General features: G+C 45.6%; 3 protein-coding genes and 1 long non-coding RNA gene across 15 annotated transcripts; 1 reads left to right on the top strand and 3 right to left on the bottom strand.

Moving 5' to 3' along the window:
• The first annotated feature begins 27,674 nt into the window (after window positions 1-27,674).
• On the top strand, window positions 27,675-61,412 carry TCF7 (transcription factor 7). 7 transcript variants are annotated; one of them, XM_036425380.2, is made up of 12 exons: window positions 27,675-28,104; window positions 28,286-28,352; window positions 28,881-29,005; window positions 51,249-51,360; window positions 52,137-52,224; window positions 53,608-53,700; window positions 54,781-54,900; window positions 55,401-55,563; window positions 55,652-55,759; window positions 56,264-56,312; window positions 57,422-57,494; window positions 58,736-58,869. In XM_036425380.2, exons 1-12 carry the CDS (start codon window positions 27,856-27,858, stop codon window positions 58,737-58,739), a joined length of 1,251 nt encoding a protein of 416 aa, XP_036281273.1. In that variant the 5' UTR covers window positions 27,675-27,855; the 3' UTR covers window positions 58,740-58,869. The 7 variants fall into 7 exon arrangements, with proteins under 7 accessions (XP_036281273.1, XP_036281268.1, XP_036281274.1 ...); XM_036425375.2 differs by having other exon boundaries at window positions 27,676-28,104; window positions 58,759-61,412; XM_036425381.2 differs by lacking the exon at window positions 57,422-57,494 and having other exon boundaries at window positions 27,676-28,104; window positions 58,736-58,894.
• A 6,898-nt stretch (window positions 61,413-68,310) lies between these two features.
• SKP1 (S-phase kinase associated protein 1) lies at window positions 68,311-102,427 on the bottom strand. 6 transcript variants are annotated; one of them, XM_045576574.1, is made up of 9 exons: window positions 102,416-102,427; window positions 98,298-98,302; window positions 92,928-92,932; window positions 90,403-90,410; window positions 80,536-80,632; window positions 76,848-76,921; window positions 71,792-71,935; window positions 70,270-70,410; window positions 68,311-69,189 (listed from the first exon to the last, which is right to left on the bottom strand). In XM_045576574.1, the coding sequence occupies exons 5-9, from the start codon at window positions 80,630-80,632 to the stop codon at window positions 69,154-69,156; spliced, it is 492 nt and encodes a 163-aa protein (XP_045432530.1). In that variant the 5' UTR covers window positions 90,403-90,410; window positions 92,928-92,932; window positions 98,298-98,302; window positions 102,416-102,427; the 3' UTR covers window positions 68,311-69,153. The 6 variants fall into 6 exon arrangements, with proteins under 6 accessions (XP_045432530.1, XP_045432528.1, XP_036281283.1 ...); XM_045576572.1 differs by lacking the exons at window positions 90,403-90,410; window positions 92,928-92,932; window positions 98,298-98,302; window positions 102,416-102,427 and adding an exon at window positions 84,114-84,238; XM_036425390.2 differs by lacking the exons at window positions 90,403-90,410; window positions 92,928-92,932; window positions 98,298-98,302; window positions 102,416-102,427 and adding an exon at window positions 84,017-84,155.
• Window positions 75,444-76,841, bottom strand: LOC118711898. Its single transcript, XR_004985861.1, has 2 exons — window positions 76,699-76,841; window positions 75,444-75,708 (listed from the first exon to the last, which is right to left on the bottom strand). It is a non-coding gene; the product is annotated as an uncharacterized LOC118711898 (long non-coding RNA).
• On the bottom strand, window positions 100,691-122,870 carry PPP2CA (protein phosphatase 2 catalytic subunit alpha). Its single transcript, XM_036425388.2, has 7 exons — window positions 122,516-122,870; window positions 107,880-108,089; window positions 105,253-105,426; window positions 104,660-104,749; window positions 103,808-103,969; window positions 101,923-102,041; window positions 100,691-101,440 (listed from the first exon to the last, which is right to left on the bottom strand). The coding sequence occupies exons 1-7, from the start codon at window positions 122,615-122,617 to the stop codon at window positions 101,368-101,370; spliced, it is 930 nt and encodes a 309-aa protein (XP_036281281.1). The 5' UTR covers window positions 122,618-122,870; the 3' UTR covers window positions 100,691-101,367.
• Between the last annotated feature and the right edge of the window lie 20,332 nt (window positions 122,871-143,202).

Below are 143,202 nucleotides of genomic sequence, written 5' to 3'. Positions count from 1 at the left end.
CAGTCCCCGTGCCCATTCGCCCCTGACAGCCAGACTATTCCCAGGTCCTTGGAGGCGGGGATTGTCCCCTTTTGTCCTGCTTGGGGTCAGGCCAGTGCAAGATGGCACAGTGCTGGGGACTCACTCAAGACCGGAAATGCAGGCCTGCCCTGCACTAACTCCTTGGGAGACCCGGGTGGGGTCCTGGACCTGTCCCAGCCCCAGGCCCCTGTCTGTCATGGGACCTCCTGTTGGAATAAAATCTGCACGCCATTTACAGAGGTGAAATACCAGACACCGGGCTAATGCCTTATCTCATTGAAGCCTCAGAAGAATATTCCTGGGTCACAAACAAGGAAACCATCCTATTCTAAAATGTGCAGAGTTTTCAACTTTATTGAGGAATAATTGAAATATACTAAACTACCCAGTATTTAAAGGGTACACGTAATAAGTGTGACATGCAATCATTGCCACAAGGACTCCTATCACCCCCAAAGTTTCCTCATGCCTCTTTGTAACCCATTCCCCTCCCCTCCCATCACAGGCCCAGGCAACCTGCTTACGGTCTGTAGACATTCCTTTATATTTCATAGAGTTTTATAGAAATCAAACCATACAATATGTCCTCTCTTTTGTGGAGATTTTCTCTCCCAACATCATGGTTGTGGAGATTCATCCATGTTGTTGCAAACAGCAATAGTTCATTCCTTTGACCTGCTCAGCACTGTTCCACTGTATGGAATACAATGTGGTACAATTTGTTTATCCATGCACTTGTTGGTAGACATTTGCGTTGCTTCCTGTTTTGGCCTATTACAAAAGAAGTTGCTATAAACGTGTGTGCCTATGTTTTCATTTCTCTCGAGTAAAAGTCAAGGAGTCGAATGTCTGGGTCATATCATAGATATTTGTTTAACTTTTTAAGACACTACCAAGTGATTACTGTCCTATCAGCAGCTCAGGCACTTCCCATCCTTGTTAACACCAGGTGTGGTCAGTTTTTTACTTAGCGGTTCCGATGGATAAGGTGGTGGTATCTCACTGTGGTTTTCATTTGTATTTCCCTGATGACTGCTAATGTTGAGCATCTTTTCACGTGTTTATCAGCCATTTGTGTGTTATTTTGTGTGAAATGTCTATGCAAATCTTAACACCTGTGAACTGGAGATAAGTGGCTTAGTATAGATTAACTGGCAGGGGGTGTTTTTCTTTCTGAATGGAACCTTACAAGGGATGGAGTCTTAGATTCTCAAAATACATAAAGTCACTTGCCCCTGGGTCACGCAATGGATGGGGGACATAGTGTCCAACCCTGACCCTGAGCTTTTATTTATTTGTTTTTATTTTTATTTATTGATTTGAGAGAGAGAGGTAAAGAGAGAGATATCAATTTGCATTTTCACTTATTTACCCATTCACTGATTGCTCCTTGTATGTGCCCTGCAGCCTTGATGTATTGGGTCAATGCTCTAATCAACTGAGCTACTTGGCCAGGGCTCTGACCCTGCGCTTTTATATAGTATGTGAGCCTACATGCCAGAGGACGGAGAAGTCTGTGTCAGGGTGAGAAACAGACTGGGCCGTCCCACAGCACTGCTGCGCTCCCAGTGCCAGAGAGCCCGGAACGGCCAGGAGCTGGCCTTGGCCCCGCAGGTGCCTTCCCTCGCTGAGCCCTCCTCTGGCGAGGGCTTACCGAGACCAACTACGTGCCAGGCAGGTGTGTGGAGTGGAGGGTGCCAAACAGGACACACCCTCTGTCTGCAGGACTCGGTGCCCCGAGAGGGAGACGAGAGAGCCCCAAAGAACACACTCCTGAGGCTGGGGGTGCTCAGGAGAGGAAGGGGGCGGCCCCAAGGGCTTTGTGAAGGGGACAGAGGAATCAGTGTCGGGTGGTGCCTAAGGTCTGGGCTTTTTAGTCAGGTGGTTCAAATCCCGGCTCCAGCCCTGACCAGCTGTGTTCTCAGGCACATGGCTTAATCTTCGTGGCCTCAGTTTTCCCCTCTGCACACTCGGGGATAAATGATGTTGCAGAGGGGATTGCTATTCCCATCTTACAGATGAGGAAACAAAGAGGGTTAAGTACAATGTGTGGCCTTAGCCGGTTTGGCTTAGTGGATAGAGCATCAGCCTGAAGACTAAAGAGTCCCAGGTTCAATTCTGGTCAAGGGCACATGCCCGGGTTGCAGGCTGGACTCCCAGTAGAGGGAGTGCAGGAGGCAGCCGATTAGTGATTCTCTCTCATCATTGATGTTTCTCTCTCTCCTTTCTCTCTCTCCCTTCCTCTCTGAAATCAATAAAACTATTTTTTAATTTAAAATAAATAAATACAATGTATGCAGAGCACTTGGTTCACGGAGGGATATAAGGAGATCCCAGGAGGGGAACTATATGATCCAAGGTCTGGGGTGTGGGCCCACAGGAAAGGGCTGATGGGAAGTTATTCCCTGCCATCTCCTCAGAAAGCCAGTCTCCTGGAATGCTGCCAGGAGTCCCCTGTGGGTCCCAGTGCCTGACAATGGGAGATGCACATGGTAAGGAGGCCCAGAGGAGCAGGCACGCCAAACCCAATCCTGGAGCTTTGGCCGGCATCTCAGTCCCCTCCAGGGTGGCACAGTAGGGGGCCCTGGGCCAAAGGGGCTGCCTATAAGAAATCCCACAGGTCTGCTCAGGTCCTGGCCAGCACCAGATTACTAAGGTTTCTACGGCTGGCATGTCATCCTTTTGTACCTCGATTTCTCCATCTCTCAAATGGGATATGAAAACATGACATGCCTGCCTGCCCACCCCACAGAGCTGTGGCCAAGATCAAATAACTTGCTGAAAGGTATGTGAAAGTACTTTGAAACCTATACAATGTTATGTTTATGCAAATCCAGGGTAATTCATAGAATCACAAGACCATGGACTGTCACGTGTGGCAGGGATCCAAAAGAGCTTTTATATGATGCCTGAATTTTCCCGATGAAGAAACTGAGGCCCGGAGAGGTAGAGTAACTTCCTGAAAGTCACACAGCTGCTAAGCCAGGGATCCCCTGGGGGGTCCTAGGGCCTGGCCATTGGAAAGGAGCCCCAGAGGACCAGACACTCCAAACTCAGGCCTCAGTTCTTCTGATCCAGGTCAGCTCCAATGTGTCTGCCCCACAGACTGGGACCTCAGGGGTCCCAGAGCACAGCCAAATCTAAACACGAAGTCAACAGCCAGCATGCTGTCTGCTGAGAGACTTGGGAAGCCACCAGTTTTGGTCCAACACTTAAAAGTCTTTGCAAACGCCTGGTCTCTGCAGACTCCGGTATGGGACCGCCACTGAAAACCCCTCCCTTGGCCTCGGGATATTGTCTGCTGTTGCTGCTGTAGTCACTCTTCCGTTATCCAAAAAGTGGGCATTGTTCACGCCTGGGGTTGGTGCTGGCCGCCACATTGACACCAACCGTCTCCATCGCATAGGAGGTGAGAGAATGTGCTGTGGCAAGGCAGCCAATGCTTATCCATGGGAGGGTCTGTTCCTGTTGTGATGTAATGGCTCTGGGTGTGGGCAGCTCTTGGTAGGTTCTAGACACGGATGAGCCAAAGGGACAGCTTCGCCTCGACCACAGGAGACACGGCGGCGATGGCTGCAGAGCCAGCATCCCCCGGTCTCTCTCTGGCCACTGGACACCGGCCTCACAGAGTCTCTCCTCTTTTGTGCTGTTTTTTTTTTTTTTCTTTTCTTGCAATTTTGTTTTTATTTGGATATAGGAGATGGTCAGGAAGTGTCATTCCATCCGGCCACTGTCCATTCTAACTCCCAGAGTCTTTGCAGTTCAAGAAGACGGACGGGCATGAATGCAGACAGACTCTCAGCAACTCTTGCCTCTGGGGAAAACGGCTCTTTCTAGGACGCTGCCCCCATGTTCCCCTCGCACAAAATCCCCTTCTGTATGTGCCCAGCTCTCTTTCCTTTCCTCTTCTATGCAAAACCCGTAACACAGGCAGCAGAGAGGATTTCACAGACTCAGCACATCCCTGCCCAGCTTCTCATAAGCTCGGGCGCCTGATTTTCCCTTGCGATGCGCATCCGAATGGTGGGCACGAGGTACAGTGAGTGGTTTTGAAGGCAGTTCCTTATCGCGGGGCGTTATCTGCGCCATCAAAGTACACTTTGAGAAAAAAAGCAGTTTCAACATTACCCTTGAAGGTTTGACTGTTAAAAGTAAGAGCCCAAGAGCCGGGACAAAGCGACCACAGCCTTTATCGCACATTTCTGAGGGCGGCGTGCGGTGGGAATACTACATATTTGGGGCTTGCTGCTGAGAATGCCTCCCTGGCCTTTGAACAGAAAACAAACCCTGCTATGGAAATTGCCGGTAATTGTCTTTACCTACAGTTTCAGAGGGCGCGCACCGGGCCTTGTGGTTGCGGGCGCCGTTTCATGCTGGGGTTCGCGTCCCCGGCCCTGCCTGGCACAGAGAACGGAACAGATCAGCGCCTCAGATCTGTGCGCACCTGTGGTCGCTGCCGGGAGCAAGGCGGATTGCCCCGAGATAAGGCGGCAGTGGAAAGTTTCTCACCTGAAAGGAGCCGGGAGGCCTGGGCAGCGCATCTGCCCCCAGAACCGGGGAGAGAGGAGGAAGCCGGCCCCTCCCCCCAGGAACCGCCCACCCCCACGCCGCGCTGTCTCCCACGGTTTCTTCAACACCGGCCTGGAGGGATTCCTTCTGCCCATTGAAGGGCGATGCCCGCCTTCAGCAGTCGATAGTCTCATTGAAGAAATGAGAAGAGCAAACAGGACTTTGAAGATCAGAGATTTTCCTTTTTTCTCTTTCTTGGTTTACTTGTTTTGTTTTGCTTTTTTCAAAGAAAATCCTCACGTTCTAAAGATAGGCCTTTCGGCCCTGGTCGGTGTGGCTCAGTGGATGGAGCGCAGGCCTGGGACTGAGGGTCTCAGGTGTGATTCCGGTCAAGCACGCATGCCTGGGTTGCAAGCCCAATCCTCAGAGGGGGGCGTGCAGGAGGCCAAAGGTCAATGATGCTCTCGCCTCATTGATGTTTCTCTCTCTCCCTTTCCCTTTCTCTCTGAAATCAATAAAAATATATTGTTTAAAAATAAATAAGTAAAGACAGGCTCTTCTTTCTCAGGAAAGGTGCTCCAGGGCACCCCTCGGAGGGAGCTGGCATTGTCAGGGCAGGTCTCCTGCCCGAGGCCCCCGGGGCCATCCACTGAGGTCCCTCAGCCCACTCACTCAGCCTGTGGGCAGTCCTGCAGGAACCTCAGAGAGTAAGTCCAGGCAGCTCTGGCCTTCCGGCCTGGGGAGGGACTGTGCGGAATCTCTGAGCCAGGGAACGTGTCCAGGGGGCCCAGGGCTGGGCTCAGCCACTGAGAAGGGGACCCACAGCCTCCTGAGCTTCCGGGCTCTCTGAGGGTCAGAAGCCCCCAAGCTTGTGATTCCACCAGCAACAAGGGAGGCCTGGGAGAGCCAGGCTGGGTGGACACTGGGAAGGGCTGACAGGGCACGAGGGAGGAGAAGGAGGGAGCCTGCCAGGGACCTGTGAGCAGCAGTGAGCTGGAGAGAAGATGGAAACTGAGGAAGCAGTGAGTGCCACACTCAGTCTTTCAATATCCCTCTGGTTTTGCTTCCTGAGCCTTTTTTATGGCGAGAAATAATACGTTCAAAAAAGTACCTGACATGTACAGCCTGTGAATGATTAGGGTGAACGCAGCTGGCTCTAGGATCAAGAACTAGGACACGACTTGCCCCCTAAAAACACCAACACCCCCCGAATCCCCTCCTCCCTTCTCACTAGCGGTTACCACCCGGCCAACTTGTAGGGCGATGACTTCCAACTTCAGCCTTATCCCTTAGGCTCACCTCCCTAACCCCACAGCATCGTGTCTGCCTAGTTTTGAACCTGACATGAATGGAGTCAAGCAGACGTAGTCTTTCAGCTCCTCTGCTCCACACGGGGTGCTCAGCTCTGGTTCACGCACCCTCACTGCAGCCTGCCTCCCTGCTTACGTCCATGTCCTGCCTCTGGGTCTGCAGGCACCAGTGTCTGGGGGTGACCAGAGTCCTCGATCCCTGAACCAGCCCGGGGCCCCCAGCCTCCCAGGCCGTGCTCAGACTTGTTTCCAGATGGCGCTGCTCTGTGGGGACGGCAGAGACAAAGGGCAGTGCGCTCCCCGCTGCCTCCGCAGAGCTCCGCGGGGGGCTCAGCGGAGGCTGGGAGGCTCACCCAGCCTCCGCACAGACGCCTGGCGAGGGCAGTGATCCGTGGCTGCCCTGCCATCTCCGAAAACCAGCCGGGCACTGGAAACAAACAATAAGCCCAGGCACATCCCAAAATGAGAAGCAGGTGGCTTCCTGGGACCAGATTTCCTAACATCCCGCCCTCTTGATTTACCCCTTCTCCAATGTGGTTCCCATTTGAAGGAGCTGGAGCCTTTGGAGCCTATAACCCATATGAAAAATGATATAAATTATAGCTCACCATCATAGCCTGGCTGGTTGACATCTTGGCATAAACATGAAGGAAGGGCCACCCTGATTATAAGGTAGAGGCACTGGGGAGAGGTGGGGAGGGCTGGGCAACCCCCCAACATGCCTCTCCCCACCCCCGTCTGGGTACCGGGAGCCGCAGTTCACCCTCCCAGACACCTTGGACAACGATGGTCCATGGACCAGAGCGAGGAGACGCCAAAGCGCTGGGAGCAGAGGCGGGTCACCTCCTGTCTCCGCCGCTCCCACCGCTGCCTCCTGTCTCCCACCATTCCCCGGGGCAGGCCAGCTGGTGCCCACGTCCTGCGCTGCTGGGCATCCTCTCACCTGCCCACCCTTTCCAGACCCCAGCAGCTCTTCTAGCTCCCCAGGGGCTATTTCCGGGCCACTGGCTCAGAGACCTGCTGGTGTCCTGCCCCCAAACTCCTGGCATCCCTCCTCCTCCTCCTCACCACACCAATTAGCCCTGATTGCAGAATGCATGCATTGTTCTCTGAGGGCTTCATGTGTGCAAGTCCCAAATGCCCACACGGAGAACGGGGAGGGGGCGGGGTGGAGACTGGCCAGGCCTCTGTGCCTCGCTGGCCTCAGTGTCCCGTCTCTGAAAGAAGGAGATGGAGGCCAGGCAGCTCCCCTCTCCCCCCGCCCTCCAACCCACCCCCACCTTCTACTTGGCCCTGAAGCGATGGCCTGAGGACTCTTGTCGCTGGGGAAAGAGAAGTGACCGTGGACTCTCCTCCCACCCTCAGCTTCCTCCCTGGGCCCTCACTGCCCAGAAACCCACTCCCACGGCTCCTCCGAGGGAGGTCGCAGCCTCCACCCCAGCCCCCTCCCTGCCACTGAGAGGCAAGCATTGGGGCAAACATCCTAAACCACCGAGTGCTTCTAAAAATACGGTGTTTTTGTCAGAGAGCAACCTTCCACTTCCTCCACACTTTGATCTCCACGCAGCCCACGGAGAAGACACACTGACAACAACAGTTGAAAGCCTTCATCTTCCTTTGGGGGCTACCTCTCAGGGGTTTTGGATCCCAGCTGTGGGGTGGTACCCCGCAGTCCTTCTGAGCATGCTCAGATCCGTGACACGACTGCCCCGGGGGTGGGGGGTCTGTGGCGGGGAGGAAAGACCAGGACAGAGGTGCTGCCAGGGCACAAAGTGGCCCCCAAACCCTCTGCGGGTTTCAGGCCCCTCACTGTCCCGATCTGGAGAGAAATTAAGGCTCCAGGCGGGGCGGGACAGATGAGGGAGTGCTCAGGGACAGGAATGGGCTGGGAAGGGAGAATCGAGAGGCCAAGGCCAGCGCGGTGCTCACTCGGAGCAGGCGCTCAGTCAATACCTGTGAGGGTTCAATGAGTGTTCCGACTGTGCGCTGGGCCCTGGCGTGCGGGCGGGTGGAGTCGGAGTAGTAAGGGACCTCCTGGCAAAGAAACAACACGGACAAAGGCTCAGCCGCGTGCTGAACGAGGAACGCACAAGTTCACACCATATTTGGCAGAAACAGGCTATGGAAACTCTCCCGCCAGCTCTGCAGGCACACGAGCTGCTGCCACGCTGCCGGAAGCACAAGTCCGGGCAGCGAGAACCGGACGGCGATTACATGATCATCCCTGAGCACCCCTGTGTGCCGGGCACATCCCAAGCTCTGGACACTCAGGTCCTCGCGCAGTGGCCGCCGAGATCTGCATTTATTGTTCCTTCAGGAAAACAGCCTGGGAGAGGGCACGTCCTGTAGCCCCAGGTCGGTGACGGAGCTGGATTTGAACCCGGGAAGCCCAGTTCCTCATCTGTCTGATGCCTGCTGCATTCAGAGTTCAGGCTGATTCTCTACTTGTCGAGCAAGACCCTGGCCTTCCTGCTTGGTCAGGTGCCCAGAGAGTAACCTTAGTGCCCACTTCCTCAAGCCAAGCATGCTGTTACCTCATTTCGTCCCCAGCTATCTTCGAACCAACTGCCGGTGTGAGTTACCAAAACCAGGTGAGGAAGCCAAGGCCCAGGGCAGCGAACTCACAGAGTGTGTGGCAGAGTGGGGACTGGAACTCAGACCCATCTGACCCCGAATCCTATGCCCGAACTTCCTCAGCAGCCTCTCTGGGCTCACCCCCTGCCTGGGAATTCCAGACTATGAGTAAGTCAAACATGTCTGAAAAAATCAAAATCACTATAATTTCCCAAAGACTTTAATAGAGGCAGGTCTTCAAAACAAAACAAAAAATCTATCAGCAAAACTGCCAAAGGCCTCCCTCTGAGTCACTGTCTTGGGCTCTCTGTTGGGAGGAGGGGGCTGTGTGTGAGAGGCTCCGGGCCTGGGACCAGGCTCAGAAGACTGAGGTCGGATCCTGTCTTCCCCACCACGTGCTGTGCAATCCGGGGAAACACCGTGACCGTTCTGGGTCTGCTTCCTCAGCCAGAAGATGTGCGGTTTCTCTAGGTGAACTCCAACACGGACTTTAGACTCTCCCACTCAGGACAGGTCCTCCCACTGACCCCCCACTAGTCCCACCGGCAGGGCTGGAGGTGCTGTCCTGTAACACGGATACACAGTTCAGTCAATTCACTACATGGGTTAAGGTCATCACAGATCTCCATTCAAGACTATTCTCTTGGTCGCAGCCCTTGCTTCTTCTTGGGGACCATTCCTGCTGGAATTTCTGCAACTGGAGGTTCACAGCTTTGACCAGGGGTTGCCAAACACACCTGCAGCACAGGCCTCTTTGAGCAAATGCACAGTCATCTTTTCAGGGGATAAAGGTGGTTTATGATTCCTGACCCTGAGTCATACATCTACTAGCCATCTGCCAGCTTCGGGAATGGCCGCTGCCCGGGCCCTTGGCAAGCCTGAATGGACCTGTGAGTCTTTGGGGGACAGGTGCACCTCACCTGATAGAGCTGGATGTGGTCCTGAAAAGTTAGATGTAAATGAAACCCATTTCCAACACCTGAGGGTACTGGTAGGCAAACTCATTTTCCACAATGAATATGCATTATGTTTTAACCCAGTGGTTCTCAACTGGGGATAATTCTGTCCCCAAGACGGCATTCAGCAACATCTGGAGACACTGTTGGTGTCAGGACAGTGGGGGAGGGGTGCATGCACCGCTGACATTGAGTGGGTAGAGGTCAGTGATGCTGCTGAGCATTCTGCAATGTGCAGAACCGTCTTCGTAGCAAAGAATTACCTAGCTGGAAATGCCAACGGTGCCAAGCTTGGGAAGCCCTGAGAACAACATCAGAACTTATTCCAATGGAGAAACAGGGCCGGGAGGCCTGTGCCACTGCAAGCAGCATTAGCCTGTCCCTCCCCAGTGACAACCCCTCTCACCCACCTCACCATGTGTGGGTAGACATGTTATCAGCTCAGCAGCAGGCACACTGAGGCCTGGAAGCTGTGAGTTTCTGGGACTCTGCCCATAGCAGGCTCACGGCCCCAGCACACATCCCACCAGCACGTCCGATCTACCTCTTCCAAAGCACATCCCCGTCTAACCAAACGACAACACCCATGAGTGCTGTCAGGTTCAAGATTCACATCACTGCAATCAGGGAGACCTCCAAGTTATCAAACATCCTGTTCCCAACATGCTGACAGTGGCATCCTGTTTTCTTTTGGAAGGACATACAGGTTGGATTGATTATCCTCCGAACTGAGTTTCAAAATTAATTCACAATAAGAGAAAAAGTCCATGCTAAATAATCTAATTATATGTTTAGGGCTCAGAATGAAAAACATTCAAGAACACAAAAGGCCCAACCAAGCTCATTAGCTCCGTTTCGCCTCTAAAGTATCTCTATGGCAACTCACTGAGGTCCAGGGGGGGAAGCTTTCAAAACCAGATCATCAAAAACTTCACCCAGAATAGCCACAACACAAAACTCTTTTAAATAAACCTTCAGACGAGGAAACGGTGAACCTGTGTTCCCAGTCACTGCTGGGCTCAGGCACAGGGAAGCCACCTCTTTCTGGAAGCCCGGGCCCTAGGTCATTCCATTGGTTGCAGGCAGCTTGATCCTGCTGCTGTCCACACCCACATCTATGGTGGAGGGGCTGCTGGCCATTGGGCCTCAGGGAGCGCCTTTAGGGGCTGCGAGTTGGGGATGGACAGGAGCAGAAGTCAGTGCTGGTGCCGTGGGAGGTCACTGTCTCACTTGCCTGGCACCTGTGGGTCCATTTCCTGGGGGCTTTCCCGTTGGGACCCTCACAAGACAGGCCTTGCAAACACGAGGACTTCTTTCTCTTGGACCAATCATCTGCCAGCCTCTGACACGGCTGCCCTCTCACCCTCCCACCCCCCAGGCCTGGACAGGTGGCGGTGCCCCGTGTATCCTGCCCACAAGCCCCGTCTTCCTCCGGGAAGACCCTTGGCCCCAGGCTCCGAGGCTTCCTACATGGCTTGTCCTGCTTTCCCCTGACCTCCTCCTAGGCCTCCTGACACAGAGCAGATGAACCAGGGAACATAAAAGGTTGATACACGCGCACGGGGAAGTCACACAGGCATGGAAATTCTAAATATAGTGAGGCATCACTGGGCATCGGCGTCATTTTATACAAAAGAGAAAAGAAGGGAAGGGGATCTGAGCTCTTACAAGTAGAAATGGGCCATTGCCGGCCGCTGAGAGAGTGGCAAACAAATTCCTACTGGGCAGCTCAGCGACAAGGGGACTCCGCTGACAGGCCCCTGCCTGGGGCCTTCTGTCTAATGTCGGGTGAAAATGCTTAAGGTGATCATACCAAGCACTGCTCCTGAAGCAGGGCTCTTTACCTGAGTCTTTAAAGAAGAAAAAGGGCTGCCGAAACTGGTTTGGCTCAGTGGATAGAGCATCGGCCTGCGGACTGAAAGGTCCCAGGTTTGATTCCGGTCAAGAGCAGGTACCTTTGTTGCAGGCACATCCCCAGGAGGCAGCTGATCAATGGTTCTCTCTCATCGATGTTTCCAACTCTCTATCCCTCTCTCTTCTTTTTGTAAAAATAAAATTTAAAAAATCAATAATATATATTTTTTTAAAGAAGAAAAGGGGGCTTTAATGGATTTCTACTAATAAATAATCTGCATGCCTGCGGAGGGTACATTCTGGGGATCCTTGTTCTTAACAGCCCCACCCAGGGGTCAAACTCTGCTGCAGGGATGAAACAGCCTGGGGAAGAGAGGGAGGGAGGGAGCAGGGGGGAGTAGACAGGCAGGCGGGAAAGACAGAACCGGTTGAAAGCTGTTATGCTTCAGGTGAGCCCAGACTCTCAGAGCGAGGGCTCCTCAGGGGAGTGTACCCGGCCAGTGGACGAAGCAGCTTCTGGCTGGGCCTGGCCTGGGACAGTCTCACCCGCTTTCCAGTCACCACAGAATTGCCCCTCGAGGGGCCCAGCCCTTTAGCTTCTCAGAAGTTAAATGCTCCCGCTTCTCAGGGAGAAGGTGAGAAGGTGGGGCCCCTGGGGCCCCTCTCATCCCCTTTCTTGGCTCATCTTCTCATCTGAACGGCCTGGCACAGCCTGGCATCCTGTCTGCGGAGTCTCTCGGGGCTCTGCCAGGTGTGACACAGCCCCCACACTGCCTCCACAGCGTCAGCCATTCCCAATCACCTTCCTGGTCTCACCGGGACCCGTGGTCTGGGCCCAGGGTGGAGACCGAGCTGGAAGGGAGATGCTCACGGTTCCCAGGCTTTGCTGGTGCCTGGCCCCTCGGCTCACCCCAGGCCCCTCCCGCAGGCCGTGTGCTCAGCACCGTACAGAGGCCACAAGTGGGGAGAACAGAAGTAGCTGAAGGCTTTTTAATGGTTAATTTATTTTTAAAATATATTTTTATTGATTTCAGAGAGGAAGGAAGAGGGAGAGAGAGATAGAAACATCTATGATGAGAGAGAATCATGGATTGGCTGCTTCCTGCAAGTCCCCCACTGGGGATTGAGTCCACAACCCGGGCATGTGCCCTTGACCGGAATCAAACCTGGGACCTTTCAGTTCTCAGGCCGACGCTCTATCCACGGAGCCAAACCGGCCAGGGCTTTATTGCTTAATTTAGACTTTTCACCCCACCCGCCTGTGAAGGGTTTGGAGGCCCCTCTGGAGTAGAGGACTACATGTCCCGGACACAGACCCTACAGTGGCCCAGCAGGTTTCCAGGGCGAGGAGAGACCCGACCTGCCTGGGGCCAGGGCTCTCCCAGGGGGCGAGCAGGTTGAGCATTTTCTGGAAGGCACAGAGTCAAGGCCCCTCGAAGCTTACCCATCTGCTGGGCTCTGAGGGCACCCCCTTATTTGCATACTGTTTGCATTCTATTTGGTAATGATGCAAAGGATGGAAAATCACCCTCAACCCCGGGCCCCAAACTACAGTCCCCAGCGCCCTGCTCGCCTCGCTGCAGCACCCCTCGCAGAGGGAGGCCTGCCCGTGGTCTGGGACTCCTGCCTCGAAATGGCAGCTGCCGTGGAGGTGGCAGCAGCGGGAACAGGCCCCACAAAACAAGAGACTTTCACATGTGACTCACACACCGAGGGCCGGAGCGAAAGTACAGTGTGAAAGCCAGAGCCGGCTGCGTCTTCTCTGGGGAACCCCCTCCAGCTCCCGCTCCACCTCACCTCTACAAGTCCTGGCACGGCCCAGCTCTCTGGAACCCGCCAAGAAGGGGCCACGCTCCCCGCAATGGCGGGCAGGGGCCATGCCACCCAGGCTGGGTGCCTTGACGCTGTCTCCCAGGGTCCTAGGCCTGGAAAAGTCTGTCTGTGCAGAGAAACAGGCAGAAGAGGATTCATCTCCGGGGAAGCCCTGCTGGGACCTCTGAGCTGTGGCTGCCTTCCAGGCCCCAGGTCTGCTTCACGCTCATCTTTTCCCTGCTTGACTCCCTCCTTCCGGGCCATTCTGTGAGCCATTGCATGTCCTTTCCATGCACTCTTACTCTGCCCAAGACCACCAAAGCTGGTTTCTGTTGCTTGCAAGCCATAATTCCAACTGGCACATCCCTGGGGTGTCAGGACGGCCCAAAACCCTTAGCCCAGTGGTCAGCAAACGCATGTCAACAGAGCCAAGTATCAACAGTATAACGATGGAAATTTCTTTGGAGAGCCAAATGATTTAAACTTAAACTTCTTCTAACGCCACTTCTTCAAAATAGACTCGCCCAGGCAGTGATATTTTGTGGAAGAGCCACACACACAGGGCCAAAGAGCCGCATGTGGCTCCCGAGCCGCAGTTTGCCAACCACGGCCTTAGCAGAGCCACATTCAGCTCCAGGCACGCTCAGGGTTCTCTGCCACCCCCAAGGGAGCAGCCTGGCTCCAGACCCCGCTCCTGTTGGCGAGCAGAGGCCCGACCTTGGGGAGACGCATCCTTCCTCTGAGCCCCCATTTCCTCACCTGTGAGATGAAGCTGTTCACTGAGAAACACAGAATTGTGGGAAAGATGAAATGAGATAAAGGAGAGCTGACAGGGGACTCTGCAGACCTTAATTGTTCTGTTTCTTTGCAATTATGCCAACTTTCTATGAATTGTTCTGATTACTTTATTTTACTATTATTCTAATAGTTATTGTTAGGAGCAAGAATAGCATGGTACAGTCATACATTAGTAAAGCAGTCATTACTATTGCCCTCTTTACAGAGAGGGAAACCAAGGCCCAGAGAGAGTGACTTAGAAGGTGAGCTCGCAGCTCAGACACCCTGGGTTCAATGCCACCCCCAGCCCTCACGAGCAGTGTGACCTTGGGCCAAGTCACACGACCTCTCAGAGGTTTTGCTTCCCCATCTGTGAAATGGAGGCAATTAGGGCAGCTGCCTCACAAACTGGGTGTTAGGTAACACCAAGGAATTGTTAGCCACTCTTTTTGGATACCATGCTGGCTTTGCAATTATGTAAGAAAACGTCTGTATTTTTAGAAATACATACAAAAGCATGCAAAGGTGAAATGACATGATGTCTGGGATTCTCTTTAAAATATTTAACTGAAAATAAAATGTTAATTGAAAAATAAAAAGAGAGAGAGAGGAGGGAGGAACAAATAAAACAATCATGACAAAATCCTGATTACTGTAAAATTGGGAGAATGACATAGATGTGGGCTCATGATACTATTCTCTCTACCTTTGTTTGAGATCCTCCATTAATTTTTCCCCAAAAATCTCCATCTCAGCTCTGCCCTCAGTCAGCATGAGCCAGCACCCTCGCTGGCATTATTGTGTTTGAGCTGGATAAATCCTCCCGGCTGAGCACCTGTGCCAGGTCAGAGCCTGGATTCCTGACCCCAAGTCACTGTCAGGGACACCTTGCCCTGCCCCTCACTGTGGGCCTCACCAGCTGGACGTCACAGCTCCCTCACCGACACTGAAGGCTCAGACATGAAGCTTAGGAATCCCCGGAGACTGCCAGGCTCTCAAGAAGCCTGTTAGCCCCATTAAGGTCCCTGTGAGTGGCTCTGTTCTAAAAGACCTCTTCTGAGTTTCAGTTGCACACACACACCTGTCCACCAGGCCTGCTTCCGAGCCCAGGTGAGAACCCTCTCACAGCTTCCTGGCGACTGATGGAGAGTAATTCTGCCCGTGACGGTCAGTGCCACCATCTAGAATGCAATGTAGCTATTATAGGGCAGATAGGGACCCAGTGCCTAAGCATCACTCGCCTCCCATCCCTGCAATTCAGATAGAGCCTTTTCCAGAGCCAGCCACAAGGGGGTGCTCTCCCTCTGAACCAGATCCTCCCCAGGACTGAGTCAAAGGAGGCTTTGCAAGGAGCCACCCTGGTCACCCTGGGCCAGGACAGTGAGTGAGTGAACTGCTTGTAATGTAACAATCTCCCAAGCCCCACCCAGCCCCCCAAAGTTTTTATTTCCACCTGCATTTTAAAAATAGCCAAAACCGGTTTGGCTCAGTGGTAGAGCGTCGGTCTGCGGACTGAAAGGTCCCAGGTTCGATTCTGGTCAAGGGCATGTACCTTGGTTGGGGGCACATTCCCAGTAGGGGGTGTGCAAGAGGCAGCTGGTCGATGTTTCTCTCTCATCGACGTTTCTATCTCTCTATATCTCTCCCTTCCTCTCTGTGAAAAATCAATAAAATATATTAAAATAAATAAATAAAATAAAAATAACATGGAATAGTTAAAAAATTATTATAAAAGCAACTTAATACACTAGATGGGTGCTTTGGAATTTTATCTGTTTTGCTTTGCTGCATGCTTCAAGATTTCCTGAGCTTAGGGCAGATGGTTTTTAAATCCTTTGGGACATAGACTAATGGAAGGAGCTCAAATAGCCTCTGAGACCCAGGCAGGTTCCTGCCTCTCTGGGCCTCAGTTTCCCCTGTCTGCATGTTTGGGGTCCTGGCCATCTCCTGACTGAGTCTGAGCTCTAGCAGTCAGGCTTTCTGGGGCTCGGCAGGGAAGGTGGGGCAGGGACCACCCCACCACTCTCCACAGGACCCACACCACCCTGGCTCCCATCTCACTTACCCTCAGGAGCAACCCTGGCCTCTCCTCCAGGGACTCTTCCCAGCTACGCTGGTCCTCACTCCTCGCCTCTGACAAGGAGAAAACTCTAAGGTGTCCTAAGTCAAATTACGCAGGCCAGACGGTGCAGGAGAGACAAGGGGTTACCTCGTTGACAGAACCAACAAAACACTGTCCTCCTGCGCGTGTGTGGAACTCTGAATTAACTTCCAGGAGACTATTCCAGGATTACCTGAGAAGAGCCAGGCAGCCCTCACCCCGGGCCACCGCATCCCACATACGCGTGAGCTTTCAGGATTGTTGCCCACCACCAATCCTAAAAAGCAAACGCTCCTTCCATAGGGACAATTGTTAAACAGAAAAACACTAACTCCAGGCTGCCAATCTTCTTTAAAGGAAAGGGTTTGTTAAGCATGACTATCAAAAAAGAAAGGAAAAAAGGCCAGTCCTGGGGCATGCAGTCTAACCCCCCAGCAGCATGACCAGGTAGGAAAGTAACATGTCCGTCACCCTGAAGTTTTGCAAGCATGTTTATTCATCAGGAAGGGGGAGAAAGATGTAAGCCATTCTACACGGATTTGCATCAGCTGTAAAAACAAGGGGCTGGGGAAGGCGAATTGGGACCGAGGCTAGTCTTGGAGCAGAGTCCACCAGGAGGAGGCATCGGCCCCTGAGGATGAGCTATGGGCAGCAGATCGGGAAGTTCATGTGCAAATAAGGAGCAGAGGATCCTGGGGTTCAAAGGCGCCCTGCTGGTCTCTCTTTTGGATAATCTTGGAAATAGCCCCCTGGAAGTTAATCCTAAACTCCAACAGATACACAGGAATGCGAGCAGTCTTTAGCCAGAGCGGGTCCACAGCGATGAACAGGCTAGCTTTCCTCTTTCTCTCACTAACTGGCCGCTGTAATTTTAGTTTACAACACCTTGGAGTTTTTTTTGTGTGCGAAAACTTACATCTTTCTTCCCCCTACTTGGTGTACAAAGGAGCCTGTCAGCACCATGTTGTCTTTTCCATCTGCTGGCGATTTAGACCTGGTCCTTTTTCCTGCTACCAATGTGATTCAATACATCTTTTTTTTTTTTTTGAGAGAGAGAGAGAGAGAGAGAGAGAGAGAGAGAGAGCGAGCGCGAATAGAGAGGAAGGGAGAGAGGGGGAGAGAGAGGGGAAAGAAGAGAGGGAAAGAGAGAAGAAGGGAGAGAGAGGGACAGGGAGAGGGACAGGGAGAGGGAGAGGGACAGGGACAGGGAGAGGGAGAGGGAGAGGGAGAGGGAGAGGGAGAGGGAGAGACATCGATGTGAGAAACAATCAGTTGACACCCAGATGCACGCACCCAGACCCAGGATTGAATCTGCACCCTGGGCATGTGCCCAGACCCGGAATCGAACCTGTCACCTCTTGGTGTACAGGATGATGCTCCAACCAGCCAAGCCACACCAGCCAAGGTAAACGCTTTCTTTTAAAAAGACTTTCAACCATGAACGTTGATTTTTTTTGTTGAGCACCAGCCTCTGAGGGCCTGGCTCTTGTCCATACAGGGTAATCCTCTAACTTCCCCCAACGCTCACTCCGCCTCTGGGGCTGTGACACCAGCCGAGAAGGAGACAAGCCCAGCCCTCCCTGCTTGAGCATCCAGCTCAGCTCCCGACCAGCCTGAGAACGGGCACCCGGGCACCTGCGGGACTTTCTGTGGGCGCAGAGAAAAGGCCATGACAGCATTTCCCACGCCGGGGAGCAGCCGGGCTGTGGGTCCGTCTCATGTGCGAGTCCCAGCAACGAAAGGGGATTTAAGTGCTTTCCCCCTGCAGATCAGAATCTCATCCTGAGAGCTCAGCCCCACAAACACCAGTAGTTCAGGTCCCAGCCGGGTCCCACGCCTACTGTTCTGTACGGGGAGGAGCTGGGCCTTCGTTCCCTCCCAACCTGAGGTCCGGGGCTGGGCTGGGCTGGAGACAGAGCATCTCTCTGGCTCCCAGGCAGAGGCAGGAATTCGAGTTAACCTGTAAGGTCCAGTGGTTCTCAGCTCTGCAGACCTGCCCTCCCAGAAACCAGCCCAGCACGGTCCCCACAGTCAAGATGGAAGGACGGCCTCCGCTCAGCCAGCGGCTGGGAATCCATTACTAGGAGCCCGTCCTTGTGGCCCCGCCTGTGGCAACCGAAGAACACTCTTTCTCCCCCCCCCCCCCCCCCCCAACCAGAGGGGCTGTGAACTTCAGAAAGAAAGGTTTTGGCCACAGACCTACTCCCACAATGAATCATGAGGAGCAGAGACCCCTGCCCCCCACCTTGCCATTCTCTGCCATGTTTCCCAGGCTCCCCCTTAGAAAAGCTGCCTTCAGAGGTAGGCCCGCCTGGGGGTCCCTCAGCCTTCTGGGGGAAAGGGGCAAGGAGATGAGGGATGTAGGGCAAGTTGGTTTTAACCCCGCCCCAATCCATCTCCTGCTTTAGCATCTTCCAAAACCTGGGCTGAGAGGAGAGAAGAGAGAGGAGGGGAGTTCTAAAATGATTCAAACAAAAAGCAAAGCTTGACCAGAAAGGGAAGCCCTTAAAATGTAAGTATTAATAGAGCCATGAGCAAAAGTAAAAACAGCAGAGCTGGCGAGGAAAACCGCAGTCCTCAGCAGCAGCCCCCGTGACCCAGAGCTGCAGAGGAGCACTTTCTCCCCCGCAGCCGGCAGGCTGCCCCACAGACCCCGACAGCAGAGCTGGGGACGCGAGGAGGAGCACCCCAACAGGACAGGGGGTGCTGTGGTCAGGAGCCAGGGTGCTGTTCCCCCCAGTGAGGCAGAGCTCCAGGCCCCATCTGGGACAGTGACTTGAACCCCTGGCAGAGAGCTCCTGAGGGCATGGGCCTCTCTCTCCGGGCTCCCAAGAGGTTAGGGGGAACTAGCTTCTTAAATCAGTGACCCTCAGCATCCCAGACCCCTCTCCCCCATCAGAGGCCCTGGAGGGTGAGGCTCTGTCCCCCTGATGGCCAAGAGCACTGCCTCGCCTGACCATTTCTTTTTCTTTCTTTCTTTTTTTTTTTTTTTAATACATTTTATTGGTTTTTGCAGAGAGGAAGGGAGAGGGATAGAAAGTTAGAAACATCGATGAGAGAGAAACATCGATCAGCTCCCTCCTGCACACTCCTTACTGGGGATGTGCCTTCAACCAAGGTACATGCCCTTGACCTGGGACCCTTCAATCCATAGGCCAATGCTCTATCCACTGAGCCAAACCAGTTAGGGCTCCCCTGACCATTTCTGAGGAGCACTTCTGTGCAGAAGGAGGCCGGGGAGGAGGCCTACACCAGCTCAGGATTCCTCCCGTCCCCTCACTGTCCTCACAGAAGGAAGGGGGAGACATCCCCACAGCCAGCAGAGCTAGAGTTAACTTAGAGCCCTGAGACCAGGGTTTGAGCTATGTGACCTTGGGCAAGTCACTTCCTCTCTCTCTGAGCCACAGTTTCCTCCTCTGTGAGATGGGGTTAAAAGACCAGCCTCTCGGGGTTGTTGGGAGGATCCGATGAGATGCCCGATGGGAAGGAGTTCTGTAAACAGTCAAGTGCAGTGTAAGTGTCTGGAGACATTCTTGAGCCCAACACGTAGTTATTAAACATCCGCTGTCTGCCAGGCTCTGCGTGGTCCAGGGGACACCGCCATGAGCAGGACAGAGGGCTCCGGACGGGGCAGAGGAGGAAATGGGAGAGAGGAGGACACCCTAAGCCCTCAGCGCCCAGAGAGCCTCTGCCGGGAACCCAGCTCCCGTCCCTTGTCCCTGTCAGGAGTGGTCAGCTCGCTCGGCAGTGTCGCCGCCAAGGCAAACACAGCCTGCCCAGAACTCTGGCTGCGCCCAGGACCCCAGGATGGAGATTACTCAACTGAAGGAGGCAGGACTGTAATCGGAGTTACCCAGCAACATTTCCACAAATTAGTCAGAGGAGAGGGGATTCCAGCCTGAGTAGTGGGGGTGGGGAGGGAGGAGGGCTCCTCTGACGCCCTCCTGCCTGCTGATCCTCGGTGGCCCCGCTCCGGTGGGCACTGGGCCTCTCTGGAGCTGCTGCAAACTCCTGGGGCCGTTGAGAGAATGGCTGAGAGAGGGCCCAGGTCAGGAGACAGACCATCCTGAGTTCAAACCTTAGCTCTGCCTCTCACCGGCTGTGTGACCTTCTCAGAGTCATTTCCCTAACGACAGTATTTTCAATCTCATTGGGCTTTTGCGGAGACTAATCAAGGCGACTGATGTAAAGCCCCTTGCATAATACCAGGCAAGGCGCAGAGGAGGCGCTCAATTAATTTTTGGCCACAAACTGGTCCAAGTACAATATTTTACAAACGCGAACTCAATCCTTAGGAGAGCCCAGCGAGATAGCTGTCACTCCCTCTTACAGAGAAAGCTGAAGCACAGAGAGGGCGGCTTATCCAACGTCACAGAGCTACCCAGGGGCAGAGCCAAAATAGAAACCAGGAAGAAGCGCCTGCTTCTTCCCATCTCTCTCCTTCCAGCCTCCGGTTCTAGGAGTTGAAACAAGTGAGGGGAGACTGATTCAAGAACAAGCCTCCTGTCAAAACCGGTTTGGCTCAGTGGATAGAACATCGGTCTGTGGACTGAAAGGTCCCAGGTTCGATTCCGGTCAAGGGCATGTACATTGATTGCGGGCCCATCCCCGGTAGGGGTGTGTGCAGGAGGCAGCTGGTCGATGTTTCTCTCTCATAGATGTTTCTGGCTCTCTATCCTTCTCCCTTCATCTCTGTAAAAAATCAGTAAAATATATTTTTTTAAAAAGAAAGAAAGAAAGAACAATCCCCCTCCTCCTGCCAATCTCTGGCCTCCCCAACTCCAGCAGGCCTGAGGTGCCTGAGCACAGAATGGCTCCACGCTGCTAGCCTTTGCACTAAGCTCCTTCCCCAAAAGGCAACGCTGCTGTTATTAATGCCCCTGAAATCAGCCTCTGACAGCGAACCTCCCCTCGAGCCCCCAGTTCCAATTAGGAGCCAGAGATGCCCGAGCCTCTACCCGCACACTCACCTCAGAGCCTGTCGTTGCTCAGACACCTGCAGCGGCTTGCGTGGGTCGAGTGAGGGGCAGAGCCGAGCAGGAAGTACAAGGGACTGCCCTCGGCCTCGGAGAAGCCTTGAGGGTAGAAACCCCCCCCCGAGTGGCTTCCCTCCCTTGGGAGCCCCCAGCCTCTGCTCTCACATGTCTGTCTAGTGACAGAGACCTCATCGCCTCGCGGCCTGGGCAGGCCACGGTTGGCCAGCCTGGGCTGGTAGACGTGCTTCCTCAAGCCAAGATGAAATCTCTCCATGTAATTTCCTCTTATTAGTCCTGTCTCTGCCCCCAGGCCCCACAGGCCAGCCGGCTCCCTCCGGCTGGTAGGCATCTGGAGATGGCCATCTCTTGGCAGGAGTTTCCACTTGGGCTGAATGCTTGGTGGCCTCAGCCTGGTCTCAGAGGGCAGGGTTCCTGGTGCCTTCCCCACCCAGGTCCTGACTCTCCATCCCAAGACTAGCAGGACTAAAGGAGTGTTAGGGATAGCCTCTGCCAGCCACTTCTAAGGGCCTGGTCCCAAGCACAGCCTTGCTGGCTGAGAACAATAATAATTGACACTGGTCACCGCTTAGCAGAAGCCTACTCTGCACTAGACACCATGCTAAGCATTTACCAGCAGGAACTCATCTCATCTTCCCAGCTCTCTTTTTATTTTTATTTATTATTTTTTTTTTAAAGAGGAAGGGAGAGGGATAGAGAGCTAGAAACATCGACCAGCTGCCTCCTGCACACCCCTTACCAGGGATGTGTCCGCAACCAATGTACATGCCCTTGACCAGAAGAGAACCTGGAACCCTTCAGTTTGCAGGCCAACGCTCTATCCACTGAGCCAAACAGGTTTTGGCTTCCCGGCTCTTTGAGACAAGTATTACTTTTGCCCTCACACAGCTGATAAGGAATCGAAGGTCCCAAGAGGGAGGGGACTCACCCAAGGCCCCACCCCAATAAGTAAGAAGAGGAGGCCTAGTTCACGTACTGGCTGTGAGTTTCAAGCCCAGCCCTTGACCACCAGATGACAACAATAGCAGTAGAAAGACAGGAGGCTTACTCACAGGAAACACAGACCAAAGGGCTCACCAAGTTGAGTGGCTCCTATTCTAAAGGCAATGAGAGTCTGGAAGGAAGAGAGACTCCGTGGACCTGAGCAGGTGGAAAGGCTTCCCGGGTGAGGGAGAGACCAGAGGTGAGCTGGACAAAACAAGGAGTCTTGGACTCTGCACAAGTCCCAGCTAACAGACCAGTGGGAAAACCCCTGCCCCCTGGAAGTTAAGGAACTGAGTTGGGTTGGGCCCTTACATAAGAGCTCCATCTCATGGGTAACAGGCATTTATTTAAATTTGTTGTTGTTTTTAATATGTTTTTCATTGATTTTAGAGAGAGAGGAAGGGAGAAGGAAAGAGAAACATCAGTGAGAAACATTAATCAGCTGCCTCCTGCATGCCCCCTACCAGGAATCAAGCCCAAAACCTGGGCATGTGCCCTGATCGGGAATTGAACTGGAAACTTCCTGGTGCATGGGAGGACCCTCAACCAACCCAGCTACACCAGCCAGGCCAGCAGACATTTATTAAGCACCACTGTATGATTGGTTCATGCTAGCACTCAGCAAGGGCACAGATAAACTTCCCATCATCCCAAGAAGCTGAGAATCCAGCAGGGCAGGAGCGAAGCCTTATTAGAGCTGTGATGACCAGTTTGGGAAGCAACTACCGTATTTTCGGGCGTATAAGACGACCTTTGAAACAAAAAAAAAGTCAACCGAAAATCAGGGGCAAAAGACCAAAATTGCACAAAAATTACCTGCAGATCTTGACGGCAAAGTAAGTATTTTTTTTGAAGTGGGGGGTAGTCTTATACAGCGAATATAGGCCTAAACCTATGTTTTAACTGTAAAATTAGGGGGTCGTCTTATACGCCGGAAAATACGGGTATTGCTAATTTTCTCCATATCAGGGACACAAGTTGGAATATTTGGGGGTGGGGATAAGGAGTGTTTCTCCTTGCCTCTTGAAACCAGGGACATTAACATTCCTCAAAGACATTCAGAAGAGCCATGTTCTTTGGAAAAGCATATATAGGAAAATAGTTCTATGGTCAAATAAGTTTGGGAGACACTTGGCTGAAGGAGGCTAGACAAGATTTCTCTGGGGTAGGACTTCCCAGCGTCTTTAATGACCGTAGGTATGCATTGGGGCTGACGGGAACCACAGGACCTGGCACAGGTCCTCTTGGGAACCAGAACACAGGCCTCCCATTACCAAGCTCTTGGGAGACCAGTGTGCCTGGTGGCGCAGTGCTTATCATGTGCCAGCCACTCCTGGCTTGCCTTCGTTCTAATACCTTGGTGCCTTTGACTCCAGGAAACCCTGGGCTATTTCCTTCTCCTGGTCAGTCAGTACTAGCCCCAGTCATTGGGCACAGTGGCTGGCACCGTGGGAAGTTAGCCCATGGGAAATTGTCATAACGAGCCCTCTGAAGCTGTGGGCAGCTCTCTCTGCATTCTCACTACCACCACCCTCAAACCAATTTGGCCACATGTCCTTGGGGTTTCATCAGGAATAGCTCACATCTAGTTTAATTATTAAATTTTATTTTAAGAGCAATTCCTGGCCATTGTACAATTGGGGGTGGAGAGGTGGAAGGGGAGAAACCTCACTGAAGATTACAAGGAGAGATGACTCCAGACTGTTTTCGCCTCATTCTAGGGCAGCTGCCTGGTCCCTGACCCAGAGCTGTGCATCATAGCCATGGTGTGTCTTTGCCATTTTCAGGCCAAAACCACTCACATGCGCGCGCGCACGCACACACACACACACACACACACACACACGTGCACAAACACGCAGTGAAACTACACAGAGTCTCCAGGGAGCACACTGTTCTTCTAGTAACAAACCACAGTCTGCCTCTAGGACGTGTGACCAGGCTCTGCTCCGAGAGAAGGCTCCGCAGGAGGGGAAGTGTTCCTGCCCAAGCCAGCAGCCCAGCCTCCAGGCAGCGTTTGGCAAGCCCCAACAGGATGCCAGGCTGGCTGGTGGGCAGGGCAAGACGCCACTCTGAACCTCTCCCCATTGTAATTTACCAAATCTATCTGGGGCTCCTCTGAGCCATTATTTTCTGGAAACTCCACCTTTCAAGGGTCTCCCTGTTAGCAGAGGTCAGAGTTCATGTGGGCCTTTCATGTTAAAGGAACTTGAAAGGAAAGGAAATGTGTATTTTCAGCCTTAGCTGTGATTAAGTGGGCTCAGGCCATGAGAACGCTCAGATGACTTACATGACGTTACACGAAGAGCCAATTAGCCTAACAACTTCCGAAAAATTTCTAGCTCAAGAGCACCCGTTTATTAGAGCGCTTGGAATGTGCCAGGCTTTGTGCTAAGTTCTTTCTTAGGACATATGATTCATCTCAGCCTCGCTCCCACAGTGCGAGGCACGTTCAGGTGTCATACCCCATTTTGCCCACAAAAAAGGGGAGGCTCAGAGAGGGTCGGGGATTTGCCTGGGGTCCGTGCCCCCACCCCCCACCCCCGCTAGTACATGGTAGGGCAGGGGTGAAATCTCAGGTCTGCCTAAATCCAGCACCAGAGCTCTCTTGCTCTAACCCTCAATCCTTGAGATCGCTTCGTCCTGCACCCAACATCTGAGGATAGCACATGCCCATGGGTTTATTTGCAAGAAGATGAAGCCTTGTTAAATTGCCGGCTCTGAGCTGGGCTTCATAAGTCCAGAAGGATCTGTGCCCCCCTGCAGAGTGCCTGGTCACACCCAGGGGGCAGCCACAGCGGATCTCACTCTCCTGCTCATGGGAGAACCCCAGGGCCCATCGCTATGGAATCTGAGTCCCTGTCCAGAGCAGGCAGTCTACATGGGCCCAGGCGTGAGCTGGTGCTGATGGAGGCTGCTCAGACTCTAGGAGACGCTCTGGATCCTCTTACCTCGCAAACAGTGGAGCCCCCTGCACAGACGGGCCACAGAGATTCCCCAGTCCTCCGGGCGGCCCCTCCAGGCGGCATGAGTCAGCCAGAAAGTAGGAACTCGATCTGCGGCAGCTCACTGACATTTGTCTGCGAAGACCACAGAGCAGAAAAGGACTCCGAGGAATGGTAAAGGTCATAACGGAACACGCGTGAGGGTATAAAGGGGTGTGGGCACAGGAGGTAGACAGCCTGGGTTTGGAATTCTGATAACCTCACTTCCACGCTGTGAGACCTCGGGTGACTTATTCAGCCTCTCTGGGCTTTAGTTTCCTTGTTCATAAATGAGAACGACAGTCCCTATATCATAGGATTGGTATGAGGATTAAGTGAGATCATGTGTGTGAAGCTCCTGACAGGAAGCCTGGTGCACGGCAATCACTCCGTGCGATGAAGTCACCGTGTGGATGACGACAGGATCAGTGCTAACCAGACCAAGAAGGGCTGACACGGGGCCTGCACTTGCCTTTTGGGGACAAGCCTGAGCTCCTTTCCCTCTCTCTCTCCAGGCCCAGATGAAATCTTTCTACTCCAGGAAGCCAACCTGACCACTCTCGCCCCACTGATCTCACCACATTTGAGCTCCTTCTACTCAAGGTTCATACAGACTAATACAGTGACGACGAACTTGGCTCTAATAATTTCTCAGCTGCTAGGCTGCTAAGGTGGTCTCCGGAGCCCCTCCCCTGTCCACAGCCTGAGTTTAGGGCTAGGTCTTCAGGCCTTCAGGCTGATTTCGGTGTGGATGTGGATATCTGAAGTCAGCCTGTCTCTTCCTCCTTACCCTCCTCACACCTATTTCCCTCTCACCTGCCTGCTCCCTGTTCCAACCGGCAGGGCAAGAGGTTGGAGCCATGACTCCACAGGGCAATGGCTCCCAGACTTGGGGATTTCAGAGTCCTACAAAATGCCCAAAGAAATTTGGGGGTGGGAGCGTGAACAGAGAGTTGCCAAGTTTTTCTTTGGCCAAATAAGAACATTAAAAAAAAAAAAAAATCAGTTCTCACCATCATTTCAGTAAAGAAAGGCTGTTTTCACACCAATAAAACGAAGTTCATAATCTCTGATTAAAGGCTAATATTTTAAGCTGAAAAAGTTTAGCCCTCTTGCGAAAAACAAACTCACTCACTGCCACCTGACTTCTCCCCTTTCTCTAAGGCCTGGAGAAAACGTGAGCCTGTGTCTTCATGAACCTGGGAACTCTGTCCTGGAAGAGGCTCCTGCTAGGCTGGGCTCACCTGAAAGGGCAGGAAGACCCTCAAAGCCTTTGGGTTGGGCAGGTCCTGTTCCCACTGGGCTAGAACAGGGGAGGCTCGTCCCAAAGCCAGGCCTTACATCTTCAAGGGTTGAGGTGGGGGAGGCCACGCATGGGCCCCTCCTCCTGAACTCTCCCCCTGAGCCTGGGCCAAGGCTGGCTGGAGCCCCTCCCCCTCCCCTAGAGGGGATGAGGTGAGACTGAGCGGCAACTCACACCAGAAAAGCTGACTGGGCTGGGGGGGGGGGGGCGGGACACTCAATGGGCAGGGTCTTCCACTCCCTTCCAAGGCCACACTGAGCACTAGTGCCCACCCCCACCCCCTCCCTCCTCCGGAAGGGAGGAGAGGAGGGCCCTCCAGCCCAGAGTGGAGGGGCCGCGGCGCCCCGCTGGGCGGGCGCAGATAGGATCTGCACGCGGGGAAGGACGGCCTCGCCTCTTTGATCCGCAGCCAGCCAGGCTGAGCCCGGACCCCGAGGGGCGGCGCGGCTCTCTTCCGGCCCGACTTTGCACCGCAGCCAGGGGTCCTGGGAGGCCCTGAGCCGGAGGAGCGTCCAAGGCACCCTCCTCCCTCTCCAAATGCCCTCTCCCAGTTGTTCTTGGGAGAGGTGGGACCGTCTACCCTGACTCCAGCACAGAAACCTGCTGGTGGCTGCGGTTCACTGCGCCGCGGCTCACAGGGGCCCAGACCCGGGGGCTGAGCCGAGGCCAGCGGGCTGTGGAGGCCCGGGTGGACTTGCAGAGGCGATGCAGCCGGCGCGCCTTCCCGCGCTCCTCCGGGCGGATCGACCCGACCGCTTGGGCCGTGCGAGGCCCCGTGTGCGCCGGGCTCGGGGTCAGCAGGCTCAGCGGGAGCGAGACTTCTTCCCGCGCTGAGTTGCCTGGCAGCCCCCGACCGCTGGTTCAGGGCCTGGGACTGGGCTGGGACAGCCGGGGAGGGAGAGGGTGTGGCTGGAGGATCCCCATGGAGGCGGGGGGAGCGGGGGTCCTTCCTCCTAGTCCCGCTGCTGTGTTCGTGCCTCGGGGCCGCCACTTGGCCGAGAGGCCCTCACAGACGTGACGTAGGAGCCCCACATGTACCAGGCACTCAGTGAACGTGTGAAGGGCGCGTGCTGTGTTCGCGCCGTGCGGGGACGGCCTCATGGGCTCAGGTTTGGAAAGTGGGCTTTGAGGAGGCCGGTTCCGGCCGGTGCGGGTGGGAGCACAGCCTGGGAGCAGCCCCAAGCTCCGGGACGTGCCCGAACCCAAGCCCAGGACGCCCTGGGCTCCGGACACAGACGCAGTGCACACTTTGGCTCCGGCTTTAAAGCCCCCGCAGTTTTCCAGGGTGTCAGGCGCCTCGCTCAGGTTACCCCGGGGGAGCGAGCCCTTTAAGAATATACCCCTGGGCGCGTCCCGGCCTCTCCCGGGAGAGAAGGGGCGGGGCCGGGCAGCTTGGTCACGCCCACCTCCGGGCCCCGCCCCCGGCGCCCCGCCCCGCCCCCCGCACTCCGCCGGCGGCGCCTTTGATGTTCCGACCCGCCAGCTCCCGAAGCGGCTGAGCCGGGCGCCCGCGCCCAGTGCCCCGCGCCCCGCGCCCCCAGCCCGTCCCGGCCGAGTCCGCCCGCGCGCCTCGCGCCGCGCTCCTGGCTCGTAGGTCCGGACTTCGGGCTCGCCGCTCCCCGGCCGGCTTCGCGCCCCGCACCTCGGCGCCCCGCGCCCCGCGGGCGGAGCGCACCATGCCGCAGCTGGACTCCGGCGGGGGCGGCGCGGGCGGCGGCGACGACCTCGGCGCGCCCGACGAGCTGCTGGCCTTCCAAGACGAGGGCGAGGAGCAGGACAAGAGCCGCGACAGCGCCGCGGGCCCCGAGCGCGACCTGGCCGAGCTCAAGTCGTCGCTGGTCAATGAGTCTGAGGGCGCGGCGGGCGGCGCGGGGGTCCCGGGGGCCGGCGCCGGGGCCCGCGGCGAGGCCGAGGTCGGGGCCGAGGTGAGCGCCGGCCCCCGTCCCGCTCCTCCCCGCGCGCGGCCGCGGCCGGACTCGGGCTCTAGCGGACCCGCCCCTCCCTTCCGCGGCCCAGGGGGTCCCCATCCCTCAGAGCCCCTCTAGCCCGGCCCGGAGTCCCCAGCGTTTCCCGCGCCCCTCACGGCCTCTCTGGATTTCCCCGCAGGCTCTCGGGCGGGAACACACTTCGCAGAGACTTTTCCCCGACAAACTTCCAGAATCTCTGGAGGACGGTGAGTTTCTGCACGACCCGGCTGCCCTCCCCGCTCCCCCCGCCAAGGCCCAGGCCTCCGGGGGAGGGAGGGAGGGAGAGAACCGAGGGGGCGCCGTCCCCTCTCCTCTCCTCCCCCTCCCCAACTGCGGCTCCAGGAGGCGGTAAAACCGAGGGGGTGGGGAGAGTGGGGGGCGGGTTTCCCGGGCGCCTCCGGGCTCGAGTCACTTCCGGTGCCCTGACCTTTATATGAGTAAACAGACCCCCTTCATCTCCGCCTCCCCTGCTGCCCAGGTGACTGCCTAAGCCCCTGTCCTGCGGAGCAAGCGCTGGCCAAGGGTCCTTGGCCGCCTGGGGGCGCGGGGGTCCCGTGGGGGCCGCCTAGGGAAGGCCTGGACCTAAGAAACTTGGCAAAGGGCACCTCCATCCCTTTTCTTCTCACGAACTTGAAAGGGACCCCTTGGCCATTCTTATTTTGCTCTCCAGAGCAGCCAGCCTTCAGCCCTAGCTGCCCGGGCTGGCGTGGCTGACCCAGCTGTGGTTTTTCCAGGCCTGAAGGCCCCGGAGTGCGCCAGCAGCATGTACAAAGACACCGTCTACTCCGCCTTCAATCTGCTCATGCACTACCCGCCCCCCTCGGGAGCGGGGCAGCACCCCCAGCCGCAGCCCCCACTGGTAAGTGGCCCCACCCCAGCCGGGTGCCTGCGACCTCCTGGACCAGGTATGTGAGGCCCGGGCAAGAGGTGACTTTCACTTACAACAAAGTAGATACAGGAGGATTCTGTTCTGGTCTCTCTTCCCATTCGTGCCCAGAAAGATGGGAGTCAGAGGAGAACTTTGCTGAAGGAAGGAGGGATGGCCTTGGGGATGCCACTTCCCGCTGGCTGTTGACTTTTGTCTTTCCAGCTTGCTCACGAGCAGGTGTGTAGGCCTTATCCCGGTGCTTGGTGATGCTGGGGTGTAATCTTCTCATAGTCAATTTGAGCTGAGACCCATCCCCCTGACTCCTGAGGGTGGTGTGCATAGTGTGGTCTGAGCTGTGAGCTTTGTAGTTAGTCACCCCCCACCCCCACCCCCCCGGAAAGCCCGAAGCCTTGGTGCTGGGAGGAACTGGCAGGAAAGCTGGTGGGCTTCAGATTTCCCGGTTGTGGATCGCGACTTGCTCTGCCCTTACTGGCATGAGTGCACCTTGCAACAGAACGGGCCTAAACACCGTGTGCGGAAAGTGAAGCTGGCTTGGTCTCAAATGCACCACGAGAGGGTTGTTGAGGTGTTTCAAATCTGTAATGTTGGTAAAGGGCCTGTTTGATGAATTTGTAAATTAAGTGTGTTTACATACCCAGTGGTTTGAAAAGAGTTCATGATCATTACGAACCATGCTTTTCTGACCATTGGAGCAGATGATCTCAAGTGTGAAGAGCCTGTTCTGAGTGCTTTGGAGCAGTTAAGCTGCACTTAAAAAAAAAAATTCAGATTAGTGTTTCAGATTGTCCTCAGGTAGCCGAAGTTGGGGTGAGGTTAGAGCTCCTAGAGTACGTGAAAGGTTTGGGGGACTGTCTTTGGCGGATGTTGGGTGCACAGTGTAGGTGGGTCCCCTGATGGGGTCGCCCAGAGGGAGGAGGGTGACTGCCTGGCTTGCTGATCCGGAGATGAGGGTTTCGTGCTGAAGGCAGTGGGAGGTGAGACTGAGGCTTCCCTCCAGAAACCCAGGATGGAAAACCTTGTAGACAGCCGACTCAGGAAGTGAGTTCCTTGCCCTTTGAACCCCTGTTTTCTCATCTATAGAAGGAACAAGTTGGATGAGTGTTCTTTTTCTGCTCAGGGGTGGCTCTAGCTAGATGTTTGCTTCCTTTCAAGTCTAGCGGGGACGGGTGCTGACCACTGACCTTGCCACCTGATGCAGCAGCTCTCCTGAGAGACCTCTACCCCACAGGAGCAGATGCTTAACAAAGATGCTTTTGGGGTCCCTTAGAAGGAGCAAGCCCTTCGATTTGGGGCCAAGTTGACATAACCCACCGCTGCCATACCCCTGGCAGGTGAGTTGCTTGCTTGTACGGTCAGGGGGCTGGAGTCGCTGTGATAACCGCGACTAGACAAAAAGCCTGGGCCCGAGAACAAGCCCAGCAGGGCAGGCTGCCCTCCTGCTTCTTGTGATCCCACATGGTGCAAGGAAAAGCAGTGTTTCTGAGTTCCTTTCATGGCCTGGGCAAGTGCCGGGAGGGTGCCCAGAGCGGGAGGGCCTCGTTCTCTGCAGGGGTGTGACGATGAGGCCATTTGGTGTCCTCTAGTTCACATTGGTCAAAAAGTAGGTGGACCCACAACCAACGCCAGCCTAAGGATGGGGGCGGGGTACACCACCACTCTCCTGGCCTGGATTTTTTTTTTTCAAGTTGGGATCCTTCTCAAGATACAGCAGATGTATTTATGTCATACCCTCTCCCATAAGGGCAGCCCCCCTGGTTCTCCTCCCCACTCAGCTGCTGCCTCCCTGCTGCCTAGTTTCTGGGAACACAGGAGGAGGACAGGCTCTGGCACTGACTCTCAGTGCCCTGGTGCCAGCTGCTTCAGGGGGTGTGGGCAAGGATAGAGGCGAGGGCCTAAGTAGGGGTGGCACTGTGTAAGGAAGATGTATGTGAATGTAGTGGAGCCTCTTTTAAGTGTCAGCCCACAGACTGAAGGGTCCTGGGTTCGATTCCAGTCAATAGCACTCCCTTGAAGGGCACATGAGGGAGGCAACCGATAGTTGTGTCTCTTACATCGATGTTTGTCTCTCCCATTCCCTTCCACTCTCTGAAAACTTGATAGTTACAAGCAAATAGCAAGTAAGAGTATTTATAAGCAAATTGCATTACTCAGAAGAATTGTACGGACATTTAAAATATGGTTTTGCTTTTTAAAAAGCAAAATTAATTGACCCTATGTTTTGGGAGCATGTTTATCATGTGACTCAAGGTTCATGTCTAGAATCAGAAAAATATTCTCTTCAAGTGGGTCAGGAGCCCCTTGCAGGGCCCTGAGGAAGAGCTGGTGCTTTCCTGAGCCCATCTTCACAGCGCAGATGACAGGCTGCCCAGCCCCAGCCCAGGGGCTTGAGAACGAGGCTCCCGGCCCTCTCTGAGAGCGTGCAAGTGGTCAGCCGTTGTGCTGAGGAGCTCAAGACCAATCCCTTGACTTCTGAGACCCATGCCAGGGACCTTCTCTGCCCATGTCTAGATGGAATGTCCATGTGGCTACCACGTTGGGTACCTCAAAACAGGCAGACCGGAGCCTAGCCTGGAGAGACGGGCCAAGTAACCACCTCACGCTTAATTGCCACAGGGCAGAGGGAGATCGCCCCCCAAAACAAAGTTAGTTTCTCTTGGGTACGTGGGGTCTTGTAGACTCTGTTTGGGTAAGCGGAATTAGGTCAGAGTTTATTTCATGGCTGATGTTTGTCAGGCATCGAATGCGGGTTTGCACAGTTACTGGCCTAGAGCAGTAGCCACTCCTTACTTTGGTTTTATTTCCTCTGCTCCGAGACCTGGGGATGGGGGTGGAGGCCACTGAGTGGGTCCTGGGCCAGAGTTTGAGGGGCTTCTGGGATGAGTAAGGCATCATTCCTGAGGGAAACACAGGCTTTTGAATGTACAGGACTTGTGGTCTGGTACAAATCCTCATCTCAAAAGAAATACGAAGCCACATTGCTCTGTGACCCCTTCCATGGGCTCCACTGAGGACCAGTGGCCTGGAAGGCTGATGAGCCTTTTGCTATTTTTTTTAAATATATATATATTTTATTGATTTTTTACAGAGAGGAAGGGAGAGGGATAGAGACCCAGAAACATCGATGAGAGAGAAACATTGACCAGCTGCCTCCTGGACACCCCTACTGGGATGAGCCCGCAACCAATGTACATGCTCCTGACAGGAATCAAACCTGGGACCCCTCAGTCTGCAGACCGACACTCTATCCACTGAGCCAAACCGGTTTTGGCAGCCTTTTACTATTTAGATGAACTGTCCAGCATGGGCAAATCCATAGGGACAGACAGTAAGTTAGTAGTTGTCAGGGCCTTGGAGAAGAGGGTTGAGGATGGACTCTAATCGAATTTCTTTTTGGGGTGATGAGTATGTTCTGGAGTTAGATAGTGGACACAGTTGTACCACCATATGAATATACTAAAAGCCACTGAATTGTACACTTTTTAATGGTGAATATTATGGTACATGAATTACATCTCAGTACAGGGGGAAAACATACACCTGAGGTTCTTGGCTCTCAGAGGGACTCGGGACTGTTCCCTCTGTCTGAGCACTGTATCCTTCCTGGTACCGGGAGTGCCTCAAGCCAGGGGGTCAGGCATCAGCTTCTAGGTGGAGGAGCCCAGCGAGGCAGTGGACTCATGCTGGGGCTCCTGGCCAGGTGGCTCACATTCCCTGACTCCAAGGTCTGAGGTCCAGGTGGGGCTGTGCAGACAAGTCCCTAGGGAGCAGGAGGTGAGGGTGTGAGCAAGACGAGCATAGGAAGGAAGTGCTGCTGACACATGACCAGCCTATCCAGGGGAGCTCTGCAGAGATGCACCCACTCAGCCCTCCACACCCTACAGAGAGAGCAGCAGGGCCTTGTTGGGGAGGGTTACTGATGGTCGATCACCAGTTCTGGTTGGAGTGAAGCCTGTTAGAAGGGAGGCTGGCACTAGGCTGGGCACCTAGATGGGCCAGAACCAGCCTCCGCCTCTGGGAGCGCCTGGCTGAGGGGAGAAGACTCCCTTCTGGCTGGACAGTGCTGTCACAAAAGACCCAGCTGGGAGTGTCCTGGGCAGAGCTAGCGCAGGAGGAGGGTCTGCTAAGCAAATTCCTAAGGCATGCTTGTCCGACAGGTGAAGACAGAGACCTGGCAGGCACCTGGGATCCCCTCCAGATATCCCTGATTTCCCACTTCTCCACTTCAGTCACCACCCCCCAAGCCCAAGCATCTCCAACCCTCACCCAGATGGCAGTAGTAGCCCCCTCCAGGTTCCCTCTGCACCTACTACCCCCTACCCTCACTGCCACTCCAGGCTCCACATAGCAGCCAAAGGAGTCATTTAAAAACATAAATCAGCCCTAGCCGGTTTGCCTTAGTGGATAGAGTGTCTTCGGCCTGCGGACCAAAGGATTCTGGGTTTGATCCAGTCAAGGGCACATGCTCGGGTTGCGGGCTTGATCCCCAGTAGGGGATATGGAGGAGGCAGCCAATTCATGATTCTCATCATTGATGTTTCTATCTCTCTGTCCCTCTCTGAAATCAATAAAAGTCTATTTAAAAACCAACAACATAAATCAGATCCCATCTCCCACCTGATTAAACCCTGCAGTGGCTTCCCATTGCTTCTGGAATAAAGTCCAAACCTCTCACCACATCCTGAGTGCCTGGGTGGCCAGCACCTGACCACCCCCCTCATCAGCACCGTACTCTTCTCTCCCTAAATAGCAGCCAAGTCAGTGTCATGATAAGTTTTAGAACCAATGAGAATCTTTTTCGCCTCAGGACCTTTGCACTTGTCCCCTCAGTTCGGAATTCTTTTGCAGCTCTTAACATAGCTACAACCTTTTCATTCCTCATTCATGGCTTAATTCAAAGGTCACCACCTCAGAGAGACCTCCTTTGGTACCCTCTGTCATGGCTGCCTACCCTCACAGCCTCTCTGGCCAAAGTTGGCCCTGCTTTATATGTACTTGCCATGCTTGGACCAAAGATAGGTCATCCATCAAAAGTATCTCAGCCTGCTCTGGCCAGGTGGCTAATTGGATGGAGCATCATCCCATACACTAAAAGGCTGGGTGTTCTATTCACAGTTAGGGCACATACCTGAGTTGCAGGTTCGATCCCTGTAGGAGTGCATATAATAGATGTTTCAATCTTTTCCTCTCACATCCATGTTTCTACTCTCCTCCCCTTCTCTTTAAAACCAATAAACATGTCCTCAGGTGAGGATAATAGAAAAAGGCGGGGGGAAGTATCTCAGCCTTAGTGTTCTCATCTGCACAATGGGAGTGGTAAGCCCTCCTCCCGACATTGGAGTGAGGTCAGAAGGCAGAAGTGCCAAGGAGGTGCCCAGGAAAGTGCTGGTGTGGCCTGGGCTTGTGACAGTGGGGGCAGGGGCATGAATGATGCTCTCTCCCTTGCTGCCCTGGCTCCTCTGGGGCTGGTGGGCTCATGTGGACTGCCATCTAGAGGGCTATATCTCCACTTTGGGCCATAGAGGCCAGGGGATCTGAACTCTGGGGCCAGCCCTAGGGTGCGGACACGGGTGCACAGGACCCCTCCTCACTGCTCTACCTCACCCAGGGTTCTTGGGAGGGGAAGTGCTATTCCTGGGCCAGAACAGGAGCCACTCAGCTTATTCTGAGAATCCTCTCCCACCCCAAGTACTTATCTGAAAGAGTCCCCTTTCCTCAGCTATACAGAACCCCTTTACACAGTATGATAGGGGCTTAAGCTATTTTGTAAGAAAAAAAGGGAAGAGACCCACGTAGTCATTAGTCTCTGAACCATCCCGAGACCTTTTCTCACAGTCACCCCTGCATGCAGCCTTTGTGCCTTACCGCGATGCTTTCTTTGGTGTGGGGGTGCATGTGTGCAGGCCCCCTGACAGTACCATGTTCAGCATCTTCACTTGTTTATCTCGAATGTTGACTCTTGTGGCCTCCAGTTTGCTCGCAGGTTGGGAAATGTTGTTTTGTAGAAATCACTCCTTAGTGGCTATTTTGTTTATTTTCCTGGAGTACAGTATCCAAGGAGAATTAGGGGACCAAGAGGAAGAATCTGGCATTTGCTTCCCTGTAGCCCCAGTTTACTTTGGGGTCCTTGCAGGGCCTGAACGTACATGGCTAATGCGGACTTTTCTCTCTCATCATTCATTTAATAGATGTGTCTTGTGCATTGGGACTTAGAAGTTATTTTGACTTGCATTCTTTCATGACTTGGAAGGCCATGTGGTGTTGCTGTGGTATTTGGGAAATCTGTAGCACCGCCTCAGCTGCTCCCACAATCGGACTTTGCTTTCAAGGGTTCTCCCTTGATGCCTCTCAGGACCAGGAAGGACCATCCTGCAGACCCTGCCCCACCCTGTTCCCAGGGACAGCAGTTCTAGGGCTGCCCTCTAGAACTGGCTAACAGAGAGCCCTGGGTTGGTTGCCAGGACCCAGGTATTCTTCCTGCATCCTTACCACAGTTTCACTAAATCAGTTTCCACAGCCAGCAAATAGGGACATTCGTACCAGCTCTGTCCACCTCCCCAGGTGCCCAGAGGCTCAGATGTGAGTGGGTCTGAAGGGAGGTCCTGGTAGAAGCTGCCAGCAGACCATGCCTCCTGGGCCTCCTGAGACTCCCATGCTCTGTCCCTGCGGGAAAGGAGATTTAGTTGAGCTGTGAGAATGGGCTCCAGGGGCACTGGCCTCAAGTCATTTAACTGCTGACTTCTGGCAGGATCAGGATGGACACAGAGCCACATGGTGAGATAGGGGGCCTTCTTAGGCAGCTGCGGTCCTGAAGACTTACAGTCACACTCCCTCATACCTTGTGACTGGCTGCTTCCTGCCACTGTGTACAAACAAGACTCTGTTGGAGGAAACAGGTGTTTTATCAGGTCACAGGGCCTCCCTCCCCCAACGGTAAAGTGTCCAGATCCTCGGGTAACAACCCTTCTTCTGCAGGTGGGAACAGTAAGATCAGGTCAGGGAAGGCTCCTTAGGAGAGTGGAAGGGAAGGCATTGATTCTGGAAGACCCACCCTCAAATATATCTGCCACTTCTTGGCTGAGTGGCCTTGGGTAAGTTACTTAACCCCTCTGGATCTTAGGTTCCTCATCTAAAATTGAGGATAATGTGAGTTCCTACCTCCATGGGTTTCTGTGGAATGGATTGCGATAGTGTATGTTAGATCCCTAGCACATAGTAGATGCTTCATGAGTGGAAGCCACTGTGGGAGGGATTGTTAATACTGTGATAATGACCCTTGTGTAGGACACTGAGCACCCCTGAAGCTGAGACTGGGCTGGAGTCGTGATGCTCTCCCTCAGCTCAGCAGCCAGCTCGCCTGGGGCAGTGCAAAGAGGACAGCTGTTCTGGCCCTTGAGCCCTCAGCTGGATCTAGATTCCTGGGCCGAGACCCCTATGGCAGTTACTGAACCACCTGCTCCTACCCCACCCCCACCCCTGCTTGTATACTTGGCCTTGTCTCAACACTGAGAGGACAGCTGCCTCTGCCCTCCCAGAGCTCGGTCCTGGCAAGGCCAAGAGACTCTCCTGTGCGCTCACAGTCAGCTTTGAGGTTCTGCCTGAGTTGGTAAAGGGCACCGAGGAGGGAGAGAGGCCAGTGGGGGCAGCCCAGGAGGCCAGGAACCTGCATAGTTGAGAAAGAGAGAACACTCAAGGTTTGGGGACACAGCTTGTGCATAGGTGTGAGAGAGAAATTTGTATTTTCTTGACCAAAGCCCAGGTCTGTGGAGGCCATGAGAAGAGAAACAGGGCTGATACTGATGGCCCAGCATGTGACCTTGATGCCCAGGCAGTGCTGGTTCCAGAGCCTGGGAGTGTCTGGTGGGCACATGTGGCAGCACAAAGGTCAGGATGTTGGTAGGTGCAGGGTAATTGAGATGCGAGCAGGGCCTGGGGAGGGGTGGGCTTTGGGGAGGCCCAAGAGTGCTGGCACATGCAAGGCAAGAGTACCTCAGAAGTGGAAGTTTCCATTTTAGTGTTATTGTGTTTGACTCTCAGTCTCTCCAAGGTCATGAGTTGAGGGTTTTGGCCCCCTGTTTACTAAAGGGAACTGAACCTCAGAGGTTAGGTCCCACCCATCAGTGATTCAGCCAGGGTGTGGAGAGCACCTCTCGGCAGCATTGTCTCTAGCAGGACTCGGAGGTTCCAGGAGTCTGAGAAGGGGACTCTCTGAGAACCAGGACATTTGTTAGCTTCTTCCTTCAGGCAGTTTGCTGCCTCAGCTCACAGACCTATGATGCTTGGGGTTTGGGCATGGGTGCCACCTCCCGTCCTAAAAGGTGTAGTCCATGTCATCCTTCACATGCATGAAGTCTCTGAGCTGCAGCGGGGTGGGTTTGTCATGGTCAGAGGACATGGCCCCTTCTTGGCTCAGTCCCCTGATGGGTGAAGAGACTGTCCCTTACTGGGTAGGGACCCTGGCGTGGGGTGGAGCTGAGATGCACGTTGAGTCTGGTCCTCTGGGGAGGCTGCCTGTGTAGCCTGTCCCACCCATTGAGACTGCCTGCCTGGGCTGTGTCAGTAGACAGGGCCTAATGCCCAGAGGGAGACTGGGGATACAGAGCCTTCACACTGTGGCGGACTTCTACAGCTAGCGCTCCCCAAAGGTCAGAGGAAGGGGATGTTCTGCCAAATAAGTTTCCCCCTGCCCCTTTACCCCTCCCATTAAAACAACCAACTTTCTCCCTCCAAGGACAGGAGAGCTGTCTGGGCCCCACTATCTGCTTCCAAATGATGGGTATACAACTGTGGCTGTAGGCATGGGTGGGCAAGCTGTGGCCCCAGGGAACAGTGGGCTGGCCCCTCCTAGAAAGCCCCATTTACCCATGAGGCCAGGGGGCTGTGATGAGTAAGGAAGCCAGAGGACCAGAGCAGCTCCTCTCATGGCTACATGAGCTCAGGCAAATGTGTTAACCTCTCAAGGTCTCAGTTTCTTCTTCTAAAATGGGGGAAGGGGATCCCTGGCCCTGGCTGATTTCTGAGCTTCGGATAAGTATTGGCTGGAGAGGCCTGCTGGATGAGTGGGCTATTGTAAGGATTGATCCAGGGCCAGCCTCCCCATCAGACAAGAAGGGATTGTGGGGAGGGAGATACAGGTGATGAGAGCCCAGGCTTCGGGTATTCTGACTAACTCTGACCTGGCTCTGGTGGCAGCAGGCCCAGCCTCCCAGTCTGCTGGGCCGCCATCTGAAACGCATTACCGATGCTTTGTAAACTCTACATCATTCGGCCACATGAAAGCCTGGAATCTAAAAATAGGCACTCCCACAAGACGCCCCGCATTGGTGAGGCTCAGCTGACCTCTGCACGAACACCCACCACCGGGCCACCTCCCTTGCCAGGGAGCCCCAAGTGACAGGACCACACCCACCCACCCTCCCTGCCTGGGCAGCCACTGCCTGGGGCCACTTTATCTGGGCGCAGATCTCATCCAGCTGGTCAAAGCTTCAAGCCCCAAGGCCTCACCCAGGGCAGTGTGTCTGAAAGAGCCAAGGAGGAAGCGGTTGGGAGTGTGCTGGTGGCCCTAAGACCCCTTCCTCAGTGCTGTACATGCTTGGAGTGTCCATGGGAAAGTTAATGGTGAAGCCATTGGAACCATCTTACAGATGAGAACACAGGTCCTGTGGAGGGAGAACACAGAAGGGGGGACTTGGCCACTGTCAGACGGTGGACAGGAGGGCCGCTGGCTGCTGTGCTGGTGTGAGAAGGGCGGGGGCCTGCCCCGGGTCCCGTGGCTGCCGCGGAGAGCCTGCTGCAGCAGAAACGAGAGCGGCCGTGGTTCACCAGGCTGCTGGGCTTGACTCTTTGCCCCGCTTTCTGTGGGTTCCCTTTCCCTATAGTCTCCATGACCAACTGCAAACCACTCTTTTCCCTAAAAATAAACATGCTTATGGGATTGGGGGAAGCTTTGTAACTATCAAAGGAAATAATAGGGTGTTTAAGAAAATTACATTGCGTTTTAAATAACCAGCATGAAAGTCATTAAGTTTGAAGTTTCATTCAAATCATATGGCTGTGTGGCTGGCCCTGTGGCCAGGCAGGCAGAGGGTGGGTGGGCCCGGGCCCTCAGAGATGCTGAGAGGCAGCCTATGGAGAGTTTTGCAGCAGCAGCAGCAGCAGCAGTGAGGTCTCCGATGGGATAAGCTAGCTGAGGGTCCAGGCCACTGCTTGTGTGCCAGGCTGTGGCCACCACCCTAGAGCTTGCTGGCTGGCTTTGAATCAGGGTGCAGCCCAGGAACCACCCAGCTGTGGTGGGCAACCCCATGGGTGGGGCTGGGGGGTGACCGCAATACACAGGGTGTGGGAACAGATGAAGCTGGGATTGCTTAGGCTACAGGGATTGATGTCAATGACGAGCTGGGGGTTCAGGGAAGATGGTTTGAATTAGCCTTTGGAAAGGCTAGAGGAGATCTACCGGGCCTGGGCCACATCTGTCCTCTTCGCTGATGCAATCTCAGTGCCTTGCATAGTAGGTGTTTGCAAACAGTTGTTGAAAGAATAATAATAGCAATAATGCCAGGTTTGTACCAGGGGTTTTAATTCCAATATCAAGATCCTTGCAAGAAGCCAAGAAAGCAGATACTATTATTGCTCTCATTTTGCAGATAGGGAAACTGAGCTCAGAGTGGTTACGATCATGCAAGTACCTGGCAGATCAGGACTTGGACTCAGGTCTGTTTTATCTCAAAGCCCATGGTCCTTGCTGCCCTGCCCCTATGCTATTGAATGTGTGGAGATGGGGCATTGCAGGCCAAGAAGCTGAGTGTTTTCTTTACTCTTTTGGGTTCATGTGTTGGATCCAGCTGGATTCCTCTGGCCCCAAGGAAAGATTGGTTTTCATTGCCCCGCTGCATGTGACCTCACAGCTGTGGGCTTGGGTCAGGGCTGGACCCTTAACTCCTCAGATGCCTGGCAAGGTCAGGGCTCCCAGGGGCAAAGAGGTTGTATTTCTTGGTTAGAGGCAGGAGCACCGGGCTTCCAAAATAAATGCTACCTGGAAAAGGGTTTATAAATGACATTTAAAATTGAATCAGGTTTGATGCATGACATAGGCTCAGAGCTCATTGCTGGGCTTCTCTGGGCCCAGGCGCCGTCCTCTGTGTGGTCTAGAGCTAGGCTGGAGGGTTTCCTAGACCCTGAGTCACTGAGAATGGCTGGACTGAGGAAGTTGAGGGCATCCTTGAATGTGCCCCCCAGCGTCAGTGGGAAAGCTTTTGTGAACCAGAGCCAACTGCCAGCCCTGAACCAAGGGCATTTTGAGAGCAGTTTTTTCTATTGCTACCATCCTCTGCTTCCCGCCCCCGATTTTAGTCACTGAAAGCCAGTCAGGAGCTCAGCAGTCGGAGCTGATAGCAATCAGGCAATAATCCAAAGGAAATAGAAGGCCAGCAGCCCCAGCCTGGCACAAAGGCTGGCTTTCCTGAAAAGCCTTGGTCCAGGGACCTGCTTGCGTTTGTCATTATTAACTCCCTTAATCCTGACATCAATCCAGTGAGGTATAGCGATGGCACAGTTGGGGACCTGAGGCAGGGAGAGACTTGCACCTTGTAAATGCTGAAAGAGGGATTTAAACCCAGGCATCTACTTGTTTTTACTGCCCTTAACTGCCATGCTTCCTTGCTTCTTAGACAATTTATCTCTCCACTCAGTTTTTTAAAAATTAGTTTATAGTTACAGCTGGGTCTCCTTGGCACCACCCGTTCCATCCCTCCCAACACAACACCCCCAGCAATTTGGCATTTCACCCTCTCCCCTGTATTTTATACTGTTACACTCAGGTGTGTATCTGTAAGAGCTGCTTGGTGTGGTTTGGGAACCCCTAACTCAACCACAGGAGGCCCTGTGGCAGTTGGCAGCTCTGCCCTCCTCTCCCATTCACACTGGGCAGGAGGGGTTTGGGTGGCAGCACTGGGGCCTGAAGCCTCCAGCAGCTTCTTTCCTTTCCTTGCTTGCATTCCCTTCCGCTGAGTCCAGGCAGAGCCTCAAGGTCCTTAACCGGTAATAGTTAGGCCTGAGTGAGCTTCCTGCCTATGGCCCAAGGCAGAACTGTCCTGGGACTAGTACAGGCCAGGCAGCTCAGACACCCTTGCTCCTCAGAAGCTGGCTGGAATGAATCTGGCTAGGGATACAGTGCCAAGGCTGGAGATGAGATCTCCAAGTCTGTCCCTTCCACTTTCGAGCCATTGCTGACCATCAGCCTCCGAGTTTCTGGGCCTGGCTAAGGCTCTCCTGGCTCTCACTCCTAGGCAGCACACTTACTCTTCTAGATAAGCCCTATGGAGACACACTCCAGTGGCTCTTTGACCCCTCCTGGCATGTGGAGGAGGAGAGCAACAGCCAGACCCTGAGGGAGGATAACCTCTCGTTTTTCCTTTAGTCCTTTATAATAGAACCAAAATCATTCAAGGACAGGGTCATAGCACCCTTCACAAAAGGCTAGGTGGAGGTCAGAGCCAAGCTGCCAGTTAGTTTGTTCCAAGAAAGGTTCTTGACAAGGAGTTGCTGGCAGAATTGGTGGTCCCAGCTCCCCAGTGGGCTGGAGACCCAGTGTGGGGGGGGGAGGAATTTGGGAACCACGGGCTCCTTGGTCTCCATGTTGGCACACTACCAGCTAATCTGTGAGGCCGGGTGGTAAAGAACTTTGGCCAGGAACCACAAAAGGCTGAATTCAAATCCAGATCTATCACTACTTGCTGAGAGACTTCAGCAAATTGTCGAACCTCTATGGGTTTCCCTTTCCCCGCCTGCAAAATCTGCACAGTCACCAAGTGGTTGGGAAGACTGGTGGGACTCTGGCGGGGAACAGAACTCTGCAAGGTGCTAACTAGGCACACAGTCAGCTTTTAGTAGTGCGGGCTGCCATTTCTAAGCCTGTGCCTCTGCTGGTTTCTTCCTGCCTTTTCTACAAAGCCTTATGGTTTTGCTCCCCGGGGACCAAAATCTCTGAGCTCCTCAAATGCCTCCTTCCCCAGAGCCTTGATATACCTTCTGCCAAAGACAGGCTGAGCTCTTTGGTCGTGTCCTGGCCTGCTTCGGCCCACGGTGGGCTCTTGGATGACTGGGCAATGACCCAGTGAGCGACTACCTGCGGCTGCTGCAGAGTCCCCAGACAGTGTGTCTGTAGCATCAGCTAACAGCTCGGCTGCAGCAGCTCCCGGAAGCTTGTATTTTCCTCTAAAAACATCCTGTCCTGAGGGGCGTTCACCTCAACGAGGAGGAAGGAAAACACAAACGAATGCATAGAAACCGCTGGAGGCTGTGGGCCAGGCCACTCAGCTCAGGAGGCTCAGCTAGCTCGGAGGGTGCCTCGGCTGGGCTGGGTCTAGAGCAGGCCTGTGGTTTGCCAAAGCTGCATGCAGGGACCCAGTCCTCACCTCTGCTGTGGCAGGGCCCCCTTATCTGATGTCGAGGCCAGGCAGCTGGTGGACTGGTCACACGCACCTGGCAGGGCTCTGTGCAACCATGGCAACAGTCCGGTGCTAGCAGGCAGGACCAAGCCTCTTGGTCCACAAGGGTGTGGCCCAGCCAACCTCCAGCCCTGTAGCTCCACAGACAATTCGGCCACGGCTCTGTGGTCTGGGGTGGGCGTCTGGCACAAGACATCCAGTATGCTGTGGGTGGGGAGCTTTCGGGCTGGAGAGCACCATGTCCTCAGCAGCAGGGCTCAGAGCGGAGGCTGAGGATAAAAGGCACAAGCCCAGCTGGGGGTGTATCTGCAGAGGTGGGGTCTGGAGGAGTCCACAAATTGAGGCTCACTTGATATGCAGGAGCAGTCCCCTTTGGAAGATTTTGGGGTACCTGCCTCCCTCTGAGAAGTGCATTCTCTTGTTCCCAGGACTTGGGGGAGCTTCTCACTCAGCAGCTGGCCAAAATCCTTAGCATTTAATTTAGGCACCAGTGGCACTGGACAGTGGACCCCAGCTCCAGATACAAAGTCTGAGGGAGCTCTGGGGCTGCCTAGAGTTGGGAGAGGAGTCCAGAAGAACTGATCGAGGCCTGAGTAATAGATGCTCACAGCCAGGCTATGGATGGAGTCTGGTTCAGAGCTGACAAGCCTGGCTCCTGGCAAGGTAGGGAAGAGACATGAACTGGAGGGGGCCTTTTGAGTAGGGCTACTATGATAGAACCAAAATCATTAGGGAGTTGGGCCAAGGAATTGAACCCAGGCTACAGTATGCTCCCCCAAGTCATGTGTCCTGGCATGGGCCTGGGTGTTTTGAGAGGAAGGGATACTTTTTCTAATTAGCACAAAGGTACCATTTGAACTAGTGGTGGCCCTGGCTCTGTCTGGTCATTCTGATTCCCAGAGGTATTGCAGGCAGGCAGAAGTCAGGCTAGGAGGAGGTTCAGGGTCTTAAGTGCCAGGCAGAATGTCCCTGACTCTAAGCACTGGCCTCAGCTACTCTCATCTTCCTGTGAGCTACTGACCCTGTGGCCAGCTCCAGCCAAGGAGCTCTGTCCAGTGCTGGCACATCTCCCTAAATACTGGCTCACACTGGGTGAGACATCCATCACAGTGCGAGAGAGACAACTTCGAGGGCCTAGCTTTAATTTACATAATAGAAAGAGCAGGGTACGATCTCAGGCCTTAGGGAGGGCATGCAGACAGGTGAACAGACACTGACAGTAAAGTTGAGTCAGTGCTATAGTCAGTGGGCCTTAGCAGGGGACTCCTGCTCAAATGGGGAGGGTAGGAGAGGTTTCCAGAAGTCTCATTTATGATGAGTCCTGAACGATGATGGGAATTGGATAAGCCAAGAGGGGAAGAGTTCTCCAGGCAGAGGAAACAGCATGGCCCTTAGTGGCTGGAGCAGTGAAAGGGAGAGATGAGAGTGGCTGTCTGGCCTCACATGTGACATTTATACTACTAGAGGCTTGATGTATGAAATTAATGCAAGGGGCATGGCCCCTGCCGCAGCAGCTTTATCCACGGCTTCATCTGGAAGGTCGTCCCGTCTAATTTAGCATATTATGCTTTTATTATTATAGATTTCTTTTCTGTGCCTTGGTGGAGAGAACAGTAACTATCAATAGCCCACCTTTCTGTCTGGTCAGGCCCTGCCAAAGAAGAACAGAGGCTCAAGGTGTGGATCTGACTCTCCTCCTCAGGGCTTGTTCCCAAGGACCTCTCCTAGCTCTGCAGCAGACATCGGGAACCCCGAGGAGCCAGGAGTTGAGAAGAGGGAGGAATAGGTAAAGGTGCTAAGAGGAAGAGCTGGGCATCTGGTAGGAGAAGAGTAGGCCTGAGCAGTGGGGCATGGCTGTGATGTGGCTGTGCCATAGTGATGTGGGCTAGGGCTCTGGGGGCCATGTCCATTGATCACCTGCAGGCAGGCAGGGGGTGTGGCCAGAACCCCAGTGATAGGAACCTGCTGGAACATTTTTAGGATCAGGGAGTCACTGGCTCTGGTAACTCTGACCAACTGGGCTGGAGAAAGGGAACAGTGGCTTTAGGACTGGGACTCCCTTCCTCATTCCCCCTTGTTCTGTCCACAATAGCCATAGACCCTTTGCAGTACAGTGGGTAGAATCCAAGCTCTGCCAGTTACTGCTGTGTGACCTTAAGCAAGCTATATAACCCTCTGTGCCCAACTTTCCTCACCCATCAAATGGGAATAATTATACTGATATCCTAGGTTTGTTTTAGGAGTATGAGTTGAACTCTGTAAGTTGCTCAGAACTATGCCTAGCACATGATAAACACTCACCTCTCATTAACATATGCTTGTTCTCTCCACCTGGAACATTCTTTTGCATGGCACACAGTAGGAGCTTAGTAAATATATCTTGACTGAATGCGTCTGCCAATAGCAACCAACTAAGAATTCTGGTGGGGGCGTGTGAGGGCGTGGTGGTAAGGGGGGGGGGTTTTTCTTGACACAGACTCTGCCACAGGGAGGCCTTCTTTGGAGGAGCTCGTCGGCCCCACATTCTCCTCAACCTCTGTCTTGAGGGCAGAGGAAGCAGCAACTTTCTTCACTGGGAAAGTGTTGTGGGGCTCAAGCGTTTGGGGGTTTTCAGAGTCAACCGTCAGAGGCGAGGGAGTTTCTCTGCTGGCGGTGGCAAGGGCTCTCAGGGTGCGCACAGCCTGTGAGCAGACCGCTGCGGTCTGCAGGGAAAATGCCGACTGTGTTTATTTTTCACCTGAGCCTGCAGGAAGTTAAGGGGGGGTTAGGAAGGGGAGGGGGGAGCCAGCTAGCCAGGCCCAAGCTCAACTTCAGAGCAGACGAGATCTATCTCAGGAGTCCCTCATTCCCACCTGTGCCTGCCCAGCCCTGCCCTTGGGCCCCTTTCTGCCTCCATGCCGCTCAAAAAGAGGGCATGCTGGGGCACCACAGGAAGGACTTCCCAGCCATGGGCTAATGAAAATACCCCAGAAGGACGAGGACCACTTCTGGGACAAGATTTTGAGTTTGTCATGGCAAGAGCAGTAAGAGCAATGCAACAGTAGGACGGACCACCTCCGCGGAGACTGTAGCAAACATGGCCTCCCTGCCCCAGGGTCTGAGTGCTGGAACCACCTGGGAGGATGGGGGAGGGGTTCTGGGGGAAGGGCGGACTACAGGCAAAGATAAAGAACAAGAACAGGGGTTCTAGGGTGTCCTGATCAAGGACTATGGACTGCTATTGAGTCAATCATTTATACAGTCTAGTCTGCTATGAGCACTTAATGTTCTGTGCTCAACACACTGCCCTCAAAGGTAAGAAAGACACCATCACGATGCTCAGGGTCTGGTGGGGATAACTGACCCAGGCCTCCTTCCCTTTGAGGCTGGGCACAGTCAACACCAGGTAGAGGAGGGAAGCTCCTGTCACTGGGCTCCCATACACAACCCAAGCCTTAGGCAACCCCACCCTGTGTCTGGGCAGCCTGGCCGTGGGATAACCTTGTGCTGAGGCCATGGAGCGGGACGTTCCACTGGCTGAGAGGGGTATGAGACACTGGGCCCTGCGCCAGACAGTTCCCCCTATGTACCACCACAAGGCATGGAGGGGGTTGGAGAGTGAAGCCGAAGGGCAGCCTGCATGAACGTGGGAAGGACTGGCCAGGCCCTCAATGCCCTACCCTGGAGCCCTGGCCACCTCAGGGCCTCCAGCTGTTGGCAGGCTCTGCCCTACCCCTGCCCACCTGGCAATTCTCCTGTGCTTTGGCTGCAGGCTCCTGTTTAATGAGGCTTTTCCCTAGTTCCCAGGAAAGGCTGGTAGACAGTATGAACCCTTTGTCCACCAGACAACGCCCCACCCCACTGTTCTGTCACACATAGTAGGCCAGAGGATGTTGGCTGAGCTGAATTCTGTGGTTTCCTAGGCCTAACCTGAGCTGTGCTGCAACCTAGAGCTTAACCAGCCTGACCAACGAGGGTCAGCTCTAGCCCTCCTCAGGGAGGGTGGTTTGCCCAGAAACTTGCTGTGGAGCCAACACCTCTCCGCCCCAACCTTGCTCCAAGGTAGAGTGGACTGTCTTCCTAGAGCTGGCGCCTTGGAAGTCTTAGGCTCTGCTCCTAAGACTTCCCAGGGTCAGAACTGCCCACGCAGAAGCCAGGCTGGCAGCCCTGAGTGCCAAGGAGCCAGAACTAGGGCTGGATGTCAAGGTCTTTTCGGAAGTAAGATCGTAGACTCAGAAGTCCCCTGTGGTGTGGAGGGTGTTTATTCCACCTTTGGGCCACAGGGCGCCAGGCACTTATGCCCTCAGACAGTGAATAGTGGAATGACTGCCACCAGGGTCCCAAGTTTTTGAGGGAGTGAACCCTGAGGCTCAGTCTCCTGACTGCTATGAAGCCTAGACAGGGCTGATACCACTATCCTAGGAACCTACCCTGTTTCCCCGAAAATAAGACCTACTTACAGGTTTTCTTCTGAGTGAAATAGAAGGCATCCCCCTGAAAATAAGGCCCCCTACGCTAAACTTGAGAGATTTGGTCCACTGATTCTGAAAGAAATGGAGTCACAAGAAATTCACCAGGAAATTCAGGAATTGGATTGTTATGATGATGTTCCAGAAGATGACATGCTTGTCACTGAATAAATGAGTAAATTCTTGATACTGTAGTTTGTCTGGTTTGTGTTGACAACTACCGTACTACCGTACCATATACAGGTAATAAATTTCCTTTATTTTCATTTAACAATAAATGTGTACCGTATTCTTCATGGAAAAATAATACATCCCCTGGAAATAAGACCTAGCGCATCTTTGTGAGCAAAAATTAATATAAGACACTGTCTTATTTTTGGGGAAACGGTATCAGGATCAAAAGTCCCGAGAAGTTTCCAGGAAGCGTCTTCCTTCATAAGCCCTCGGCTCCGGCTCCTAAAAATTGTAGGATAAAGCAGGGTTTTTGCATCTGTGACCAGTGAGGTAGGCAGGGCTGATATTCTCATCCTCCTTTTACAAGGGGCAAACTGGCCCAGGGTCCCATAGTGAAAAGATCAGAGAGCCCTGAGATGAGTTTCCCAACTCACTCACTTCACCTCATGGCCCAATTAAAAATTATCACTGGAGTAACTAGAGAAGGAGGTTGGAGGCCGAAGTACCTATGGGAAGTCCTTGGCATAGTGTGAGGAAGAGAGGGCAAGGTAGTATTAGGGTTAGAGAGGGAGGGAGATCTAGCCATGTAGAGCTTTGTAGGCTCAGATAAGGCCATTAAAGGCTTGAGGCAGAGGAGGATGTGATCTGATTATGTGGCTGCCAGATGGAGGCCTGGCTGAGGGGGCAGGAGGCTGCTGCAGTCATCCAGGTGAGAAGTGGCTATACATGGACTTGGTAGGGGATCAGAAGAAAGGAGGATGTGGTTGGATTCTAGGTATATTTTGAAAATACAGCCCTTAGGATTTGCTGACAAACTGGATATTGGTGTGAGAGAAAAAGGAGTCAAGGATGACTCCAAGGTATTTGGTGTGATCATCTGGAAGAATGGAGTTGCCATTAATTGAGGAAGATGGAAAGGAGCATTTGGGACAGAAAATCAGAGGTTTTTCTTTGGACATATTGAATTTGGGTAGCATTTTAGACCTCTGAGTAGAGTTTATAAGCAAGCATTTGGAGAGGGGAGTTTCTAGGAGAAGTTAGGGCTGGAGATATAAATGAACTGTCTTTTGTCCTGTGGAGTCATCAGATGAAGATGCTTAAAGCCATGGATTAGAGCATTCTGGGAGTGAACTGAAGACCAATTTTGGGTCAGGTCAAGAAGAGGATGAGGAGATGGAACCAAAACTGAGGAGTAGCCTGTGAAGTTGGAGAAAAATCAGGTTAAGTGTGGAATTCCATTGTGGAGGACTAACGAGGAAACTGTTTCGAGGAGGAGGGGGAAATCAGATCAGCAACATGGAAGTCATGGAGACTTTGGCAAGAGTCAAATGGTGAAGTGATAGGGCAAGAGACTAGCTAGGTTGGAGAGAGGACGAGAGCTGAGAACTGGAGAAGTGAATGCAGACAGATCTGTTGAGGTTTTAAATAAAAAGGGGAATGAAACATGAGGTAGTAGCTGGGGGAGGATTTACAGATAAGAGAAATGAGAGCTAGTAAGTACCCTGATAGAAAGGAAACTGGGCTTGCAAAGTGTTTGGCATAGTGCCTGGCACTAAGTATATGAAGGGTTTCACATGCATCCACATACCCAACAGCTGTCCCAGCCCGCTCTTTCCAGCCTCCTGCAGGCCTGATGATCCTACATCCCACCTTCCATTCCCACACTGTCAGTTGTGTCTGAGCTCAGTGCTGGAAATAAAAGAAAGCGACTCCCCAGGAAACCTGGCCTCAGAACAGCAACAGGAATGTCACAGCACCCAAGGCCTGGGGACTGCATGGTGCTACATTACCCTCCCCAGGTGATGCTGCCATCTCCAGGCAACACTCCCCTTCCCTCAATCCCCCCAACACACTTGGCATAATCAGGCCTAAGCTGTCTGGCCTGTGTGGGGACCAGCACCAGAGGGCTAGGGAAACACTGAGTAGCATTTCTCTGCACCTGTGAAAGCTCTGTAGGATGAAAAAGAGACTTCCTACATGTCCCTTCCTCATTGCTTGACAACTAAATAATTGAGCTCTTGGGTACTGTCTGGTTTTTATCCTCACAACAACCTTCTGATCATCTCCATTTTACAAGGAAATGTATGCTCAGATATTGTAGTAAGTTCTTGAAGGCCACACATGTTAGAAATAGGAGCTGAATGTGGTTGGCCCACTCTCACTCAAGTTCACAGCAGAGAGCCCTCCCTGGGAGTGACAGAGGGAGGCTCCCCTGCCCTGCCCAAGGAGGCCCGGAGGGCTCCAGCCAGAGGTAAGGCATCCAGCTCAGGAAGGTACTATGGTGCCATATGTACGCCAGTTGCAAAGGAGGAGCCACTGCTATTGGGACATCTAACCCTGTCTGCCTGAGGACAAAAGGCAGGCTAATTAGCTCTGGAACGTAAGGTTGATCCTGATGGGCAGATGAGCAGGCGACTGATAGGTGGCGGTGTCAGTACCTTCCCTGAAGGGAAGGATGCAATTTATAGCCCAGCCTCAAGCTTCCATGGAACAGGAATGTAGGAACGATGGAGGCCAGAACTGTTGCTGGGAGGTATGGGAGCCTGTGCCCACCTGGTAACCTCTCACTTGGACTCTATACAGTTCTTACCCCATCTTCCCTGCAGCCTTACCCTGGACCCCAACAGCCAGTGCTAAGAGACCTGTGCCGAGATGTTTAGGAGTTGGGCTAAATTCCACTAGTGGGAGATTTCACCCACAGGGCCATAACCTCTCATTGTCTTGTCCCAGAGATATCCCATTCCTTCTGTGCCATGGATCAGAAGTCACTCATTAGTGCTCCCAGCATCCCCACAGATGGACTTTTCTGAGTGGAATTTGGGCCTCAGTTGTAGATGATGTCTCCATGGCCTTGGGCCATACAGATGTGTGCTGAGGATATGCAGAGTTGGGCCTTGGCCCTGAGCAACAACTCCCAATGCCTGGGTCAAATGGGGAGCCCCCATCTCGGCCTGAGTCATCTCATGACAGATCCATGTGACTAGTATGAAAAGTAAGAGTCCTGTGGTATGAGCAAACAGGAAGTGTGGGGTTGGGTGGGTTGGCCCTGGGGGAAGCCTGGCCCCACTTGGCCCCTCCCCTGATTTAGAGGGCTGAGTGGGGGCTCTTGCCTGTGTCAACAAATCCTATTAAGACTGAGGTGGCACAGAAGGTCAGAGTCAGGACCCCTAGTCTGAGGGCTGGAGAAGGAAAGAAAGCTCCTAAGACCATATCCTGATGTATCAGCCTAGAGTAGTGGTTCTCAACCTTTTTAATGCCGAGACCCTTTAATACTGTTCCTCATGTTGTGGTGTCCCCCAACCATAAAATTATTTTATTTGCTACTTCATAACTGTAATTTTGCTACTGTAATGAATCGTAATGTAAATGTCTGTGTTTTCAAATGGTCTCAGGCTCTACAGCGACGCACACATTCTGTAGAGTAGGGGTGTCGAACTCAATCAGAGAAGGGGCCAAAATCTAAAATCCAGCCTAAATCGCGGGCCGAATGGTTTACTGAACAGTCATAAACTGTCATTGTGATGGAAACGCAGCGGAGTGCAGTGATGACAGCGCGGTGCGGGCCACATTGCAAGGCCTGGCGGGACGGATTTGGCCCGCGGGCCTTGTGTTTGACACATGTGCTGTAGAGTCCAAGACCATTGGAAAACACAGATATTTACATTATGATTCGTTAACAGTAGCGAAATTACAGTTATGTAGTAACAAAAATAATTTTATGGTTGGGGGTCACCACAACATGAGTAATTGTATTATTAAAGGGTCATGGCATTAGAAAGATTGAGAACCATTGGCCCAGAGGCTCTGAGCAAGTCATAGGGCCTCAAAGAAACTGGAGTATGTCTGAAACTGGGAGCCAGCAAGAATTTTGTGGACAGGGAAGATGTGCCTCCTGGAATTGAGTGCACACACTCTACGAGGTGGGATAGCTTGAGCAAACTCTGGGGAGGAGGAGGTGGGCAGGAGGTTTGGGTCACTGGACACAGCTTGGTTTGGGTGGTACCCCCTTCCTATGAAGATTATGGTTTTGACCACTCCCATTTTCCTTTGACAATTGGGCTGCCCCCCCCTCCCCCCTCAGCTATAGCCTCAAGCCCTGTGCCTTCCTGCATCAGGTCTCCCCACAATCATCCATCCTAATTTTTTCAGCACAACAAGGCCAGTCAGCCTGCCCATGGCGTCCCCCAACTCTCTCCTCTTTATGAACATTTCAGCAGCCCACACCCTACACCTGCACCGGCCGACATCAACCAGAAGCAAGGTACAGATCTGGGATGGGGAGGGGCCCAACGAGACAGGTGGCTGGGCCCTTTTTACAACTAGAGAACCTAGTGCTGTGCAAAATTGGGGCCCTCCTAGATGCCAGAAAAGTGGATCAGGGGACCTTGGAGGTACCAGAGGGCTGGGAGAGATGGTGCCAGGTCAGAATCTGAAGGCTTCAAGTTGAGGTAGAAACCTAAATCCTGAGTGACCTCCCAATGCCAGTATGAGAGCTGGCATCTGTGTAAAGCTGATTAACTATAAAACTTGTAGCTGTTCCCTCCCCCAGTGAGAAAATGGAAAGTGGTGGTTGTGATGGCTGATTCACCTCAGCCTCAGGCGAAGTCATTCTGAAATCAGCCACTGTCGACTGTGGGAAACCTGCTGACTCAAAGGGGGTGCTTGAAACCCTGGCTCCACAGGCCAGGTTCCCCCAGACTTGGGGCGGGGGAGTAGGGGGAGATGCAGTAGAGGCCCCAGTTGCTGACTATCAGTGGCAAGGCCTGGCCTCCCATTCCTGAATGACTCCATCTCTGCCACTGACCAGCCAGTGTCCTTAGGCAAGTCACCTGTCCCCCAACCCTTCTGCTTTTGGTTCCCTAGCCTATAAATGCAGCACTGTTATCACACTGGGATAGTCCTGAACAAAGCCATGTCTGGTACCCTAACATGGAGGGTGGGATCTTAGAAGGCCCCCAACAGGAAGCTCTAGAATGCAAGTAAGTAGCTAAAGTGGCCTCCAAGTCAGGCTAGCTCACTTGGCCCTCTCCACTGCAGTTCACAGGTCTCTGCAGACTTCTGACATCTCTGGCTTCTACTCTCTGACCTCAGGCAGCATGGGACAGCTCCCCCACACTGTGAGCTGGTGAGTGTGGGCCCAGTGGGAAAGGGGCACCTTCTTATTTAGATTTTTACCTGTCCTTTTTTCCATCCTGTGCTGAGCACCCTGCTGCCAAATATATATATACCAGAGCTGGCCAGCAGCTCTATCATTCCTCAGACAGCCCGACATATTCCCTTTGGCAAGACTGGAGACTAGGTTACAGTCCCAGCCCTGTCACCCCTGAACTCTGCTTCACTGTCTGAGACTTGAATGAGAGAACCTTGGACTGTTCATGTGAGGAAGCAACAGTAAGCCTGAGCAGGGAGATAACAGCATGAATGGCCATAAGAGAGGTTGTTGCTTCTCAGCTACCTGGTGGGCAGAAGGATACTTCCCACTCACCTCAATGCCTACTGCTGGCTGGACCCTTCACTGACTGAGCTGTTTGAGGGGCAGGGCCTTTTCCTTGCCTCAATTGTGCCTGCCTGAGCCTAAGCCCTGGGCCAGTCTGCTTGGAGAGCCTATTAAGGCTGGGCCAGGAAAAGCCAGCCTGGACCCCAAGTCAGTAGGCCTAACTATAAGCCAGAAGGCCTGTCTTCGGCTTGAGCTGGGTCTGGCAGGCTAATTGGTCCTTTTCTTAGCAACCACAGTGCGATTTGGACAGGTCCTTAGCCTCTCTGGCCTGGGACAATCACTGAACATCAGGAAAGCCTGGCTTCCCAGGAAGGCAGGGTAGGTCAGAGGCCCACCTTTCTACTTGTCTTTCATTCAAGGTAAGCTGATTCCTCTATATTTAGATTCTCCTTGGACAAAGTTCCACTCTGAATACAAACCATGAGTACCCCCCCAGGTTTGAACTTGCCAGGCAAGGATCTGGGCACCAGAAAAGCACTGCTGAGGAAGCTGCTGATCCCCAGTCTCCTCCTCACAGAATTCACTCTTAACTAGTACATAACCCAGACAAGTGGCCAGCCAATTATAAGGCACTATTAGCAGGAACCCAGAGAGGCACCTCATCTAGCTTGGGATGTCAAGGGCTTTCATTTAGGATGACCAGGAGCTGAAGCAGGCAAAGTGAGCAGGAGAACAAAGTGAGTGCAAAGGCCCTAGGACAGGTATCAACCCTGTACTGACAGGGACATTTCATTTCAAGAGGCTAGGCTAGAGAGGACCTGGGAGCCTGCTAAGCTGGTCCCCAGAGAAAGCTGTCATTTCTGCCCCTTAAGCACCAGTACTAGCCTGTAGAGGGAAATAGGTGCAGCCTAGGTTGCCCTCTGGTGGCAGATGCTTAAAGCACAAATTGGAGTGGTCCAAGCAGAAGCCAATTTGTGTCTCATCTATGGGTCAGGCCTGAGCATAAAGGGGAGTCCTTTCCCACATAGAGCCAGTAGCCAGACTGCTAACAGCTATCTCTCCCAACCACAGGCCCAGCCCTCCTCTCTATCCCCTGTCCCCTTCCTGCGGATATAGACAGCACTTCCCTGCCCCCACTGCAGCCCCTGGCGCCCCCTATCCCAGGTGAGTCCCCTACCCTGCAGCCAGGCTCCTGCTTTCTGTTGCCCAGGCTTCAATGCCCACACAAGGCCATGTCCAGGCCACTGCTTGCCCTGTGCTAGTTGTTTGTCCTTCCGTCTGTCTGTCATTCTGCAGCACCTTGCTGCCTTGTGTCTGAGAATTAAGTCAAAGGGGCTGCAAGAGTTCTAAACCCAGGCCAAATTGTGCAGCAGAGCACGACAAAGCAGCCAGGGACAGTACATGTTCTGAATTCCTGCTGAGGGAAGGGCTAGTCAGAATTCTCCTGGGCATTCCCTTAGCTCCGCCCAAGCTGAGGCAGCATTTTTTACTTGTGTCTCCAACCTCTGGCCTGCTCAGAGACCCTATACCAGTTAAGCAGCAGGAGGCAGAGTGGTAGCCATACAACAGCAAGAAAGTGGGAGGTGTGTGTATGTAAGCCCCTTTAGCTCACTCCCTTAGTGACGTGGAATAAGGGACTCAGACATTTTCAGCCCTGTGGAGTTCACTGCCTATAGGGTAGGAGGTGTAGATATCACACCAGCAGTTGAATTGGGCTATGCCCTGTGGGTAATGGGAAAGCCCCAAGGAGAGCTTCATGAAAAAGGTTAACATCTCCCGAGTAGCAGGGGATGGCTGGAGGTGGGAAGTGATGGAAAATGGGGGGAAAGATGGGGCTTGATGTGTCAGCAGGGCTCTAGGCAAAGGGAGAATTTCAGCAAGAGTAGTCAGGAGCACTCCGGTGTTTTTAAAAGGTCACGCTGGTGGAGAGAGTCCTAGAAGAGTCAGGAGAATGAGGAAGCACACAGGGTAGTCACAGGCTCATGAGGCTGAGCTGGTGAGGGCAGATGATGACAAGGGAAGACTCAGAAGCTATGTAGGGCTTAATTAGTAACCACCTAAAAGATGTTTGCTATGATGTCTTTGTGATATGTTGGGAGCAGGTATTTGTATGTATCAGTGTACTTGTATGCAAGCCAATGAGGGTGGGGTATCTGTTCACCTGTTGTTTAATGTGCAGGGCCTCTGTGTGTGCCAGGATCTGTCCTGCACACACCTCAGTGTTAACTCTCCTCCTGCCTCTAGGTTCACCCACCCATCCCTGATGCTAGGTTCCAGTGTACCTGGTCACCCAGCAGCCATTCCCCACCCGGCCATTGTGCCCCACTCAGGGAAGCAGGAACTACAGCCTTATGATCGAAACCTGTGAGTGAAAAGGCACAGAATGAGGGGATGTGGCGGTGGGGTGGGGTGGGGTGGGGGGACAGGGAGCAGACTTCAGACTCACATCTATTTGTCAGCCAGGATACACATTTCTTCCACCAAGCCTAATCCTGCCAGAGGAAGCCTTTGGTCAAACTGCTTTGTAGCTATTGCCATGGACTACTGTTTTTGGAGGCTCAGAAGCAGGAGGGATTGGGTGAAGTGAGAAACAAGGCTTTAGTCTGAGCCAAGAATGGAGGGGCTGAGAAGTCTGTACACATGCTTTTCTTACTTAGCTGCAATATTCCTACAAGGAACAAATAATTAACTCTGCTCACTCTTTTTGAGCAGCTAAGAAAACACACCAAAAAAACAAAATTTCATTAAAAAACAAACAAAAAACCTAGTATCCATGCACTTACACATGCACTGGACACACTACAGGGTGGTAGCATTAGGTGGGCACTGTGGGGACTCCCAAGTGATTGGGACATGTGTTCCAGGAAGACGCAGGCAGAATCCAAGGCAGAAAAGGAGGCCAAGAAACCAACCATCAAGAAGCCACTCAATGCCTTCATGCTGTACATGAAGGAGATGAGAGCCAAGGTTATTGCAGAATGCACACTCAAGGAGAGTGCTGCCATCAACCAGATCCTGGGCCGCAGGGTGAGGCCATAGGCAGGTGGGCTGGCAGGGGTGATGCAGCCTGATGATTCCCTGACACATCCCATCTGCCCCTCTTTCCCCTTTGCAGTGGCACGCACTGTCACGGGAAGAACAGGCCAAGTATTACGAGCTGGCCCGCAAGGAGAGGCAGCTGCACATGCAGCTATACCCAGGCTGGTCAGCGCGGGACAATTACGTGAGTGGCCAACAACACACAGTAGGGATCGGTAGGGGAACCTTCAAGATTCCATGCCCTGGGACACAGCAAGCAAGGACTATTTGAAGGCACAGATGAGGGGAGGTGGTGGACTGGTGGAGGGTTCATGGCCTCCTGTGGCTAGCTCAGGAGGGGATCAAGCAAGGGGAATCACCCTGAAGGCAGACCCGTGTCCTGTTTTCTACTCAGGATCTATTCCCATTCAGGGCTGTTTCCCAGTATTTGATTGGGGCGCATGAGCAGAAGGGAAGGGAAGTGCCTGGAAATTACTCTTCCATTCAAAATAGAGACAAGTGTGAGACAGGGAGGAGGAATCCCTAATTGCCCCATATTACCTAGAAAGAACTGCAATCAACGAACTGTGCCTGGAATCCCAGCGTCAGCCAGGCTAGGCTGCAGGCATCCCAGCCATTGGCTCACTGGGATTAGTGTCCACCTCCCACTTCTGAGATCCCACATCTTTATTCCCTTTATTCCCTGCAGGGGAAGAAGAAGAGGCGGTCCAGAGAAAAACACCAAGAATCCAACACAGGTGAGGCCTTCCCTCAGCAGTAGTGGAGGCTCCTCTCCAGGTCCCTGTAACAAACATCACTGCTCTAGCCCAGAGGAAGGGGCAGAGTAGTTGGCCATGAACCTTCAAATGCCTGGGCTCTGAATACAACACCTGGCATCTCACAAGTCAGATCCCTACTTTAGGAACAGCTATACTAAGTCCTAGCAGAAGCCAATTCATGTAGCAACAGTATAGGCCCAACACACTCCCTTGGCTAACCCTATCCTGCTCACAGCTTGCCTGTCGGAGAAAGTGAGGAACTGACTGACTGATTCTTGTTAAACCCAAACACTGCATCCTGATTAGTTCTGAGGTGGACAGCAGATTGTCTGGTGACTGAGCCAGGCCCCATGGCTAGGCCCAGTAATCACCCAGCTTGCTGGCTGGTGCTCAGCAATTTCTCTATCACACTGACCCAACTCCCAAACACCCTGTTTTTCATTGCAGGTTCTGGACCCAGGGAGCCCACACCCTTCTTGTAGATAGATTCCTGCCCCAATTCTGATCCACATTCATGAATGCTGTTCCCACATGCTACAACCAGGGCAGGGCAGGCCTCAGCTATTTTTCTGAAGTTGCAGAATGGACTTTACTTTTCATATAGAAAGGTGTGGAATATGTTTTAGTTATAGCACGAGGAGAGAAGGGTCAGGCAGATAGAGTATTTGCAAAAATGGAAAATAAAATGGGAGTTTTGGGGTGGAGGCAGCCCTAAGGAAGAAGAGGTTGGATCTGGATCCTGATGGGCATCCCTGGACTCTTCTGCCACAGCTCCCATGCTGCAAGTGGCCCCTCAAGCCTGAAAGGAGCTAGCCTGATATGGTCCTTTCTTTTCCCCACCATTCTTCCCACTGCCTCTTCTGCCCCATTGGGTGCCATGCCCACCTTTCCAAACATCTCGACTCTGGGCCATAGGGCTCCCACTGGGGCTGGCTGTGCCGTGGAGAGGCCCTCTGCCTGTGGGGGCTGTGGGATATCTGTGACTAGTTAACACTGATGTTGCCTCTTCTTTCTGGGCCCTGCTCTGCCCTGCTGCCTGCCTGCTCGCCCTCTGCCCTGCTCTGCCCCTCTGGCATGGCTGTGAGCAGACCCTGGCTCGCCTAAGAAATGCCGTGCTCGCTTTGGCCTCAACCAGCAGACGGATTGGTGTGGTCCGTGCAGGTGGGTTTGTCCCCACCACCATCTTCCCTTTGCTTCAAGCTGCTTCCTTGATTCTGCACATGTTCTGCTGGGCTTATGTAAGCCTTTCTGTGGCCCCTCAAGCCCCAAAGGATACCTGCAGATTGTAGAGCCTTTGCCTTCTAAGAATGGGAATGAATACTGACACATCTTGTAGAGAAGATCTCTTGGACCTATGTAGAAGGAGGGGGAGAGAGAATTGTTCTAGAAGGGAAGGAAAGGCAGCTCAAGAAGGTAGTTCTGGTGCCTAGGATCCTTTGCTAATGATGGTTTGGTGCTAAACAGGCCCAGTTGGTCCTCAGTAGCCAAACCTCACACCATTCAGATGGCTGGTCAATCAGCTCCATCACTTAAGTTGAGATCCCTGTCTGAGCCCATAAATCTAAGAAAAATAAGGTAACTATAATAGAGAATATCATGAGTAACCTAGATGCCAAGTGATTCACCATTTTGTACATATTCAGAGGGCTGTCCTAACCAAAGGACCACACAAAGGTTTCACCTCATAACAGAAAATATTCCTATGTATATGAAAAGAAGGTATGCTTATCAAGTGGCTAAAAGTTGCCTAGTTTAGGTTCATGCCAGGCCTGATAGGGCCAAGGCTGAGGCTAGTCTAAGCAGTTAATTAAGGAATATTTGTGCAGCCCCTCAGAGTGCCCTCATGCTCCTTTATCAAAGGGTAAAGAGAAATCTTGGGTAATGTGTGCATGTATATGTAAACATGAGAGGCAACCCTGTCCTCAGGGAAAGTCCTACTTTTACCCATTCCACAATCAGAGACAAATTGTGGCCCAGAGAACTCAATAAGAATGAATGAGAAACTCAAAGAATCACTGTTCATTTCTGTTTCCCCTTCTGGCTTTGAGCCCTGAGATTGCTCAGCCCAGGAAGCCACAAGCATTGGAGCCCCTAGCCTTAATGCTGATGATCTGAGCCCCATAAACATACATGATTGTAGAGGCTCAAAGGCTCTCCTGGAAAACAAGGCAGCCCACAGGTCCAACTACAAAAGGTCCCTGTGCCACCATGTGGTTGTGCTGGCAACTGCACCTGTCCCAGGTCTGGGCCAGGCCCCGCAGAGTTGCAGTGCTGATTCAGGTCTGAAGGACAAGCATATCCAAATACTGCGGGGAGAGGGGATAAGAGGTCAGCTAGGCCTGTGCAAGGACAGCATTTTTTTGGTTGTGGTGTATGACTATGAATTCACCCTCTGTTTACAGATAACTCTCTTCACTATTCCTAGGAGGAAAAAGAAATGCATTCGGTACTTACCCGGAGAAGGCCGCTGCCCCAGCCCCTTTCCTTCCGATGACAGTACTCTAGGCTGCTCCGGGTCCCCAGTCCCCCAGGACTCACCCTCATACCTCCTGCTGCCTCACTTCCCTACTGCACTACTTGCTAGCCCTGCGGAACCGGCGCCTACATCACCAGGTCTCTCTGCGGCACTCAGCCTCCCAGCCCCCTGGGTCCCCACGGGCCCCCAGCAGTGCCCTGCAGAGTACACAGGTACAGCAACAGGAATTTCGGAGGCAGGCAGCCTAGCATGCACAGGACACCTGGCCTCCTCCAAGGACCCACTCTTTCAGAAGCAGCAACAGAGCCCCAAAGCACACGGAAACCGATCAGGGGCCCTATTAACTCCTTCTTAGGGTCCAGGTGCTGGAGATTTCAGAGGCTGCACAACTTCTGCCTGAATCTGGGGCCAACAATTCAAACTGCTCGGAGTGGTGCATCAGATCTGTGTTGTCATTTGATTAAGGGCATCTCCTGTGCCTGTGGCAGCCTGCATTTTTACCATCTGTCTTGTTAGTCAGATGCCCCTGCCTCCTTTCCTTTCCTGCTATAGATCATAGATGGACTACACTGAGTCAGCTGCTTTCTCTACCCTGCCTCCTCACTGCCCCCTCCACTACCACACCCTCCCAATACCAGACACCCATGGACCAAGAATGAGTTCGTTTATCAAACATATAAGCCTGGTCACAACCACAGTACTCAAGACAACAGTGCTTTTCTCTTGAGGGCCTGGCAAAGCCATGTTTTACAGAAAATTAGCTACCATTTTTAAGCTGGGCCAGAGTAATCCTGCCAAATTCTCAGGAGCTTGTAAGTGGAGGGGATGAACAGGTTAGTTTAAATATCACCCTAGGCAACAGAAAATCCTAACACTACCTTAATCTGGCTCTCTACTCAATTACTTGGAAATGGTTCCTGAGAAACGCAATCGCCTAAGAAGCCGATACCAAAGCCCCAAGACCTGTTACTGGTGGCTATAGTCAATAGTTCAAAGAAGTTATGGCCCCAAATCCAGTGTGCGTCCCTCCCCATTCTGAGGGCCTTTGTCACAGACCCATTTCTAGCTTATCCACCGCTTGGGCAGTGGTGAGGGCAAACCCAACCTTCTGTGACAGCCAATGTCTATCTTCCATGAAACCAGGCCAGCTTCAAATTTCCTATGGTTCTGTGGGAATGAGGACTATTACCAAAACAATAAGCCCAGAAAACCTTTAGGGGTAGGCACTGAGTTTTCACCAAAGCCTAATTTAACCAGTTTATGAGCCAAGCTTCAACCCTGAGCCTTAAAAAAAAAAAAAATCTTAATTTAACCTTTTTTGCCTCCTCACCGTACATAGCCTGATTCTAAAGAAAAAAGGCTGTCCCTGTACCCACATACACCCTACAACAAATGCCTTTAATTCCTACTTTAGCCACTGGCTTTTCAGATTCCAAAGATCATGTATTGTAGTGTAGTGTTGCAGAAAATTTTGAGAAAAGGACCATTGTAGTATTCAAAGTATTTTTGTATGTCATAGAAAACTTTAAACATGAGAATAAAGATACTTTTCCCTGTGTTTTTTTTCTCCTCAAAGCTTGACCTTGAAGAATAAGCTGTTTTCAGAAATAGCATAATTTTCTTCATAGCCGTGAAACTTGGGGTTTATTCTCTACTATGGTACGCATGTTAAAGACAACCTACAGAAGCTGGGGATTACTCCAATTTCTCCTAAGGGGCTTGGGCCTACCCAGCTCATGCTGCGTATAAGCTCCCATTCCAAGCCTTGCTGTGAACCCACCAACCTTCTGACCTAAAAATTGGTGCAGTCAGAGGCCTGCCTACTTCCCACCCCCGTAAGAATGTTGGAAACTGTTATCCACAGACCGACCCTAAGACAATCCAACTAGAAATAGGTGTACATGACCACCAGGTTCTGTTTTCTCTGAGAGTTAAGATGAAACTAACCACCCATAAGTACAGACCCAATTACAAGGAAAATAAGTCTTTTTACGTACTGGTATAAACTCCAAAAAATATTTAATAAAACCCTATCCTCCCCAAAACTACTAAGGTGCTAGAGGTATCTCCATATTTTTATATATAAAACCTGATAATTCTGCAACCTTTTTACACAGCTTCCATGAAAATGTTAACTTTAAGACCCATTATGAATGTAAAAAGGGTCATAAAGCCACCTCAATAGGTCAGTCAACCATTAGGTATACACAGAACTGTATACAAGCAGCCACTGGGCCACCATCATGCATTGTAATTGTCACTGAGTTATATTTATTGGACTTTGTGTTTTAAATATTTATAAAGTCAGAGTAGTGTCTATTTAAAGTAGGCCACTGAGTATTGTAATCCTGGAGTTTACAATGGAAGGGTGTAGAAGAGACCAGCCATTGACTTGACATCTGTCCCATTTAAAGAATTCCGCTCTGGCTACTGGCCTAGATGTTTCAAAAAACTACATTCTAACCAAGGCTTATGCAAGACTGGGTTACTGCATCTGATTAGATGTCTTAGAGTACACTGGGTACATGAACAATGCACTCTTTGTGTATGTGAGGGTAGAGAGGGAGGCTTTGGCAACATTGTTAAAATCAAGCCAGCCTTTTTAAAAACTGACATCAAAGAGGAAATTCAAACCTCCTGGATCACACACATTCTTATGAGGTCTCATGGTGACTTGAGAGTGGAGCCTCTAATTCAACTTCAAACACCTTACCAGTTCCACCTTACTGCCAGCCAAGAACCAGCCTCATTTTCTGAGACCTGAAACAAAATAACCTAACACCTCCTCTACATGTTCCCACACAACTGGCATAATTTGCTTGAAATACACATCTGAAGCCCTCTCCTGTTGCAGCTGCTCCCAACTGCACTCAGGATATTGTGATGGCTTAGCATGGCAAAACTAGGAGGGATTTCCCATTTAAAGATGTTTCTCCCTTTTATAGGAAGCCCCAGAGCTGGGCTCTTCTGAGCTATTAACTATCCTGAATGGCCCAGAAGCATAGCTATTCATTGTATAATAATCCTGGACAGGAAGGCCACGCCTGGAGGGAAGAGAAATAGTTCTTTACATTGTTCCAAAAAAGGAATTGATTGCTGTGTGCATTACTAGAAAAACAGCACAGAAGAAATATGCCAGGCATATATATCAAAGTAGAAGATTTGAGACCAAAAAGTAATTCATAACATAAAAAACACTAAATTGGCTTTTGAGGTTGGAAAGGCTATTTAACATGAGTTTTTCTCAGGTCTTTTCAGAACTTTAAATAGTTCATGATGGATCCTTGAGACCAAACTGGCTATGCAAGCAGATCCTGATTCTTAGGTTGAGTCAACTCTCCCGATCCCAACTATTCCAACTACTTACTTTCTGAGATCTCAAATCACCACAGGACTCTCAACTCAGGTTTCTGGGCTCTCCGATGTCTGGAGCAGCTAGGCTTTTAACTGGACTTCTATTTAAAGTAGGCCACTGGAAATTGTAATCCCAGACTTGCCCATAATGGGCATGGTTGTTTGAAAGGAACCCTAATTTCATGTATTCAAACAGCAGTTTTTAAAAAGAACAGATAGGGATATTCCCATAGTTCTGTAGAATAAAAGCCTAGCTCAGGTTAGGAGAAATTTTGAAATAAAAGGTAGTATGGGATTGGGCATAGAATTAACTGGAAAGGGCAAATTCTATCCTAAGGTTAGGAATTATCCTATCCCTGGCTATACTTATGAGTTACATTACTATCAATAAAAGGGATATTTCAGTAACCATGAATTATATGAGAGATAGTTAATTAGACGTTCAGGCTGATACTTATTTCAAGTTCACAAGAGGCTCTGGACTATTCAAAGGGTTTACTTTTTCATTCAGTGCTCTCTTATTCCTTAATCGGAAGTCTTCAGATATGTTGTACAGTCAATGTCAACAGAAAGAAAGGAGGAAGAGTTACATTCCACTCACCATCACCCTCAATGTCAAGGGTGGGAGAAAGAAAGGAGGAGGAAGAGTTACATTCCACTCACCATCACCCTCAATGTCACTCTGAAAACCCCTTAAATATAAATTTCTGAGAATATAGCGCTCTGTATTCCTACTCCTCTTGTAAACCTGCCAGACAGACATATCTGCAAACCATTTGAAGCAAAAAAAAAAAAAAAAAAAAAAAAGTTGAGGTTGTGAAATGGCATGATCAGCACAGAAAGGGCATATGAATTCGTACCATAAAGGTGGGAAGTATTGAAAGTAAGAAAACTTTTATGAAATAGGCTGATCCTCAGAGTGAAACAAGAGGCTGACATATAGCAGGTTAGGTGCTCATTAAATAGTTCCTGAATATATCAAGTTCAGTGGCTTTAGAGGTCATGAGTACAAGAGAAGTGGAAGCAGATATTGTGAGCAACTACCTACCGGCGTATAAGACGACTTTTGAAACGAAAAAAAGTCAACCGAAAATCGAGGGCAAAAGACCAAAATTGCACAAAAATTACCTGCAGATCTTGACAGCAAATTAAGTCTTTTCTTTGAAGTGGGGGGTAGTCTTATACAGTTAATATAGACCTAAACCTATGTTTTAACTGTAAAATTAGGGGGTCGTCTTATACGCCGGAAAATATGGTACATCATCCACAAAAAGCCTCAAGTACTAGCACACGGAACAGCTTTATCCAAAAGTGCAAAATTCTGCAAGCTAGCAGTTAGCCATGAATTAAAAGAACACTTTTATACCACCAATAATGCTCAACTATTGACAACTCAACAGGAACCACCAAGTGTCCAAATCCTGCTTAGGTATTCAAGTGACTCAATCTTATACCAAGAATGTTCTAAACTACTTCTTACATCATTGTCTTGATGTATTCACTGAGTTCTTACTCATTCTTCCTTCTTTTTAAAGATATAGTGATTTTTAAAAAAATATTTTTTACTGATTTCAGAGAGGAAGGAAGCGAGACAGAAACATCAATGATGAGAATCACTGATTGGCTGCCTCCTGCCCACCTCACACTGGGGATGGAGCCCACAACCCAGGCATGTGTCCTACTGGGAATAAAAAATGTGACCACGTGGTTCATAAGTCGATGGTCAACCACCAAACCACGTTGACTGGGCTAAAATATAGTGATTTTTAAAAACAGTAAAACGAGTCTAGTTGTAAAAGCCCTCAATATTCAGAATACTTTAGTCCAGAATTAAAAAAGTTTTAAGTTCTAACACTCAAAAATAGCAATATCTAACTTGAGTCTGATAAACACTCATCCTCGCGTCACAAAAATCCTGCCAATCTGCCCTTCATGTTTCTTTCCAGCCAATAATCACCAGCCTTTGCCGCCAGTTCCAGACTGAGCACAACTTTCCCTCCCTCACCTTGGCATTCCCCCACCCCACCCCCAAATCCAACTTCACTTTTGAAAATAAACATTTTCCTCATGAAACCTCTCCTGGACCCTACTTGAAAAGCTCCCAAGCAGGCAACCATGTCTTACCCTTCCTACAAAGGATAAACCAAGAGCTACATTTTAAGTATTCAACCATTTCATATGCTTTGCTTTCACTTGCATTATTCTCCCTTATTCTCTTCCTTCCTAGCTGGAAATCAGTTTTCACACAAATCTAGATAATCGAACATTATCAACTTTTTAAAGCTCAAGCAACTTAGTAGGGAAAACATTTGAGTCCTCCCCACTTGAATGTATACTCAGCTTCAGAAAAATAAAAATGATACCTTCAAATGGAAGTGGTGGCAAACAAGTTAAGCTTTGAAAGATAAGTGAGATTCTGATGTCTATGGCTATGGTAAAGGGTGCTCAGAGCATGAAGTCTGCTGTTCTCAGTTCTCATTCCTGGTGAAAGCCCCATCCTAACCTTATTCAAACTGCCCTATTAAGAGCCTAGACAACCTACCTATAATTTTTTAATTTATCCATGGATCAGAAAACAAATGACAGGATTTGCCAATTTTTAAGTACATTAAGAGATCGTGAGGTTTGGAATATCTGCCCAACCTAAGTCACATGCCTACAGTGACTCACTGTTACCTTCTCCAGCTAGTTCCAAGTTAAGCTCAGTTCAGTCCTAGAAGTCCACCAAATTGTAATATAGGTCTTGCTTACTTCCAGCAGCTGGTGTGTTCAAACAGTTGTAGAATAAACAAATCACAACTATAATGTCACTCAAGCATCTGTAACTTAAAGGGACGTCTTTGTGAATCTTTGGAAAAATATAAAAATTGTAAAGCAATACCTACCTTGTGTGTTGCTAAAGGTAGATTGATGAAGGCAAGCTAATAAACTACAGACATAATTCGGGATATTACAGGTTAGTATCAGAGCACCACAATGAGTATTGCAATAAAGCAAACCGTAATCCTTTTGTTAGTAGAGTCTCGTTTTCAATTTGTAAAACATCTGTTAAGCCGAAACTGGTTTGGCTCAGTGGATAGAGCGCTGGCCTGCGGACTGAAGGGTCCCAGGTTCAATTCCGGTCAAGGGCATGTACCTTGGTTGCGGGAACATCCCCAGTATGAGGTGTGCAGGAGGCAGCTGATCGATGTTTCCCTCTCATCAATGTTTCTAGCTCTCTATCCCTCTCTTCCTCTTTGTAAGAAATCAATAACATATATTTAAAAAAAAAAATCTGTTAAGTGCCATGAAGTGAAATGCAAGAAAACAAGATCTGCCTGTATAACCACTTCAGAAGTAACTTGCACTGAAACTGGTTTGGCTCAGTGGATAGAGCATTGGTCTGCAGACTGAAAGGTCCCAGGTTCGACTCCTGTCAAGGGCATGTACCTTGGTTGTGGGCACATCCTCAGTAGGGGGTGTACAAGAGGAAGCTGATCGATGTTTCTCTCATCGATGTTTCTGACTCTATCCCTCTCCTTCCACTCTGTAAAATATCAATATTATATATATATATATATATATATATATATATATATATATATGTGTGTGTGTGTGTGTGTGTGTGTGTGTGTGTGTTTTTTTTTAAAGAAGTAACTTGCTTTTACAATTTAAAATTAGAATCTATTTGAGGAGCTACATCCTCAGTCCATGACAATGTTAGGGAGAACTAATAAGGGCTTTGGTTTAATTTTCTATCACAAGTGACATAGTCAATGAAAAACTGAAAAGCCAAATGACACTCACAGAGGTATTAATCACCAATAGCACCACAATGCAGACTAACTACTGTTTCCAACTTATCCAGGCCATGCAGACACTAAAAAGGACTCCAGCCTTACAGTGTGACTTCATACCACAATATTAGTTTAGAAAAGCTGGGAAGTGTGAGGACAGGCAGGAGTGGGTATTATCTGTGAAGATAGGTTTGGCTACTATGGGGAAGGGCCAATCGCATAAGATGAGAGTGTGGAAAACTCTTGGTAGACACAAAAAATAGCAGATAGCAAGAAAGAGGGAAAAGGGTAGGAAAAGAGTGCTGCTGCTAGACTAAAGAGCCTCTTAATATCAAGCCTATGATTCATTTGGGTACACAATTATCTATAAATGGCCTACTCTTAGAAGACCCAGTGCACAGATTTGTGCACAAGTGGGGTCCCTTGGTCTGGACAGCGATTGGGGCCAGCTGGGCGGCTGGCCAAGGAGAGGGACTGCGGGAGATTGGCCAGCTGGCCCTGGCATCGGGGCGACTGGGGCCAGCAAGCCAGGAGGAAGAGGACAGGGGAGGTTGGCTGTGCGCATCACAGCAACCAGTCGTTCAGTTGCTTAGGCTTTTATATATATGAGTGAGTTCAAGATTATTGGGACTTTTTTGTTTAAAGACTAGAGCCATGGTCTGCAAAAAGGGAACAAAAATTTGAACTACTCTATTGTCTGTCCACTCATTTTAGCTATTTATATACAGGTAGTAAAGTTATTTAGTCTTGTAATCCTAACAATTTGGAGGAATTATACAGATCAAGAGCTAATAGTAATAAGCTTTTGTTTCCTAGAAGCTAATACTTAGTTTCCCAATTAAACACAGCATATGCTAACAATCTTTGGCTTTCAGTGAAGATTTGTGTTTGTCATACTATTGCTAGGGTGGGATGGTTAAGGTTTTAGCAGATGAGATACTCCAGCCAGGATGGAACTCTGCCATCTTCCCCACTAAAACCAAGGGTAAATAAATGGAAAGCAAGTTTACTCTCTGAGAGTAAAAGGAATCAGGGATCCAGAGGTAGTCACAGAGATGGACAAAGTAAACATTTTAGTTCAAGCACAGTGTCTGTGTGTGTGTGTGTGTGTTTAATTTTAAATTGACTGGGGATCGAACCCGGCATCTTTTGGTGTACAGAACAACACTCCAACCAAACCACACTGGCCAGGGCTCTCTGTGTATTTAACAATCCTTTAAAATTGCAAAACTCAGCATTGGCTAGATGGTTCTGTTGGAGCATCATCCTGGACACCAAAAGGTTGCAGGTTCCTGGTCATGACAAATACCTAGGTTGCAGGCTTAGTTCCTGGTCAAGGTGGACACAGGAGGCAACCGACCAATGTTTCATTTCAGTCTCTGTCTGACATCAATGTCTCTGTTTCACCTCTACCTTCCTCTCTCTAACATCAATGAAAAAAATATATATATCCTTGGGTGAGAATAGAAAGTTTTTTTAAAAAATAACAAGTAAAAATCATTTTTAACTCACAGACTGCAAAAATGCTGCTGAGCTGGATTTCACCCACACACAGGCTGTGGTATGCGATCTCCAGTACATTAAAAAATGGGGATTCATGTGATTCAGCATATGGGACTTTATGTAATAAGGCAGATTTGGAGCAAATAAGAGTTGAAGTAGAGTTAAGCTGCTGTCAATAATCTGGCCAGAACAGCTCATGAAGAGAATACAATGACTACCTGTGAATACAAATGATGCTAAATGGGAAAGAAAAAAGGAAACACATTTGTGAGCCATCTCATGCCACCAAAAAAACTTCATTCTACTGTAGGGGAGAGGCTGGAAACAATGACAGTGCATTTTGTGTGCCTGAGTACACCACTTAAGAATTAAAACACTGGCCCAGCCAGTGTGGCTCAGTGGTTGAATGTCCACCTATGAATCAGGAGGTCAAAGTTCAATTCTTGGTCAGAAACATGCCCAGGTTGCAGACTCGATTCCCAGTGGAGGGACATGCAGGAGGCAGCTGATCAATGGTTCTCTATCATCATTGTTGTTTTATACACACACACACACACACACACCCCACATACATATATATGTATACACACACGTATGTGTATGTATATATATGCACGTGTGTATGTTTGTATATATTTATACACACACACATATGTATGTGTATGCATATAAATATAAATAAATAAATACTGGCTCCAGCCAACCTTTCAATGACATTAGACACAAAAATATCAGAAACCTATTGTTATGTCAGCAGATTCAGCAACCTAGTACTGCCTACAAGTCTTTTCAGCTAAACAACCGTACATAAATTTAACTCATTTAATACTAAGTGAAGAGACACACTTAAGTACACAAAAGCAAACCGTTTACTACCTACTATGTAACTTACTTTTTATTGAAAGTATCTTGCATGCATGCTGGATGCTCTCTGGGTTTTGCCACACATTTTAATGATAAAGTTTAAATTTTGGGTTTTTTTTACATGCAAGTAGTGTAAATACTTTTGCTCATATGGGATCACTGATTATAAAAACATGACATACCACAAGGGTTGTCTTTTTTAATTGAAAAGCTAACAACTGCATAGTTATATTTACCCCAAAACCACAAACTGAGTAGTAACTGAGTCTCTAACCAACATAGGGTTAAAAATGCAAAAATAAGTCCTCAGATTCAATTAAGAAAGCCCTGCTACATATGGTACCAGTGGTATTCTTTGACTCCAGGAAGCTGGAAGACACATCTCAATAATCCCACTCAGAACATTTACCTCAAGTAGCCTTTCCAGCTCCCAACTCATGAATAAAGATAATACATTGTTAATTCTATTTCAGAAAACTTTTGCAAGTTGTTTTATTTACAACGCCAACTTTCAAAAAGTCACTAAAGTTAACTAGACAATAAACAAGGCAGAAATCGCTTTGCAAAAAGAGGGAAAGCCCAAAATGCCACTTTCTATAGAGAACCCACAATTCAGTTTTATTCAGAGCAAAGAAAAAAGATACTTTTGATCATACTGGAAGAAACTCAGCCACAGGTTTGGTATCTGTACCCAAACTACACATGCAATGAAGACAATATTCTGCTAATACAATTGATTTGCTGCTGCATTTGTCTACTGTTTGCCTAATATTAACAATTATAAACAGAGCAGTGCAACTAGTATTTGGAACAATCCTTACAGTGTTACAGTGTCAGGCACAACTTTTCACTTCTCTTCACACCACTGGTTCTCTTTGCGTACCTAGAAAAAGAGATAGATTTAAGAAAGTGCCTTAACTTAAGAAGTAGTCTTTCCTAAGACTAATACCTAATAATTCATTAATAACCTCTAAGGTTGATCATAAAGAAACAGATGGAAAACTGGAAAAACACCAGGTAATAGTAAACTTCCTAGTCACACTTCTTTCCCCCCCACTAGGTTATTTTGCCCTGCTGAAATTATCAAAAAAGCAAAGGCATGCCAAGCCAGTGTGGTTCAATAGTTTAGCATCGACACGGGAACTATGAGTTCACTGGTTCAATTCCGTCAGGACACATGCCCAGGTTGCAGGCTCCATCCCCAGTAGCAGTACCCAATCAATGACTTTCTCTCATCATTGATGTTTTTATCTCTTGCTCTCTTTCTTCCCCTTACTAAAAATCAATAAAAACACATTAAAAATCCCTAGCCTATTTTGCTCAGTGGATAGAGCATCAGCCTGTGGACTAAAGGATCCAGGGTTCAATTCCAACATGACCGGGTTGCAGGCTCAATTCCTGGTAGGGGCGTGCAGAAGGCAGCCAACCAATGATTTTCTCTCAATAATGATGTTTCTATTTCTCCATCTCCCTCTCTCTCTGAAATCAATAATATATATATTATTATTATATATTCCGGTCAAGGGCATGTATCTTGGTTGTGGGCACATCCCCATTGGAAGGTGTGCAGGAGGCAGCTGGATCGATGTTTCTCTCTCATCGATGTTTTTAACTCTCCCTCTCCCTTCCTCTCTGTAAAAAATAAATAAATAAATAAAAATAAAATCAATAAAATATATTATTAAAAAAAAAAAAAAAAAAAAAAAAAAAAAAATAAAAAAAAAAAAAAAAAAAAAAAAAAAAAAAAAAAAAAAAAAAAAAAAAAGGCAGTATCATTCAAGTGTCTAGACTCATTTTAGGACACAGAGGTACCTGTAATGTTTTAGGACATAGTAAGTACCTATCTCTTATACCTCAAATAAAATCAACATTCTTTGACACAGGCACTTCTTTTCCTGGCATGTTAGGATTTCATTCTCTTTTAAAACGCATGTGATCAAGAACAAACTATGGGACTACATACCTGGGCTTCCTCTTCTTCAGTAAAGTCATTTTTTATATTGAAGGTCTTGCGAATCTCTTCAGGGGTTTTCCCCTTGATCATATTGGCAACAGTCTTGCATGTAACATCAAGCAAACCTTTGATGTCTAAATAGTTTGCAGCCTGTGAAATGATTTTTGTTTTCATTAAAGTGTTTTTGATGGTTTAAACTAAATGCCAAGTTAACGGTTGATAAAGTTCATTCCTATGTGGCATCTCACAGATTTTCATGCATTCTGCTTTATTTCCATTCAGTTCAAAATACTTTATAATTTTTCTTTGATTTCTTCTTTGACTCATGGAGAATTTTTTTAGTTTTCAAATATCTGCAGATTTTCCAGATAGCTGTTACTGATTTCTAATTTAATTCCACTGTGATAAGAAAACATTGAATTCTTTCAAACTTGAGACTTATTTTATGGCTCAGAACATGTCAAAATTTGATATTTGAATATACAATGAATATGTATTCTTCTGTCATTATATGTAATTTTCTGTTACATAAGTCTTCTATATCCTTACTGATTTCTCAGCTTGTTTTATCAATTATTTATAGAGGACTGGAAATTTCTAACTATGATTGAAGATTTTTTTAATCTATTATTCTTTGAGTTCCATTGGTTTTTAACTTTTTGGAAGTTTTGCAGTTAGGCAGATAAATGTTTAGAACTGCTATGCCCTCTTAATAATGAACTGATTACTGTTATCATTATGTAATAACTCTTTTTAATCCTGGTAATATTCTTTGCCCTGAATTCTACTTAATATACTCACTCCAATTTTCTTTTGATTAATGTTAGTATAATATATAACCCTCCCCCCCTTAAGTCTACTGTGTCTTCATATTTAAAGGGAGTTTTCTGTAGGAAGCATAGCTGAGTCTTGCTTCTTTTTAATCCAATGTGCTAATATCTACCCTTTAATTGTGGTGTTTAGACTATTTAATGTGATTATTGATATGTGGATTTGAGTTGAGTGCTAAAACTCAGTACCAATTAATTTAATCAATTAAACTCTATAATAAGTTTAAAGGCTCTGAACGAGAGTATCTTACAGTGTTCATTAAAAATATACCAGAATAGCCCTAACCGATTTGGCTCAGTGGATAGAGCATTGGCCTGGGGACTGAAGGGTCCCGGTTTTGAATCCGGTCAAGGGCATGTGCCTTGGTTATGGTCACATCCCCAGTATTTTTTAAATAGTGCAGGAGGCAGCTAATCGATGTTTCCAACTCTCTATCCTTCTTCCTTCCTCTCTGTAAAAAATCAATTAAATATATATTTTTAAAATACACACACAGAATAGCAGCTCTCTATGGAGCACACCACATCTTCATCCATCCCCTTTCTCTAGTGCACTCTTTTTCCATTGCACCCCTCTGCATCTCCTCCCTCTTTCATCTTCTCAAGGCACATGCCTCTCTCTCTCCTAAGCTAGTAAGTCATTCCATTGCCTCTGTAACTTTCTAAATAAGCCTCCCCTTATTAAAAAAAAACAAACTTACCAGAATTAGTTCAAATAGTGTTCCTTGGTCAACTTTGAGAAATTCTTGGTCCCAAACAGGAATATCGTCTGTCCGCTTTTCTTTGTTCTCATCATCCTCAGGAGGAGGAGGGTCATCCTTGTGGTGGGTGCACCACTGAATGACCTACAACAAAAACAACAGTTCATTCCTCTATGGCATTTTATCACAAGGTATTCATTCTACTGCTGGGGCAAGGTTATTCCTATAATGAGCTAAGAACTAGCTACAAGTTGATTTGCATAATAAAGTTAGTAGCCATGCTCAAAAAGCAAAAATGAAGCTTGAGAAATCTTCACAACTCTAGAGGGTGGAAGATCTTACATATCAACTACACCTGCAAACAGATTACTATACTTGACCACATTAAAAAGCTTTTGTGGATACCAAAGACCCTCCTGCATGGGCGGCCCTGCCCCCCTTTGTCTCTGCTGTATAAATGCAGCCATTTCAGAGAATAAAACTGAGGCTTGATCAGAAAAAAAAATAAAAATAAAAATAAAAATAAAAAGCTTTTGTGCAAAAAGATACATAAAGTCATACAGGAAAAGGACTGGAAAATACATACAACTAGCAATGGATTACCCTATAGAATATAAAACCTTAAAAATCACTACAAAGAAATAAGCTAAAAACAAACAGGCAATTCACAATCTGATTAGTAAAACAGGAGGAAATGCTAAGCCTTGCTAGATGCAAAATTAACACTTTGATCAGACACAACTATTTTAGATAGATAGATATACTAGGTGTCCCTCAGCCCAGCTTGCACCCTCTCCAATCTGGGACCCCTCAGGGGATGTCCCACTGCCCATTTAGGCCGGATCCCACCAGGCAGTCGGACATCCCTCTCACAGTCCAGGATTGCTGGCTCCCAACTGCTTGCCCCTAACCGCTTCTGCCAGCCTGGTCACCCCCTAACCACTCCCCTGCCAACCTGACTGACCCTAACTGCCTTCCCCTGCCAGCCTCATCACTCCTAACTGCTCTCCCCTGCTTGTCTGGTCGTCCCCCCCCCCTCCCCCCTCCCCCCTCTCCCCTCTCCCCTCTCCCCTCTCCGAACTGCCCTCCCCTGCAGGCCTGGTCACCCCTAACTGCCCTACCCTGCAGGCTTGATCGCCCCCCAACTGCCATCCTTTGCAGGCCTGGTCCCTCCCAACTGCCATCCCTCGCTAGCCATCTTGTGTCAACATGAGGACAGCCACCTTGTGTGATGAACTGATGGTCAATCTGCATATTACTCAGATTAGAGGCCTGGTGAATGGGTGGGGGCCAGCTGGTTTGACCTGAAGGGTGTCCGAGATCAGGGTGGAGGTTCCCTTGGGGCGTAGGGCAGCCTGGGAAGGGGCCTGTGGTGATTTTTAGGCCGGTCATGCAACCCAAGTAGAGATCCTGATATCTGGGGTTTATTTATCTTCTACAATTGAAACTTTGTAGTCTGGAGTGGAGCCAAATCTCCTGCTCACTCCATGACTGCTGCCATTTCTGTTAGAATTAATTTATCTTCTATAATTAAAACTTTATAGCCTTGAGCAGAGGCTTGGGCCCACCAGGGTGTGTGGAAAGTTTGGCTTCCTCCATCGCCAGGGAAACCCAAGCCTCCCTCCTGCTCGCTCAGTGGTCGAAGCCATCTTGGTTTGGGGTTAATTTGCATACTCACTCTGGCTGGTGGGTGTAGCAGAGTGACGGTTAATTTGCATGTTACTCTTTTATTAGATAGAATATATACACACACACACACACACACACACACACACACACACACACACCAATAGTGATGTGAGAGAGACACATCAATTGGTTGCCTCCTGCATACATCCCAATTAGGGCTGGAGATCACGCCTGCAACCAAGATGCCTGCTCTTGCCCAGGAATCGAACCCAGGACCCTTCAGTCCACAGGCTTACACTCTATCCACTAAGCCTAACTGGCTAGGGCTGTGGTCAGCAAACTGTAGCTTGAGAGCCACATGTGGCTCTTTGGCTCCTTAAGTGTGGCTCTTCCACAAAATACCATAGCCTGGGCAAGTCTATTTTGAAGAAGTGCCATTAGAAGTTGTTTAAAAAATTTGGCTCTCAAAAGAAATTTCAATCGTTGTACTGCGATATTTAGCTCTGTTGACTAATGAGTTTGCCAACCACTGGGCTAGGGAATATTAAGATTTTGATACAAATTATTCGGGTAACAGCCTCTTCTACAGGGGAGTATAAACTGGAATAACCCCTTTGAAAAAATCTAGCACTACCTAAGTGAGACTATGAGACTATGTACATATATTTTCACTAAACAATTCTAAATTCACACACACACACACACAAGACTACACAATGTAATAACAAAACAGGAAAAGCTTATATGTTCCCTTACTAGGGAAATGAACACATTATAATTAAATTTTCAGGAAGCTGATCAGCTAGACTAGATGTACGATTATAAGGACCCAAACCAACACTAAAAGTATTAGTTGTAGCCGAAGCCGGTTTGGCTCAGTGGTAGAGCGTCAGTCTGCAAACTGAAAGGTCCCAGGTTCGATTCTGGGCAAGGGCATGTATTGTACATTGGTTGTGGGCACATCCCCGGTAGGGTGTGTGCAAGAGGCAGCTGGTTGATGTTTCTCTCTCATCAACGTTTCTAACTCTCTATCTCCCTTCCTCTCTGTAAAAAATTAATAAAATGTATTAAAAAAAAAAAGTATTAAGTTGTAGAATTTAAGTGGTGGGCAAATGGGTGTTTTCTGTATGATAATTTTTCCACAGAATTTAATATTGGAGGGAAATGCTGAGAAAAAATGGCCAAGAATTTTTACTGCCAGGATGCAAAAAAGAGTAAAGAGCTATTTCTAGAAGGAAAAGCCAATAATAATGGGCTTTAATGAAATAAACAATAGCTTTTTAACAAGTATTTCAGTCTTGTAAGAGAAGGAGCACTTGCCCTAACCGGTTTGGCTCTTGTGATAAAGCTTGCAGACTGAAGGGTCCCAGGTTTGATTCTAATTAAGACATGTATCTTGGTTGTGGGCACATCACCAAAAGGGGGTGTGCAGGAGGCAGCTGATCGAAGTTTCTCTCTCACCAATGTTTCTAACTCTCTATCCTTTTCCCTTCCTCTCTGTAAAAATCAATAAAATATATTTTAAAAAAAAAGGAGCATTTAGGTCCAGCTGGTTTGGCTCAGTGGATAGAGCATCAACCTGTGGACTGACAGGTTCTCAGGTTCAATTGCTGGTCAGGGCACATGCCTGGTTTGTGAGCTCGATCCCCAGTGTGGTGTGTGCAAGAGGCAGCCTATCAGTTATTCTCTGATAATTAATGTTTCTGTCTCTTTCCCTCTCCTGTCCTCCCTAAAATTAATAAAAGGTTTTTTGTTTTGTTTTTTAAAGAGTAATCAGTATTTGTTAATATAGGCATTAAAAAAACTCTTGAAAGGGTATAAAAGAAATTAACATTTATTACTACTTATGGTTTCTGGTTAGATGAGAGACAAGAGATTTTTATCATTTTTAGGTTTTGGATCATGTGATTATTCAGTATACTTAAGGTTTAAATAATCTTATTTAAATATATTTTTCTCTAGCCATTTTCCTCTAAGTCTAGCAAGTGTTTCCCCCAATGTGGAAACTGGTTGCTGTTTTTTCAGATAAGAATTCAATTTAAATAGCTGGTTCTGTTAAGGAGCCATGTGACCTGAAACACTAAAACCCTATTTAATGTGGAGAGCCATTTATGCTTAGACACAAGGTAAGTTGATCAACTAAGATAACAAAAGCACATCTCTTGTTCTCAAGTTCCCTTTGAGGCACCCATTCAGTGGACAAACAACACAAGAATTTTCCTTTTTGCTAATCACATATAGTTATATTTAAGTAACTTAAATGTGTTAATAAAAAGACTAGAAAATGTCTTTTGTGTGAAGTGTATCATTGGGCATGTGGAGGTATTATTGATATGAGAAAATGCTAAGTAACTGATTTACTATCTGAAAAGGGATTTACTATCGGGGAAAGGGAGGGAGGAAGAGACTGAACATAAACTGTGCACCTATGGATGAGGACAATGGGGGATGGGGAGGGGGCGGAGGGTGGGGTGGGAACCTGGTGGAGGGGGGAAGAAATGAGGAACCTTTGTATTAATATGAACAATAAAGATTGATTTTTAAATAAATAAATAAATAAATAAATAAATAAATAAATAAATAAAATGCCAAGAGCAAAAGACAAAGAGAGACTATTAAAAGCAGCAAGAGAAAAGCAGGCAGTTACCTATAAAGGAGCACCCATACAATTGTCAGCTGATTTCTCAACAGAAACCATGCAGGCCAGATGGGAATGGCAAGAAATATTCAAGATGATGAATAGCAAGAACCTACAGCCAAAAATACTCTACTCAGCAAAGCTATCACTCAGAATCGAAGGCCAGATAAAGAGCTTCACAAATAAAAAAATAAAAAAAAGCTAAAGGAGTTGATCACTGCCAAACCAGAATTATATGAATTGCTGAAGGGCGTTTTTTAGGAAGAGGAAGATAAAGATAAAAATTATGAACAACAAATACGTAACTATCAACAAGTGAAACTAAAAACCAAGGGAATTAAAAAATCTGACGAACAATATTAACTGGTGAATATAATAGAATCAGAGGTATGGAAGGGGAGTGGACTGATGATTCTCGAGGAAAAGGGGAGTGGGGTGTGGGAAGAGACTGAACAAAAACTACACCTATGGCTGAGGACAATGGGGGTGAGGAAAGTGAAGATGGTGTGATGGAAACCTGGTGGAGGGGAGCAATGGAGGGGGAAAAAAGAAAGAACATTTGTAATAATCTGAACAATAAAGATTTATTTTTTTAAAAAAATAAAAAATAAAAAATAAAAAATAAATAAAAAGACTAGACAAGGGCCAGGTTAAATAAACTACAACAAATAATCATACTACAAAGAGTTCTAGATTTTTTAAAAGGAAGCTATCTCTTTATCAATATAGAAAGATCACCAGGATACTGTTAAGAAAAATCACATAGAAGTATATAGTTTGCTAATTTACCTTTTTTAATATTGCTGCATTAACATTTGGTAGAGGAACTGGGTCATCATCGCCTTCATCATCCATTCCCAAATCTAACAAAACCAAAAGAGATTTGCCATTATTTCCTAACTTCATTATAACATTTATACAAAACTAGGCTATTTCTCAAACAAGTGACTAACATGACATGTCTGAAAGAGTATAAAAAGTAGTTTATTAATAGTTCTTTCACCGAAACCGGTTTGGCTCAGTGATAGAGCATTGGTCTGCTGAAGGGTCCCGGGTTCGATTCTGGTCAGGGGCACGTACATTGATTGCAGGCACATCCCAGTGGGGGGTGTGCAGGAGGCAGCTGGTCGATGTTTCTAGCGCGCGCGCACGTGCGCGCTCTCTCTCTCTCTCTCTCTCTCTCTCTCTCTCTCTCTCTCGCTCTCTCTCTCTCTCTCTCTCTCTCTCTCCCCCCCCCTTCCTCTCTGTCAAAAAATCAATAAAATAAAATAATTTTTTAAAAAATTAAAAAAATAGATATTAAAAAAGAAAAAATAGTTCTTTTAACAGCATTTAAAACTGCTGGTTCCTAATAAAAAGTCCATGGACCAAAAAACAAAAAAAAAAAGTCCATGAACCACCCAAAATTATATAAAGTTGTGAGTGGACAAATATAACAAAATTATATCAAAAGAGTTCTTAAATAGGAAGAAAATTATTTAATAAGTGTGATTGAAAAGGCTGGGCAACCGTTTAGAAAAAAACACAAACTAAATTTTTATCCTCATTCTCTATACTAAATTCTCTAGATCAGTGGTTCTCAACCTTTTTAATGCCAAGACTCTTTAATACAGTCTTCATGTTGTAGTGACCCGCAACCATAAAATTATTTTCGTTGCTACTTCATAACTGTCATTTTGCTAGTTATGAATCCTAATGTAAAAATCTGTGTTTTCCGATGGTCTGAGGCAACCCTGCTAGTGAACCACAGGCTGCAGAGGTGCGTGGCTCAGTTGGTTTAGCATTGTTCCATACATCAAGAAGTTGCTGGTTGCCTCAGATGCCAGAGCATATCCCCAGTAGGGGGCATGCAGAAGGCAGCCAATACATGTCTCTCTCATTGATATTTCTCTCTCCTCCTTCCTTTCTAAAATCAATAAAAACATATTTTTAAATAAAAATAATATCCCAATTTGGATCAAGCCACTTACCTCTTTCCTGAACTAGTATAAAATATTTTTAACCGGAAGAGAAAAAAGTTTTACTATGTGAAATACTTGTGTTTGAGGAATTAACATTTAGAGAAAACATAATACAAAGACCATCTTTTAGATCCAAATGTTATCTGGAAGAAGGCTTAAGTCACATTAAAAATAAGGGCCTTAGCCCTGGCTGGTTTGGCTCAGAGGCTAGAGCGTCAGCTTGCTGACTGAATGATCCCAGGCTCAATTCCTGTCAAGAGCATATGCCCGGGCCGGTTGCAAGCTCAATCCCCAATAGGAGGTTTGCAGAAGGCAGCCAATCAATGATTCTCTCTCATTACTGATATTTCTCTTTCTCCCTCTCTGAAATCAATAAAAATATACAAATAAAATAAAATAAAATAAAAATAAGAGCCTTAGCTTTGGCTGGTGTGGCTCAGTTGGTTGGAGTGTTATACTGAGCACGAAAGGATCATAGGTTCAATTCTCGAACAGGGTATATTCTCAGGTTTCAGGTTCAATCTCAGGACAGGTAGCATAGGGGAGGAAAACAAATGTTTCTCTCACACATCTCTCTCTCTCCTCTCACACATCATTGTCTCTATCTCTCTCCATCTCTCAAATCAATAAAAATCTATCCTCTGGTAAATACTAATAAAAAAATAAAAATGGTTGCAAAGGATTACTTCTCTAACATTTAAACCAGTGGTTCTAAACCTTTAATACAGTTTCTCATGTTGTGGTGACCCCCGCAACCATAAAGTTATTTTTGTTGCTATTTCATAACTGTAATTTTGCTACTGTTAATGAATCGTAATGTAAATATCTGTTTTCCGATGGTCTTAGGCTCTACAGCAGTGGCTCTCAACCTATGGGTTTCGACCCACAGGTTGAGAACCACTAGCAGGGTCGCCTGTTACATGATTGGTGTCAATGACCAAAAAGAATGTGTTTAGCTTTTATCAGCCAACAGAAGTCATACACTGAGAAAACAGAAGACACACCCTCTGCAATTCAGCTTCCGCCTCTACCACACCTATTATCTGCTGTTAGAAGTCATCTAACTTATTAACTGTAAAACCCTAAGTGATCAGTCAACAGTATATAAATCCAACAATCACTGTTCACCTCAAAATGCCTCCCTCTTACCCTGGCTTCCACATATACCACTTCACTGATTCTCCACTCCCGACTTCTACATTCCTGCCCCAATTCCATTTACTGCCACAGATACTTCCATTCCTCTCAAGCCCATTCTTCAGCTCTACCAACTACAGTATCACAATCTCATCCCACTCCAAAAAATCCAACTAAAAAAACCTTAATTTTACTTTTCTCTAACACATCCTCTCTACTACAGAATAATCTTCCAAAACATTCTAATTCTACTAGATTTGAAATATCACCTAAGACTACCCACTGCAGTTTCTCCACAAGCCTGAAGAATAGCATCAGCCAAGATGTTCCCACAGCACCATTTGGCACACAGTTTTATTTTAATTTTTAATTTTTTTTTACTTTTTGGAAAACCTTTATTTTTATTTATTTTTTTAATATATTTTATTTATTTCCCCCCCTTCCTCCCCCCCTTGAGTTTTATGTCCATTGGTTGTACTTATATGCATGTTGGCACACAGTTTTATTAATGCACTAATTATATATACCATGTGGCAGTTTGACTTTTTTGGCGTCTGTCTCCCTTCCTGGTTTAAAAATCCTTCAAGCGCAAAAACTATTTTTCTTACCTTCTTTTTCACCAGAATATAGCTAGTGCTTGGACATAACTCACTCAATTATTGGTAAGCAACAGATCTTCCCTATATAAAAGCATCTGACATTGAAAAATTAAGAGTCTAATTTCTGAAGAACACTCTCATTACCGGTAAATTTCCTCCTCCCCACTAATTCTAGAGACTGATTTGTATGTCCTCATTTTATATTAATGTCCACCAGCCCACTGGTAATACTAAGAAGAGTATCCACATTAAGTAAAAAATTTCAAAAATGTTTCAGAACCGGTTTTTCTGTCTTCTTTGTTGTGCTGCACATATACTTTGAGAGGAAGTAGTTTCCTCTGGAATAACAAAGTAGTTTCAGAGGAATAACAAACTAGACAAAAGGGAAAACTTGGTTAAAAAAAATAAACACACATCTACTCGGTTTACAATCTACTCAGTTTACTTCTGTTGAAACCAGGTGCTCTATTTAGCAACCTTATAGAAAGGATCTCTTTTCCAAAGGCTTTCATTTTTGTCATTAGAAATTGTGAATCTAAATTTACTCTTGGTCTTATATATTTAATGGGGGGGGGGGGGTCTCTCATTAATTCAGACAATGCAAAAGGGATGACCTGTATAAAAAAAAATGTAGTTAATACTTTAAATTCAAAAAAAGGCAAACTTCACCCCTTCGTATTCTTGAGAACTTTGACAGATTACTTGTATAAATTCGATGTTCACAGGTTATCTCAAACTACTTATTTCCCCCCCTTGACCCAGGCTTTTAAAATAACTTACCTTCTAACATAGTCTTGATAGTCACAGATTGTTTGGCAATTTCAACATCAACTTCAAATATCTCTCCATCAGAACTCTGCAATTTAATTGAAGGCATCTAAAAAAAAAGGGGGGGGGGGGAAGCATTATACTGAATTTGAAATATAAGAGATTATTTCCATAAACTACCGATTTTTTAAAAGTAAAATCAAGATTTCTGTTGTTTTTTTTTTCGGGTGGGATGAGATGTGCCTGTTAGAAGCTCTCCATAACTATAAAATCCTAAAAACCTGTAGTATATAGCCCTGTAAAACACTGTGATTATTCACGGGCTAACATACAAGTGTTTCTATAAAATTCTTTCAAAGTGTAATTCCTAGAAACAGAAGCTCTTAAGGTCCTCCCTACTGAACTCATTGCTGGTTTAAATTTAGAGTTACATTCCATACTTTTGAGGCAAAATACTTCTAAAATGGAACTTACATTTTTGTCTGCCTTTTTGCTTTTACTTAATACTGGCTATTGTATTTGAAGTTAACTGTTAAAATTAACTCCTGCAAACCCGAGGGCAATTCAAAATAAACAAAGCTACCAAATAAGATAGTAATTTTTCTCTAGTGAAACTTACCAGTGAAAAATAAGTTCAAATCCAAAGTAGATCATGACATACTTAGTATTTATGTTTGGATCAATGCAAGATCATATAACAGAATAAAGAGCTAAGGATAAACAGATGTCAATCTAATTCCCCATGCCCAATAAGAAACCAATTGCACAGCGTCCTTTTTATCTTACATTACTGACTGTCCAGGTGTCCAAGTTTGAGATCTTCTGCCAAAATCCTCATAGTAATAACTTACTACTCATTTCAAAAATGTATTTATTAACTAAGATTGAGTCATTAGGAAAAAGATACCTCTTACATAAAGTTAAGCAATTAACTTCAAAGGACTTGAATTCTGGCAAAAAAAAAATTGTTTAAAATTAAAAATTCTAATGCTGAAACTGGTTTGGCTCAGTGGATAGAGCGTCGGCCTGCGGACTGAAAGGTGCCAGGTTCGATTCCGGTCAAGGGCATGTACCTGGGTTGCGGACACATCCCCAGTAGGGGGTGTGCAAGAGGCAGCTGGTGGATGTTTCTCTCTCATCGACGTTTCTAGCTCTCTATCCCTCCCTCTTCCTCTTTGTAAAAAAATCAATAAAATATATATTTTTTTTAAAAATTAAAAATTCTAAGTCAGCAGTTTGTGGGGTTTTTTGTTTGTTTGTTTGTTTTGTTTTTTACCATCTTCACCTTCTTGGGCAGAAAAGGATTGGGGGTGGGGGTAGAGAAAGGGGAGAAATACCTGCCCATAAAGATTAATACCTCTTCAAATTTCAACTACAGATTTTATGATCCATTCTGTTTGTTTTATTTTGTTTTGTTAATCCTCACCAGAGGATATTTTTCCATTGATTTTTAGAGAGAATAGAGGGGGAGAGACCAAGAGAGGAAAACACTGATGTGAGACACACATCCATTGGTAGCCTCCCACACGGGGATGAGCCTGGAACCAGAATAGCACTTGGGACCCTTTAAGTTCATGGGCCAACACTATCCACTGAGCAAACTAGCTGGGGCTCAAGTATAAGTTTTAAAGGCTTCTGAGAATCTTAAGCCTGTGATGTCACTATTAACCTGAAAGTGGATAATTTGGCATTTAAAACATTCATTCATTTTAGGTTTAAAGACTTTAAGTCCCATTAAATCAGTTAAAATGTTGATCAGCTTTTCCCAGACAATTATCTCCATCCCCCAATCAGACAAGCTATTAGGGGAAGGAAGCAAAGGTATGTTTTAAAACCAGGCATTCTATATCCTCTCACTGACTCAAGATTGTAAAAAATTTAATTTCACTTTTCAGTTTACAAATAGGTCTGCTTCTCCATGTTGCCTATACTTGCTATAATGCAGAGGGCCCAGGGCATAGGACCTGCCCTGTGACAAGGCAAAAAGAAATATTTTAACGTAAGCCCAATTTTTAATTAGAAAATATTCTGTTCTTTTTATGTTCTATAGTACTGGAATAAACATTACAGAATCACAAGTCTGGCAATGCAGTTGATAAAATTATTTTTAAGCAAGACTATCATTCCACTTTTCTTCAAATAACTCTCAAATAAACAACAAGATTTGCTTAGTCATAGTCAAATTCATATATTAGGTTACTCTTAAGGGAGTTGAGGTCTTATTAAATAGCAGTGAGTTAATCAGCTAATCTGTAATTCGATGCACATTGTAACCCTAAACTAATATTTAAAGAGAACTTTCTTTAGTGTTATACAACTGGAATTTGGTGCAAAAATCTTAAAGAATGGATGAAATTTTGATTTGACATGCTTTCAAGACCATTCCCTTCATTTATTTAGGCTCCTGTAGCTGGAAATTAAATCACTTCCATGACTAGCACAATATGAATTCTATCAACATCATAAAGAGAAAAACAAACTGTGGCTAGCATGATGTGAATTCTATCATCATCATAAAGAGAGGGGGAAAACTTTTAAGTGACACCTCTTTTCAGAGGGCAGAGTGGAGGTCTGCATTGCTCCAGGACACAGATACATTCTATTGTGACGTTCTGACCAAAAAAATAAAAAATAAAAAATAATCGTGACCCAAAAACCCAAACCCGAAGTCTCCATTAAAAAATGATCCAAAGCAAAAACAAAACAAACAAAAATCCAAAGCAAAAAACAAAACAAAAAGCGAACCCAATCAGGTCCATTTTTTAAAAGCCAGACACACCTTCAGTGTTAGAGTTCCTAAAAGTCACGCCCTGTTAACTACGGCACCTATTACAGCCGTTGTTCCACCAACTCTAGGCAGTGGCAAAATAACAGAATATTCCAGAGGAACAGGCAGCTATCTGCAAAGACTGGGCCCCACCTCAGCTGGCGGAGAACCGGTTACTAGCGACGCCAGAGACCGGGGAGAGAAAGATGAGGGCCGGAATCCAGCGCTCCCGGAGCGCCGCCTCGCTCCCTCTCACCCCAAAACAACACGGACCCACGCCCACAACAACGCAGCCCTCCCCAACGACCCCGCAGCCTCCCCGCCCGGGGTCTCCGAGGCCGCAGACTCCACACCCGGGAGGCGCCGGCCGCAGCTGGGCCTGGCAGCCGAGCTCGGCGCCTGCTAACGCTGGCCCCGAGCAGGAAAGGCCCAATTCCGGGCTCGGCTCGCCCCTTCTCCCGCCCGCCCCCCGCCCGGACGCCCAAGGGGCGTCGTGACGACGCACTCCGGAGAGAGGCCTCGCCGAGTGGAGGGGCAGAGCGGGAGCCCGGAGGCCGCCGGCGCCTCCCGGGGAACAGGGTCTGAGGCCGGGTGCACCGGGCCTGAGGGCGGACCAGGCCCCGGTGCCTCCCGCCTCCGGCGAGCCGAAGCCGCAGCGGCGCGGCCCGCACCAGCTCGCAACCCGCGGCGCCACCGCCCCTTCCAGCGCCGTCGGCGGCTACTCACGGTGCTCGGTCTCCAGGAGAGAGCGGGCCGGAGGCTGACGAGAGCGGAGCAGCGTCAGCAGAAGCAGACGAAAAAGGTGGAGAACAAGGCCTCTTACAGCAACAGTGCGGCTCGGCGTCGGTCTTTATATGAGCGGCAGGCGAGGTCCCCAGGGCCCGTGACGTCACAGAGCGGCAGGGCTGGCCACCGAGTTCGCCTGACGGCGGGTGGAAAACGGCGGGGTGGCCTCGGGACGCCGGAGGGGCGGGGCCGGGCGCAAAGACGAAGGGCGCGACAGGGAGGACCTTGGTTCTTATTCCCACCCTCGAAAGCGGGATTCGTTCGTCTCCGAGGCAACGGGGAACTGGCCGGGGTACTCTGCGACCTGCAAGGGTCTTTCAGGCAGGGGCTGCCCCGGGTCGAATCGGTGACCCGGGTCCTGAGAAGCCTGGAAGCTGCTAGTGTCTGGGAGGGACTGCGGCCCCCCGTTTCCAGACCGGAAAGCTGGGGCCCCGAGAAAGAAGGCGGAGGGGGCTCTGCAGTTACCGCTGAGAGTCTGCTCAGGGCCTCAGTGCCCTCCCCTCAACCTAACATGAGTTAGCTCACGGTACATAATAACTCTTGAGGTGAAATAGCATTACCCATTTTCTCCTTTAAATGTGAGGGAACAGCTGAAACCGGTTTGGCTCAGTCGATAGAGCGTTGGCCTGCACACTGAAGGGTCCCAGGTTGGATTCCGGTCAAGAGCATGTACCTTGGTTGCGGGCACATCCCCAGTGTGGGGGGGTGTGGAGGCTGCTGATCAATGTTTCTCATCGATGTTTCTGACTATCCCTCTCCCTTCCTCTCTTTAACAAATCAATAAAATATGTGTTTTTTAAAAATGTGAGGGAACAGGTTCTGAACAGCTCAGTGGCAAAGCTGGGATGTGAACTTTATTCCCCAGTTTGGTGCTCCTTATCCTTTTACTTCCATTGATTTCTGAAGAGACTTCTGGGCCCAAGATAACCACTATTTTAAGAAAACCCCAGGTCTAGCCGAAACCGGTTTGGCTCAATGGATAGAGCGTCGGTCTGGGGACTGAAAGGTCCCAGGTTCGATTCCGGTCAAGGGCATGTACATTGGTTGCGGGCACATCCCCGGTAGGGGGTGTGCAAGAGGCAGCTGGTCGATGTTTCTCTCTCATCGACGTTTCTAGCTCTCTATCTATCTCCCTTCCTCTCTGTAAAAAATCAAGAAAATATATTTTAAAAAAAGAAAAAGAAAAGAAAGAAAACCCCAGGTCTAGAGAAGAGGCCACCCTCTGGCAATGGATATCCATTCATTCAGTAAAGAATGTTGAGCTCCTGTGTATGCCCCAGGCTCAGGGCTGGGGATTCGAAATGAACCAGCTGGTCTGCCAGCCAAGGTCCAGCCTGGACGGAACACTTCACTGGGTGCTGCTCCCTGAAGTCTGTGATGAGTCCATAGGATGAAGCCAACCCTAAAGAGAAAGGACTTGTCTGAAAATCCCCTCTCCTCCCCGTCCAGTCAGGGACGTTACCTGGCTCTACCCTGCTCGGCTTCGGGAACATTGCCACCCTTCCTAGGAGACTCTGGCGCCAGGCTCACCTAACCAGCAGGCACATGATGTGTTCCTGACGCCAGGGAGACAAAAGACTCTTCCACACGGGGCCCGCCAAAGAAATCAGAGGCCTACAGTTCTGATGGGACGGATTGGGGCAGGGAGGCCCAGCAGCTTCTTGAGTTACCGGGTCTTTGTCTCCAAGCAGTGGTATCCAGTATCTGCCAGGTGCCACAGCTGATGAAGGAAGATGAAAGGACCTACAGCTCTTACTTTTTTCCATCACACAGCTCTGCGCTCAACAACTGAGCTTCAGGTCTGCGAGGCAAGGCCCACTGGACCCCCTTTGCCCTGTTTGCCCCTGGCATACAAAGTGGCACCTTGTAAACACAGTTGAGTATCCTAAGCAGGACTGAGCAGGGCCATGTCACACATCTAGCCAAAGTACCCAGCACAAGGCCTGGTATAAAGCAAGTGTATGGTTTTCTTTGTTTTGTTTTGTTTTTTAAATATATTTTTATTGGTTTCAGAGAGGAAGGGAGAGGGAGAGATAGAAACATCAATGATGAGAGAGAATCATCCATCAGCTGCCTCCTGCCCACCCCGCTCCTGCACCCAACCCAAGCATGTGCCCTTGACCAGAATCAAACCTGGGACCTTTGTCAAACTGGCTAAAGCAGAAGCTGTATCTTTTTTCCAAATTTGTCTGAGGACCCCCAGTATTAGAATCACCGAGAGATGCTTGTTTTTAGATTCTAAGAAAATTATTTATTTTGCCTTAGTGTTGTGTTATAAATACCAAGAACACTGAAACGCAGCAATTACCATTTAATAGTGTTTCCTTTCTCACAGAAGTGTGTAAATTAAAAAGTAATTCCACAAATTCCACTGAAATAAGTAAAATAACAATATATAGTGATATATAAATATAAAGCAAATATAAAGTGTCCCCTCAAAATATATACACACTTGAACAGCTAATAACTCACTTAATTTTCACTTCTTTTCAGGTTTAACTGATTTGAAATAATGGGTGAAGCTAGACTGAGCTTTGAACAAAGAAAATTTATCCTAACATGCCTCTAGACTTTTTTTTTATGGGAATACATAAAAGATAAAGTTTCTGGTACAAAACCAAGTAACAGTCAATGAATTGAGGACACACAAATACCAAACAAAATAATTCTTTTTTTTATTTTTATTGATTTTTTACAGAGAGGAAGGGAGAGATATAGAGAGCTAGAAACGTCGATGAGAGAGTAACATCGACCAGCTGCCTCTTGCACACCCCCTACCGGGGATGTGCCCGCAATCAATGTATATGCCCTGGGTCAGAATCAAACCAGGGACCCTTCAGCCCCCAGACCGACGCTCTACCACTGAGTCAAACCAGTTTCGGCCAAACAAAATAATTCTTGATGTTTGTGATTCCATTTCTTCAAGTTATCAGCAGTGCCTGGACCAGAACGGTCATCAGTTTGAAAACAGACATAGATAAAAACAATTATTCACTTCTGTAGATTCTTTTAAATTTTGAAAATGAACTGTATGTTAATAAACACTGACTTTATAATCATTCAAAGTCTGTATACATATTTTGGGACATCCTGTGTGTATTTTGCATGCTACTAACTCTTTATTTTTTATGAATAAAGGAACTTTTTCAAAGCAAAAAAAAAAAAAAAAAAAAAAAGCTTGCTTTTTAACAGTCAGACCTCATTTATTCATGCATACTATTATATGCATACCCCGTGTTTCCCCGGAAAACAAGACATTCTCCAAAAATAACACCTAGCGCATGGAAAGATAAGACATCCCCTGAAAATAAGACCTAGCACAACTTTGGGAGAAAAAATTAATAAAAGACACTGTCTTATTTTCGGAGAAACAGGGTAGATTATTTCAGGAAAAATACAAAAGAAATTGTTTGCCTCAGGGGAGGGGAACTAGGTGACTAGGGGGCAGGAATTGGAGTGATTTTTCACTTTATACCCTTTTCTACCTTTTGAGTTTAAATCCATATGAATATATTACATATATCAAAATTTTTTCAAAAAATAAATTGGCGAGGAACTGTGAAGAGCGTGATGAGGAGCGGGAGCCGCTGCTATGGGAGCCGGGCGACAGGGCATGGGGGGGGGGCGGGTTTTGCCCCTGAGCCCGAGACCACTGACTGCAGGCTGCTTCCCGGGCTGTGCCGACCCAGCAACAGGCTGAAGCCCTGCAGGAGGCCACGGAGAACAAAGGGGCGCTGAGGGCCAGCCTGCTGAGCTTCCAGGACGAGGAGGAAGGAACTGAAGTTTTCAATGTGAAGAAGTCGAGTTATAGCAAAAAGATAGTAAAATTACTTAAAGAATACAAAGAAGATCTTGAAAAATCGAAGATTAAGACAGAACTCAACTTATCAGCCAACATTGCAACATAAATGCGTTTAAAAAAAAGACAGAATGTTGGAGCGGCAGCAGCCAGTCCCAGAGCTGCCAGGCCAAGGGCAGTGGCAGCCGGGCGGGGAGCAGACAGACCTGGAGCAGCAGCAGCCAGGCTTGGAGCAACAGCAGCCAGGCCCTGAACAGCCAGGCCCGGAGCAGCCAGGTCGGGAACAGCCAGGCCCGAAGCGGCGGCAGCCGGGCCGGAGCAACAGCGGCCAGGCCCGGAGCAGCCAGGCCCAAAACAGCTCACTTTCGCCTGCCCATGCCCCAGGGCTGCCTCTCAGACATGGCTGGAAACTTTTGGGGGAACTTGAGGGTCTGCTGAATCAAGTGATGAAGTCTTAGATCTGGATGTGTTGAGTTGTTGTAGCACTGGGGTGTTGATCTGTGAGTGCCTTGTGTGGGGTCTGGATGAGGTTGGTTGATCTATATTTGGTAGTGTCTTTTGTGTGAAGTGTATCCTTGGGCATGTGGAGGTATTATTGATTTGAGAAAATGCTAAGTAATTGATTTACTACCTAAAAAATTTAAAGTTCTGAAAGTTTAAGGTCTCTTGCCAAAAAGAGGTTTTAAAGCTAACACCTTAATTTTAATGGAGAAAGGAGAGGACAAGCCCTTCCCATTCAGAACAGGTAATCCAATTCCAGCCAGCAGCTATCTTTAAACAATGTGTTCATTTACATTTGAATGGCTATACCTTTTGATAGCCCAAGGGCAAGTTTACATGTAAACAAGTTTGCTTCTCAGTTCCCAGGGCAGAAAAAACAAGGTTTAAAATTATTAGATTTTAAAATTTATTCTTAAAAATATAAAAGTTTACTAATTAAAAAAAAACCTCAAGGAAATTAAAAAACCTGATGAACAATATTAACTGTTGATTATAATAGAATCAGAGATACGGGAGGGGAGTGGACTGACAATTCTCGGAGAAAAGGGGAGTGGTGGGTGTGGAAAGAGACTGAACATAAACTGTGCACCTATGGATGAGGACAATGGGGGGTGGGGATAGGGCAGAGGGTGGGTGGGAACCTGGTGGAGAGGTTAAAAATGAGGAATTTTGTAATAATATGAATAAAGATTGATTAAAAAAATAAAATAAAATAAATTGGCTTCAGGTCAAGAAACAATGCAAATTCCTGAGTCAACTCTTTTTTATTTTTATTTTATTTTTAAAAAATAAATTTTATTGATTTTTTTACAGAGAGGAAGGGAGTGGGATAGAAAGCTACAATAGAAACATCGATGAGAGAGAAACCAAGGTACATGCCCTTGACCGGAATCGAACCTGGGACCTTTCAGTCCGCAGACCTACGCTTTATTCACTGAGCCAAACCGGTTTTGGCAAGTCAACTCTTTTTTTTAAAAAAAAATATTTTTTATTGATTTTTTTACAGAGAGGAAGGGAGAGGAACAGAAAGTTAGAAATATTGATCAGCTGCTTCCTGCACACCTCATACTGGGGATGTGCCCGCAATCAAGGTACATGCCCTTGACTAAAATCGAACCTGGGACCCCTCAGTCCGCAGGCAGGACGACGCTCTATTCACTGAGCCAAACTGGTTAGGGCCCTGGGTCAACTCTTGACCTAATGAATCAATTCCCCAAGTCGCAGATTTTTCTGCCTTTTAAACAAGTCTCCACGTGACTGTTAAGCATAGGATAAGTTGGGCAAGCTCTGAAGTAGCACTCAGTAATGAAGCACTGCTGAGAAGGGACCAGGATGTCTGTCAAAGGTGATTGGTTTAGCTCCATACTTTTTAATGAACCCTACCCTCTTTCAAACCCTCCACTCAGGAGGGACAATTGCTGGCCTGTGGAGTACAGGCTAGGGATCACACATCTCCACTCATTAACTATACAATCTCCAGCCTACGTCTGAAAGGACTGGCCTCCAACATCCCATGGTGTGTGGGGATGGAGGGGTTCAGCCCTGAGAAGGCTGAGGCGTCATTCTTCCTTCAACCACTCCACACACTACATAATGAAAACCCCTTGGAAATAAAACCAAAGAAAAAGGACTTTTCCTGTGTCACACAACCACTGCAGAGCTAAGCTTCTGCCACCACAGCCCATATATGGAATTTTAGCCTCATCCCTCAAATGCCAGAAATGTTTTCTGACTTAAAACTATTCCCTGCATAATACCTCGAGGGAAGGTAAAGACCTTGGATTCAGGTAGTCCTGGTTTTTTATGGTGAAATTTCCAGAGATGGTCTCCCTTTGTCAATAGTTTCATTCCTTCAAGGACCAGCCTTCTCAGGGCATCTAAAATGGGACAAAATTCAGTTCTCATTCCCTTCATCTGGCACAGACTTGATTCTAGACTCTGCATGTGTGTTCCAGCCCGTAGGACGGCGTGTCAACTAAGGAATACCATTCTCATGGTCAGAGATCTCCTGGCTGCACTCTGCTACTGTGTCACCTGCCCTAGTCTTGCTCTCCTGTTAGAATGGTAAGCACAGCAACTGTTAGGTGATCTTGGACAAGTGTGAGAACCCTTAACACGACCCGCGTGATTAGGGCCCACTCAGGGTCTGGTTTCTGGAGGAGGCCACACACTAAAATGAAGAGACTAGAAAAGAGTTAATTTGGGACAAATGGGGGGCCAGGCGGGAGTCAACCTCTAGTGGGAAGACTCTCTAGGCTCTGGCCTTGCTACCCCTTTTATTGAGGCTGCTATGGGATACACCCATTACCCTTAAGCAGCTTTGGGAAACACCCATAGCCTTTAGGCAGGTAATAAGCGGATTATCATATCAGTAAGGATTTACATGATTACAAAATGGGGAAGTTGCCTCAGTTACTATTGTCTCAATTAGATAGGGTGTGGTTGGCTCTGACCTTTCAGAGCTTCAAGGTTGACCAGTCTCTTTCTATTAGTGAGACAATGATTGGTTTCCGGCAGACAATTTAGTTCTCCCCCCTGAGCCTCACCTTCCTCTGCTGAGCCTCTCCTTCCTCCTTTTTTGCCAAACTCTAAGCCTTCCACCTAGGTAGGTGGACCTGAGAGCATTTCAGGCTCGTGCCTGATGTGACCAGGAGTATTAAAATATGTCCTAATGCCGAAATCGATTTGGCTCAGTAGATAGAGCATCGGCCTGGGGACTGAAAGGTCCCGGGTTCGATTCCGGTCGAGGGCATGTACCTTGGTTTCGGGCACATCCCCAGTAGGGGATGTGCAAGAGGCAGCTGATCAATGATTCTCTCTCATTAATGTTTCTAACTCTCTATCCCTCTCTCTTCCTCTCTGTAAAAAAAAAATCAATAAAATATATTTTAAAAAATATGTTCTGAGGCCCTAAAACAGCATGAAAGTTGCTCAAAGAAGGGGTAGGTGACCACAAAGGAGCTTCTGGAGATGTAATAAAGGGAGCCCAAAAGCAGATGAACTCCAAGCCAGAGACCATGACACCATGCAGACACTGTGAGCACAGTAGAGACCAAGGATGGCAGCTCACAACCTAGTAGGGGCAAGGTCTGCCTGGTTCTGAGCAGTAGAGGAAGATGTATGATGACTAAGGTCCAGACAACCTCCAGCTCCCTCACCTCCCAAAACATATCATGACCTTATAAGCTCTGCAGAATGTAGCTGTGATCTTGAATAGCAGAAGAGTGACAGAACCCTCAACCTGACTGAATGTACCCCTGAAATGGCTGAGTGATCATGAATTCGCCAGGAAGCGATCAGATTACATTTCTGCTATCAAATGACAATAGGTACTAGAGAAGGTAATTAAGAAAATAAGTTGTCGTTTTGGCACACCTTAGTTTTTTTTAAAAATTGTTTTTATTTATTTTTAATTCTTTTTTAGTTGTTGTTAATCCTCACCTAAGGATATTTCTTCCATTGATTTTTAGGGAGATTGGAAGAGAGAGGGAGCGACAGAGAGAAACATCTATGTGAGAGAAACACATCGATTGGTTGCCTCCAGCACATGCCCCCACTAGGGCCTGAGCCCGGGAGGAGCCTGCAACCCACGTACATACTCTTGAATGGAATCAAACCAGGGACCCTTTGGTCTGCAGGCCAACACTCTATCCACTGAGTCAATTCAGCTAGGGCTATTTTTTAAATTCTTTATTGTTTAAAGTGTTACATATGTCCCTCTTCCCCCTCTCCCATTGTGTTTGTTTTAGAGAGAGTAAGGGAGAGAGGGAAATATTGATATGTTGTTCCACTTATGCATTCATTGGTTGATTCTTGTCTTGATGGGGAATGTAAGATATTTAGATACAATCTAACTTGCCCTTCTAATTGACTCAGGAGGGGCTGTGGAAGCCCACCACAAAAGCCTGGTAGTTAGGAAACAGACAGAAAACAAAAAACCCAAAGCATAGAAAGGGAAAAGCTTCCTCCATATTCACTCACTCAAGGATTTGGAGAACTGACCCCTGAGTCACTGTACTGGTACATCTGGAAATAAATGGGTTTATCCTGGATCTCGGAGTACTCCCTGTATATTTCGGTCACCTGGTAAATTCTGTAACAGTATGTGCCCTGGTGCCCTGACCAGTGATCAAACCCTCAATCTTGGCATATCGGGACAATGCTCTAATCAACTGAGCTATACAACCAGACCCACATCTGAGTTTTCTGACTTTAAAATTCCATACAGCTATAGGTGGACAAGAATCATGCAGACCTGCTGCTTATTTGCTGCTCATGTCTTATATGATCTAAGTGGCATATGTGACTTTCCCTCCCTAGCCTCAGTCTCTTTGTCTGTAGAATGGGACATATAGCAGTACCTACCCATAGTATTTTTGTGAAAATTAATCTTTTAATCATTAGAATGGCTAAATTTAAGACAGTGACAATACCATGTGTGGACAAGGATGTGGAGCCACTAGAGCTTTCACACATTGCTGGTGGAGTGCAAATTAATATGCTTCAAAAAATGGACAGTATCTACCTACCCCGTTTCCCCGAAAATAAGACAGTGTCTTATATTAATTTTTGCTCACAAAGATGCGTTAGGTCTTATTTTCAGGGGATGTCTTATTTTTCCATGAAGAAGAATACGGTACACATTTATTGTTAAATGAAAATAAAGGAAATTTGTCAAAACTAGTTTGGCTCAGTGGATAGAGCATCAGCCTGCGGACTGAAAGGTCCCAGGTTCGATTCTGGTCAAGGGCATGTACCTTGGTTGCAGGCACATCCCCAGTAGGGAGTGTGCAAGAGGCAGCTGATCGATGATTCTCTCTCATTAATGTTTCTAACTCTCTATCCCTCTCTCTTCCTCTCTGTAAAATTTCAATAAAATATATTTTTTTAAAAAGAAGATAAAGGAAATTTATTACCTATATACGGTACAGTAGTATGGTAGAGGTCAACACAAACCAGACAAACTATGAATCCTACAGTATCAAGAATTTACTCATTTATTCAATGACAAGCATGTCATCATCTTCTGGAACATCATCATAACAATCCAATTCCTGAATTTCCTGCTGAATTTCTTGTGACTCCATTTCTTTCAGAATCAGTGGACCAAATCTCTCATGTTTAGCCTTCGGGGGGGCCTTATTTTTTGGGGGGATGCCTTATATTTCACTCAGAAGGAAATATGTAAGTAGGTCTTATTTTCAGAGGATGGCTTATTTTCAAGGAAACACAGTATGCATATACTCAATAGCTCAGTAATTTTAATTCTGGACAAATATCTGACAGAAATAAGTCCTTTGTCTACCAAAATATATGCTTAAGAATATTCACTGCAACTTTATTCATGAAAATAAAAATCCTAGAAATAACAGACCCATCAACTGTAAGATGAAAAAATAAACTTCAGTATATTAATACAATACCAAACAGCAATGAAAAAAAAAAACTATTGAAATAAATCCATCATGGATTCATTTCACAGAAATAATATTGAGCAAAAGAAGCTAGACACAAGATAACTGATTGTATGAGTCCAAAAGAAGCTAGACACAAGATAACTGATTGTATGAGTCCACTGAAATGAAGACCAAAACCAGGCCCAAACTAATCTAGGTTAGAGATGATGAAATAATAGTTACCTTTGGCAGAGAGGCAGGTATTGATGAGGGAAGTTTCTGGGACGCTATAAACTATCTTGATCCAGGTGGTAGTTTCATGGGCCTATGTATATATAAAAATTCACCCAGCGATAATCACATTATGTACTGCACGTAAGTCATAACACAGATTTCAAAGGGAGGATGTGAAAATCTGACAGTGTATGTTATGTGCTTAGCATGATGCTGGTGTCAGTTCCTGAAGGAACTTTGAGGCCCTGGAGTCTCTCCTTCACATGGCTTCCCAACAGTTCACAGCCAAGGCTCATGGAAGATGTTGGGAGGGAAAGTGGGGGTTGTTGCACAGGCCCAGAGAGGACTTACCTGCCCATCATTGCCCAGGAGTTCAACTGAGGCCTTGGACAAAGCTGCACAAGGAACACTCATCAGCTTCTTCGCTTCTATCTCAGTCAGCCAGTGCAGTGCCTCCCCTGGTGGGTTACGGGCACATCCTTGTGAAGCTATGGAAGGAACCTCTAGACAGAAGTGACATCCACACCTACTAGTAAATGGTAAAGGAGAAAACTTTTAAGCCCATATCTATCTGTATATATCACCATCAGAGAACTGTGGGCCCCAGCTGGACTGGAAGGTTGTCAGAGTGAGACCTGCTCATGAGGCTGAAATGGATTATGTAACCTGCGCCAGACCACACAGTAGGGAATTGAACCTAGGTCTGACTCACCATAGATGAGTCAAAGCTTCCCACAGAGCATGGGCTAGCCTCTGTTCCACTCCCTCCTCCAGAAGGAGTCTATGGGGATACATGGGTGCCCACTGTGGTCTGAGAGTGGTCATGCTGACCACTCTCAAAAATAGGGTCAGGGTTGGGGATGCACGCAGTCCTGTCTTGACCAGTCCCCAAGTACTAGTGCTGATTGGCTCCAGCCAGCAGATGGTGCTAGAGGGTCAGATGGCTATCCAAAGAGAGCATCATCACTAAACCTACCCCCTCACTGAGATGCCTCCAGAAGCTGTTCTCTCTCCTCTCCAGGTCCCAGACTCCTGTCCAGATCCCTGGGATGGCCATCAGAGACTGGGAGCCAGGCCAGCTTGATCATACACCCACAGTGTGACCCTGGAAATAGCCTCCAACCCTATGGGCTAGTGTCCCTCTGTGAAATCAAGTTCACAGCAAATCCTAGCTGCAGGTATTGGGTAGGCTCAGTCAAGTGCGGGGTAGTGCAGTGCATCAAGATGTCATTTATAGATGACAAAACCATGACAGACATGACCTACCATCTCCTGCTATGTCCTCCCATCTGTCTGATTCTATGGGGTTCCAGAGGACCCCAGCACCAACGCAGCATTTGGAACCAGCACACTGGGGCAAAGACCATCAGAGAGGACAATCTGTCTGAAAAGACTGCAGCCCAGCCCAGCTGGCTACCCATGGAGCCCCAGGCCAGACCCTGAGATGCTGAGCATTCCTGTGCCAGACGCAGGAGACATCTGTGAGATTAAGGCGAGTGCGACTTTAACATGTCCTATACACCAAGTGCCAGGGTGTGAATGCTGAATGCCCAGTCAGGAAGACCTGCCTGCCAAGGGGCCACTGAGTGGCAAAGATTCCCCAAGGAGAATCTCTGAGTCCAGCCCAGCCAATGGCCCACTAACTGGCTCAGAAAGCTACCAGTTTGGTCTGTGCCAGTCAGTCAATAAATATTTGCCTCGTATCCTCTCTGCTCAAGTCCTAGGCAGTGGTAAACAAAACAGAAAAAGGACTTCTGCCTTCAGGGAGTTTGCCTTCTAGAGGGGTAGATAGAATAAGCCTAAATTAAAGAATGTTAGGTAGATAAGTACTGTCAAGAGTTGATCTAGAAAATAAAGGTGGAAGGGCGGGGACAAAATAGTTAAGCAGAAACTTGCAGAGAAGGCACCAGTCATGGGAAGAGGTGGGATAAGTATTCAAGTGGAGCAATTGCAAAGGCTCTAAGAATGAGCTTGAGGCCCAGCCAGTGTAACTCAGTGGTTGAGCATTGACCTATGAACCAGCAGGTCACGGTTTGATTCCTAATCAGGGCACATGCCCAGGTTTTTAACTCCATCGCCAGTGGGGCTGATCAATGATTCTCATCACTGGTTTCTACTTCTCTCTCCCTCTCTGGAAACAAAAAAAATATATTTTAAAAAAGGATAAGCTTGGTATGTCCTAGGAACAACAAGGCCAGCATCATTAGAACAGAATGAATGGGGGAGAGTGAAGAGACATATGTGATCTTGTAGTCAGTTAGACCCTTGATGAAGTGTACAAAACCTAACCACTAGCCCTTACCCTGCCCCCTAAGTACTACTGCCATGCTGAAGCAGTTCTGAACCTACTGCAAAATACCAAAACAAATTAAATCACTGAGTTTCCTTTCAGCACAGGAAGCATACTAAGCCTCGTTTCTTTTCTGAGGAAACACCAAATGGCGGGTGATGCTGGTAATGTGGGAGGGCCCGGTGCTTCAGTGCAGGATTTGGCAGTGGTATCGAGGGCCAAAATCACACCCAGGCTGAGGTTGCAGAGCTCGAGGAGGCAAAGTCAAGGACCTGAAGATAAAGTTCTTGGAGATCTCTTTCCCCTGTCCATCAAGGCACCTGAGATGATTGACATTTCTTGCCGGCAACCCTCAAAAATGAGGTTTTGAAGGTATGCCTGTGTAAAAGCAGGCGTGCTGGGCAGAGCATCTGGTTCAAAGCATTTATCACTATTGGGAACTACAATGGACATGTTGGTCTGGGTGTGAAGTACTCAAAGGAAATAGCCACTACCATCTGTAGGGCCATCATACCGGCCAAGCTCTCTATTGTCCCTGTGTGGCCAGGCTACTGTGGGAACAACATTGACAAGCCACACGCTGTCCCTTGCAGCGTCACTGCCACTGTGGCTCTGTGCTGGTGTGCCTCATCCCTGCCCCCAGGGCACTGGCATTGTCTCAGCCCATGTCCAAATGGACTGCTACACCTTGGCCAGGGGCTGCACGGACACCCTGAGCAACTTCACCAAGGCCACCTTTGGTGCCACCTCTAAGACCTCAACTATCTCACCCCTGACCTCTAGAAAGAGACTGTGTTCATAAAGTCTCCCTTTCAAGAATTCACTAGAAATCATCTTGTGAAAACACAAACCACAGTTACTGTGCAGAGAGAGGATCCAGGCTCTAGCTGTGGCCACGTGTATATAATTTTATACAAGAAAAATAAAGTGGACTAAGCCTGTTATGCTAAGCCTTGAAGTAGAAGCACTCATTGGCTGCTGGCATTTCCAAGAGATTTAATTATACTTTCTACTTTTGTCTTAAGTATCTGCTGAACAAGTACTCTTCCTTTAACTTCCCTTTCTATCACAATTCTGGTCTTTGACTTCCACCAATGGGCACTGGACTTGTAGCTGCAGCCTGCCACTGCACTCAATCACCTCTAACATCAGTAAGAACAACTGATTTGTCTATTAAAGCCTAAATGGACTTTCCTAATAACAGTACTCTGGTTGACTGAAGCTATCTCAAGAGAAATTTCCAGAGTCCAAGTAGCAAAATGAGCCACAAGAAGTGGTTTGTTACATTAGTAGCATTCTAGGTGAAGAAACAGATCAACTACTTATTCTAAACCTGTTTCGGATACAAACTCCATTCAATTAAACTTCAGCCATGACAATCTGTGGTTTGTCTTAAAGAAACATGGTCTTATTGAGCATTTAATCACTAGCTATAATTATCTTTTTTTTTTTTTTAACCTCCTTGGAAAGACATTCTAGTCCAAATAAGACAGAAAATATAAATTTGGGGTTTGCTGCCCAGTTCACTTGTTAAGTTGCATGTCCAGCCTGTAAAAAATGTATACATTATAAATATCCATAATCCACTTTTTCCTTCCCTCAATTTTATACAACAGCTAATAAATGAACACTGTGACCTATTTATAGGATAGCACTAGGACTGCAAGTCAACATCCCATTTTTGTCTACATGGCAGTCAGTACCTGTGCAATTAAACAAATATATATAATAAAGAGCAGAAATAAAATGTACTTAGCCCTAAAATATAAGGCTTAAAAATTATAATTGCAACAAATAGAGAGATCATTAGGCATGCCCAAGATAATACATCTACAACATTATAAGGCTATCCTAATAAAGAGGCAATATGCAAATTGACCGTCACTCTAACAAATAAGATGGCCACCCCCATGTGGACACATGATGGCTGCCACAAGATGCCCTGCAGGGAGGGCAGTTGGGGGGCAACCAGGCAAGCAGGGGAGGACAGTTAGTGGGAACCAGGCCTGCAGGGGACAACAGTTAGGCGTTGATCAGGCTGGTAGGCAGGTGAGTGGTTGGGAGCTAGCAGTCCTGGATTGTGAGAGGGATGTCTGACTGCCCTCCCCTGCAGGCCTGCAGTCAGACATCCCCCAAGGGGTCCCAGATTGGAGAGGGTGCAGGGCCTCTAGTTCAATAGAATAAATGTATTAACTGAAGGAAAAGAAACTCCTAAGATTTGAAAAGATTAAGGCTTTAATGAAAATAACTCATGGGAACAGATTCCACCTAAAAATAAACACGCCTATTACTAAATTTTAAGGTCCAATTCTAGGACCACACTATAGTAGAAATTAAGGGACTGCTTACTGCATACAGGACAGGTAAAAGTCACTATTGAAACAAAGTAAAAGTCACATGGTCTATCTTATTTACCAAAATCCACAACCATCATCATCTACCTCAAAAACCCATTTTCTTAAATGTGTAGTTGGGAAACTGAGTTCTTAAATCTACATGTAAATTAAAATCAATTGGGAAACTGAAAAAATACATATACCTGAGCACTCCTCCTCCAAATTAAATCAGAACCTCTGCAACAAGGATGAAAACCACAGAAATACCATTGTTTTCCTACAAAGTTAAGACTAAGTCTTTCTGACATGCTAATATTGACATACTACACTTTAATTTAAAACACACTACTGCAACTAAGAAAAAAGTAATTTATCTTTGTTTAGGATATTCAACCTAAGAAATGAGCCCATCGTTTCACCAATTCATTTTACCCATACATTCCAAAGCAAACTTCCTCAAGTCCTCAGTATATTCAAAATACTAATTTTTAGTTGACAAGTCTTTGATTTTTTTTAAACAAGAAGCTTTTAAAATACTTATGAAAATTTTATTTTAATCTACTGAGAAATTAACAGCAGCAATTACAAATTTATAAAGGAAATTACTATACTTACCAATGCATTTTCTTTACTTATTTCATAATCAGGTAGATTACTAACGCTAATTTAGATGACCAAAACTCACAGTATCTACAATTAGACAATTCAAACTCTAGTCATCATTCTAAATTCAAACCATTCTGGCCACAACCCCTCTTCTGATATCACAAAGACGAACTTTATAGAGAAATATGTATCTGAATGAGAATACATGTCTATTACAAGATCTGCATTTCCTTTAGAGCAGCCATCTCCAAGCTTTTGGACCTCACGGACCACTGGTTGGTGATTGGTGCTTTAGAGTGAATTCTGATATCTAAAACAGCTGCTTGGTATCTAGATCACAGGGCCATTGGATTAATACTACGGCACTCATTATTTAGTCAGAGAGAAAGGGCATAAAGTGAGAAAGCAAAAAAGAGAGATAGATGTATTTCTTGTGAAAGCATTAAATAATAAAGTGAAATGGAAACATAGAAAAACTAAGGGCTTTTTGCTTTGTACAATGAACTCTGTAAGCCATCTCAAAAGAGATAAAAAGTGGACCATTTAAGAAAATCCATAGTATGTATGTGTATTTTCCAAAAGTCACTAATAAAAAAGAACTGGAAAAACTTCGTCAGTTCCAAATTCAACACATTACAAAGCCAAAAACCCTTTTAATACTACACTAACATGAATAATATTACTTGTCCTAAAGCTTACTCAGATAGCTTAAGATGATCAAATATTAATTTCTATAGAATTGTTTTAATTTCCAGACCCTACTCAAAGGATACAAGGGGGGAGGGGAAACTATTCATTAAGTGGTCACTGCCCTTCATTTCAAATGCAATTTTTATCCTGCATATTTACCTAAACAATGATCCAGCAATAATTTTCTATTTGGTTTAACTAGTTTCACTTAAAGAGATTAATAATAGGATAATTTGTTAACTGCTTTCTCATGAGACAAATTTAACTTTAGATCATATGACATGTACAAATATTTAAGAACTTACCAATCTGTCAATCATTTTAAAGAGTCCATATATAACAATATATTTATAACCAGAAACTGCACTGAATGATAAGTAGACACATTATTTACTTTGTGGCTCTACCTGAAAACATGATCTTTTATTAAAAAACCCAAAAAACTTAAATTTCAAGTTACATGGTTTTACAGTCCGACCTCACTGAAGTAGCACACAGATTTCCTTTCTTGCAAACAAGTTAATATGCAGGAAGAACCCACAAAGAATACACTGGCAATCAGATAAATTGTACTATCTGAACTATAAATCATGAAATTCATCTGAAGAATGTTAAGGAGTTACCAGAGATTATGTAATGGACTTCATTTTTATTTTTCTTTACCTAACATCCTACAAATTCTAAAATTTATCAACTGATGTATCTTTTAAATAAACAGCACCAGTCTTGCCCATTGATACAATTAAAATTTGACTTTCTCAGTTCTTAGTTCACAAGTTTATTATGAAAAACACTGCAGTGCTCTTGTGCAGTTAACATTGTCTTACAGGAGGGGGAAAACAGTTCTGTTCAAAGCAACTCACCAGGTTCTGACAATAACAAAGAACAACATGAGGCTGAGATTTGAGAAGGGAGATAAACTGAGTGCAGACAAATCGTACAATTAAATTAAACGGTATCCCTGAAAATAAACAGAACGATTTCAAAACTCACAAGTAGAGGGGAGGCCTTGGTACTTATGTTTAAAAATGTTCATTAAGCTCCAATGATTGTTTGTTGCTATCCTTATCTACAGTCATGCTGAGTAAAGCTATAGCTAAATGGAAGTTAAATTGTATTCACGAGGTGTTAATGTTTACATCTTATTATCTGCAGTCTCTCTTAGAAAGCAAAAGTAACTACAAATAACATTATGCCAGAAACTGGTTTCTTGACCAACAATGTCGCTTCAGCATGCAATGAACTGGTTCATTCTAAAGTGGTCACGGCTGTTGATGACAGAGGCTTTGTATTTTTATATGGCACATCTTTTGGTCCATGTGAAAACAAGTTTTTTGAATGTTAACTATTCTCTGACACTTTGGAGTTACTGTTGCTCTTCCAATTTCCATTAGGTCAACATATGGTTCATGGCAATACTGTACAAGTTTAAAATTTCATTACAGGAAGTAGTCTGGGGTACGACGAGTAACATGTGGCTCGCCCCTGCGAGGTGCTGGGTCAAACTGCAAGCTGAAAACAAGACATATTTGTTGTTTATACTCGAAGACACCATTGTACTGACAATCAAAATCAAGAACATCATTCTTTCAAATTTCATGCTATTTTTCCTATCAAATTTCAGCTTCCCTTAATGTAACAAAACTATAGTTCGATCATGCTTTTAATAAGGGTCTTCTAGCTGAATGCCTCCTCAAAAAGACAACATAACGTCAGCCAGAGAGGATATGCTTTTATATACTAGGCTTCCTTATATATAATCATTTGTAAGATGGGCTCTACTAAATGTGTAAAATATAGGTTTAAAGTTCTAATTTATATTAGGGTCAATATATCACAAGTTTCTGTTGATGTATGTCATAATACCATAGATGTGTTTCAAAGGAAACTTAAAAATCAAATTGGAATGTATTTAGCATAAGCTTTTCTTAAAACTCCCATTAAAACTACATATTCAAATAATAGCAATCAACTACTCAGGTGTAGATACTTACAAAGAATATTTTAGAGTATCATCAAGTTCCATGATTGCAGCTTGGTTACCACAGCGATAACAATAGTTTGGAGCACTGAAAATCGTTACTACATTCCTGTCATGGCACCAGTTATATCCCTACAAGAAAAAAAGGATATAAAAATACATTTTACTCCCTTATTTATATAACTGTGACTCCACTCAAGGAAAAAAAAAAAAAATTCTTGCCGAAACCGGTTTGGTTCAATGGATAAGATTCAAAGGTCCCAGGTTTGATTCCAGTCAAGGGCATGTACATTCATTGTGGATACACCCTCGATAGGGGGTGTGCAGGAGGCAGTTGGTCAATGCTTCTCTCTCATCGATGTTTCTAGCTCTCTATCCCTCTCCCTTCCTCTCTGTAAAAAATCAATAAAATATATTTTTTTTATAAAGAAAAAAACTCTTCTCTCAAAAAGGCTTGAAAAATAGCAACACTGTTTCTTAGACAACAATAATTTTTGATGATGTACACAACTTTTTAAATTCTAACCAATAACCAATATATCTTCTTAAATATCTAGCCTTCTGTAAATAGCAGCATCTGTCTCATCAGCCTCTCTTACTGCAGTGGTTCTAAACATGACTGAAGAATGAGTATATGGCCATTCCTTGTAAAGGTAGATGAATGCTCCTAGGAGACCACAGTAACTCTCTCATTAGTCGTAAGTGAAGGTCCCAAGTTGGTCATTGCCCAGGTAAAAAGAATAGATGCTTCTAGCATTCCTGGCTTTATTCCCTCAGTATATTCAAACGAATGAGTTACTTTTAAAGTACTGTTCACTAATTTCTTTCTCTATCTTTAGCAAAGTCAGACTTTATTGATAACCACAGAATTTTATTAGAATTAATCTAAATAGGACCCTAATTTTATTTGTATGCTAAAAATCAATGTTCTATGCTAAGAGCCCATTTTTCCTTTTTCTTCTTTCAAATCACTATAACCTTACCACCCAAAAGACTACTTAAAATATTTTGGTTTATTTCTTCCCAAACTCTTCTTCCACACATACACATGAAATATATGAAATGACAAAATTGAGATAATAAAATATTACATTTCTCCTTTACCTGCCCCCTGAATCTTATTGTCCCACTCTTAAAATCCCAAGAACTATCTGGTCATCTGGTTGGTGTGGCTCAGAGAATGAGCATCGACATGAATCAAGAGATCATAGTTCAATTCCTGGTTAGGGCACATGCCTCAGTTGCAGGCTCAATACCCAGTAAGGGACAGACAGGAGACAGCTGGACCGATGATGCTCACTGATGTTTCTTTTTTTTAAAAAAATGTACTTTTATTAATTTCAGAGAGGGAAGGAGAGGGAGAGATAAAAACATCAATGATGAGAGAGAATCATTGATCAGCTATCTCCTGCAAGCCTTCTACTGGGGATCAAGCCCACAACCCAGGCATGTGCCCTGATGGAGAATCAAATCATGATCTGGTTCATAGGTCTATGCTCAACCACTGAGCCAAGCCAACCTGGGTTCACTCACTGATGTGTCTGTATCTCTCTTCCTCACTGAGGTCAATAAAAACACATTAAAAAAGAATCCCTGTCAAATTTATGGTGACAGAGGGAGATTAGACTTTGGTGGTGAGCACATAGTATTGTAATTGTACACTTGAAACTTAGATGATGTTACTAATCAACACTGACTCAAATAAACTTAATAAAAAAAAGAATCTCTGAAAACTATGAATTTCATGGTGACCAAAGCTTGAGATTTTACTTTTAGTGTGTACCTACTGAAAAGGCTCAGGCTATGTTCCCATTAATATCATTCTTTAAAACTCCCTAATATCTTCCTTCATTAAGTTTACATAGAAAGCAAAACAGGTTTCTAAAAACAGAACTTACCTCCATCACCAGCTGGTGAGCTCTAGACACCAACGTGAGGCCATTGGCATGATTAAATGTCTCAGAAATATCTTGCCCAAAGGTGTACCCAGCTCCTCGAGGAGATATACCCCAACCACCACGGTCATCGGGATCTGACCACAGCAAGTCACACATTGGACCCTAAAAAAGCAAGTTAAGTTAAACAGACTTGTAAAAATGGTTAATAGATGATTTGAATAACTATCAAAAGCAGATTTTATTGATAATCACAGAATTGTATTACAATCAATCTAAACAGGACCTAATTTTATTTGTATGCTAAAAATCAATGTTCTATGCTAAAAATTGAGCCTATTTTCCCTTTTTCTTCTTTCAAATCACTGTAATCTTACCATCCAAAGACTACTTAAAATATTTTGGTTTATTCCTTTAAAAAGTAGTGTTTGCTGAAAACAGTAAAAGGTTTTACAGTTAAAAGTCAAATATCTATGTCAAATAAATAAACTATTTCCAGATGTCTTTAAGAGAAATTGGGACTCAATCAATGAGTCCCAATAGCAACAAACCCTAACTAATAATTTGCCTATGATATACAAATGTCAATGTTAGGCACTAGAGTCTAGTAATTAAGACAGCGACTCTGAAGAAAACTAAACCTTATGTCCTAAGCCCAGTTTCACAAGTATGGTAGCTTGGCAGATTCCTTATATTAGCTTCTTCTGAAGAATGGGTGGAACAAGAATGTTCACACTACGTGGGTTATTTTTGAGAATTAAACAAAAGAATACATATAATGAACTAAGTTACAATTAAATTTTTCTTCCAAGAAGTTTGTTAAAAAGATTTTGTTTCCCAAATAAAAGTCATTACCTCATGGGGAACTTCTTGTAGGCGATCAAGTGCTCTGATGTGATCCAGTGTATCTATAGATGGCGAGAGGCCACCATGTAGACAGAAGATCTGAAAAGAGTGGTTTATAATGTTAACCTCACCTAAAAAAAAAGTTGAAACATTCTGGACTAAGGTGCAGACAGTAGCCCACATTATTTGACCACACTTGTATTTCTGTGTTCTTCCACAACCAGGCTTGTCTCTGCACCTCACTCTAAGCCATCTTTCTCCCAACCCACTCTAAACTATTGAATACACTGCTCTTCTTCCCAATAAACCATCGCTACTTTATGCAGACTCCACTTTGATCTGCTCCTCCAAGAAAATGTTTCTCTGATTTCACTCTCACCACTGACTATCATTTTCTTTTGCACAGAATTTTATCACAGTTTCCTTAATTACATCTCCCAGATGTGTCCAGAAACAATTTGAGAGGATGAATGTAGTCCCAACATATAGTTCAGGGCTGGACACAGAGGCACTTCAAAGAGGCCCCAAAGGGATGTGAGTGGAAAAAGAAATTATTGGTACTTAAACAAACAGCAATGTAAGTTTTAAGAAGATCTACATACCTGCCCATCCACCAAAGCAGTGAGAGGAAGATAGTCAAAAAGATCTGTAAAATATTTCCAAACATTTGCATTTCCATATTTCCTTAAACACTCATCATAGAAACCATATACTTGTGTGATCTGTCTGCTCTCATGATTTCCTCGAAGAATAGTGATGCGTTCACGGTAACGAACCTGGAACAACAAAATGAACAACAACATGAAATGCTGGCTCCTTCAAAAACCAAAAAACAATTCAGCAAACCTTCCACAGGGAAATCCAGAGTTCCAATTTTATTGGGGGCAAAAACAAAAAGACAAAAAACATTCCAAATCCTTACTCACACAGATCTATCTACATGCATTTGTCCATGAGGTATCTGTCAACCCCATCTGAACTAAATCAAACTCCTGCTACCACCAATTTTACACCAAGGGAATTACCAGCTATAACATTCTGTTCATGAATTATTTGTTAAATAATTTTTGGTAAGTCTATAGCTATGCAACAACCATCACAATCCAGCTTTATAATTATTCCATTATCCCCAAAAGATTCCTTATGCCTATTTGCAGTCACTCCCACTGATTTACTTTCTAAGTAATCTCATATAAATTAATCATACAACATGCAGTAATTTGTGCCTTGTTTCTTTCACTTAGGCAGAATATTTTTGATGCTCAACTGTATATGGATCAGTGGTTTGTCTTTCTTAATTGCTGCACAGTATTCCATTGTATGGCCATATCACCTTTTGTTTCTTCACCAGTTGAATGAATACTTGGATTATTTGCAGTTTGGTGCTACAATGAATAATGTTACTATAATCATTTGAATGTACATGGTTAAACTTGAATTTATTGGGGTAACATTGGTTAATAAAATACATGATCTATATATTGTACAGTGTGTTTACCACCCCAAGTTAATGCATGTAAGTTTTTAATTTTTGAAATATTTTTAAATTGATTTCAGAAGGGAAGGGAGGATAAGAGATAGATAGCAACATCAATGTTGAGAGAAAATCATTGATTGGCTGCCTCCTGCACATCCCCACACTGGGGATCGAGCCTGCAACTGGGGCATCTGCCCTCAATTGGAATCAAACCTGGGACCCTTCAGTCCACAGGCCAACACTCTTATCGAAAGAGCCAAACCAGCTAGGGCCATGTAAGTTTTTATATGAACATTTCATTTCTTCTGGGTAGATTCCTAACTGAGTATAACTGAGGGGTCATATGGTAGGGATATGTTTAACTTTTTGAGAAACTGCCAAACTTTTTCAAAGTGCAGAACATTTTATATTCCCACCAGCAACGCATAAAAATTCAATCTCTCCACAAATTCACTAACACTTGGTATTATCAATTCACCAACACTTGGTATTATCAGCCTTATTTTTTATTTATTTATTTAATATATTTTATTGATTTTGTACAGAGAGGAAGGGAGATAGACAGTTAGAAACATCAATGAGAGAGAGTCATCGATCAGCTACCTCTTGCACAGCCCCCACTGGGGATGTGCCCGCGACCAAGGTACATGCCTTTGACCGGGATCAAACCTGGAACCCTTGAGTCCCCAGGCCAACGCTCTATCCAGTCAGCCAAACCAGCTAGGGCTCATCTGATCTCATTTTACTTACATCTTTGAAGACCCTATCTCCAAACAGTCACATTCTGAGGTAATGGGCGTTAGGTCTTAAACACATAAAATTTGGTGGTAGTAGTGGCACAATTCAACCCTTAACAGCTTCAAACATGAATTCTTTTTTTAAAAAAATAATATATTTTATTGATTTTTTACAGAGAGGAAGGGAGAGAGAGAGAGCTAGAAACGTCAATGATAGAGAAACATCGACCAGCTGCCTCTTGCACACCTCCTACTGGGATGTGCCCAAAACCAAGGTACATGTCCTTGACTGGAATCGAACCCGGGACCTTTCAGTCCGCAGACCGACGCTCTACCACTGAGCCAAACCGGTTTCGGCCAAACATGAATTCTTAAAGGTAACATTCCAACAACTGATATTTTGTTCCTTTAAAATACTTCAAAAGTGTCTAGAAAAGTAATTATATTCCCTCCATATCCCAATTTATTGATCTAAAAATCTATCTGACCAGCCCACTAATGTTTTTTCAAATAATCAAAGGTTATTTTCTTCCTTAAGGAATAAGCTTTTTTTTGCCCTAGCTGGTGTTGCTAAGTGGTTAGAACATCAGCCCAAATACCACAAAGACTCAGGTTTGATTTCTGGCCAAGGGCATGTTACCTGTACTGCAAGTTCAATTCCCAGCCCCAGGTGAGGCGTGTATGGAAAGGCAACCAATTGATGTCTCTCTCTCACATCTATGTTTCTCTCACTCTCTCCCTCCCACTCACTAAAAAAAATCAATAAAAAAAAAATACCCTTGAGTTAGGATTAACAAAAAAACAAACAAACAAAAAACTCCCTACAAACACACACACAAAACCCTTTTTGTTTTTATTCTATACCATCCCCTTACTCAAAAAGAAGATAGATCAATCTTAAAGTTTTATTATAAAACTTAATATTCAGAGAAAATCACAAATCTCTGGGAAAAAAGAACATTCAAAAGGACTGTATTACACAGTTTAAAATATCTGAACATAAAATTGAAGTTACCTTAAGAGCTACAAGCAGAGTAACTGTTTCAACTGAGTAGTATCCTCTGTCAACATAATCTCCCATAAACAAGTAATTTGTATCTGGTGACTTGCCACCAATTCTAAACAGTTCCATGAGATCATGAAATTGCCCATGCACATCTCCACAGACGGTGACTGGACATCGAACCTCTTGCACATTGGATTCTTTTGTCAGAATTTCTTTAGCCTACAGATAGAGAGAAAAAAAAAATAAACCAATACACTTGACATTAAACAACATTAACAAAGATATGTTTCTTCATACTTAATGTAGTATAAGGTTAAGGTGACCAGACGTCCCGCTTTTGGCGGGTCAGTTTCAATTTTAACAATTTGTCCCACGTCCTGTGGAGTTTAAAAAAAATCCCGATTTTTGGAAATATTCTTATATAAGGGGCAATCTCAGTAGAAAATGAAATTGCAGGCAATTATGATCCCATTATTAGAGGGCAAGATTTTATTCCATTGGTTCTCTCTCCCCTGAACCCAAAAACAAATGTGTATCAAGATGCACAGCCCTATTTCTCTCATTAGTATCAACAGTTTTTAGGCCTATTAGTTGTCATCAAAGTAAACACTAAAGAGACTATATTATTAGTAGCTATATAAAGATCAATGAAAATGGAGCAAGACCTTCATCTAATTCCTTAGCTTTAGAGTTCTAACAATAATGCTGGCATTCCAGGAATCCAAGCTATGAGGAGAGGTTTCTTAGTCCTGCTTGACTTTAATTGTTGAAAAGACATTAAAATTTTATCTGTATGTTAATATGCTTTTTACAGTTCATAGTATACTCAAATACAAGCTTCTTATTTTACAGTTGGTATCTATTCAATATACATGGGTTTTATACTGCTTTTATTGTAGAAAGCTAATAGCATTCCTCCACATAGTCACAAATTCAAACATTACTTTTAAGGGTAAAATAATCTATCTCTCAATACCATTTTATTCATTCAACACCTTTATTGACCATTACTGTATGACAGAAACTGGAAGATAACATTCATTTGTTACATTTATTTGAGTGATGTGTGAGGCAGGCTCTGCGCTATCTACTGAAGGTATACTGAACAAGGTAGGTCATTCCCATGGTGGTGTAGGGGGTGCAGGCCCACAAGTATCTAAGTCACAGAGTAATTACTGATAAATGCAATGAAAGGGAGAGAGTAACTGGTGGATGCCACTTTAAATAAGATATCACAACTAACAAGAAAGCTCAAAAAGTAAACAGTAGAGGAAAAAGAGATAAACAATAAAATCATTACAGCCCTGGCTAAGTGGAGCATCAGCCTGTGGACCAAAAGGTCCAGGGTTCAATTCTACTCAAGGTCACATGCACAGGTTGAGGGCTCCATCCCCAGCAGGAGGCATGCAGGAGGCAGCTGATCAATGATTCTCTCTCATCATTGATGTTTTTTATCTAACTCTTCCTCTCCCTTCTCCGAAGTCAATAAAAATATTTTTAAAATCACTTTTAAAAAGTGATCTGTGTGCCGAAACCGGTTTGGCTCAGTGGATTGAGCATCGATCTGCAGATTGAAGGATCCCGGGTTCGATTCCAGTCAAGAACATGTACATTGGTTGAGGGTATGCCCCCCGGGGGTGTGTGTGTGTAGGAGGCAGCTGGGTGATGTTTCTCTCTCATTGATATTACTAGCTCTCTATCCCTCTCTTCCTCTCTGTAAAAAAATCAATAAAATATATATATTTTTAAAAAGAACAACTTAAAAAAAAAAAAAAGTGATCTGTGAAGGGCCAAGTGCTAAGACATGCTAGAGTAAGCAGCAGTGTTCCAGGATCACAATCCCTGGGTCAACTGGAAAAACTGACTGAACCTGAGGTCCAAAAAATGAGTGATTTAGTTCCACAGAGGGGATGATAGTAGAAAATGGGAGAGGGTCCTACACAGGCAGATGCAATTACTTGTAGAAATGTCTTAGGAGTTAAAGGAAGGTAAAATTAACATGGATGAAGCATAACACACAAGAGTAAAGAAGAGGGTGGACTGGGGTGGAGGTAGGGTGACCACCTACCCTGGTTTTAACACTGAAAATCCTGCCCCCCGGGAAATGCCTATGCTGTGCCCATGCAAACCATGACAGTTTGGTCACTCCAAGAGTAGGGGGAGATGTAGGGGGAAAATGAAGCATGGATATAGACTGAAAAACAAGTCTAGTCAAAGTGGTATTGGAACAAAGATCCACTGGCAGCAAAGTTGATGAGTGAATATAGTAGTATTTCAGAGGTAGGGGCTACACAATGTGATATTGTGGGTATCTGAAACAGAGTAGAGCTTAAAGGCCAATAGTTTTTCAGGACCAATTCACAGGCAAATCTTGTCCAGGCTCCTCCGGAAACATCTCAAATCTATCTGCTTCTATCTTTTTTGCTACTATCCTGGCCCAAGCCACCATCATCTCACCTGGATTACTATGCTGGCCTCCCTGTTCCATTTTCCTGTCTCTAATCAATGTACCATGCAACAAACTGACAATTTTTACAATGTTCCCCAGATTCATTTTGGTTACAACTGTGTATTGAGAAGCTCGCTAGAACAATGCCCGAGATGTAGAAGGCACCTCAGGCAAGCATCCAGAATTTTTTACGTCTCCCCTCCCCACCTCACACTGGTGCTCTCACGTGCAGGCAAGTTTAAGAAAATGTTCAAGTCTCTAAATATCTTGGAGCCTAATTCAGTACATTCACAACCACTGACACCCAAAATTAATTCGCTTTAACATTTTTAAATGTAGAAAAATATTCACTGTCCTCAAAAAGAGATATTTCTAAAGAAATACATATAATCTACATCTCTAGTGTAATTCCAACCTTCCTTGGTTTATTATTAAAAAGCAGTTCACTAGACATATCCTATTACTGTTTGGCATTAATACCATGTGTACATACTAATGAAAATAGCTATGAATGAAATGATAGGTCTTATTTCAAAGAAATTTTCAAAAGTTATTAACTATTCTCTATAACCCCATTCCCCCACTTGGACAGCGTAACCACCAATAGCATTCTGATATATATCCTTTCAAAACTTTGTCAGACATTTTAAGTCATATTATGTGTCTAAAGAAATATAATTGCATATTTAAACTTGAACCAATATTGTTTAGCAGTCTGCTTTCCTCCTCACCAATATATCTTGGAGTTCAGAATGCATAGGCCTGGTTAATTTCTCACATCGAACATGGAATATTAACTGAGGAACTAGAGGCCCCATGCATGAAATTTGTGCACAGGTAGGATCCTTAGGCCTGGCCAGCGATCAGGGCTGATCAGGGCCTTCCAGCTGCATGGTGGTCAGTGCATGTGATAGCAAGCGATCTAACTTCAGGTTGAACTCCCGAGGGGACATTGCATATTTGCCTTTTGTATATATAGTATATAGATAGATAGAAGATAACACTCTGGGGGGTCGGGGCACCTGCATTTATGTCCTAGTATTTGCTCCCTTGTATACATATGAAGGCACACTTCCTGTATGAAATGGACTTATTAGTATATCTAGTAGTTTGCACTTTTTTCTTCTTTTTTAAAATATATTTTTATTGATTTCAGAGAGGAAGGGAGAGGGAGAGAGAAACACAGATGAGAAAGAATCATTCATCAGTTGCCTCATGCACACCCCTAAATGGAGATCGAGCCTTTAACCCCGGCATGTGCCCTGACCGGGAATTGAACCATGAACTCTTGTTTCATAGGTTGACACTCAACCACTTAGCTATGCTGGCAGGACTCATCCTCTAGTATTCTGACTGCTATAATTTAAAGCCTATGTCCCTGAATTATGCATGGAAACAAAAAAGCAACACACACACACTCCCAAACTTTTTTGCTTCTCCTAAATCCCTAAAACATTTTTTCCCCCAGACCTTCAAATGCCTCAGGTACTTAACATTTGGGGGGAAAAAAGATCAAATAAAAAAAAAAAGTGTAATTAGCACCATATTCATTTTTTTAAAAAATTGGAACCCTACTGAAATTCAGTCAAATGGTAAATAATGAAATGAATGAATTCAAGGAAAAAAGGTTTGATGTAAAATTTCTTAGCTTGGCCAGTGTGGCTCAGTGGTTAGGTGTCAAACTAGATCTCGGGTGATTCCTGATCAGGGCACATGCCCAGGTTGTGGGCTCCATCCCCAATAGGAGGCAGCCAATCAATGATCATCTATCATCATTGAATGTTTCTATTTCTCTCTCCCTTTCCCTTTCTCTAAAAATCAGTAAAAATATATTTTTAAAAAACTTCCTGGAACAGTTAAAATGAGAATAGGCTGTTTTATTAATAAGAAGAGACCATCACAAGTAACAGTGTGAAGGTAAAATTTTATACCATACTAATAAACAATTTGGAAAATAACTTGAAGGAAAGGAACCTTTAGGGGTATTAATTAATTTTCAACATCCTCTCAGGATTCCAAGTTCAGATTCAGAAATCAGACTGTATTTCAACCTGCTATAAAACAATAAAGTGTAAGGTGAATGACTTATATAGATCTATTTGACATTCTTAGAAATAGGTCATTCCTAGCCACCATAACATGAAATTACAAGCAAAGCAGTCTTAAATTAGACCTCACAGATCATCCAAGCCAAGATTTTTCAAGGAAGTAAAAGAGAAAAAAACATGAACCAAGATTCATCAACCACTTATAATCAAACAAACATTTAAAAATACAATATGATTACAATTAAGGAAAATTTTTTAATAAAAAGACCAAAAAGCATTAAAATGTTGAGATTATTAATTTCAGTGGAAAAACTTTAAAGAATATTAGGTCTAGTAATAATTAATGTCGTTTTCTAATACTTTTTAAATCGAATTTATTTAAACAATACAACAAAATTTAATCAACAATATAGTTGCCGTTGTTTTCTACTACTTGTGCCCAACGCTCAGGAAGCATTTTAATCCCTCTGTTGTAAAATTCTTGTGATTTTGATGCAAAAAATTCGGTCAATGCATTTTTGAGGCATTCTTCATTAATAAATTTTTTTCCTAGAAGAAAGTTTTGCAAAGAACGAAACAAATGGTAATCGGAAGGGGCAATATCAGGAGAATATGCAGGTTGAGGGAGAACTTCCCATTCCAACTGGCGCAGTTTTTCAGCAGTGATTCTTGCAGTATGCGGTCGTGGTCGTGCGTTATTGTGGTGAAGAATTACGCCCTTCTGATTAATCAGCGCGGGTTCTTTTTCTCTTAAAGCTTGGGCTAACCTTTCCAATTGGGCACTATACACTGCACTTGTACTGGTTTGGTTAGATGGTAAAAGTTCATAATGAAGAATTCCTTTAAAATTCCACCAAACACACAACATCACTTTTTTCGCATGCAAGTCAGGTTTTGGCATGGGCTGCGGAGCCTCATTTTTGTCCAACCATTGAGGCCGCCTTTTCAAATGAACATACAGCACCCATTCTTCATCTCCGGTAACAATTTGCTCAAAAACGGCAAACGGTTTTGATGAGAGAGGAGCGAACTGCAAATTGTGACTCTTTGATTACGGTTGTTGTCAGTCAACTCATGAGGAACCCATTTTCCAAACTTTTGGACTTTGCCAAGTGCACGCAATTGATTGGAAATTGTTTTTTTGTGAACAATTTAAAGTTGTCGCAAGCTCTTGTTGGGTAATTTGAGGATTTTGCACCAAAAGAGCTTGAAGAGCTTCTTGATCAAAATTGGACACACGGCCTCGACCACTCTTGTCATCTAACGAAAAATTTCCCTCGCGAAATTTCTCAAACCAACGCTGGCATTTTCTGGCGCTAACTGCATCTTGACCAAGAGCACTAGAGATGTTTTTTGCAGCCTCACTTGCTTTTCTTCCTAATTGGAACTCGTAAAGCATGCAGTGCCGAATATGCTCTTCATCCGCCATCTTCTTAGCCCTAGTTTTGCAACAAAAACCAAACCAAACACAAACTTTTTCAAGCAAAACTTGTTAATTGCACTTCACACGTTCTGTAGATACACCACGTGTTTGAAGGTTACGTCAATACAAGTCAACGCCAAGCAAGATTTTAAACGAATGTTTAAAAACGACATTAATTATTACTAGACCCGATATGTCTTAATCTTACCACACCAACAAAACTACTCTCATTTCTTCCAGTTTTTACCTACACACAAACCTCATGTCTACAATTGGTCAACATCTCTTTTTGTGCTCTAATATTTCATATTCACTAACCCAATTTCCCATAGCATTATACTGATCATTTAATTTTTTTAATTTTTTGATTTTTTAAATATATTTTATTGATTTTTTACAGAGAGGAAGGGAGAGAGATAGAGAGCCAGAAACGTTGATGAGAGAGAAACCTCTACCGGGGATGTGCCCGCAACCAACGCACATGCCTCTGACTGGAATCGAACCTGGGACCCCTTCAGTCCACAGACCGACGCTCTACCACTGAGCCAAACCGGTTTCGGCTATACTGATCATTTTAAACTGCTGTATAACATCCTCCGGAACAGATTTATGCGCATATTATTGTTATTTGAAGGATTTCTTTTCAGAAAAATTTCAATTGTGGGATTATAGAGCAAGATAGTATTTTTTAGTTTCATATGTACAATATAAAAGGATATGCTTTTTGTTAGTGGTGGAATGCGGAAGAGCTGCTGCTGCCTCTGAAGCAGTAAGCGAGCCTTTCGCTTAGTGCTACCACTCCAAACTCTCCCACCAAGGGCCCTTGAATCTATCTATCTGGGGTGAAGCAAGACCTCCTAGCTGGATCCTACCCCCCAACCCACTCCCCATTTAGGCTGACTTTGTGTGTCCTAACAAATTGGCATGGTGCTGCTTTATTTTAAACATCTGCCTTGGGCAGTCGATGGGCTGAATCTGACCATTTCTGGCATAGTCTTGTTGAATCCCTCAATGGGCTACCAGAATACAGTTTTAAAATCAAAGAACTAAGTGGCACCAACAGCAACAAAATGGAGGAGGGGAGGGGAGGGGAGGGGAGGGGAGGGGAGGGGAGGGAAGAAAAAGTGATACCTGCCAAAAGGAATTTCCAGCCCAGAAAGTAAGTTCAGTAAGTGGAGCAAGTGGCCATTTCACTCACCCCTCTAGTATCCCAATTCCAACCATTTCCAGCAGCAGCACTTCTGTATCTATCTGGAGTCCAGCTTCCATCTCCTCACTGTCAGATCCCTTTCCACCTTCTCTTCCTGCATGCATGACCTATAGCTCATAGCCTATACTATGGTTTCAGGTTATAGTCAAGAATACAATAGCTCAATTTTCTACTTTGGGGGCATGGACTACAGATCTTACTTGACTCCTCTGCATCACTAGCTTCCTGGACCAGGACTCACTCACAACCTATTGAGCCATCTCAATCAGTACTCAGCTTCTCTTTCTACCCAGGGATATGTAGCTTCAAGTCTGGTTTCAACTACTTAACTGTGTGGATTATAAGGACCAAACTGCCTCCTGGAAGTTTAACTTCAAGAATGACTGCTTGGCCGAAACCGGTTTGGCTCAGTGGACTGAAGGGTCCCAAGTTCGATTCTGGTCAAGGCATGTACCTTGGTTGCGGGCACATCCCCGGTAGGGGGTGTGCAGGAGGCAGCTGGTCGGTGTTTCTCTCTCATCGATGTTTCTAGCTCTCTATCAGTCCCTCTCCCTTCCTTTCTGTAAAAAATCAATAAAATATATATATTTTTAAAAATGACTGCTTGGATTATAAAGATCAGACATCTTGCGGAAATTTCAGGTTTTGTGAAGACGTGTAGAAACTTTCTTGTGTGGGTGATTTTTAAATATACGGGGCTGGACATTCCAGTTTTAGCATGGTTTTGCAAATCAATGTCACAATAAGTTCAATTAAAAAGACAAAAAAGAGATGGGGCTGGACCGGTTTGGCTCAGTGGATAGAGCGTCAGCTTGGGGATTGAGGGGTCCTGGGTTCGATTCCGGTCAAGGGCATGTACCTTGGTTGCAGGCACATCCCCAGTGGGGGGGGTGCAAGAGGCAGCTGATCGATGACTCTCTCTCATCGATGTTTCTAACTATCTCTCTCTCTTCCTCTCTGTACAAAATCAACAAAATATATATTAAAAAAAAAGAGAGAGAGAGATGGGATGATGCTCAGATTCATCTTCTGGGATACTTGAAGGAAAAATGAAGGTCCTTAGAGGGGCCCACCCAACAGCAAACTGAAATGGGCAAATCAACTTAAGATCCTGTCATAGTCTTAGATCATTGGTTTTCCTGATTTGCAAAATGATCAAAAGCATTCTGTCATATGCAACCAAAACAATACAAACAGTAAACTGTAAGGGAAAGAGGGGAAGGACAGGGCCTACATAAGCAGAGATGTTCCAATGGTTTAGCCAATTCTGACCAAATCTTAAAAAATTGACAGAATCTCAGTTCACTTGTGTCTCATGATCAACTGTTAGCTGGCACTGAGAAGCTTTTCAGGGCTGTGTGAATTGTGCAACTGATTGTCCTGGATGCACTACTTTATTTGTAATATGTTCACAATATGTAGTTTAAGAGACAATCAGCATCTTATATAAATGGTACACCAGTGGTTTTTAATTTGTGATCTCAGACTTCAAAACTGTGATCACCTGTTATTGTATGCGACCTTGAAGTCAATCTTTGTAGGGATTCTTCTGTGATTAAATTGGTTATAATAATAAGTAAAATCCAGAGCAACCAAGTACTTATCTAAAAACATTACCTTTGGCTGGAGATGCTGCACTGCAACTTTACATCAAAATGTCTCTGGACAAGGAGAATGAGAGCAGAGGACACAAATTCATCTGCAATTTATAGCCATTAAGTCTAGCAGTAAAGAGACAATGGTCAATTCTCTGGCCCTAGTAAACTTAAAACTAAGATCATTGTTATTTATGTTTGCAGATGTTAACTGGAAAAGTTATATATATGTAAACCTTTTCTTCCTCTATTAAGCAGGTATGTATAATTGTATCTAACAGTTTGGGTGTGTGCAGAAGACAACCAATAAATGTGTTTCTCTCATTGAGAAACATCAATATTTCTCACTCTCCTTTCCTCACCCCTTCTCTTCCACTCTCTAAAAATCAATGGGAAAATATCCTCCTGTGAGGATTAAAAAAAAAAAGAACAAAAAGCAAACTACCAAATCCCTATGATAATGCTATTTAAACAAAGTTAAATACTGAAAGTCAGTAATACATGTAATAGGGGCTTAAAATTTTTGGTTGAATTAATTCCAAAAACAAATGTACAGTGTCGCATTAACAGCATCAAATGACACTCCATAATCTTTGTCAACTACACTTCTGTATATGACTCTAGATAAATAAACAAACTGTTTCCCAGGGCACTCTAGAACAAAGGTTCTCACGCTTCTTTCACCCTCCCCCACCCCCCACAATATAAATGTAAAAATTCCAATCTGTAGTAGTAATTAAATGATTAAGCAGAGGTGGGGACAGGGAGTGGTGCCAGAGGGCCTGGCCAGCTGGTCATGTACAAACTTTAGACACACATTTCTCTGTCACTGCCTTGTTCATCCATTTCAAACCACAATACCAATATATATCTAGGCAATAGAAATTTGGTATTGTGAAATTAAGCTATTAACTCCAGGTTGTTACTTTGTAGTTCTTTCAGACCCTAGTCATTTATTGACAAGCCATAAGCCTCAACTTCAGCTGCTTCTACTACTTCTGCTCCAGATGTAGAGAGAAAAGCTATTTAAAACAACAAAAGGAAATCTTTCTCCTTCCTAGTTCTGGTCCAATTCATATTTCACTTGTGTAGGAGTATAGGTTGAGGATTTTTTCAGACAAGGATGGTAATGAGAAATGATTTAAAGAAAAAAAGTGTTATAAGCATAACCCATGGACACAGACAATGGGGAGGGGGTGAGGGCATGTGCTGGGGGGGAGGGGAAGGATGATCAGGGAGAGGTCAATGGGGAAAAAAGGAGATATATGTAATACTTTAAACAATAAAGAATTTTTTAAAAAATGAAAAGAGAGACTGGACCAAGTAGAAAAGAGTTAAAAAAAAAAAAAAAAAAAGAAAAGAAAAAAAAAAAAAAAAAAAAGAGGGGGTGGGGGTGGTCCTCTGCCACACAAAACTTTTCCTCTCTCTCCTAAGTACCTTAACAAAGAGACTCCTGTCAATCATTTCTTCAACCCAAATCCAATGTCTCCTGGTTCTCCGAGCTTAAATAATCTAAATATTCCACATGACTTATGAGATAGGGAAAATACCTGCTGTCATAAAAAGGGTGAACACCAGAGTGGTGATGCAATTATTCCAAAGACTCCTGAAGTGCTCATCATTCTTTCTACAGCATGAGTTTCACTTTAGCCCTATTATCAATTTTTGTAGACACAGAACTCTTGACTCTGGTAAAAACAAAGGAAGAGTTGCAGAACTTGTGTATCTAAATAGCACTGTTCACCTTCTTAGTGTTTCCTCATTAAGTCAACTCAAAACTGTGTTACTGCTTTATGCCTGGAAGACCATGAAGCACAGAGGCACAGACAGCTTTGACTGTGGAAGTGATGAGGATGAAAAAGAAAGGCATTTTACAGGCTGTAATGAACAATAATGTCAGTTATGCTTTATTAGAATATTTCACTCTATGGATCACAATTTACCCTAAGAATACACAGAAAATAAACTGGAGTTTTCACCTCATTAATCTTTTTTGAGGGGGGAATGCAGTTAGCCACATCCAAAACTGAAGAATTATTATTATTTACTCCCTGACACAATGACAGGAATAGGGAACTTTCAAGCAATCAAAATTAAACTAATGCTTTATTTTACAGAGCTGTTGATTCTACAATTCAGTCTGGCCTCAATTCACCTGCCTCTTTTATTAACACTACCTAAGAATCTAAAGGGGGTGTGTGAAGCAAGGTTAGAACATTGGTTTTAGAATCCTTAATCTAGGCAATCTCAATTTAGCCCCTGCAGTCAATAACTACTTTTCTGAGCCTCTAGTGTCTATTTATAATTGAGGACAATAACTGTTACATAAATTAAGAGAACTATGCATGTGAAAGTATGATGAACATAATATTCTGTATTACGCTTCCCTGCCAACTGTTTTCAATGTTCATATTACTTTTATGTAAATGAACCAAACAATGTTGTAAACCAAACACATATACAGACTAGCAAAAAACATATTACATTTCATAAATTACATTTGCTCAAATATTTTGTAGCTCACCTAATTAGAAAGAAGGGATTTGTTTTCTATATACTCATGTAAAAAAGGTTAACACTAAGGGAGGCCTAATGACTACGGTACATTTTATTTATAGTGCTTGTACAGCAATGGAAAACAGCATTCCTAGTTAAAGAACTGCTTTGAGGAGGGGAAAAATATCTGGCTACCAAACAACATTCTCCACAAGTTTGGTAAGAACTGAAAGCACAAAGCCAAAAATCATACCTAAATTAAACCACTGCTGAAGTCATATAATAAACTGTTTACTGTAGTCAATGTGAAAGCCAAGATGGCACTAATATTTTTTCCCCATCTGTAGATGGAAATATGCCAGTCCAGTTACACAGATGTAGTCATGTTACTGACTATAGAATTGTGCCTGACACAAAACTGCCCTCACTCACCACAAATTTTTAAACATTCAACAAATTATGATTTCAAAAATGAAAAGGTATGCTGCACACACACAATACCTTGGCTTTGATATAAAACCTTTACCACATCTGAGGGGCGGGGGAGCTTGACTTGTTAATAACATAAAACTACGCGCTAGGTCTTATTTCAGGGGATGTCTTATCTTTCCATGCACTAGGTCTTATTTTCGGGGAAACACAGTATGTTCACTCTTGGATTCTCTGCATTTGAACACCTACCACTGTTCAGTGTTGATGAGATACCATAACAATGACTTCTACATTTTAAAAAATTACAATAATCTCTTATGATGATCTTTACTACTTAACTTTAAATATTTCATTCAGATCAGGCATTTTCAGATATATAAAAGGTTTTAAAATTATCATGCCTTCTAATAAAGAAATCACCAACTATTATTAATTAGCTATTTCCAACAAGCATCTTTTCTTAAAATAAAAAAACTATTGTAACAATGAAAAAAAATTTTCCCTCGAGATTTTTAAAATACGTAGCTTTCACCAGATGGGTTATTAGCCATACAAATATTAACAGTGAAAAGATAATCTTTGTTTTTCTAGGAAGACTTGTACAAAAGATCATTTCAAACCATGTATCCTAACTCATCCCAGAGACCTAAAAAACTGCCTTCAAATAATTTAGTCTGGAAGGTTAATATAATACCAAAAGTTGAAATATTTACAAGCTAAAGACAACTGGAAGGCTGTGTGATGATATCCCCCAAAAGGCTCATCCATTTCTTGAAAACCTAACTCCAAATATTATTTCCATCTTTTTGGCTCTGAGAATTAAAATCTGGACAGACTGGATGAGCAATAGAAATCTAAGCATAAATTGATTAATCTCACTCATCTTATGTTTCACAAAAAATATGGAAAACAACGAACATTTACTAGGTGCACCAAGCTTCATACACCCCACCGAGCACCTAATATTTCATCTGTAGTCTCCAACAACACAAACCCTCTACTTCTGTGGTCCATTTACTGCCGATTTCCAACTAGATTCAGACTCCTTGAGAATGAACATCATATTCTGCATTGCTTCCCATTCCTCTCAAAAGGAAGCAATCTTGGATATTTCATAGGTTTCCAATATTTAAACACAAAGCACTCATTTAAAATGGAATTGTATAATCTCAAATTAAATGTTTCATGTCTACAGATGAGAAAATGGGTCCTGGTTAGGTAGCTCAGTTGGTTAGAACATAATCCCAATACACTGTGGGTTCAGGGTACATAGGAGAATCAACCAGTGAATCCATAAATAAGTGGAACAACAAATCGATGTTTCAAAAAAGAATATGGACCAAATGAAGTGGTTGCCCAAAGGTCAGTCACAATTGTCCACTAGTGTCCAAGTCTAACTTTGCAGTTCCATGATTTTCCAATTACATCATTACTTCTCTTCCAACATTTTCTACACAAATGACTAGTCATCTAGCCAATTGCTGACTAAGTCTTTACATAAAGTACTAAACTCAAAGTCATTAAAATAATCACTTATGGTACCTACAAATTAAAACCTGATAATATATATTAAATAATTTTGAAAAGCTTATTTATAAACCTTTAAAATAAACACTATCCTCATTTTATGCGGGGGAATTAAGGATCAAGAAGCTAACATTACAATGCAGCTCCAATAGATGATGTGCCACCTCTTTAACTAGGAGAGTTTTGTTTGGGCTTGGAATAAATAAATCTGAATTTGACTCACTTAAAGTGCAATTATTTATAGCATAATTTCTTTAGAAGCCTATTTTAGGGGTATATAGGCCAAACTCATGAACCTAATTTTCACATCAAACCACAAACAAGTCAGCATAATTGCTCTGTAATAACTTTCTTCACTAATACAAAGTGATAACATAATATTTCACAATTCTGTATTAAAATAAAATGCTGCAAAGTTCACTTAAAAAAAAAAAAAAAGGGTAACTAAATGGACTACAAGATTCTGTTTTCAGCATCTGTAAGCACAGGTCCGCAACACAGGAAACGCTCAATCGATAGCTCTTATGGACACTACCACTTAAAGCCACAAAAATACAAACAAGTAACTTTCCTAAGAGCCAGGATACAAAATCTGCTGCTCTTGGTTTATGTTGCTCACTTAAAATAAATAAATAAATAAATAAATGGCAAAATGCCAAGTACGTTAAGCTTAGAGAAAGATTTCACACTACCCATTTTGAGTCAGCATATAAATCATAAATGCAACTGACGTTTGATTTCCAATCCCAAAACCCCATATATTGTATGATTCGCCAGAGTCTCCATTTCTTCCAACTATGAAAAACTACTTCTATTCCTCCCTAGATCTATCTACCACCATGACCTTCGTAGAAACTAGGTTAGAGGTTTTTAAATTCTTAAAAAACACACTTTACAAAAAAAAAAAAAAGAATGGAAAACTTAGCGCAATCCACCTAGGATAGAAGTAAAGCAGTGGGGCCTTTCGATAGATAGGTCTTGGGGGTCTGGCATACAAGCTTGCCTTTGGGGAGGAGGGGGCCCTCGGACAGCTTTGGAGCGAAGGCTGAGTCCAGCGCCCGAGTGGAAAGCTTCTTGCCCCCTCCCACCCCCCCTCACATAGAGTCTCGGGCTCTTTCTCCATGCTGGAGAACCCCAGGACTTTGGCCCGCATCTCAAAACCGTCCCCAACCCGGGTCCCCGCTCCCCCAGCACCGTCCGACGCCAAGGCCGGGAGGCTCCGAAGCCTCGGAGCGCGGCGGACGGCGCCATTTTAGGCGGCAGTGGCAGGGACAACCAATCTCGGCGCGAGAGGCAGGGGGCGCCGGGTCGCCTGGGAACCACCGCCGGGCCGCGCCGGACCCCGGCCTGGGAAGCGCCGGGGGCCCGGGCCGGCGGCCTCCGCCATGTTGCACCCTCCCCACGGCTACCTCTTCCGCGGCGGGCTCAGCCCACCGCGGCCCCCGCAGCCGGAGCCGGAGCTCACCTTCTCGCAGAGGCTCTTGACCTGGGGCTCGGAGAGCTGCTTGCACTCGTTCAGCTGCTCGATCCACTGGTCCAGCTCCTTGGTGAACACCTTCTCGTCCATGATGCCACCCGCCCCAACAGGCTGCCGCTCCGCGCTACCCCCGCGCCGCCGCCGCCCGCACACGGGCCACACGCACACGCCGCCGCCGGGTCCCGAGGTGTCGGTGTGGTGACTGGCGGTTGCTCGGCGCTAGCTCCGGCCCGCTGGCTCTCCCCGCAGTGCTCGGCCGCCGGCCGCTTGTCTTCCTCACTAGCTAGAGCCCCCGAGCTCGGCTCTCTGTAATGGCGGCCGCCGGCGTGGTGACGTCACGCCGGGCGTCAGGAGGCGGCGGGACGCGGAGGGGTGGGAGGGCCGCGGCGCGGGCTGCGCAACTGCGGAGCCGGCCCTGGGCGGCCGCCAGACCGGAAGAGGGGCGGGAGCCCGGGGCCAACGCGCAAGCGCAGCACAGCCCGCCGGTAACAGGCACCTCGGGCACAGGGCGTGGTCCTCCAGAGGGAGGGGTTCAGGGGAAAGGGCGGGCCGAGCCCCGGTGCTGTGATCGCGGCGGGGACCTGGGCTAATCCTGGGGCCCGAAGTCCTACGCGGAGGGGGCGGGAGCCTGGCGTAGCGCAGTCCCCGCTGGAGGGGCCTCACAACTGCCGGAGATCTTTTCCGAAAGGTGCCACGCCTCGGCTCTTCACCGGCCTAAGCAACCAAATAAATCGGAAACGAGAATTGCGCCGGAATTGCTTGAGATTCCCGCATCTTTGTGGGAGGGAACGAGCGCTGAGTTGTAGCCTGGGTGGAGGCCACCTCCACCTCTGGTTGGCACCTTGTAATTAGGTCACTCGTAGGCGGAGGCGGGTGTACCTCCCGGGGGAGGGCTGTGCAGTGCATCTGACTCTCCTGGCACACACCTTTCCCTGCTCCTAGTTGGCTGGACCGGTACAATAGCTGGGCCCAGGCTTGAGTTTTTGACTTGGGTTTTTCTCAGGGCCCCCGACCTCGCCTAGCTTCCAAACACCCCTCGCAGCCTCGCCCGTTTTGGCCTTCTGTCACTAGTGTGCTCTTTCCTCTGACTCCAGTTTTTCCTGGGAATGAGAGACATCACACACACACACACACACACACACACACACACACACACACCCCTGCCCGCCTTGGGCTACTTTCTAAAGGGAAGGGTGGAAGGAGGTGGACGCACCCGTCCTGAACCTGCGGTGGTAGAAACCGCTACGATCCGCGCTTAAAAAAGGCTTGGATATTTTAGGATTAAACGTCAGTCTGGCTGTGAATCTCTGGGGTTTGTAATATGTTTTCACATTCCAATGTCCCTGCATTCACAAAAATATTTTGGCTCCAATTATAAGCTAGATCCCGAGAGAGAGAGAGAGAGAGAGAGAGAGAGAGAGAGAGAGAGAGAGAGAGAGAGAGAGAGAGAGAGAGAGAGAGAGAGAGAGAGAGAGAGAGAGAGAGAGAGAAAGAGAGGGGGGTCTTCCAAATAGACAAAGTACTCTGACCTGGTGAAGCTTGTATTCATTCTCCCAACAGTACTCTTTAAATGATCTGGGGATAGGCAGAAGAGAGATTATGATGTCCACAGGATCCAAGAGAACCTTTGCATTTAACCTTAAAGCACCAGGCAAAAGCTGAACCTGGTCCCCTGTCTTCTAGACTCCCTACCCTAGAGGGGAGTGCTCACTGCAGTTCTAAGCACATCATCCTGACCGACAAGCTGAAGGAGGCCCTTAGCCAATGAGGGACTTGAAAATTCTTCGTTCAAGACAACCTGCTTGTCCGGGTCAACTGGCTTGGCCTTATTGGGCTGGAAATTGCAATTCTACTTTCCCTTCTTAATCTCCCAGTAGTGTGGCCTAGGAGAAAGTAACTTACATCTACTCCCCCAAAAGATTATACATAATTTACTAGTCTGGGGGAAAGTTATTTTAACTCAAGTCTGACCATGTTTTGCAATTAGCATCCCCAAATAATACAGGAGTAAGAGTTAAGACCATTTAGAATGAATGAAGAAAAAAACTCATCACTTGGTGCCCACCATTATGAAGACATGTCCAGTGTGCTGTCTTATTCTTCAGGTTTACTGGCACCTGTCACATAGGGCAAGAAGCAGACAGGCACTCAGAACAGAGAAGGGACTTGCCCAAGGTAGTGGTTAGGATTTAAAATTTCATACTCCCAAGTGCAAAGTCTTAATCTCTCACACAACTGATCTCAGAGGACTGAAATTTGACAGGGTCTATATATTTTCCCTTAGCTGGAGCTCTTATCTAGAAAGGTAGGATGATATTAGTTTGGTCAATTAAAAATTATTGAGCACTCTTTATGTACTAAGATTATAATGTGTTTTTTTTCGAAGGTGCTGTGAGCTCCTTGTTGCTAGCTAACAATTAATATAGGTATTATTTATTTTCTCTTGGTGCAGATTACTTGGCTCACTTACCACCCCAAAATGGAGGGAAGTTATAATTATATATACTTAAAACAGCCTGCAAAGTAATTAGATGCCATAACTTAACTTCTTAAGCAATGAATTCTAGGAAGCTCTTATTAGCATTCAAACAGTAGAGTAAAGCCATGATAATAAACAATATAGAAGTAAATCAGAATGTCTTCAGAAGAAATCTAAGATGTTTTCTTACTCTGTAGAACTCAAAGACCTCATGGATCTTAAAACTCAGCGTGATTAATCTGGTTTTGAATAATTGGCCTGACTTTCTCATTCTAGAGCTGAGGAATACTTTGAACAAATTTAAAAATGAACAACATATTTTTTAAAAAACTCTTGGCAAAACAACAACAACACACAGAGTGAATAAAGCAAATGTGCTTTGAAAAAGAATCTTTGCTCAGAAGACAAATTCATTATGCAGTGAGCCTGAGTGTGCCTATGATATTTAAACATAGCTATAAATAAAAATCATCTGATGATGGGGGTGGGGTAACAGCAAGATAACCTTGACCAAATAGCTTCATAATAGGCACTCTTTAGCCAAGGTATAAAAATTGATATTAAACATAGAGAAGGAATGAGATGTATTTTGTCAGCCACTCTCTTGGCCTTATGAGAGGTTTATTTTGTTGTTCCTTCCAGTTCCCTGACTTCTAAAGTTACTGAAATAGAAAGTAGAGCTTTGTAGGTGAAGAAATGGCTCTGGAATCTTCTTTGAATTCTGATTCTGTAACTGCCTAGGTATGTGAAATTTGACAGGTTACCTAACTTTTCTGAGTCTCAATTTTCTCCTCTATAAAGTGAGGATAATTGTAATAGTCAAATTACATGGTTCTTCTGAGAATTAAGTGAAATTATAAATTTAAAACACTGAATAGTATATAATAAATGGCCAGTGAGTATTCGATATTTCTAAGTGGTCTCTGATTCTTTCCCCCCCTCTTTATATTTTTCTTTATTGATTTCAAAGAGGAAGGGAGAAGGAGAGATAGAAACATCAATGATGATAGAGAACTATTTATTTATTTAAATATATTTTTATTGATTTCAGAGAGGCAGGGAGAGAAGAGAAAGATAAAAACATCCATGATGAGAGAGATTCATTGACCAGCTGCCTCCTGCATGCCCCTACTGGGGATTAAGCCTGAAACCCAGGCATATGCCCGGATGGTCTCTCTGATTCTACATACCCCTTAATGCCAACTGGAATTCCTTGAGGCCTGCTATGAAATACATAGTGATCTTTGGAAACAAAATAATGGTATCATATAGACACAGAGCCATTGGATGAAGTGGAGATGAGGGAGAAAATTCAAGCAGTGAGAGGTAGAGATTGAACAAAAAGAACACCCCTTTTTTCCCTTGCTATCAAGCAAACATTCAGAAGGCTTATGTAGAGAGTGAGTCACAGGATTAAATCCAAGAATTAACACAGCTCGTCAGTTTTATGCTCTTGTTGGCTCAGAATCTTATGTGTAAAAAGGGTGCCATATCTGATAACATGTTCTTTGCACCAAGTCCTTCTATCCCCAGAAGCCCCAAAATAAAGACCAGAGCAAAAAACATCTTAGTGGCTCTGCCTATGAGAAACCTGCCATGATCTGACCAATTAGAACTGCCCAACCATCAAAAGACTTCAGGATCAGGATATGGAATGATGTTTGCAACTCATTGATATCTATCCCTGTTCCTCTCCTGTGTGGTTTTCAGAAAAAAACTAAACTTTACTGCCCCTTCACCTGGAATTAGAATTTTATAAATGTAGCCAGGAACTCTGCCATACAAGTAATATAGCCCTTTCCCCCAGCTACTACAGTTTGGCAAAAGAAAAATTAAAACAGAAATTACCATGTCCCATGGAATGTCCCTGATGTCCAGACATTATTCTCAGTCACAGAGGAAATATTTTTTTCTGCTACATTAAAAAAAAAAAAAGTCTCTGGAATGGAAGGCAAAGTTCATCACTCCAGAAGTCTGGGTAAACATTAAGAATGCTGCCACCAACTTTATATCTATTAAAAATCTTATCATAGGAGTATGTTTATTAGCATAGAACATGATTCACATTATATTAAGTGAAAAAGTCCCTTATTAGACAGCATGTGGATACAACCCTAATTTTATTAAATATGTATTATAAATACATGTTTATAGGAGACTTCAGAAAGATACACAATGAGGTGTTAACATCAGTTTCTGGTGAGTAGGATTGTTTTCTGTTTTCATTTTAGTTACTTGATTTAACTGTAATGAAAACATATTGCTTTTATACTTGTGCAAAGAAAATCTTCAAAATATCTGAGTAAACTTGACAAGGTAACTCTTTGGGGAATTACAGGCCCAAAGAACATGTAGCAACAGTTCTGTTAACTTTTCACTATGCCCTAGAATATTACTCAAGGGCCCGCACTTGTGAAAAGAAGTCTCACCTCTCCCGTGGCCTTCTCACATGGTTCCTCACAAAGCATTTCAATATGACCTTTTTCCTGCCTTCCCCCTCACTGAAAGCTCTTCCCTTTAGCACAATCAACCCCTTCCTCTTCCAGACCAGTGCTGTGCTCATCCGTTTCATTCCTCCTTTCACCTCTTTGCTCAGCCTGCCCCTGTTCTCCAGAGAGTCTCTTGTAGCTATATTAACCCTGCTTGTCATTCAAGACCAGTTTAAACTCCACACCCTTTGAAGAGTCCTCTTTCCTGCCTCCAGGTCTAATCCAGGGAAATGCCTAGAAGACCTGCAGGAAACCCCAAGAATTTGGTGCAACAGAACAGAGACCTGGTACTTGTCTGAGCTGAAGAGTGTGAATGGAGGACTTCTTGATGAACCCATGAGAAGTGTTCCCAGAAACACTATGGAGAAGGGGGGCATTTTGCAGGGAGCCAGAGGGGAAAATCTGTTTACATTTTGTTCTTTATTTTCCACATTACCCAGGAAACCAGTGCTCTAGCTTGACTCCAGGTAAGATTTAGAAATCAGATCCCCAAAGCAGGTGAATTTGCAAGCATAGAGGCATCTGAGCAATGCTTTGAAATTTATTTGCAAAGATAGAAAGATGGGGCCTTACTGCTCTCCAGGCTAATGGAAGGAAACATTTTAGTGCATCCCCTCACAGAAATGTTAAGCTGGTAGATGGTAGGGAGACATCCTTGACTACTAGCTACTCACTAGTATGTGACCATCCTTAAATTCTGAGCATGGTGGATGGCGAGGTAGTTAGGACCACAAACAAAAGAAGGAACTGAAAAGAGATGGCCGATAGATAATTGGTTCTTAGAGGAAGGATGCTAATCAGTTATCTCCATCTTTGGAGGAACAAACAAGAGGAAATGAACCTCTGTCACATAGTAACAATTATAAAGCCAGCACTTACTATATGTCAAGTACTTTTCTAAGCGCTTTCACGTATTCCATCATTTATTCCTCACTGTTTATGAGACAGGTACTATTATCCTCATTGTAACAGGTGATGAAACTGAGGCATAAAGGGATTAAGTAACTTGTATAAGTAAAATAACGTGTAAGCAGATTTATTGAGGTCAAATTTAGACAGTCTGACTTCAGTGACCAAACTCTTAACTAGACAGCATTTAGCATCAGATCACAAGTGATTTCCATGAAAGGAAGACTCTGACCATTGAACCATCTAACACTTATTGCCTAGCAATCTCCAAGGATAGAGCAATAACCAGGATCCTTAAAGTTTGCAGCTTAGTGAGTGGCCTGTGGTCCAGCCCACCCCTTCAATCCTATTCCCTAAATATATCTATCCCATACTCTCCTCCACTGTCTTCTGCTTGTACCATCCCCTTTTGCTCCCTTCCCTCCCTTCCTTCCTTCCTTCTTTCCTCCATTCCTTCCTTCCTTCCTCACCTGAGAATATTATCCCATTGATTTTCAGAGGGTGTGGAAGAGAGAGGGAAAGACAGAGAGAAACATCCATGTGAGAAAGACACATACAATAGATTGGTTGCCTCTTCCTGCACAAGCCCGACCAGGGCCTGGGCTGGGGAGGAGCCTGCAACTGAGGCACGAGCCCTCGAACCCTTGTTATTTTGTTGTTCCTTTCAGGTCCGCAGGCTGACACTCTATCCACTGAGCCAAACCAGGTAGGGTTGCTCTCTTTTCTTGATGAACCCTCTTTCTTTTTCTCTTCTCCATTTGTCTAACCTACTGGGATAGCCCATAGGTACAGTTTCTCTCCTCTTTGGGCATCAGAATAAAAAAAGGTTGCTGGTCTCTGGGCTTATCCCAACTTCTGCCACCAACAAGCTGTCTGATCTTGAGCACATTCTTTCCCATTAGTTTCCTCATCCAACGATGTAAAGATTGATCTATATTGGTGAGTTCTCAAGTTATGACTCATGGGTGAATTAAGAGGGATCCATCAATTCCCAAAGGATAATGTATAGGAATTTTAAAAATTAATATTCTTACTGAGATAATTTTAGATTCCCATGCAGTATAAGAAATAATCTGAGAGATGCCAGTTTCCCAATGGTGATATCTTATAATACTGTAGTACAATATTACACTGAAATATTGATAGTGACAATCCACCTATCTTGTTCAGATTTGCCCAGTTTTACAAACACTCACTTTTTGAGGTGTGTGTGTGTGTGTGTGTGTGTGTGTGTGTATTTACTGCTGTAAAATTGGGAATTTCCTCTTGCATGTGTTTTTTTTTTTTTTTTTTTTTTTCCAGGGAAAGGCTCTTAGCTTCCATCAGATTCTCTCCAGTATCAGAAATGCAAAAGGTGGTTGAATTCCCAGGTCTAGGAATTCTATAAGACTACACCCAAATGTCTAGCTTTCTACTCCAACAGCCACATTTAATTAGCACTTGCCACATGGCAGATGTAGGAATACATGTGGGGAAGAGGTGATGCGAAGAGGTTCAGAGAAAGCAGGATAAACACAAAGGTGCATAAACACAGTCAACTGAGCTTATGCCCCAGCAAGGACGGATAATCCAACAGGTAAACAAATCATTTGTTAAACATGTACAGAAGGAGAATGGCCTTGTTGCCTGGGGCAGCTTGGGAAATATTTTCACAAAACCTGATGCTTGAGCTACATCTGGAAAGATAATCCAGAATTTTTCAGCTAAGAAGAGAATGTTAAAATCACTCCATCTTCAATCACATCTATTCTAGATGTTTTGAAGAAAACAGGAAATGCCCACGTTTGTTTATTTCACAATGTTAAAGTGTCAAATTCTTTAACTCCTGTGTGTTGGTGTTGAGGCCAAGGGATTTTTTCCCCCTGAGTCTATTTTCCACTGTCTTGTCCAATTTGGATACTAGATCCTGCCTGCTCAGCTTGAGAAAGGCATTTTATCTCTGGCGCCTTGATCACATCAGAGCTTATATTTAAAGCATGAGTGATGAGAAGAGACCGAAGTTCCTGGTTCAGTCCCATCCCTAGATGCACCCTGGAGCACCTTTCTCCCCACACCAATGCTACAGTGGTTGGTGGGAGTCAGAGTTGACCAGAGCCATAAGTAAAACATCTTTGCTCTCCAATCAATTCTCCAGTCACTGGGATCCCCTTTCCCCCAGGCTCATCAGAAAACCTCAATGTCTCCCCCATGTCTGTCCTCCCCATGTTAGATGATTGACTGCCTTGTAGGAGCTCTGGTTCAGACACTTGGGTGTCTCTTTCTCTGAGGGTTGCAGGTTCCACATCAGGTTCTTCAGTTCTAGCACTATTTTCAGGGAGATTGTTCTCCTCAGTGGAATCCTCACTGCATAAGGTAAACCAAAACCCAACTCTTGGGCCCACCGTTTGAAGAACCCCCTACAAGCCCCATTCAAGGCACCACTTCTTCTGACTTCTGTGTCTTCATGCTGGTTATTTAATGTCCTAACTCTCAGTATCTTCTTCTATAAGATGGGGATTATAATAGTACCATCCACACAGGGCTATTTTAAGCTTTAAATAAACCCATGTAAAGTTCTTAGCCCATACCAAGTATTCTGTCTACATTGGCTATTATTCTTAAAATCATTTTTATAATAAAATTTTTATTGTAAAATAATTAAGGATCACTATAGAACATTTGTGAACTGCTGCCAAGTTTAAGAAAGAAATAATCATAATATCCAGGGATGAGTGTTATGTATTGTTTTGATGTGTAGCCTTCCCAGTGTGTGTGTGTGTGTGTGTGTGTGTGTGTGTGTGTGTGTGTGTGTATGGGTTCATGTTAAGAATGTCTGTTCTGAAACCTGATTATTTCAACTGATATATCATATACTTAAATACTCTTAGTACATATATACTCTTAGTCTGAGAATGGCAATTTCCCCAAGCCCTTTCCAACCCTAGGGATCATTGAAAATGTTTGGCCATTTGATAAGAAAACATAGTGGCAAGGTACTGTTTAACTTTGTGGCAAGGTACTGACTCCTCTAAAAGCTGAGAGAGAAGTCATTGGCCTCAGAGAATTGTACCCAGTCTGATAACTTCAGTGACATTTCCCCAGTGGCTCAGTTGCTTTCCCATGTCCTAAAAGAGGTGACACAGTTGGAAGGAGGAGTGAGGGGGGCCAGGATGGGAAACAAGCCCAACTCATCACAGTGGAAGCTTGTCTCCTGATCCCAGCCCCTGCCAGTGTCAGATCACTCCCTGATGAAGCAGGCATTATCTCTCTTCCACCTCCCACCCGAGAAAAGCCAGCATAATGCTGCCCTTTGTTATTTGAATTGATAAATTTAAACCTCTTTCTCTGCTCTGCAGTAAAAGAACTTTCTATTTTGGGCTTAGTGACATAGCCAAAACTAAGCAGAGAGCAGCAGGCTGCAGCATGAGTTAATAGTTTTTCTTCAAGGGAAAGAGAGAATCCACAGGCAAACAGAGGACTTTCCAAAATACATTGTCTGCATAGCAACATGCAGCCTATTTGCTGTCTTTCTGCTGACAGATATATTTTAAGGTTCAACATTGAACACTATCTAACCTTCGGAGTAAGCTGATGGATTAATTCTGAACAATCAGGTTTCTAAATTTAAATAAATTCTCCAGGAATTTGTGGATACCTCCCTGTGTATCTAGAGCTGGACTGGGGATTGTCAGGGAAGAAAATTCTGTCCTCAAGGGAAATCTTAGCCACCAAAAATCATTTTGAGTTGAGGAGTACCTAAAACATTTGCCTAAGAATATGCCTTTCTCTGCTCCTCTGTTTCTCTGCCTGAAATTCCCACATTGACCTACGGTCCTGGGTTTCAAGAAGCCTCCACTCTGTTCCAATGACCCATCTGCTGTCATCCTTGTTTGGATATAAAAAGTGGATGCAGGATTTATAGGGAACCAGCCCTTTACAGCTGAGAAAGTTTCCCTTTGTTGCCTCAGCCAAGAGCTCAGGAATTCTGCATCCACATACCAGGCTCCTTAAACAATTATGAATCTACTTCATTTCCTCCTTTATTTCCTAACCAAGAGAGTCATTCCAGTTTCGGTATGGAGGCCAGAAAGGGCTGACGACGTCACCACTTCCTCATAGGGGTTCACTCAGTCATCTTAGCAGGTTGCTTAAGAGGTAAGCCACCCTCCCCTAACTTCCTTTTGAAAGCCCAAACTAGAGATTATGGTTCTTAAATGAGGCACTCAATTTATTTTGCAACAGCTGACATTTTTCAAAACAAACCTCCAAGGTATAGGACTTGGGTGGATGTGGGGAGTTGGCCAGTACTACTGAGACTTGGCTTTCAGTGTGAGCCCGGCCGCAGTCAGGGCCTTTGGATAACCTTTCAAATGATGCTATGACATTTCTCAGCAATAACATTTTCTAGAACTCTATACAAAAAGAGGAAAAGGGGTAGCAGTTGTTACAGAAGATTCTGGCCTCAATTTCACCTGCTCAGAAGAATTAGAGCAGTGTTGCAGCCACATCAATAAGACACATACCCTCCTGGGCCAGGCCCACGGTCTCCACCTCTTAGGAATGAAGTTTGGAACCACCACTGGGTCTCTGGGGAACATGGTTGCCATTCATCTCCGTTTCCTTCCTTTTCTTCTCTTCTCTATCCTGAGACTAGATTATTTACATTTTATGGGAAGAAAAAGTAAGATGTATTCATTCCTCATTGCTTCAGCGAAAATCACTGTTGGTGATTGAATTGAACTCCGATGTTTCTGACACAAAATCCAACATTTAGATAAACACCATCTCTTTGCAAGCCTTTTGAAAAATGTTGGTACATCTGTGTGATCTCTTTAACATTTTATTTCATCATTCCTGAGAAATCATAGTACTCTGGGCCATGGAGTAAGGGGCTGGTTACATGCAAAGTCCTGCCATGATGAGATTACTAACTTAATGGAAGAGACAAGATGGAGGGTAAAAAGCTCTAGGAACACAGATAAAAGGCACAGGCAGATGAATCACCGGTCTACAGAGTTAGTGTAGGCTTGAAGACATGTGAGGGACTGAATAGTGTACTATGCATTAAGAAGAGAAAGTACCAAAGGTGAAGTGATTTAGAACTACAAATTAACAGTTATAAAAATAGTCACAGGAATGTAAAGTACAGCATAGGGAATCTATAATAATAAAAGCATAATTGCTAATTAGACCGGACGTCCTTCCGGCGAAGCCAGAGCTATGAGGGAAGCCCGGGTCCTGGGTGCCGAAGGGAAGCCGATGCCGGCGGCTGGGGGAAGGAAGGCCTACTCTTGCATGAATTTTGTGCATTGGGCCTCTAGTATATTATAGTTGATAATATTGCAATAATTATATATGCTGTCAGGTAGTTACTAGATTTATTGAGGGGGTCACTTCATAAGTTGTATAAATGTGTAATCACTATGTTATACACCTGAAATTAATATAATATTGCATGTCAACTGTAATTGAAGGGAAAATTTTAAATAATAGAAATTACTGCACAAATTTCTAAAAATAATTCATCAGTATTTCTCCTTTTTTGCTATAATACTCAACTCAAAATCTAAACATTGCTAATTCTGCCCTCTACTTAGAGTGATTATTTTTTATTTTTCTTAAAATATATTTTATTGATTTTTTGCAGAGAGGAAGGGAGAGGGAGAGAGAGTTAGAAATGTCAATGAGAAAGAAACATTGATCAGCTGCCTCTTGCACACCCCCTACCAGGGATGTGCCCACAACCAATGTACATGTCCTTGACTGGGACCTTTCAGTCTGAAGACCAATGCTCTACCACTGAGCCAAACCGGTTTCAGCTAGAGTGATTATTTTTAAAAAGACATATAATGTTGCCCAGCTAGCATGGCTCAGTGGTTGAGTGTTGACCTATGAACCAGGAGGTCATGGTTCCATTCACATGCCCAGCTTACAGGCTTCATTCCCAGTGTGGGCCATGCAGAAGGAAGCAGATCAATGATTCTCTCTCATCACTGATATTTCTCTTCTCTCTCCCTCTCCCTTCCTCTCTGAAATCAATAAAAATTTTTAAAAAATAAAATATGCATAATTTCAAACATTTAAAAGTAGGCCTTCTGTAAAAACTAATAATTATTCACTAATTTATATAGTGAAGAGTATAATGATTACCCATGTACACATTATCCAGCTTCAACAATCATCAACTCTTAGCCCTTATTTTATCTGCACTCCCAAAGATTTCCCCCATTCTGTGCTATATCAAAGCAAATAGTAGGCAACATATAATTTCATCGATAGACATTTAATATGTAGCTCTAAAAGATAAAAGTCTTTTTTAACATAATCACTCCCATACTGGAAATTAATAATTTGATAATATCCAGGTAATCATGTTTTAAGAAGCAAATAAAAAATGTTAACCAGTGGGGAGATGTGAAATACTGCCATTCCCACAGGCACTATGGTTGAACATGGCATATCTCTAGCTTTGCAGATAAAAACCTCAGAAAGTGAGTGATGAGATCTCATAGTCAATCTAATTTTTTTAGAGGTCTTTTTTTTTCCCCCAGGGAGGGAGAGAGATAGAAACATCAATGATGAGAGAGAATCATTGATTGGCTGCTTCTTGCACATGTGCCCTGACAATGAATAAAACCATGACCTCCTGGTTCATGAGTCAATGCTCAACCACTGAATCACACCGGCCAGGCCAACCTAATTTTTATTATGTATTTATTCTACACTTCAGGATGAGAAATTATGAGATGAAATCCCATTTAAAAAAAAATTAGAGAGCCTGCTTCCTATGAGTGATTCCCTTTGGACAGTGGAGACCATGTAATTAGCCAAAATTATGATGTCATCTTACATGTTGCCTCAGAGCTACACACATAGCTCAGGAATGTGAGTGAGCAGTGTGGGCAAGGGAATTACTTGCAGACCCAGAGCAATGTGCAGAAGCAACAGTGTATGAGAGTTTTTCCAGTTCCTAGTTCTCTTGGCTTCTGTTCCTTTGGAAATACTTTAGGAATTTATTGGACATGTAATAACATTTAGTGGCATTCATAAGGGTTAGAAGAGGAAGTAGAGTCATGTAAAAAGGGTTTTCATTCTAAGGAATATATATTACACATAATATACAATATAACATATTATATAACATCATATGTCATATAATTAATATATAAGTAGTATAATATATGTATAAAATAATCCAGATTATACCATATATATATATTCTCTGTATTCCTTTGTAATAGGTTGTAATATTCCTTTAAGAATATTACACAAACATAGGTTGGTTTATGTATTTCCCAAAGACTTTTAGGAAAAAAATTCTCTAAACCTAAATCTATTTTTAAAGCTTTCAAACAGGGCACATTTTGTAAAGCTAATTTATGTGCTTTGTGTCTCAATTTTTGAGCATGGTGTTTTGTTTTGTTTTTCTTTCTTAAAATTAAACAATCCCAACTAGGCTTGCAGGAGGAAATCACATGTTCTTTGGTCTTTTCACTCCTTTCATGCCTTTTCATTCCTGTCCCCACTACTGCAATAGCCATCTATGGTTTTTATGCTGTTTCTCTTGCCCCTTCCTACTGAGTTGTCTTCCTAAAGCATATGTTTATTACTGCCACGTCACTAATAGGCATCTAATGCTTCCATCACCTTCCCCCCCCCCCCCCCCCCCATTCCTTAGTACAGTATAGCATTCCAGGTTCTCTGAGATCTGCCCGGTCTTACAGGAACCACCTTATTTCCCCCTGCTCTCCATTCTACACATACTCTGTTCTCCAGCCATCAACTAGTAAATTTTTTTTTTTTACTTTTATTTTTTAAAATACATTTTTATTTATTTCAGAGAGAAAGGGAGAGAGAGAGAAACATCAATGATGAGAGTGACACATCGATTGGTTGTCTCACACACACACCTAGCATGGGGCCAGGGATTGAACCTGCAACTGAAATACTTGCCCTTGACTGGAATCAAACCTGGGATCCTTCAGTCTGCAGGCCGACACTCTCCACTGAGCCAATCCAGCTAGGGCAGTAAATGTTTTTAGAACATGGCCCATGTTTTTCTAAACACTGAACCACTGACTTCACTTTCTAGAATAAAAGTATAGCATACCCTTTATATCAAACTACATCGAATCCTGGCTCTGTCCTACCAGCTAGGTAACTTCGATAAAATCACTTAATCCACCTGAGCCGGGAGTTTGAAGATTTGGTTGTATTAAGCAAATCAAATGCTTAGCACAACGCCTAGCACATAATAAACATCCAGTATATGATAGCTCTTATTTCAATCTATTAAGATCCTTCTATCAAGAGACACTACCCCTTGAAGCCTTTTTAGTTCCCACAGCTGAAAGTCTTATCTCCTTTTTCTAGGATCCCACAGATAGTCCACACCTCTTTCTCAGCACTAATCACTTTCTGTCTTGTATGACTATGGTTATTTAGATATGCATCTCTGTTCCACTTTACTAAATCCCTGCCATGTACTAAATGCCATGGGGAATAAAATATGAAGGAAACTTGGTTCTTTGCCATACACATGCTCACACCCTAGTTAGCAAACATAAACAGACATTGACAACTCAAAAATAATTCAGTGATGTTTGTTGAATAAAACTGTGGCTCATAATGATATCAATATTATGATATTGTCTCCCTGAGGGTCTCTTTTACAGAAGAATCTCCAACTCTGTGCTAGATTTTAGCCCAGGGACCATTTTTCCTACTACTAAATAGAATATTCCTCTTGAGAGCAAATACAGTGAAATACAATCGGACCCAGCTGAGTTTAGGGGACTCAAGAAAAAGGCAATATCAGTAATGTTGTCAGATTCGAGTGATACAATCAAGCTATGACTTTTCCTGTTCTCAAAGCTTTTGCCAAAATACATCCACAGTGTTAGACCTAAAATATGGCACAAGGCTAAAGCACTTCTAGTCTCCTTTTCCTGATGATGCCGTTGTGATGTGCATTCTTGGTGTATGTATAATTCAAGGGCAGACCAGATGGTGAAGGCTGCATGCCCATGCTGCCTCCTCTCACTCTACCTATGGATAGTCTACTAGGGGTGTCGAACTCAATCAGAGAATGGGCCAAAATCTAAAATCCAGCCTAAATCGCGGGCCGAATGGTTTACTGAACAGTCATAAACTGTCATTGTGATGGAAATGCAGCGGAGTGCAGTGATGACAGCGCGGTGCGGGCCACATTGCAAGGCCTGGCGGGACGGATTTGGCCCGTGGGCCTTGTGTTTGACACATGTGGTAGACCATGAGGTCAGTGCCTACCATTGTGATTCAGCTTCAGAAAGCTGGCAGTCCTGACTACTGAAGTCCTAAACTTTATTGTACTACAGTAAATGAAACTATAAGTCAGTGCCAGATTGTCAGGATCAACAAGACTTCAAGTGAGACTGCTCAGGATGCTGCCTCACCCAAATACCTGAAGATAAAACAACACCTACAACAAGAAACAATGCAACTGGACAGCATATTTTGACCGTGTGAACTGGGCACATGTCATCAAGATGGATCCTAATGAAATAATTGCTCTGGGCTGCCAAAAACAGGACTGGCTTGTTCTTCCAGGCAGAGCCAATCACCCCCTTTCTCTTGCTGCCCTCTACTCCAGGCTGGCTGAAGACTATGGCCCTGTGGCAGGCCTAGGCTGATTTCTTCTCTCTGTCTCTAGAGCTGTAGCTCTGTGGGTAACTGTGGAAGAGAAAGCTTTACTCAACTATGGGCTATTTTGTGTTTATGAAAATTAAATGTACGCTCAAACAACGGGCATAAATGTTTTAAAGACAGTTCATTCCCAGAAAGCTAAACATATTATAAAATCCCAATTACATCACTCCTTTTAATCACAGTATCAAACAGTATTTCCAGCATTTGTACATACTTTCTCTGTTTTCTTTTCTTCACAACTGAGTATGCCATCTGGCATGTGACTAAGAATCCAGATGAGGCTAAAGATTCATTGCTGTTAGTGCCCCTAAGGTGCCCATTTTGTTTTAACAATATCCCATTCATGAGAGTCAAGCTTCATATCACCAGCACCAGCAGCCTCATTTTTCTACTTCAAATAAATTCTTGGCCCTGGCCTGGTAGCTCAGTAGGTTAGCGAGTCATCCCAATAAGCCAAGTTTTTTAGGTTTGATGCCTGGTCAGTCAGGGCACATATAAGAATCAGCCAATGAGTGCATAAATAAAAGGAACAATCCTAATATATAAAAACCCATGGTCCATTTTGTATAATGGACTGACTGGAAGTCAGTCCTGCAGTCAGAGCTGGGCTGTCGTGGCGACCCAGCACTGACTGCTGAGGGGGTTGTGGATCAGGCCCAGGGAGAGAAAGGCAGGATCTGATCCACAGCCTCCACAACAGCTGTTGATCAGCTATTGCGCCTCTCTTTCTCTCAGGGCCTCCACAGGGACTGCTTATCAGCCCTGCCTTCCTGATCAGGCCTTGAACCTTGGCATATCAGGATGATACCATCACCAACTGAGCTACTCAGCCAGGGCTAGTTTTGCGTGTGTTTAACTTATAAGTGTGGAATCATATTGTGACTTTTTGTGTGTGTGTGAAATATGTAAGATTTATCTATGTTGATGCATGTACTTGCTGTTCATTCATTTTTAAAAGTATATTTTATTTATTTTTTTACAGAGAGGAAGGGAGATGATAGAGAGTTAGAAACATCGATCAGCTGCCTCCTGCACATCCCCCACTGGGGATATGACCACAACCAAGGTACACACCCTTGACCAGAATCAAACCTGGGACTCTTTATTCCACAATCTGATGCTCTATCCACTGAGCCAAACCAGTTAGGGCCTATTCATTCATTTTTACTCTGTGTTAAATATATTACTATTTATTTATTCAGTCTGTTATTGATGGACTTTTGGAGTGTTTCCAGTTTTTGTTATAACAGATAACTCTGCTGGAAACATCCTTATACTTTTCTCCTGAGGTCCATGTTCAATACTTCTCTCAGGTAAACACCAAGGAGAGGAACAGTTGGGCATAGGGTGTGCCCATCTGATAATGTCAGATTTCCCAAAATAATTGTCCCAATTTGCACTCCCACCAGCAATGTATGAGAAAGCCAATTGCTCCATATCGTCATCAACACTTGGTATTGACAATTAGTTTTAGCCAATTGGGTGAGAGTGAGAACTGGAATATGAGGTTTTAATTTCTCCCTGCTTAAAAATAAGCTGAGGCTTTTGTTGTTTTATTGGCCATAATTTTTCTACCTTTGTGAAATATCTGATTCTGTACTTTGTTCACTTTGGGAAGATATGTTGTCTTTTTTTTAAAATTTATTTTTAAAAAGGAATTTACTGTATACGGTATTCTAGATATAATAATGCAAGTTCCCAGTTGTATCTTGCCTTTTTGCTTTTTTATTTTTTTTAAATTTATTTTTATTGATTTCAGAAAGGAATGGAGAGGGAGATAGAGATGGAAACATCAATGATGAGAGAGAATCATCGATCAGCTGCCTCCTGCACACCCCGTAACCGGGCATGTGCCCTGAGCAGGAATCAAACTTTGACCGCCTGATTCATAGGTAGATGCTCAATCCCTGAGCCACACAGGCTGGGCCCTGGCATGCATTTTTATTGCATCTCTCATCTAGAGGAGCAAGAAACATTGATTTAGAGCAAAAAACATTGCTGCGTTAGTACCCCATCTTCATAGCTAGTTTAGTCTAACTGGGGAAGAGTAGTGTTGTCCTGTTACACCAGGGCAGAAACTGTCTCCAGGTCCTGAAAATGCTGGGCCCTTAGCTCCCTCTGGAGGAAGTTAGGACTATTTAACTTCAAAGAAAACCAGATTTACCTTTACTCTTTGGCAAGAGTGGCATGTAAACTATGTAATAACCACTGGATACCTGCAATCTATATACCGCTATGCATTAAATGAAAGCTAATTTGTAATAGCAAGAACCTTAAAGTCAGCTTGAAAGTCAATCTCAGGCCGAAACCGGTTTGGCTCAGTGGTAGAGCGTCGGTCTGCGGACTGAAAGGTCCCAGGTTTGATTCCGGTCAAGGGCATGTACATTGGTTATGGGCACATCCCCGGTAGGGGGTGTGCAAGAGGCAGCTGGTCGATGTTTCTCTCTCATCGATGTTTCTAGCTCTCTATTTCTCTCCCTTCCTCTCTGTAAAAAATCAATAAAATATATATATTTTTTTAAAAAGTCAATCTCAGGCAAACTTCATTTCACAGGCTCATTTATTCTTTTAATACTGTTATATATCTATTTAACTAAGCAAAGAAATCATTTTACTTATTCTAAGCCAAGAGCTAATTGAGAGACCTATATAACACAGAGTACTTAATACAATGTTCCACTCTACAGCAAGTATTAAGTGTATTAATTTAAGACTTTCCTAGTTCCCTGACACACAGTGGCTAAAAAACAGGAATGTGGTGACTGTAGGGGGAGAAGTGAAAATCTGACTCACATACTGTAACTCACTTTGCAGAGCAATATTTCTTATTTACTCTTTCACTTGCCTTATCTGAATTTTCTTGTCTTCTTTCTCTTTTTTACTTTCTGAAAACCAATTTTTCTAAATTATATGATAGTCCATGGAATTCTGTCCCTAACAGGCATTCTTCTGTTATCTTTCTGTAATTAAGTTTCAATTCCTTCATTAAAATGTTAACAAACTGGAGAACTCAGAAATCGACCCAAACCACTATGCTCAATTAATATTTTGCAAAGGAGGTATGAACATACAATGGAGTCAAGACAATCTCTTCAATAAATGGTGTTGGGGAAATTGGACAGATACATGCAAAAAAATGAAACTAGACCACCAATTTATACCATACACAAAGGTAAACTCAAAATGGATACAGGACTTATACATAAGATAGGAAACCATAAAAATACTGGAGGAATCCACAGGGAGAGAAATCTCAAACATATGCCGAAACAATTTCTTCACTGATACCACTCCTAGAGCAATGAAAACTAAAGAGAAAATAAATAAATGGGACTACATCAAAATAAAAAGCTTTTGTACAGCAAAAGAAACCAAACAAGAAAGCCCACTGTATGGGAGAACATATTTGCAAATGTTATCACTGATAAAGGTTTAATCTCCAACATCTACAGGGAATTTATACAACTTAATAAAAAGAAGATAAATGATCCAGTAAAAAAAAGGGCAACGGACCTAAATAGAATCTTTTCGAAAGAAGACAGAAGGAAGGCCAATAGATATATGAAAACATGCTCAAAGTCACTAATTATCTGAGAGGTGTAAATCAAAACAGCAATGTGGTACCATCTCACACCTGTCAGAATGGCAAGCATCAACAAATCTACAAACGACAAGTGCTGGCAAGGATGCGGAGAAAAGGGAACCCTCATGCACTGCTGGTGGGAATGCAGACTGGTGCAGCCACTGTGGACACCAGTATGTAACTTACTCAAAAAACTAAAAATGGAACTCCCATTTGACCCAGTAATCCCACTTCTAGGATATATCCCAAGAAACTAGAAACACCAATAAGAAAGGATATATGCACTCCTATGTTCATAGCAGCACAATTGATCATAGCTAAGATTTGGAAACAGCCTAAATGCCCATTAGCAGTAATGTAAATATTTCTTGTAGATGAGTGGATTAGAAAGCCATAGTACATCTATACAATGGAATACTACGCTGCTATAAGAAAGAAGGAATTCTTACCATTTGCAGCAGCATGGATGGACCTGGAGAACATTATGTTCAGTGATCTCACTTACATGATCTCACTCATTTTGGAAAATAAAGAACATTATATCCTGATGAACAAAAAGACAGATGCAGAGGCAGAAAGCACCAAACAGACTGTCAAATTACAGCAGGAGGACTGGGGAGTATTGGGGAAGTGGGGAAGAGACCAACCAAAGGACTTGTATGCATGCATATTAGCCCAACCAATGGACACAAGACACTAGGGAGGTGGGATGAGGGCATGCAACAGGGGGTAGAGGAGGCTGAGGGAAGGTCAATGGGGGTGGGGGTGGAGATATATGTACTAATATATGTAATACTTTAAACAATAAAAAAAAATACTAACAAACTATAAGCTCAGCTGATCTCCTTCACCTTTAAACTCCATGCCAGATCACTGCTACTTAGTCCTTGAACAATGAATAATAGCTTGTTATAGAGAGCATATTCTACCAATAAAATCATCTCATATTTTTCAAGTGATTACTATATAAGGTGCTTAATAAATTCATTTGTTCATTAACAAAACAAAAGTTATTGAGTGCCAATTAATGCTAGGCACTGTTCTAGGCATGGGGAATACCTCAGCAAACAAAAACTCTAAATCCCCACCTTCAGGTGGTTCCCATTTTCATGGAGGAAAACCATTAATAAACAAAATAAGTAAAATACATAGCTTGCTAGGGAAATATTATATGAAAAAGGAGATTAAGAATTGGGAAAGTTGTAACCTTAGGTAAAAGTGGTAGAGAAGTCTTCATATATGAGTAAAAACAGTAAAGAGGTTGTCATGAACAACAGGAAGGAGGGAATCAATCATGCAGTCACCTGGGGAGAAATTTCTAAGCAGAGGAAATAGCAAAAACTAAGGTTTTAAGGCAGGAGCATAGCTAGGAACAGCAGAGGTCAGTGGGCTTGGAACAGAATGAGCAATTGGGAGAAAGCAGCAAATCAGGTTAAACAGGGGCCAGAGGCATACTATATAAGGGCCACATAGATTACTGTAATGTCTGTGGCTTCTACTCTGAGTGAAATGAGAAGCATTCGGGGTTTTGAGCACAGCAGTGACATAG

The sequence above is a fragment of the Pipistrellus kuhlii genome, unplaced genomic scaffold, assembly GCF_014108245.1.
Source record: "Pipistrellus kuhlii isolate mPipKuh1 unplaced genomic scaffold, mPipKuh1.p scaffold_m20_p_8, whole genome shotgun sequence".
In the NCBI taxonomy this organism is placed as follows: Eukaryota; Metazoa; Chordata; class Mammalia; order Chiroptera; family Vespertilionidae; genus Pipistrellus; species Pipistrellus kuhlii.
The sequence above is the reverse complement of the archived record's forward strand: the minus strand, read 5'-3'. Positions and strand labels throughout refer to the sequence as shown.

Coding starts and splice junctions, on each gene's coding strand:
- TCF7 (XM_036425375.2), top strand. CDS start 27,856: ATGCCGCAGCTGGACTCCGGCGGGGGCGGCGCGGGCGGCGGCGACGAC. Junction 52,225..53,607: donor CTCCCCCACACTGTGAGCTG/GTGAGTGTGGGC, acceptor TCCCAACCACAG/GCCCAGCCCTCCTCTCTATC. Junction 56,313..57,421: donor ACACCAAGAATCCAACACAG/GTGAGGCCTTCC, acceptor GGCTGTGAGCAG/ACCCTGGCTCGCCTAAGAAA.
- SKP1 (XM_045576574.1), bottom strand. CDS start 80,632: ATGCCTTCAATTAAATTGCAGAGTTCTGATGGAGAGATATTTGAAGTT. Junction 76,922..80,535: donor TATCAAGACTATGTTAGAAG/GTAAGTTATTTT, acceptor TGGTTTTGTTAG/ATTTGGGAATGGATGATGAA. Junction 70,411..71,791: donor CACTATTTGAACTAATTCTG/GTAAGTTTGTTT, acceptor ATCATTTCACAG/GCTGCAAACTATTTAGACAT.
- PPP2CA (XM_036425388.2), bottom strand. CDS start 122,617: ATGGACGAGAAGGTGTTCACCAAGGAGCTGGACCAGTGGATCGAGCAG. Junction 108,090..122,515: donor TCAAGAGCCTCTGCGAGAAG/GTGAGCTCCGGC, acceptor CTCTATCTGTAG/GCTAAAGAAATTCTGACAAA. Junction 101,441..101,922: donor GATACTCTAAAATATTCTTT/GTAAGTATCTAC, acceptor TCTTGTTTTCAG/CTTGCAGTTTGACCCAGCAC.